The following is a 131,252-nucleotide window of genomic DNA, read 5'->3' on the forward strand; positions in this document are numbered from 1 at the left end:
ACAATCTTGAATGTATTTTTCTTTCTGTAAGACAGAAAAACATCAAAGAAATAGATACTAGTGACTAAAAAGCCTCATTTGTAAATTAGACAGGGTCACTACACTGCCGAAGTTACTACAGCCTGGAAATGTGATCAAGACCCCACTACACCAAGTATTGTACATGTAGTGTAAAATAAATCACATCCCCAGGAAAGCACAAACTCCACACAGAAATGAAACAGGAATGGGAGCATGGCCATGCTAAGCTTCCATCTGGGAGCCTGAGTGAACTGCTGGGAAAGCTCCTAAAGCACCACATACTGAAAATACTTACTGTGGCTTCATCCTTTGTGCCAAGATTTAATTCCCTCCCTCCCTCCCTCCCTCCCTTCCTCCCTTCCTTCCTCCCTTCCTTCCTCTGTTTCCTTCCTTCCTTCCTTCCTTCCTTCCTTCCTTCCTTCCTTCCTTCCTTCCTTCCTTCCTTCCTTCCTTCCTTCCTTCCTTCCTTCCTTCCTTCCTTCCTTCCTTCCTTCCTTCCTTCCTTCCTTCCTTCCTTCCTTCCTTCCTTCCTTCCTTCCTTCCTTCCTTCCTTCCTTCCTTCCTTCCTTCCTTCCTTCCTTCCTTCCTTCCTTCCTTCCTTCCTTCCTTCCTACCTTCCTTCCTTCCTTCCTACCTTCCTACCTTCCTTCCTACCTTCCTACCTTCCTCCTTCACTACTTCACTTCCTTCCTCACTTCCTTCCTTCCTTCCTCACTTCCTTCCTTCCTCACTTCCTTCCTTCCTCACTTCCTTCCTTCCTTCCTCACTTCCTCACTTCCTTCCTCACTTCCTCCCTTCCCTCCCTACCTTCCCTCCTCCCTCCCTCCTTTTCCCTCTCTCTCTTCCCCCTTCCCACTCCCTTCGTGTTCCTCCCTCCCTTCCCTCTGGTTTTGGTCACCAGCCAGGGAGGCACTGTACAATAGTGCTCTGTCAGTCTCTGCTGCCTGAGCTGCCCAAGCTGTGTGCAACAATTAAAAATTCATGGAGCTCTGCAAGAGAGGAGGCAGGTCTGAGACAAGGGAGAGAGCCCCGAGTCCAGGGAGAGCAGGAAGTTCGGAAGGCTGAGCTATGCTTCTTCCTTCCAATCAATAAGTAATATAAGGATTTAATTATTTAGTGAAGTAGATATTTGGAATCTGATCTCTCCCTGTGACACTGATGTGTTACTATTTCTGGTCCTCATTTCTGGAATAAATTATTTATATATCTATAGAGTGCGTGTGGGATTTTGAGTTTCTTTACGTGTAAAGGATCACACACAAGGGAAGACTGTCCCACATTTATGTTCACTATGATGGGCCCTGAGATGAGCATCATCTTTTAGGAACAAGGCATTGGAGTCATCATACAGAGATGCATGCTAGCTCCAGTGCTCAGCAAAGGCCAGAAAGAAAGTCAAACATTTGGAATTACAGGAATAGAAAAAGATAATGAAGGAAAACTGCATTCAGCCATTGAATACATCCATGGTTTGTCAACACCAGAAATGTCGTGGCCAGCTATGGTCCTCTGACCTCACAAAATGGAGACTGGAACTAGAAAACTCTCAGAGTCAAGGCAAAAGAATGGAGTGACTCTCACGTAGACAGTGGTGGTTAGCAATCTTCACCATGGAAATTAAGGCAGCTAATCAAGACAGAAGTCTTCAAAATCCTGAGGAGGAGAGTGAATTGAATTTGTCTTATCCAACATAAGAAAATCAGGACCATCAAATTTGGGTAGGAAAGGCTGACAAAAACAAACAAACAAAATCCCCCTAAACAAACCAAAAAAACCCAAAATATAAAAAGCAAGAAGGAAGTTGGGGCTGACAAAAACCAAAAAACAAAACCCCCAAACAAAAAAAAAAGTCCCAAAACATTAAAAGCAAGCAGGAAGTTATGGCTGTGCTAGGTCTGTGGAATTGTTTGCTTTAGGGCATCTTAGATGACAGAATATATTTTGCAAAGAGGGGACTAACGAGCATTCAAAAGAGAGATTAATTGATGATTACTAAGTAGACAAATACCACCAGGCTTTGGGAATTTTCCAAGCTGAAAATTGTTAGCAGAGTATGAACAGTGGAAATAAATACTGCCTATTCCTGCTTTCTTTGAACTCTTCCATAGGAGCTCACTTTTCCTCACTGTTGGAGTCAAAGCAGTAAGATGTGGTCTGACCAGAACTGCAATTCTTGTCCTCTGTGATCCTTCCTTACACAGGGAGCTGCTTCAGCAGCTAAGATGAAAGAACAGGGGAAAATATCCTCACACAGAATGAAAGGGGAGATTCCTGGCATCCCCCCTCCTTCAGAACATGCACAAGAGCACACAAGAAGCCTGTACACTTCCATGGACCTCAGATCCAATCTTTCAAATCTCAGAATAATTCCTCAGTTGTTGTCCAGCAGAGTTTGCTGCTGAAAAGTCTGAGGAATAAATGACATGGTTTTGTTACCTGATAATTTTATAGCCTAAAAGTTAGCAGCAGTAAAAGTTTCTGGTGTCCACCCATGCATTTGGTAAAATATGTGTGGGTCAAATGATTCATCTCGATCCTCACAGACTTTTTCCCTCTTCTTGCAAGTCAGAAGACGCATTTGGTTATTTAGAGATTATAAACATTTTTTTAGGAAAAAAACAACCAGGAAACATATGGGCAAAGAAGAGAGCAGATAATGTTGTACCTGCCAGTCTGAGTCAGCAGGTATGGAAAGCTGCCTGCTGTTACCACACTTGGTGTGCATCTGAAATCCAAACAGAGCCATTTATGTTGCTTCCAAAGCACTGGCAGACCCAGTTTTCAGAATCACTTGGTCAGAAACATTTGGAGCAAGCCCTAATCAGCTTGAAGATTAATTCTTAGCAATTCTGCCTTAGAAATTCACTGTAAAAGAAAACCAAAGGCTATCATTTCTATAATTAAGAATCCAGCTTACTAAAGAAAATAACAATAGCATCATGTTATGGATGTGGTGTTGAGAGGCCTGTGTCAAAAATACCTCCCAAAGGTATCCTGTTCCTTTTAGAAGTGATCTCACACGTTGCAAGGACTAGAGACAGACTTGGGAATCAAAGATGTACTCTGTTGTTATTCACACAAACACAGTGCATACACACTTCCATTACATGATCAGGCTTCTTCTTAAAAATATGAAGGTTTCTTCCCCTCAACAACCACACAGCAAGTTGGTTTAGGATCTTGCTGGTCAGATAGCTGGACAGATAGCTGGACAGATAGCTGATTATCTAACTGTTATTAGTATAAATGAGTTTATACTTTAGTCCTTATCTTACACCGTTTCAGGCTTCAGACACTTCCCAGATTTGTGTTACTGCTGAAGGATATTGAGATAAGACAGATTTTCAGATTTCTACAGTGATAGAAGATATTCCTGAACATCAGCAAGTGATGAATGGAGGATCCCATTTATACTCATTTTTACCATAAATATTTAACCACTTTCTCCCTACAGTCTTTAGTACCTTAATGTTCACTGTGGCTCAATTGAAAATCTTCTTATATTATTTGTAATCTTTGGAATCTAAATGGAGATTCCAAGACACAGCTCTTCCGATTTTTTTCCCCATTCTTTTTATTTTGCTCTAGGTGTAAACCAGTTGCTGTCAACATACAGAATCAACACACAATTTAACAAAATGTATTTTAAACTTACTGACACGCTTTCTGGATTGTTCTTTTTTGTCACTTTCCCATTAGCGTGATGTTTATTCATAACTATAATTTTTATTCTGGTAAGTTGTGTCTCTCTATCCATCAAAGAGCTGGAATGAAATACTGACTATATCTGACATGCCAGTGGCATTTCCTCTTTGTCAAGGGTTCTCAGTGTTGTAGCTCTTACTGGAGGATCTCATCTTTTATACTGTCAGGTTTTTGATCAACTTATATATTCTAATATCCTCAAAACTATCCCTGAACATCTCACTGCAGCAATAAGGAGTTTGTGTTTTCTTCATCCAAGTCATTATACTCCATTTCTTTCACCATGTGCTTCATGGTAAAGAAAGACAGGGGTAAAGCTGCAGTGGTGTTTTCAGGAGCAGAGCTGTTTCCCCTATTGCAGCCTGGCAGTGATATTTTGCAGTGCTTTAGGAGGTGTTCTTTTCATGGACAATACCCTGGTGACACACCAGAGCAGCAGTGGCAGCAGCAGCAGCAGCTGAGGTGGGAGCGTGTTGTTAGTGGAGGAAACACAAGAACCTGCCAAACCTGGGAGAATGTGACCCATAGGAGAACCTGTTGCCAACTTTTCCCTCTTTTATAATTTTTTCCTCTTTCCTTTTCATTATGTTTGACATTTTCCTGAGACTCAGTTTGGTAACTCTAAGTACCTCATGGTGATGAAGAGGAGAAATGGGGCCTGCTCTGACAGGGAAAATGGACAAAGCATTTGTGAAGTGCTGGTGACCCTCCTTGTCTTCAGAATATGCTGACAGAAGGTGAAGTTCTCCATTCCTTGCACAGTTGTTTATACACAGAGTAAAATACTCTTAATTTCTATCCCTAATTGGAGCTGATTTATTTTTCTGTCCCAACCTTTACTTGAAAAATAATATCAGCCTTTGTAGAGAACAGCCAAAGGCTGCCCAGTGGATGCAAAAGCTCAGCATTGCATCAGTGAAACAGCAATGTGGGTTCATAGGTACATACATCAACTTCCTCTCTCCTTGCTATTCCCACACATGTAAGCAGATCTTTCAATGATGCCGTTTTTATTTTGCCTGTCCTTCCATGTCCTTCCCTGCTCACACACACCAGGCACTGTCTCAGATCCACCCCAATGAGAAGTTTAGAGGGGATGTTCTGATAAGAGGTTTTCCTTCCCAGGTGAGGACAAGCTGTTTGGAAAGCAAAAAGAGCTCTGTTCTCAGGAGGTGAAGCAAGGGCATCCCCCTAAGGCTGGAAGGCTGCATTTTGTTTGAATAATTTGGATATTTTCTTCAGACATGGATGTTTAGATTGTGGCTGAAGACTAAAACACGTTAGCTCATGAAAGTTAGTACTTCCATATTTGAAAAAAAATCCAGAATTTCAAAATCAGATTCATTCTGCTGTTTCTGTGTGACTGAGTCAGTTTAACACATGCAGATACCTTCTTACCATGTCTGCCAAGTGCTTTCAGGCCTGTTTTACAAAGGAAATAATTGTCATTTTTTGTTACGTTTATTTTCAAGGTCTGTGCAATACTCTTTGCACTGCTGGAGAAAAAAAAATCTGTCCAAAAGTTTGAAAATCTACTTAATAATGTCTGCCCATGGAATCAGTTATGTGCAAATGTGCTTTCACTGTTACAGTTGTACAGCTTGAGAGGTCTAGATATGACTTTTTTCTCTGCTAACATTTTCACACCTGATGGAATTAAAGATGTGCTGTACAAGGATGTTTATCTAAGAATTATGATCTGTTAGCTGTGTGCATCTGTGCATGCATGCTTCTTTAAGAAAACGCTCTGTATCTCTGCAGCAGGCCAGGACCATCCTGTGATGCAGGAATTACCATGGTAACTGCTTGTGTGCATTTTTTACTGCACAGCACTACAAGGTAAGAAAAGCTGTCAAAGTTGGTGGCAGCACAAGTTACTGCTGCCCCTGGTTTGTCCAGCTAAGGCACTCACTGTGATAAAAGTCTTAGGATGTTACAATGTTTCTGTTTTATACATTAAATCCAAAGGAGGCATATTTTGTTGCAAAATTAATTTGATTTCTTGTATATTTGTGATCTCTGACACAGAGGAACTCATTTGCTTGCATTTAGGAAAGAGAAAGTGAAGAGGAATTTTGCTCAACAATTTCAAGGATAAACTCTTAGGCTTTCATACTCTTCTGTAACATTTGTAGAGAAATGAATATATTTCTTAAAAAAGCAATTCAGACTCCTACCCCTGAGGAAAATATCAGTTTCATGTTTAATGCTCTTTAAGAAACATGAATGCATAAAATTCAGTGAAACTCTATTTTCTCACATAGGATTACTGTGGTTGCTAAAGCATTTTTCTTTGAAATGCTACATTTTGAGAGGTGTAGAACCTGAAACACAGATGCTGATTTTTCAGAGATAATAGTTGTAGTTAGAAATGTATATGCCCCCCATAATATAACATAGGAGTCTGTGCATACAATCCCATTTACTGGCAGTTGCTCTGATCCTTCCAGGGGCATTTGTTATTCATTCACTGCAGGTCTGCAAAGCTGAGAAGCTCAAAGGGGTTTATTGAAGTGCCCAGTGAAATCTTGTTCCTTGCAATTCACTGCTCAAAGGAGAGCAACAGAAATTTTATAAATGGAAAAACCACCCTGTGCCTTAGAAGGGAGCCTCCAAAAGGGAAACAGAGAAATAATGTTCCCCATCAGATTATTTAGTTTTAAATCACAGTTTTAAATCCTGTGAATTGCTGAACAGTGGTGTACAGATCACAGCTAATAACCTTTCACATTTCCCCAGTTCATCTGTGCTTTGTCCTCTCATTCCCTCCACTGGGACCAGTATTCACATTCCAAACCTTGGGGCAGCTGTTAGACAGTTCCCATTATTATAATTTTGTTTTTAAAAAGGCAACTTACCATAACACATGCCACATACTTTAGAATTGTGCTGTGAAGGGATGAGTAGCAGACACGTGGTTGAAGGCCCAGCTTTTGCAAGGAATCCTCAGTTCTCCCTGGCTGCTCCAGTGACTAATCTTCTCCTTCCAAATGCCAGATCCATCGTATGAGCAGAGCACATGACTGGGGGGACAGAGAAAAAATCATTGTGCATGCTTAACTTGGCTGGTGAACATTAAAAAATAGATTGCTATCTACTTGCAAGGCCTTTCCATGCCAGAGTCCTGACAGAAAGATTCTGAAACTGAGAAAAGGGAGAAAGATTTGGTTGAAAAAGCTTTCATGATACAGAGGGAAACAGGTGTTCATGAAAGAATAAAAATGAAACTCAACACATTTGCCAGATTTGAGACTGAATTCTGTTTAAATTTTTCTGCCAGGCAAATATTTCTCTTCATACCAATGTAGTCTATCTGAAAATCCTGAAAGTAACTCATCTTGCTGAAAGGAAAATCTTAATAGCTGTCATGTCGAGCTCCCATCGTAGAAGCAGAGAATGGCTTGAGCTGAAATGGTCCTAAATATCACCCAGTTCCAGCTGCCCTGCTATGGTACAGAACCCCAGCACACAGGATCCTGCAGCTGATCAACTGGACACGGAGTGCGAGACTGGCAGCCTCCAGGAACCAGGGATAAAGTGCTGAGACACGCCACAGTGTGCAGCAGGATGAGGAGCTGGGAGTACACAGCTAGGCTTGGGAGAGGCTGGCACATCATGGTGCAGCTCTTCTCTGCTGCAGCCACACTGCTCGTTTCTGTGCACTCAGAAAATGGGGCTAGGAGGCAAAGTTTCTCTTTAAAGCAGCTGCTTGAAAAAAGAGGTACTATTAACTAAAAGCTGGGCAGGCAACCCAGAAAATACCAGCGAAAAATAGATTACATCATTCATGCCTCCTGCAAAGATTTCATTCTCTGTCTAAACAAAGGACAACACCTTCAAACTATAAACTTCAGCACTAGATTGGCAGCTGTGAGATAGAAAATGTTCTTCTATTCTCAGTTACTATTTATTTTATAGCCAGTAATTTTCTCAGTGTTTGGATGTCAAACTCTTCCTTGTCAGTTGTACAGTATGTACAATTCTCTCCCTTTTCAGAACCATTCATAATTCATTGCCTGGACCTGACTAACTCTATCTCTCATGAATTTACAAATAAGTGAAATTTCTTATACTCTAGTGGCTCCTTGTGGAGTTGCCTTTTTTAGACTAAACTGCATGATTCGCTGTTTGTTCAAGGGGCTTTTCTTCTACATTTGCTATAATGTATATACAGGCTTTGACTCTTAAATAAATAGCTAGAAAAAATCTCCCAAATATTTGAAGACAGAAGTCCTCTATAAAGTAGTTCAGCAGTTTCATGATATGTGTTTTCAAACTGATTTGTTACTTGCTTTTTTGCCTGACTTTCTATTCATTGTGTGTTAACTCATTAAAAATGTGCATAGATGAGGTCTCCCAAACTTAAAATGGCAGAGGCAAGGGGCACTTAGATGTATTGACCTGGCCTGAATCACCTGAATACAGCAGAGCTGCTCTACCAAAGCTGCAACCCTGCTGCTTTTTTTCTGTCAATGCATTCCCATCCTCTTGGGCCTGTTTCTGCAACATACTTGACAAAATGAAAATATTCTTGTACATACTGAGAAGCAAACCTTTCAGAAATTGGTAATTACTCATTCAGACCATAACATCAAGATGCAATACTTAAAACCTTGAAATTTTTGAAAGTATGCACTGAAATATTTTGGCTGCAGAGTAGCATGTACAATCATTACATTTGTGTACCGGAATTTTGAACAAGTTTCTCCACTTCATTGTGCTCAAAGGCACAAATATTGATCTGTATGCAGAGTTCCAGCTCCTGAGGAATCCCTGGGAAAAGGTTCCATGGGTGATGCAAACCATGATGGCTGCTCCTACCAGCCACAGGAAGGATTGGCAGAGGGACAGATGAGGGACAACAATTTTGTGTCCAAATGGTTCTCTGGATTAAGGAATCAAATGAAGCTGAGGTAATGGATCTGGGCTGGTCATTGCATTCTGCAGATCAGCATTTCATGATGCTGATTTTTTGTCATACATTCTATTAATCACAAGAAAAACAGAGGACTAATTAAATTTGATTTTCTTATTGCAACAAGATAAAAAGTGCTTTAGAGATCAGCTGTAAACTTGTTCTTATTGGTGCCCAAAAGCAGATCAATAATTAATCTCTCTTTCTTCCTGTACTTTGCTATTAATCACAAATTCATGGCCACACACCAGATGAAACGATGGACTCCAGCATTTTCCCCCAGGAGATCCACATCACTGAATCTGAGATGTCACAGGGAGGCTCCTGCACTGTCTGTTCAGGCAACAGAAGCAAAAGTGGCCCAAAAGCATTTGAATGTGTGACAGGTTTATACCCCGTTGTTAAGACAGGTAATTTCCAAACATCAGCAATACAATTTTGCTAATTGACTTTATTGCCTTCTCTGATGTTTGGTTTTGCAGCCTGTTTTGATACTGACCTTTAAATCTCTCCCTTTAGTCAGCTGGAGTGTTCTTTTCTGTCTCATCCTTTCTCACACCTTCCTTTTTCTGCATTCCTTTGTAAGATTTCCATGAGATTATTCCAGCAAGACTCCCATGGTATGTGATTTCATTGTCGAGGAAAGAAAGCCAAAGCTGCTTGAAATGAAAGAAGCAGTCCCACAGGGAATGGTTAAGCCATGCTACCAACATGGTGCTGTTAAAAAACTTGCATATGATTCACTGTCCTGTTTTTATAACATAATTGAAAGTGATATATTCACAAGATTAAACAATAACAATAAAATAAAGTAAGCATTTCCAAGCAGTGCCTCCAGACTCCCTTGTTAGCCAAACCAGGAGGGTTTTTTCCCTGCTGTTTCTCTGAGATGTTTAATTGCTCATGGACTGTCTTTCCTGTGTGACTCCCCTTTTTCACCACTAGAAATCTAGGTGAGCATCGAGGTGAATTACCTGGCTGATGCAGGAACCAAAACATCTGGAACATCTGTCACGTGGGCACCACGGCAGGTGGGGACGGACACGTGCCTTGGTGAGCAGGAGCTGCACCTTTCCCTCTGCTGTCTGTGTCACACAAACTTCTTTTTCTTTGCTTCAAATACTCTCACCAGCTCAGGCTAAGCAAGGACAAGAGATGGGAGATTATAGATGATCAGTGCAGTGACAGAATGATTTGAACATTTCCTGAAACACGAGACACTGATCTCTGGGGCCGGGATTCACTGCAGCCACAGCCCAGGGGCACTCTCAAGCTGACCTGCTTCCCTGTGCACTGAACTATCACTTAGGGAATTGATCTCAAATTAGTGCCAATAGTTAAATGTTAAATAGTGCTGCTATTTCAACACCACAAAAATTACTTCAGCTGCTGGGTTTTTTTCATGTTGTTTTTATGTCCTCTCAAATGAAATTAGTGCACAAGAACAAACAAACCCCTGATGGCCCAAGGATTCTGTTCTAAATGAAATGTGGGGTATTTACATTTAGTGATATAAACAGTAAATTACTGTTGCATAAGGCTGGCATTGTATGAGCAAGTTTCTAGGCTAATAAAAATATTATAAAGCAAGAAAAAGAATGAACTAGAAAATGCTTTTTAGAAAAATACCTTTTGTTTTTACTAACATGAAATATGAACACACAAAAATGTCCTTTAAAATAATTTGCCAAAAATGAAATTCTGATTTCTTAGATTTTCATTTCTGTCTTTTCCAAAACTGCATGTCTTCACTATATAAAAATGAGAGGGGAATGGTTTTAATTAGATAAGTATGATTGAGACGTATGGGAAAAAATCAAAAGTATGTTCTCTGCAACACATATTTGGAAAGAATATTAAATGCATATTATTTTTTAATGCATTTCATTTCAATTGCTTAAAATGAGGCAAAAGTTTTTGGAGACTGTGCACAGAGATGCTATATGGATTAGGCCTTTTGTTAGAGTTTTGACTGAGATTCTCACTATATTTTGTTGTTAAAAGGCCTATATCAGCACCATTTTCATGTCTGTGCAGTGGACAGTGAAGCCCCACAAAGCCCAGCTGATCCCCTCCTCAGAGTCCTGTCACTGCTGCAGCGCCCGTGAGCCCTCAGGGTTCCAGCCTCAGAGCCGGGCTCTCCTCTCCTCACAGCCACGGTTCCAGCCTCAGAGCCGGGCTCTGCTCCCCTCACGCCCAGGGTTCCTCAGAGCCGGGCTCTGCTCCCCTCACGCCCAGGGTTCCTCCAGAGCCGGGCTCTCCTCCCCTCACGCCCAGGGTTCCTCAGAGCCGGGCTCTGCTCCCCTCACGCCCAGGGTTCCTCCAGAGCCGGGCTCTCCTCCCCTCACGCCCAGGGTTCCTCAGAGCCGGGCTCTGCTCCCCTCACGCCCAGGGTTCCTTCGCAGAGCCGGGCTCTCCTCCCCTCACGGTCAGGGTTCCTCCAGAGCCGGGCTCTCCTCCCCTCACGCCCAGGGTTCCTCCAGAGCCGGGCTCTCCTCCCCTCACGCCCAGGGTTCCTCAGAGCCGGGCTCCCCTCACGGCCAGGGTTCCTCAGAGCCGGGCTCTGCTCCCCTCACGCCCAGGGTTCCTCCAGAGCCGGGCTCCCCTCACGGCCAGGGCTCCTTTGCAGAGCCGGGCTCTCCTCCCCTCACGGCCGGGGTTCCTCCAGAGCCGGGCTCTGCTCCCCTCACGCCCGGGGTTCCTCCAGAGCCGGGCTCTGCTCCCCTCATGGCGCTGCCTGCTCTACTCTGGGAGGGCCTCGGATGTGCCTTTTACCCAGGCACACACCACACCTGTACGGATTTACACATACCGTACAGGTAATGTACATTATACAAATGGTACATCACCCACATCACGTTTTATTTGGTGTTCCATCCACGCAGGGTAAACTGCTTGTGCTTTACTGACCCTACGATCAGACATAACCCCACAGAAAAACACAACCGAGAAGAAAGCTGACCTTACCTTCATTTGATTCAATTCTAATTCCACAAACTAACATTTCCAAAACAGGAAAATACCATTGAAACTTTCTATATTAAAACTGAAAACAGTTTTGTTTCTGATGTTTACCTTGAAGCAAATTATCATGTTCTCCTCACGAACTCTTTTAGTGCAGGGCCACTGGTGGCATCTAGCCAGTGTTGGCACACTCAATTAATTATACAATACAAACTCTTATTAAATGGCAGTCTTCCAATCTTAACAATGCAACTTTCTCTTTTACATGCTTTCTCATAATTCATTTTCTGCTTCCAGGCCTCATTTTGGTGGGGTGCAGGTGCAGGGTGCTCAGGGCGGTTCTGGGCCTGAGGGGCACCCGGCAGTGAGCACTGCACACTCAGGCAGTTCTTCTCCTCTCTGTCTCTTGGATGTCCTGAGTTTGATCTTTGCTGTGTTTCAGACTCTGTGCTGCCCAGGGTGCAGCTCTGAGCTCACAGTCAGTGCTGCTGAGCTCTGCACACAGCAGGGACACAAAACAAACCCTTTTCCTGCTGCACACCAAGGACAGCTCTCAGCCCAAAGCACAAACAAGGGTGGGCTGGAGGGAGAAAAGAGGGATGGGACCTCACAGCCTGGAGCTGGAATTGGACAATTAAACCCCAGTGTGCAAATGGACCAGAACTTACAGAAATGTAAGACTTTGTGACCAGTTGTCCATTTTTGTGATCATTTTGGGTCCAACCTGGGTGCAGCCCTGGCCAGGCCCTGTCCTGCCCAAGGTGTGCCCTAAAGGCTTTCAGTAAATCCCTGCTTTATTCTCTGGCTCTGTCCAGTCTCTGTTCCAGGCCAGCCTTCCCAAGGCATCACCTTCCATTCCAAACCATTTTATCATTCTCTGTGAAAAAGTGAGGAATGTTGTCAGCCCTTCTGGAAGCTTTTCCTCCAACTTCCTATAATGCTTTATTTCCTAACTTACCCATATATTTTATGTCTGACATTACATGTGTTTCATACTTATTCTCTACCTACTTTCTTACAGATAATAGCCTGTCACAGGAGGTTAAACCATTGCTCAAAATGTGATTTTTGTATTGTTTTCTAATGCCTCACCTGTGGTGTTTGAGAGAATGTCTCCACCTGAAACAAAACCTGCAAGGATTATACATTTCTAAAGTTAGTTTTACCAAGGAGACATTTGCCAACAATCATTTTGTGACATTAATTCCCACACATGGAAGATACGCTCTAAGGACTTGACCTCAGTATAACTAAGTACACGGGCTTCTGTAGTGGCTCATAAGTAAACAGATACTACATTTAATTCTTTGCTGTGCTTGGGGTTACAGCTGAGTGAAGAGACATTAAGCAAAGCTAGAATAGCAACATGTGACACACTAGCTGGATAGAGAGGGTATCCATAGATATCTAATTAAAATATCTGACTGTAGTTCTAGGTCCTTTGATTATTTACTCTTAAATCTCCCAGTGCAATGAAAATTATTCATGCAAAAGACACAGACAAATTCCAAATAAGTACAAAAGCAGCTGCTGTTAAGTAGTTAATCTAGACTTAGACTAGCTTTGAAACTCTTTCACAGCTTATCATGAAAGGAACAAAACATTTCATCTTTCAGAGGCAGCAACTGAGACTGTGATGTTATCTTTCTTATGGTACGGCTTTGAACTGTGACATTTATTCTGACTTCCACCCTCATTCCTATTCCTAGCTTCATGCTGAAAGAGAATTTCATCCGTATTTGCAGATATTCTTTTGTAACTTTTATTCAACCTTTACCTTGAGGCTTTCTTTTTCCCCTTAGGAAAGTTTTTTTTTTTTTTTAAATTGGATCAATTGAATTTCATGATCACTTTTGAAAGCAAAGAACACTTTATGATAGCTTTATCTCCGCAACAAAGAGTATGTGTTAACAGAAGGGATCCATCCCACTGAGGGAGATTCAAATATTTTAAGAATTGTCAATTTGACTGATAACTGTCCATATGGAATCATTTGAGGACATGCAGGTGAGCATCCCAGGTGTTATTCTAACCTGTCTAAATGCAAAGCTTTTCTAGCAGTTTTAACAGAGGCTGGATTCTGCCCCTTCCTTTTACTGCCCTCGCTGAAAAGATAACCAAGCCATAAATACAAATGGGAATAACAATCCCTTTCTTTTTTTTCTACATAGTAAGTGAGCAGGGAGTACCCGATGGGGAACAGAACAGAAGCTGGTGACAAGTCAAGACCATCCAGTGACTGTGAACACGCTCTGATTGACAAACAGGGATGATTCAAGCCTCTGAGGCTTCCAGAAGGGGGAGCACCACGCCATACCTGTGCAGCAGGCTAGCAGAGCATCTTACCTGTGCAGAGCTGGAACCTCTGAGCCGAAAGGGCACCGTTCAGAAAAGGCTGAAGAGGTGTATTTTAGCACTGCTATTTTATAAAAATGAAATAGCAAGAGAAGAAATACAGGGCTTTAGAGGAAGGGTCATGTCCCTCAAGTCTCCTTTTCCCTAAAGCAGACACAGATGTTGCTGCTGCTTGTCTTTGAAGAGCCCAATTATCTTCTGCATTTCCCCTTCCTCCCTCTGGGTCATGTTCCTGGTAATTGCTTCCTGGATTTCCACATCAATAGGAGTCTGTGAAGAAGTAAAAACCTTAAGACCTATCATGCTCCTTCTCCTTCCCAGAAGAATGGATTCTTCTGCTAGGCCTTTGAAGGAGGAAGTGAAGGAGTCAAAGCAGAAGCAGAGAGCTGGAGAAAGGATGTGGAGGTTCCTTGGGTAGTGTAGCATTCACAGGCAATTGTTAGGTCCTCACTGAGCTGTAGCTCTCTTGGACAGTGCAGTGTCTAATGCCTGGATTAAAATGTCCCCTTTGTTCTACATAATTCAAAGCTAATAAGAAAAATAAACCTATCTATATTTAATGGAAGGACATTATTGAAATAATTCCAAGATAGAGAACCCATAAGATTACACTGAAAATAAAGAGTTGATTTTTATTTAGTTCATATTTTCCAGACTGTCCACTGACCACCATAAATACAACAGTAATTCTGAAGCCCCTACTCACCCTACTTCTGACTCTTTTGGGAAGTTTCTATGGCAACATCACATCAGTCCATCCAAACAGTCGGCATTAACTTTGTCTGGTGACTGACTCAGCATCTCCTGACAGCCAGGCTATCGATGAAAAGCACTGGGCCTGCTACTGCTCTGGTCACTGTTCTGAAGCCTTTTGTTCAGCTTGATGTTTCTGCATTATTCTATCTGGTGAAAGAAAATTACTGAAATTAAAAATTTTATTAGAAAAGTATTTTTAATAGCAGGTTTCCTAAAGTTACTGATGGCTGTGGGGTTTATCTAAAAATGGATGGAAAGTAATAGATTTCAGTTAGGGAGCCTTATTGTATAATCAAGAAAGGGAAAAATTGCACCAACAGTAATGTGTAGTTTTCCATTTTCTGTAGAGAACGCTGATCTACGCCAGCTTTTTGGCTCAGATGAGTGTGTCTCTCCCAGGTCCAGTGCATCTGTCCCACTGATCCTCCTGCTCCCTTCCACACATCTAAAAATTACAAGAAACTGTAGTGGTCCTTTTTATATAAAAGGATAAATAGAGCATTTTATTAACACTTTTTGCAGCAACAAAAGTGACACAGTCCACATCTTTTTCATTAAACACAGCAAAAGCTATGGTCACGTTTTACAGCACTTTGAGGCACAAAGCAAAATACTTCTTTTTTTAAGGTCAAGGTATGATTTGCATTAAAAAAAAGGAGAAAAAACAATCCTCAAGTTGTATATTGCGGTAGCAGGGTTTCCAATCACTAGCACAATACAATGAACAGACCAAGAATCCAGAATGGATTATTACATACAATAATAATCATTGATTGAATTAAGAAATGGATCATCGTTGTCATTTTAGAGTATTAAGAAGTGGTCTGGTGTTGCTAACTTCATTTGGTTCGGTTTGGTTCAATCCCAACAACCCCAAGTATATACAACAAGCTAAATGAAGGTTAATAGATCATCTAGAAGATTATGCACTTAGTTATGCATTGCACTTATTGCTTGGTACACTAATGTTGCAGTCACTGTTGAGTTATGCTAAAAAGACAAGCGTGATGCTTGCTGGCTTCTTTCAACCCAACACTAGTTATTCACCACTTTGGTTTATTGTGAGTTTTTATGTTACTCGTATTCAGTGTCCATTATTATTAGGTTTGATCAAAAGACAAATACATCTTTTATTTCAGGGATTTCTAAAATAACAACATTTTCTATAATTACAGTATCTTCAATAAACGTATCTATGTATACAACTGTGGCACGATGTGTAAAAATATGAAAGCTATTAAGGGAAGAATAAGGGTTAAATTATTCTCTGTTTCTTCTATTGGTTTCAAAATATTCTGCAAAACAAATGCATCCTTTTTCATAGGGCTACTTGCTCATAGTAAACTTCTCTTTGGAATTTTGTAAAAGACTATATTTTTTCTATGTTATATTGGGGCTTTTTTTCTCTTTTTACAGACACCAGTACAAATTCAGAATATACTGCAAAGAACAGAATAATAAAGCTTGGTTTTTGATAAAGGGATTTTCCAGGCTGCCTGAAAAGTCAGACTTAATATTCTATCGTTTTTATATGAGTTGATAAATGCAGCGAAGAACATGACAATGTCTATAATTTCATGAGGTTCTGTAAAGAACAGAAATAAGAATTTGTGCCCAAACATTCAGTATAAAACTCCTAAACAACTCCTTTGTTTTTCACAGAGTAGCCTGCAGCATGTAATCACGATAAACATACAATATGCCCTCTTTGTTCCTTAGGCTTGATACAATTACCGCTCAGGGAACTGGATCAATCCTCGCAACTGCCCAGGACTCAGCCTCAGCCTCTCTTCTCTGAGAAAGTTCTTGTCCCGGGCCAAACACACAGCTCCTACATTGCACTGAGTACATGTGTGCCTTTAACACAATCTCTTTCAATACAGTGTAACAAATATATAAGTGCATTTTTAATGATCAAGTAGTTTTGGCTTTCTAAAAAGAGCATTAGATGTGCCAACTTGGTTGCTTAGTTGTGCTTTAATCTTTAATTATGAGTTTTAGCTCTTGTATACTGTAAAGTATCTACTTGCCTCTATAGTTTTGACCAGTAAACCCTTAAAACTCTAATGTTTATAGAACAAATATAACCTAATGAAAGTGATGACATCACAACTCATACAGATTGCACTTGGATGTATTTTTTTTACAGTAAGACCTTCCTGTTTGATATGTGTTTACATGTTCATACCACATTTTATTTCTGTGTGCAAACAATCACAATGAATTTAATCACAAACACTACAAAATATACCAAATATTTAGGTTTGTTATGAATAATCTCTTTCCTTGTAGTTGTATGAGTCTTGTACTTCCTCTTGTACAAATTCCTCCTTTTTCTCCCAGCCATTAGGCCAGCCACCATTGACCTGGGTCGTAGCACCGTAAGACTTGGTGGTACCATAATTTACATAATTCTGAGTAATGTCCCCTGTCTCTTCAGCAAGTTCATCCTCGTGAATAAAGCCACATTTCTCTTCACTGGTCTGTTCAGGGTCTGCCCAGGGCTGTTTCTCTCCTGAAGCAAAAATGCCATAGAAGATCACACCTCCGTAATGCACTAAAGCAGCAATGAGGAAGACGTACTGCCACTCTTCACGTGTCTGCAGGGAAGAAATTGCCAAATCAGAGCGCCACACAGACTTACCTGACTCCTCTGAACTGCAAGATTTAAATTGGGGATTGAGGCTGTGACAATCAGCACAATTAAACATTTAAGTGTCCATTGTAGAAATATTGATATCCATCTTTCTTTGGAAAATTTATCAGCCCACAAAAGCATCAACCCAGTGGGCATACAGTGAAGTGTGCCTCAAATCAGCATCCCTGGATGCACGTCCCAGACTCCAGTACGGATATCCTGGCAAGCTGTATTATACAAAGGCCTTGCTATTGAAACAAGTTGTATCAAACTGCAGGATCTGAAAACTCTGTTTGCATTTACCTTGTTCTTTGTCATTGCTCCAACAATTATAGGGCAAACCATTCCAGACAAGGTCCCGACTCCATTAGAAATCCCCATTAAAATGCTGGCGTACCTCGGGGCAATGTCTAAGTGGTTGACATTGAATCCTGCAATAGAAAGGGCAGAGAGCCTTCACACCCAGAGCAGAGCAGCACTGCGGCTGGGAAAAGGGACAGGACATTTTCACTGTAATCTATTTGGGCTGCTTCATTGCATTTCTTTATCCCTGTAAGACTTATAATGCTTAAATATTCCTAGAGAGACACTGGGTTTTCATTTTCTTTGAGGAAAGTACTTTAAAGTTATACCAGGTCTATTTTCTCCCAAAACCTCCCAGTAGTGTCTGTGTGGAGTAGAGAACCCCGAAGATATTTAGGCAGGAGACAATTTGTATTTCATAGTCCCTTACATGACCATTTCATGCTGTAAATAATGTCTTTTCTTCTTCCAATTTGTAACATGTTCCTTTCCTACTGCCCACATTTTTCTTTGTGTCACACAAACCTGCAGAAGGGAGTTATTTTCTATTCTTCAGTGATAAATTGGAGAAAAAAGTATCTATCACTGAATTGCTAATTAATTTTGAAAGGTATTTACTTGTTCTCTTTCATTTCCAGCAGCACAATCCTGTTGGAAATGTATGCAGTAAGTATTTAAGTCATCTAAAGAGACAGAATTAATTGTTCCCACAGTAAGTCCTTAAGTGAAAAGAGAGCCCAAACCTTTGGCCAGAGATAATCAAAGGGAACAGGCAGGCAGTGTGATATGGCCAGCCTGGGGAAAGCAGTACACTTCCCAAATTGTACAAACAAGAATGCTACCTTGCAGAATGCATGAGACTAAGGACAGGTTTGATTAGAGGAGGTTTTGGATGTTTGGCACAAAACGAAAGAGAGCCTGTGTGAGACAGAAGGAACCAGCATGGGAGAGGATACGAAAATCACAGTGGGAAAACAAGGGGGGCCAGGGGACTTGGGTCTGGGAAGGGAAAAGGCAAAGGCAAACCTTGATGAATCAGCAGGAAAGGGGAATGGCTGAGCTTTAATTCAGAAAAGAAATTCTAGTAATTGGGCTCCAAAATGAAATAATACTAACAGGCCCCAGATTAATAAAAATGTTAACAAATCAATAACCAATACATAGTAGGGAAAAAATAAAAGACTTCTATTTAAACAAAGATAATTTTAGGTGTCATTGTGTAATACCAGTCCATTCTATGTTTGATTTCAAGAAAAATCTGCAGTGTACATTAGTATCTTAACGAGAAGAGAGTCTAATTTGCTGCAATGAATATGGGAAAGATTGAATTACTTGAACAGAAATAATCTTATGTAAAAGCTGTAATACCAAATATACATTCCTTTGTAATGATCACAAATAATGTCCTTTGGGAATTCCAATGTGAGTGGGCTTTTAAATTGTCTCTTAAGATAAAATAGTTTAGTATTAATAGCAATATAATCTTACCAGATATGGCAAATCCACTAAAGCCCACAGCAAGCACTAGGAATGAGATAGCCACTCCTTTGCTGTGTGAATATCCCACCACGAGAAGAAGAGTTGCTTCCATACCAAAACCTGGTGAAATAATAAATAAAACCAGGCACTGAATTTAATTCCCTCTCAAATACTGCGGGCCTTAGGATGCCACAATATTTCATAGCAACACAAATAAAACATTACCTCAGAGTGGGATATATTCAGGTACTTCTTTCATCTCTAAAATAAGTTCTTCCTCTCAGAAAAAAATACTTATTTTACTCCTTGTATGCTAATTTATTGCTACTTTCTGTCAGTTTTAAGATGAAAATAAATATTTGTGATGGGGTTAGGTCATTCCAGCCAACTCTCATGGAAACACACATTTAACCTACTTATGAATTTTCCAGCCCTTACCACAGCTTTAACATCTCAGAAGTCAAGGATGTAGTAATGTAGAAAGTCAAGGGAGTTGTCTGGGCTCTCACAGTGCAGAGCGTGTTCAGATGAGAGCTGAGACTGAGTAAGTAGCTAAGAGCAGGCAAATTACCTCCAAGAGTTCACCTACTCCTTTAACAGTTTAAATGGTTTTCCAAATACCAAAGAACTGCTTGGAAATGGCGAATGGGAGCACCTATGTTTTCTTTTTTTCAGTAACAACACCTGCATTACATAACAAATGCAGAAAGAACTGCCTCCTAAGAACACACAACTGTGCAGTCTTGTTTTCATTCTAGACAGAACACAGTATGAACACCAAATCCCTCCAAGCAACTTTAAAATAAACACAGAACTTACCTCCACAGTTCATTATCTTTCTCACATTCGTCGTTGAAACAATCTGCCTGCTTCTTAAAAAGTCAGCAATTTGTCCCCCAATAGGAACAATAATTGTCATCACTAAATGCGGCACAGCAGATAAGATACCCACCTAAAATTAAAATTGGGATTAGGAAAGTACAAACAATAAGAAATCCTTGAGTCTTCATTTTCTGAAGCATTCAGCAGCTAATTAATTACTTCTCTTCAATGTCACACTCTGTGTTAAAACTAAAAGTCTTGGGTTATGAAATGAACAAAACCGGCGATAAGAAGATTTTATTTTATTTTATTTTATTTTATTTTATTTTATTTTATTTTATTTTATTTTATTTTATTTTATTTTATTTTATTTTATTTTATTTTATTTTATTTTATTTTATTTTATTTTATTTTATATAGTGAGTATTTTTAAGAACCTCTGATGCCATGGCACTTTATGTTTATGAATTGTTTTCACAGTTTATATTTCCCCCTCACCTCACCCGTGTGGGAATTTTCAGGAGATTCCTGATCAAACGTGTCAGACTGAGTTAGGACCTTTCTTTTGGTGTTTAGTGCAGCTTTGCAGGGAGCCTCACCTGCCTACACAGATCCCCTGTGCACCATCACCACGTGCACAATGGCCACGTGTCTGATTTCTGACCAGGCTGCAAAGTGCACGGGGGAAAAGATATGTCTGAGAAACCCTGTATGCAAGATAAAACACTAAATATCCTCTGGTGGCACTCGAAGGGCCACGCATACACAGCAAACAGGACACAGTGCTCCTGTGGTGACTGTTCCAGGAGATGGTGTGTGTGTACTCAGAGCTACCTCACAGGGCTGATCCAAACCTCACATGGATCCAGGGAACCTTAGATCACCCCCAGATCTCACAGTCTGCCACCACCTTTCTCCTCTCTAAATGAGAAAGGGAGATACAGAAAGCTGACACATTATACTGTCCTTGCAAGAACAGGACAGTCCTGCTTTTCAGAAGGCACCTGGAAAAATCCATCTGCCACTGCTTTCGCCACAGCTTTGGTGGGATTGTGCAGCCCCTGGGGCCTCAGGGACACAGTGGAACGGGGCTGCTGACACCTTGCTAATGCCAGCATGATCTGGTTTGAGCCCTTCACTTGCAATGTAGCCCCAGGCAGATTATCCCTCAATCTCATCCTGCCTCCACCCTTTCCTATCCCATCCTGTGTCACAGTTGTTACTTCACTTATTCGTGCAGGTCCAGGAAACAGGAGCTGAGATGGGTAAGATTTACAATGTAAATCCATGATAAAGATGCACAACACTTTTTTTTCTTATTCTTCATAAATACTACAAATGTAGCTCTGCTATTTACTTAGTTAAGATAAAAGCCTTACATTCTTTTTACATACCTTGCTTATTTCAAATCCAAACACCTCCTCAAAGTAAGCAGGCTGACTAATTAGCAGCAAGTAAAAAGTCCAGCTTCTACAGAAGTTTGCAACTATTATTGCATAGACTGGCATAGATGTAAAAAATTTCCTCCACGGTGTTTTGTATTTCTGAAACACAGAAAGGAGATCCAATTGCCATGCTGATCATTATCAGCTCTCCATCCTCCCTTTCCTCACCCTCTCTTTAGCCACAGTCCAACAAGCACAAATACACACAGCATATAAAAGTTACTGCAAAATGCACAAGTGGAGAGACTCTGGGATACTTGACTGTATCACAAGACTCGTGTACAAGTGCTTTTGTCTCTTATAAACATGGGCATACATGGACATAAGACCAAAATAATACCGTCTTTAAATGACATTTTAAATAATAATGTCTTTGAAAGACAATGTTGCTGTATGTAAGGCAGATTTGACACTGTAACTACAGGATTGCATTCAGATTTGCTGCAAACATGTCTTTTTAGCATTTAAATCCGAATTGCAGTACTTTACGTTTTGGGTTTTTTTTTATCAAGCCTCAGCTGAAAGTGCTTGGTCAATATATTTTTTTGTTTTTTAATTGTATTTTTAAACTAAATTGTGTAGAGAAACAAAGCAAGACAGATGGACAACCTGCTGAGTCCCAGCACCTGTCCACCAGCCCAGGCTGCCACCCATCTGAGTGGATGCAAGCACAGGATCCATACCCAGATAAAATCACTCCAGCCAGAATTCAGGCTGAATTCCGCCCACTATTGATTCAACACTGGCTTTTCTGCAAAGAAAAGCAGCCCATAGATGGACAAGTGCAACCCCCTGAACACCTATTAAATTACACCTCACTGAGAGGTAAGGATTAATTAAATGACTTTAATTAATGAGAAGACAGCCAGAAAATCTAACTTGATGGTATGGGAAGAATTTCAGCTTAAATATTTTAGAAGCAACTGAACTGGTACAAGTTAATCACTGTAGAAAAAAAATGTTTAATTAAAAAGCCACAATAAAAAATAGACAGAAACTGTACAGTCCAAATTAGAATTGTATGGACATCCTTCACAGTTACTCATTTCACATCAGATTTTCAAAACCATGAACCCTACTGGATGCTGATGGACACCAACTGAGACAGGCCCTCAGTAACACCTAATAATGGCAGCTATCCAAAAATGACTCTGTAATGCTTTCAGTCCCTTATTTAATACAAAACAAAGCTTTTACTAACATGAAAATTGTTAATTCCCGAGTTCAATCAAGAACCAGTGTTCTGACCAAATAGAAAACATAATGAGGGTCTGCTGGGAAGGGAAGGTGTAAAAATTTATGCAGATGAAGTGGGGCTTAAGCAATTTTTTTTGTTTTCTTGAGTGAGCAAACATGGCAATAGTTCCACTAAAGCTTTTCAGCAGTTACAGAAATAAGATGATTATTAGTTAGCATGAGTGGAGTGTTAAGTGGCTGGAAAATTCAGAGTCCATACATGGTTTTTAGCAGTTCTGGAGACCTAAACCAGTACAGAACTAAGATTATGAGCGGCTTGATAACATCTCCAGCAAAATTACTGCTATACTGGGAAATATTCTTATAGCTCTCAAAGCAGGCTCCATTGCAACTTGCAGTCTTTCTGGCAGACAAAACATAAAATAATAAGGATAGGCGTTAGCACCGAGTAGTGCTTTCCCTGCAGTTTGCTTTTAGGAAGAGGAAAGCATTCCAGAAATTCCTATACAGGAAGGAAGCTGACTTTTTCAGCTCCCGATATGAGAGAAGTCTAAATAAAGCTGCAGTTTCAAATGTAGCTGTACCTCTTTTTTATAATTTGGAGTAGAAAAAGAGGCATAAATTCTGTGAGTCATCTGCTGGAGGAGTTGGAACCTGTGTTCTCTTAGTGCAAGAACAGTGTCCACCCAGAAATCCACCAGCACATTTAAGATCTGCCCATCCCCCAGGAATACATGTGTTCAAATTGTTGAAAATACACTTTTCCATCTTAAAGGAGAGTGTTTGATTTTTTGTTGCTGTCTGTATTTGGGCGCTGGGATGTTTATTTTTCATTCTATCCCATTGGAAAGCAGTGTGTGGGTAATATTCTTACTTCCATTGCACCTAGGAGGTTGGCACTCTCTCCAATGCTCTCTTCTATGTATCTCCTCTCTTCATCTGTGATTGTAGGATGCTTGGCAGGACTCTCATATGAAACCAAAAGCCAAAACATGTACCAGACTATACCAAAGCTCCCTTTGGAATGGAAAGAAAGACTTTGAAAAGAAAAGCACAGTAAAGCAGCAAGCAAGGAAGAAACATGTGTGAAGAGTTACAACAAATTCAAATGGCAATTGGTGACAGTGCTTCTTTACTGAGTTCCCTTAGTAGAGGCAACTCTCCAACAGGGAGTTTCATCCTGTCAATAACACTTGTGCAAAATACATGCAGAACTGGAGCTAAGTGAAGCAGCCTTGGCCTCATTTACAGAATGATGACATTGGAAGGGAATATTCACTAATCTTAACATCAATTTGTACAATGCAATGCAATAAAACAGCTTCCACTTCATTTTACCAAACTGTAAATGAAGGCCCACTGAGCTTTAACATGCTGCTCTTTGACTACTGCACTAAATTTTTTACCTGCAAAATAGAAGACTGGCAATTTTTTCAACATAGCAGTGCACTTCCTGAGTAGTTAATTAAATTTCTATAATGCTTTCACTTAATTCACATAAATGCAGAATGAATTCCCTTGGGACATTCTTTTCTGTTAGTGTAGGTTAACACAACTGGTGTGAATAAAGTTATGAAGGTCTTCAGATAAAAATTAGGACAACTTATTCAGGGCAGGAACTCCAAATTTGGAGTTTTATCAGTCTGAGAGAGGTTACCATGAGCAGAGATCCTATAGATCTGCCCAGAGGTTTGCACTGCTTGTGCTAAAAGGGATGAAGGTTTCAACGTGAGCTAGCTTTTCTTATTTAGTCACGTTGCTTTCTCACATCCTCTGCTCTTTAAATTCTGCTCTTTCAGTGTTCTTTTCCCTAGACTGTATTTTTAGCTTACAGGTCCCACTTCTCTGGGGGTTTTGTCCTCTTAACAGTAGCTTTTCCATTTTTAGAAAGGGTAGAGCAAGGTGAAGCAATTCTGGAGTGAAAGGAGCAGAAATGCATACCATACACATAGAACACAGAAGACCACCCAGTATATTGCACTAGAATCCCAGCTAAAGGCATTGCAATGACAGCTCCTGCATAGGAACCTACAAAACAAGACATGGATGAAAAGGGAGAAAAACCAGGTTCAGGAAATCAGAAAAAACACTTGTACGTTCCAAATGGAAGGAGGACAAAAAGGCAGAGTTACTTACCACAAAAGGAAGTAGTTGCTAACCTACTTCTCTCTAATGGGGGGGCCCACTTGCTCCAAATGCCGTGGCAGGCAGGGTAGGTGACCCCCTGGGGAACGGGTGTGCCACAGGTTAGCTGATACTGCTCAGTCACTCACTTTATTTATTGTCTTTGCACGAGTTCTTATCTTTAACTGCTATCAACAAGAGGCTGAGAATGCCTTGCACTTCTATAGCAAAGCCTGAGTACAGCCACAGAGAAACATCAATGTCTATTCAAGTTGAAATGGGTTTTGTTTATCACTCCCAATAATTCAAGAGACCATATGAAACAAATATAAAACATGTTTCCTTTTGCACCCCCTCCCCCTTCCAGAAAGAACTGCAAATAATTAAAGAGTACCAGCATTAGTGCCCAAGAACCAAAGGAAGGATGACAACACAGACCCTCTGAAGTCTTTCTAATGCAGGACCCATTTATCCAAGCCTTTTTTTTTAACCTAACATTTAAAGTATAACTTAGGAAATACAGATTAAAGTGCCACTGCTCTAAAACTAGAAAATGAGATCTATAAGCTTCTAAATAATAAGCTTCTAAATAATAAGATCTAAATAATAAGATCTAAAGCAAGTAGTTGAAGGATATCACTTGACTTGATTTTAAACCAGCTACCTTTTAGGTCTCTCTCCAAAACCAGCCTTTAACTCAGCAACAGAAAAACTAAACCTGCAGTGTTGGAATTTTAGAAGATGTTATATGAAATGTACAGTAATTGCACACAAAGTCCTCATTAAGAATTATGGTATATGCATGTACACCATATGTATGTATTATATAGGTTATATAGATTCACTTTTCTCCTAATCTGATATTTTGTTTCCTCTGCAAAAAGTAGAAAAATTAATAACTTTTTGCAATTACTGTTTCACAAATATTGAGAGGATGAGCCTCAACATGCAGAAAATGGTAAAATCACTTCTTCTGCTTTGACAGAAGATCCTGTAACCATTTTCCTGCTCATTTCAGTATTTTATAAATTTTTTTTAAATATATAAAGATATAAGATTGTCATTATTCATCATTAACCTTCTTCAAACAACTTGTTTGGAATTTTTTGCATTAATAATTCCTTTGAGCAGTATTGGAGAAATGTGTGAGTCTACAGTGGCTGTTTATTGTGTAATTAATGACCCTATTGCTTCTCTTCCTCCCATCTGCAGTGAAACACACCTCTGAGCATGCAGATCCCTTGCCAGGAATAGATCCAGATTTGTACACATATAATTTAAGAAATTGGTTGACAGTCACCTAAATTCCAGGCACTTTCTGCACCCTTTTTGGGGAATCTTTTAATACAATAAAGTACACTAATTAAAAGCAATTCCCACAACACAAGTATTGTGGCTGTGAGGAGCAAAGAACCAGCCATCAGTAGGAAAAAAGGGAAGGGAAGGGAAGGGAAGGGAAGGGAAGGGAAGGGAAGGGAAGGGAAGGGAAGGGAAGGGAAGGGAAGGGAAGGGAAGGGAAGGGAAGGGAAGGGAAGGGAAGGGAAGGGAAGGGAAGGGAAGGGAAGGGAAGGGAAGGGAAGGGAAGGGAAGGGAAGGGAAGGGAAGGGAAGGGAAGGGAAGGGAAGGGAAGGGAAGGGAAGGGAAGGGAAGGGAAGGGAAGGGAAGGGAAGGGAAGGGAAGGGAAGGGAAGGGAAGGGAAGGGAAGGGAAGGGAAGGGAAGGGAAGGGAAGGGAAGGGAAGGGAAGGGAAGGGAAGGGAAGGGAAGGGAAGGGAAGGGAAGGGAAGGGAAGGGAAGGGAAGGGAAGGGAAGGGAAGGGAAGGGAAGGGAAGGGAAGGGAAGGGAAGGGAAGGGAAGGGAAGGGAAGGGAAAGGATAGACTGGATTGGTTCTTTCCTCTTTTAAATGACAGTAAATCTCTTATTCATTCCAACAAAAACACGGCATGGTCAGGATTTAAGATGTAACCCTAAGCTTTTATTATGTATTTATTCTGTGATACTGACCAGCAATTAACTGTTGAGAATGACACCAGTATAAGCCTTGTGCAGTTCAGGAGTTCAGTGAAACCTCACTGCTAGATGCATATCCCACTGGCTTCTCAGCCAGGGAATACTTTGCCATGAAATTTTATAGCTGAGGGAAAATCAAATAGCTACAATTCATCCATCGAAATCCTTTACATTCAACATCAGCAATGGATTTAAACCCCTCTCTCTCCCTTGCAAAGCTGCAGTTGCTGGTTCCAGGCCAGCAGCCCCCCATGCCATCCACTGGTGGTGTCAGACTGTCCGTACCTCCACGAGGCCCTGCAGGATCCTGACGAAGATGACGCATCCGTAGTGCACCCGGGCTGCCGACGGGATCAGCATGTTGAGGGAGGATGTCAGCAGGATGGCAGCCCCAAACACCCTGCAAGGAGGGCACAAGGGACAGCCAGTGACTCCCTGCTATTCCAATTGACTTGTCCTGCATTTGCTCATAGATCAATTTTTATCTTCCCTCCATGAGGGGAATATCCTGACCAGACTGGACACTTCCCTTTCTATTTCCATCTAGTGTAACAACTGTCTGGTGAGACCCACACCAAACATGGATGGATTGATCCATTCAGCATCATTTCCTAAGGAAATGTATCTTAGGCAACCACAGGTATAGATATTACTTTCCCTAGAAACACTCGTTTTACTTTTCCACACTAATTTCAACCACATCTGATTGAATTCTCTACCCTGTGGGAACAAAATTAGGAACTGTTTCCAAATGGTTTGCTAGAAGAGGTGGTCAGTAAGTTTCTCATGTGCTTCACTTGTAAGAAAGGGACACTGTGCATTCACTCCTCATAAAGCAGAAGAGAATCCACTTTCCCACAGGCCAAAAGCATCAGGAAGAATTTTAGAGCTGGGATTTTCCGTGACACAAGAGTTAATCAATCTGGAAATACATATCTGTGGAAAACAGATCATTCTTACTGCTGTTTTTTTCAGAGGCTACTCACTGAAAATTGCTCATTTTGATTCCACAGCATCCTAACTTCCAATAAAGCACATTACCAAGCCTAAATAAATGCATTAAGTGGTGATCCACTTTCAATTCCACTGATTTGACTGAATTTTTATTTGATTCAATTAATATCCACCTCTTGTGGGAGGAAACCTTTTCTCCAGCATGACTGTCTTTTTTTGTATAAAGCTATATAATGCAAATATAAATGTGATGGCATATGACATCACAATCTCTGATGTGGAACTGATTTGACAGAAATCTTTGACCTTCACTTGTGTTCTTCAGAAACTGCTACAGTGCCACAAATCAGGGAGAAACAGAGCCTGGGCTAAAGAAGCAGGATGGAAATGCTCCTCAAACACACAACAGTCCACACTCTGTATTTGGAATCACAGTCTGAAACAAGTCTTCAAACAGCAAAGTGCCTATCTGCCACTTTGTTTGACACATATTAGAGGGCATGGCAAGGCAGCCTTGCCAAAGAGCTCCTCCCACGGTCTCCTCCTTGTGCTCCCTTTCATCTCCACCTGAAGTTAACCAACATTTACCTCTCTGTACAGTGTATTTCTGGCTCTGCTTGTCAGCACATTGCATGCATTTGCTGGGACTGACCAGGCATGTGATTGTGCTGCACTGTGAGGACTATTCTGACCTAAATTTTCCTTTACTTTTGATTTCTTTATGTGTAAGTTTCTACTCCAAAACTACATGTACTTCATTTCCTTACAGTTTAATACCTCCTTATGTTCACATAAGCTGCAATGGGGTCTTGTCCTGTTAAAATCACGTGAAGATAGAAAATTTAAAAATGCCATCTCTTTGTAAGGATGAGATTTACAAAGCTGTTGCAGTAGGTACCTGTTTCTTCAAGGAAATTTACTCTAGTTTTGTAATCCTCTGTCTGAAATCTGCTTGTATTTGCACACAGCTGAAATGTGCTTCCCAGAATTGCCCCTGTTCTCACGTTTACTGAAGAGAAGCTGTTTCCTTGAGCCTGTTCCTTCTAGAAGAGCAAGGAAAATGTAACTGAAGGAATGATCAGAGACATGCTGCTTCCAGATTAAAACCCTGCCTGTATTAAACACACAAGTACTGGTGAATATTCAGTTACATCAGGGTGCAGATGATGACATAATTCCCCAGTGTCACTTGTGAGTCAATTCTCTCTCTGAATTATGCTTTATAAGAATGATTTCCTCTCTCTCCCCAAAAATCTAAAGATTTAAAAGGAGAATAAGTTAAATTACAATTCTTGCAAGAAATGGCTTTTTAATTTCTTTTTGGGAACCCCTATTAAAAGTGATGTCATGCATGGCTATTTTACTGAGTCCATTTCCTCTATAACTCCTAATCAAGAGCAAATAAATCTTCCTGTATTTGCTTTGCATCTCTCAGCGCACAATCACAAATATAATAAGTATTTCTCCTTTGTGCTCTTTAATCTTCTTACGTTTATTTCCATAAATACTGAAGTCTACCTAACAAAATATTGTGATGTGGTGCTTTTTTTTGTAAAACCTTACTGGTTATTGCTTTAAATGTCTCACTTAGCAATATTTATTATTGTTTAGATCAACTAAAAACGATTTTGAGCTACAGTCAATCTCAATATATTTGAACGCAGCTCACATTTGAATATATTTAATTGGGAAGTGGAACAATTCTGATTGTTCCTGGGGCATTTCTAAACTATTTTGCTGACTCACCCACCAAATCCTCAAATTGCATAATACTGTTTTTTCTGCTTACATTTTTTCTGTCCATTAGGCCAGTGATTTGTGACCCTTTCTGTTTAAGTTCTGCACCTTGCTCAGTTTTCTGCAGTGTGTTAGAAGGCTTGGATCCCTTCTGTGTTCATGGCCGACTGGATGTGTGTGTGGTTCCCCTGCTGTGTGCACGGGTGTGAACGTTCCCCCTCAGACAGACACAGGCCCTGCACACGCAGTTTGCAGTTTGTTCAGGAGGGGTTGTGCTCCCCACACCCCACAGCATTTCCACACGAGTGCCTGTGTGCCCTCTCCATGTCCCGGTGTCACCCTGGAGGCAGAGGTGTGGCCCTCAGGCACAGATTCAGAGCTGCCCTGCCTGCTGTGCCTCTCCTCAGCTGTTCCACAGCCGGGCTCTGCACTGAGCCCAGCCTTGCTGCGGGCTGTCCCTGGGGCTGAGCTCAGCCTGGAAATCCATGTGGCTGCACCTCCATTCAGAGGTACCCCTGCAAACCCATTTCCTTCTGGGCGCTCTCCAAACACCGCAAGATGTTTTAATGCCACGGCACAAATTAAGAGCTTTAGCAGACTGAAGGTGAACTATGGCAAAGCTGTGTTGTATCACAGGGATAAAGCAGGTGAGACCAATGGCACGGCCATAATTCTTGGCCCCTGCATTAGGACAGGATTAAAATGTAATGACATGTCTTCAGCAGCCCCAAGCCTTGCAAAAAAACTCCTTTCTGACTCAAAATCAGCAACTGTGCAACTATATCTGGAAGAAAATAAGCACAGAAGACAATAAATACAGTAGAAATTACCAAGGAGAGGGGAAAAACCCCAATAAATTCTGGTCCTCATAAGTGACCAGAAGCAGCCCTGAAACAAAAAATTATGCTTGACTTATGTATTTCTATTTCTGGACTGAGTAGACAGTCACAAGAATCAGAATCTAGAATTGATGTTCAGTGTTGTGCTGACACTGGCCTCAAAGGTCATGAACTGTGACTTAATCCTCCTGTAATATAAGGAGTAACAACAGCAAAATCATACTTGAATGTGAGACATTTGGGATGGGAGAAGAAAGAAAGATACTTTGACAGCTTGGGAGAAGTGCTTAGAATGGAATGAAAGGGGGGAATGAATGTGTTTGGGTTTCAAGTGAATTGGCTCATTTTTCTGTTTTGGACAAAAATAAGTGTATTTATTCTGGTCTCTGGATTTCCAATCTGTGCAGCTGTCCAGCAGCACTGTTGTCTGCTGCCTTTGGCGGGCAGTGGATGTTACAGGAGCACTCTGCAGCGTGTTACAGACACTGATGCTCAGCTGCAAAGTGAGCACAGAGCACTGCGAACGCTGAGAGCCACACGGGTGATCTACCCACTGACCGACAGCACACGTGGGAATAAGGGCCCTGCTCAGACACCTTCACCCAGAGACTGCAAATGAAAACTGCTGAAAGAATCCACAGAGCTAAAGACCCTTCTAGGCATGTATGTGCTGGAATCAATTCCTCATCTGAGTCCCCTGTATTTTTATTTATGTCAATTTTCAATATATTTGACAATTTCCACAATTACGGATGCCTCTATTCTCTGAATAAGTAAAGAATGTGTCTTTTCTAAAGCATATGAAGTGCCTGAGCTAAATTTGTCCTTTAAAAAACATTGAAAAGTAACTCTGTGTGTTTAGAATGGATTTTTTTAGTATTTATTTAAACAAGAAAATGTTGTTGTTTTAAGATGCGTAAATATATTCTGTATCAGTGAATTATCAAAAAAAATCATTAAAATTCAAAACAATTAAAGAACAGTAAGTCCTGGTCACTCACAATTACAAAACACTATGGCATGTATTTTACCATTGCACTGAAAAGTATGGAAGTTCAGAAAGTATTTCACAGCTTCCATAGAAAATCAATTCAGGACTGTGACTGAATAGTTCTTCCCCCCCAAAGGGCCACTGGCCATCATTTCATGGAAGATCTATCTAAAGTTTGATTATTTTGTTAGTTTTTAGGGAATCATAGGGTGTGTGAGAGTGTGTGTGGATGTGTGTGAAAGCATTTTGCACCACTAAAATAAATTAAATTCAAAATATTATAAAGTCGTTTATTCTGACTGTACACAGAACCTATGTAAAATGTAACTCATATTCTTTTCTGAAAAACCTCTGCATCTGACAATTTTACATGAATATCGATCATATTCCGGAGACCATTATTTTCTTTGAAGGAAGTAAGTGTATTGACCAAATATTTGACTTGTAAACAGTGATAATACATTTTCCCTGGTCATAGTTAGAAAATTGCTGGGTAAGGGTGGAAAATAAAGAGGACTGAAAATATAAGCTTTCCTGTGAAGTTTTCCCAACCTAGTTTAAAGTTTGGATTTAAAAAATCTGTTGTTATAAAATAAATGAAACATATTTAGATTCAAGTTGGTGACCTGGTTTGCCATTTTCCTTACAGAAATCATATGAAATATGTTGAACAAAGACTTATTTTATGAAAAATGTACAAAAACTTCAGGTGGGTTTTGCCTCTGCTGTTCTTTCTTGAGCAGTGCATGTTTGGGAGGGTCCTAGAGCAGCAGCTCTGTGCAGAAGAACATTTATCTCATAATTTGACTTTTTAGACTGTTCTGTCACCTCAAGACTTCAAAATGTGTTCTTTTACTTCACCTACAGCTTCCATCCATGACACACCTTCTCCTGCAAGGGTGGCAACACAGCACAGACATGCTTATGTTACATTTTTATACAACCCAAAGGATATTCTGAGAGGAACTGCAAGACTCAGTGCTGCATTAAATGGTTCATTTTTTCCAGTAAAAGATAATGTCTAGAGAGAAGCAAGACAGGAGCTAGATGGAACATCTGTGGGCTTACAACAGCTTTGCAGAATTGTTCTTCTGCAAAAGTTGCTGGCAATGACAGTTTGTGATCAACCTTTTACCTTAGATTCTTCTTTGACCATATAGAAATTCCAGGGACTAGCTGACACCACTCCCCTCCTTACGAAGCACTGTCTCTACCCATGTCAGGTGTGATGAGGCCCCTCTAAGACTCTGATACAGAACATGGACATTTTGATGGCCTGAATTTGCTATGGTTTGATCTGCCAGGTTGGGAGATAAAAAATCCCCAAATATTGGTGAGACTTCTAGCAAAGCAGCTGACACAAGGGGCTGGATCCAGCACCGCTGTGGGATGCCATGCAGAGATGAGGTCGATGTGGAACCCAAGGTTCTCCAGCTTTCTGCCTTCTTCAAACCCCACTGGTGCCACTGACTCACGCCAAGACCCCACACAGTTTCCAGCTGTGCCTTCCACTGCTTGTTTGCAGACCTATTTTTTGATACATGAATGTGTATTTATAAAAACTTGGGTGCTGTTGGATGACAGCATCACTGGAATTGATGCTGAATGTAAAAGAATCCTGGGCCATTCAATGCAAATTTTTGTTCTTACCAGCAAGTGCATTACATTACCCTTTCATAAGCAGATCAGCTTCCATCTGAGAAATTATAAGCATTTGCCCTACTTAGGAGAAGATTTTCCTTTGCAACTTTTTACTGCATATATCCAGCATATGTCTTCTACCCATGCTGTTTTATTTTAGTGGTTTAAACCTCCTCAGTTTCCACACCTGCAATCCTATCTTCTTTCTATTGTGCCACTAAGCAAACCAGACCCTCCACACCCTGTCTGCTGTTTTTCTCCATTCATTTGCTCCCTGTACCAATCCTCTCTCTTTTCTGTCTGAATTCAGCTGGGGAATCTCCCAAGCTGCGGTTTCGTTTTACAACTCATTATATCTGTACGTGTCTAGATAAAGCTGTGACTCATTCCTTCGAGCTCATTAGCTCTGGGACAGCTTGCTCTTTAAATATGTAATCTGCTAGATAATGTTTCAAACCAGGATTGTCTCGTTCAAATCACCTTACCAACATGCAGGGCTTAGGCTGCAGTTCAACCGTCTCTGCTGATTTAGATAAATATATATAATATATATAATAACATACTTATCAGAGGAGTCATCTGTAGGCTTACTTTTAAAATGTTTTTGGAGTTCTTTGAGAGGATAACTACTATGTGTTAGAATGTTTTATTTATTAGATACCACTGCTAATGCAGCAAGGATTTGTGGAAACCCAGGACTAAAAGAGGACTGGGAGCAAAGTTATTTGACAGCCTCGACATATCTGGATGATATAATCCTAATAAATAAGAGGTTTCTTTTTCAGCTTGCTCTGAAAGGGTGTTATGACACAGGGGTTTGAAATGGGTGATCTTTAAGGTCTCTTCCAACTCAAACCATTCTAGGATTCTCTGAAAGTATCTGGTGTAATTTGATGTAAACTGTGTAAGGGATTTTATACAGATAAGGATTTCAAAGGATTTTCATCAATGGAGGATGGAATGCAAAAATAAGTTCAAATTTCAAACATAACCCTACTCTTGTAGTTATATCTCAACAAGGAGGGCTAAATTCTGAAAAATTTATATTTAGTCCTGAAAAAATTAGTCAAGGATAAATTTGGTTCTCTGCATTTTGTGTCTTGAGGATTACTCCCCTTTTGTATTAGTTCCAAAATCCCACATTTGTCAGTGTAGTGTTACACAGCTACTTCTCAGAAAGTTTTTTACTTTCAGAAAAAATAATATTTTAGCCTATAACACTCTTGCCTGAAGTGCCTTGAAAGCTAAAAGTTAAAAGCAATAATGATGGCTAAAACCTGCTTCAAATGTCCATAATTATAAACTGTGCCCTTACTGACTCTGGAAAGATTATTTTTGCTTGATAATAGTGTGATTTTTTTCATTTATTTCAGCTGTTCCCCATGCATTTTCAGCTGTTCTTCATAGTCACCTCCTTGAGTCTGGGAGACTGGGAACAGCCACTCATTTGGAAGTCTTATACTACCTGTATTGATTTTTCTTTAATTATATACCTATCATGTCATTGTTCATCTGCTTTGTAACCTAAATACTCCTGACAATATTTCTCTTAATGTACTTGTCTTTTTAGTTTGTAATCATGCTGATAACCTTTCCTGGGATAACTTTTACTTCTGCCTATGTATTTCAAACTAGCTGAGAACTGAAGCCATTATGGGGAGACACTGTTCAGCTATTCTGTGGCAGATACAGTCATTCTGACTTTTGTCCAGTACAGGCTGGTTTCCCCATGACTCTCTTGACCCCTCTACTGTAAACATTTCCCTGTGAAATGCTCACTCTGACAATTTATGTTTTCCTAAATGATAGACAGAATGTAGTGATTTTCTGTGAATTGTGCCCTTAAGTTGCATAGAACAGCACAGGGCTAACAAAACTGGGATTATGCCATGAATACTGGAGTGACAGATGAACTCAGCTGCCCCCAAAACCAGAGAGAATAATCTACCTTTTCCATTAGAGATGAACACTTATTCCTAAGCGCCAGTCCTAGGCTGAACACGCTTCATAGGAGGATTGCTTAAACCCAAACCTCTTTAAAAAGAATCTATGGCCAGAAGCCACAATGTAACAGCTTTATTTGGCTTTCTTAAACCCAGATAAAGCAGGTTCTTTTCATTCATGTGTGTATATGGGAGGAGGGGAAGTGTCTCTGTGCCCTTCATACTAAATCCTGTTATAAGCCCTTCATGAAGCATTAATATGTAGAAGTCGACCTCCCGCCATCTAATCCCGTATAATAAGGGCTCGGATACATTATTAATTTTTGTCACACATCTGAGGCCCCCTTTCATCAAGCCAAACCCCCATCTAAATCCCTGGTTGCATCATTAAATTGTGAAAACAGCTTCATCACTCATGACAGAAAAGTGGAAGGACCCTGAACCATATGGCAGAGGGAGCAGCAGCACCAGTCCCCCCAGTGCCCTCCTTGGACAGACTGGTTCCCAAAAGGACCTGCAATGCAGGGTGACAAAATCATCTTGGGCTTCTTTGTGCAGGGCTGGCTGCTTTGCCTGCAGACAGATGAGCCCACACCAGCGCCAGGGAGCAGGGACCAGCTCAGCCTGCAGGATCCTGGACCGAGTGTGAAATGTGGGCTTGGCAAGGGCAGCTCGGGGGGTTCCCTCACAAGGCAAGGTCAGCTCAGTCCGCACAAGTTCACAAGTTGTTTAATCATCCACTAATCCCCTGCTCGTGCTGTGAATTAATCAATGTTTGCAAATCAGAAAACACACAGTATGCCTACCTGCTAAAGAATGGAACCATTTCCCTTTTTAAAATAGAGAAATTTAAGATGGGAACTTCGGGGACATCTTTTTTACTTTTATTTCTAAACCAGTACTTTACCTTAAATTTTTATGCTTGTTGTCATTAAGGCTGAGTTATTTTACCTTAAAATTTTATGTCTGTCGTCATTAAGGCTGAGTTAGAGAGATTGTGATTTCACTGACATGCTAATGGCAGTTTCAGTGAAAATCTGTGGGACTCTGAGACAAGATACACTGACAGTTGTCTGGAATATCATTCATTCTATTCATACAAATAATCCTATCAGATTACTTGCTGGGAAGAAGGATTTAGCCTTTAATAACCAGAAGAATGGCACTTGATAAACAAAGACTAATTTGAAGTGAAATGTTAATTTGTATAATTTCATTCAGATTAGAATGACAATGATTAAGAGTTAGCATAGATGAGAGATAATTACATTGTAGAGAAATGTAGTATAGTCATGTAGTTACATTTATTAATGTGAGTAGTGCCAGGATTTGAGTTTTGACAGATAATAGGAAATATATGTCATTACTGTAGGTGAATTTAATTTTTAAAAAATTGTCATTCTATTCTGCCCTTTGTGTCTCTTTTTGTCAGAAGGTTCTAATGTTTGGGTATTCACAAATGAGCTAAACTGGTCACTCAGCTTTGTTTTATAATTTTTTTTTAAATTAAAAATTGTCAGTGATTACTGCGGGTTTACTTTTGAAAAAATGCTTGGCACATGCAGTCAAAACTGGTATTTCTATTTTAAATATACAACTGCATTGGGAATCCATTCTCTGTTGTGTAATCTAACAATGCCCCACTAATTTCAAATCATTTTTCCTGATTTACAGTAAACGTTTAAACAGTTCACTTAGGAAATCAGTGAGGAAATACTGCCACAGCATTTTAGCACTGCTTTTGGTAGGGCAAGGTTTTTTTGTTATACTTTTCCAACATAAAGAACATTTAAAGGGTGCATCAGAAGTTTAAAATATAATGATATTCAGGTTATCTTGAGACGAGGTGATAAAACTGAGAAGGGTTTCACACCTTTCCATATGTGTGTGACAGCACAGCAGGTGCTTTATTCACAGACAGCTGCAGAAGCATGAATGTGAAATAAGGAATATTAATTTGAATTAAATTATTACATTTCTAGATTAAAAACAAAACGTGCCTACTTAGAGAAGAACACATAGCCTGAAATTCACTATAGCAACAGCCCTTAACACTTGATTGTCCCTTATACCTTGTTTAATTGTCCCTCCACTGCAAACATTTCACAACAGCTAAAACATCACTTTCATCACAGGAATTTAAAACCTAGTGAAAAAAACGACCACATAATTTCTCTGGCTGGACCAGTGGTGGGTAGTCATGATTGTTACTGGTTAAGCTCTTTTGTTTGTATGGCTGTCAGTTGCTGATTTTTGTCATCTCTTTCCAGAAGACTAAAGCACACATTTATACCAAGCAATTTTCCCAGTGGAATTACATGCATACTTCCAATCAGATTACCTCCTAGTAATCTTTTTATATACATGTAACCTGAATACATAGTTCTAGCTGATTCTTCCACTAGGCATCACTTTATACTGTCATTTTTGAAGCACTAAAGATATCTAAAGCAATCTCTAATTAGTCAACACCCATAGTAACATTAATGTGTCCAAATTACCCACAAAAAATCCAAGATCAACATCTTCGACTTAAATACACTCATTGCACCAAATAAAGAAAAAGAAACATTCTAGGGTTGCAGTGGTTACTTCAGTAGAGCCTCACGCTGGAAGCCTGTGATGTGTTCTGGTCCCACTCAGTGACACTGCTTTCCAGAGTGGTCCCTCCCTCTCTGATGTCACCTTGCACTCAAGCGTCATATATTGAACAGAATTCAGTCACCCACGAGTTCCATGTATCAGCTGATCGTCTGGATCTTTTAGCACCCACAAGTTCATCAGCATTTACCCATATTCCCCAAACGACTGATGAAATCTGAGGAGCTCAGCAAGTCTCAGCAGTCTCATAATGGTATCTGAATCTTGGAAAGGTTCATAAACCCCAGCCAGATAATCATCAGTGTCCCAAGGTGATAAATATCACTAGTCCTGTTCCGGTCACTGACCTGGGTATGAAAACCACCGAAAGAAAAGAAGGGGTTACACTACACCGCTTGGGCCAGCAGCCAAGTTACCGGGGCTCCCTACAGAACCTGTGGGCAGAGATGTCTGGGAATGACACAACACACCTGAGGCACGGACACCTAACTAGATAAAATACACCTGCCTTGGCTGGGGTACCCTTCAGTTATTGTCATCGGTGTAAACGTTTGTGAAGAGGAGAAAAACCTGATTCCAACATGACAACCTGTGTGCTTCTACCTCTGACTTGTCCCTGCCATTGTCTTGCAAATCTCTGCAGTTGCATCACTTTACATCCGAACGGGTTCAAAAGGCTTTTCTGATGTTTGGATTAATGAAGACAGCTTTTGATTCTGGGTCAGATTCTGCAGCCTTTACTCAACCAAAATCCAATTAATCCTGATAAGTTACAGAGTGTGTAAAGATGCAAAAATGATTAAAGGAGGAAGAAAAGGTAAACAGTCCTTTAAATGGCACTTCATGGCTATTAGAAAAAAGCCTGTTACATTTCTGAGCCGTTATCAGAACGCTGGCACTTGTAAACAGAAAGACAATGCATACCCCAGTTTAAAAACTGCGTGTTCTGATTTGTTTGTTTTTAAGGGTAGGATATTAGTGTTTTCTCAGTTACAGAGCATCCCTCTGTCTGCAAATACCCGTTTCTCATGTAGCTCTGTCTAAAAGCTATTTATCTAGAGGAGACCATTTTTGCTTTAGTCACTCTCTCGAGCTCAGGCTGAGCCTCTCTGCCCATCCCTGTCACGTTGCCCACTCTCGAGCATAGTTACAGCTGTATTTGGCTGAGGTTAGGATCCACTCGCGCTCAGCGTGGCGCTGGTTTGAAGAGTGGCACTAGGACCTCTGCTGCTCCTGCTAACGATGAGCCTGTGGCATTAAGCGTGGATGTGAAAGCCTCATGTGTCTCGAATGCTCAGTGGATCTAATTAACAGGTAGAATCGCACCCTGGGTGCTTGAAAAACTGCCAGACACCATAGAAACCAGTCCTTAAGTCCCCGGACCATCTGCACTTTCTTTTCATTGTGGAAGTCTCATTTAAACATGTTTTTCGACCATTCTAAATTCATTTATGCTTTAATGAAAAATTCCTGCTGACGGCTTTCCTTTTCATTAAAACAAAAATCACAAAATTCTTTACTTCAATCACGGGGTGGGGGGGGGGGGGGGGGGGGAGGAAATCCCTCAGGCTTTGATCAAATAATGAATCTCTGAATTTGCCTCTGAATACGTGTTGTTTGAATCTCGCTGCCAACAACCTCCTTAAGTGTCTGTCTAAAGGAAAAGGAAACCAACAGGAGCTATCTATCCCCAGCAAAACCGGGGGGTTGCTTGTAGGCGCCTGAGCAGTGCAGCATCACCGTGGCGTTCCCGGACCGCAAGGAAGCGGTCCTTCCCTCCCTAAGCTCCTGCCTTTGAGCGGGGCTTCAGCTGCGGGGTGCAGGGGAGCCCCGGCTGTGGGGGGCTGAGCCCCGCTCCGCAGCCCGGACCGAGCCTCGGCGCAGTTTAGGCGCAGTTCAGGCGCAGTTTAGGCGCAGTTTACCTGTTCGCTGCCAGCCGCGATGAGATGTACCCTCCGGGGATCTGGGTGATTATGTATCCCCAGAAAAAAGAGCCGTGGATCATGCCAACAGTTTCGGGATCCCAGTTAAACTTCGCTTTCTTCCAGTGCAAGGCAGCGGGGCAGAAAAAGAGAGAGAGAAGAGCAAAGCTATAATTGTGCCGCTCCGGAGCTTTCACCCGCGGCGCAAGCGAAGGAGTTCCGGTGCCGGTCTCTGCCCCAGCCCCCGCGGGAAAAGCTGCCCAGAGCAGCCGAACAAAGGCAGGGACAGCATCGGAACCGGCAGCGCCGAGCCTCCGCGGGACACGGGAGGGCAGCGGGCCGTGTGCCCGGGGCGGGGCAGGGCAGCGCAGGGCAGCGCAGGGCAGCCCGGCCCACAGACACAGCCCGCGCCGACCTCGTGGAGTGCGGGCAGCAAGCCCGAAGGGGCTGTCTGTGCATTTGGGTGTTTAAGGCTCATCTGCATTCGTCACATCTTTCTCACCACCGTTAGCGCGCTTTAGAACGGCTCTAATCATTTGACGCCTTTTGTCAGAGCAAATTCGCCCTGATGTTTTCAAACATTCCCGCAAAAACTCCCCGCCTCCTCTACGGCGAGGAGCACTCGCTGACCGTGCCTTATTCGATGCCCTCCTTCCCCCATCCCCTACGTTTATTTTAGGAGGTATCTGCGTTTTTCCAGGCATGTGAAAAAGGCAGGACGGGGGGCGAATTGTCCGCACAATAACACCGCAGACTGGGGCTAGGAAGTGAAATGAAAAAGTGGAAATAATCGGTAGAAATTGTTTCTGTGTCAAGAACGGGATCTCCGTCCTTCGAATGGCAGCGGCAGGGGAGGGGGCCGAGGAGCATCGGGGCTCAAGCGGGGGAAATGCCGAGAAACCACCCAGCGCCTGTCCCGCCTGTGCTGAGGGGCTGGACTGAGAGTGGTACTGGGAGCATGTGGGATTTACGAGGGAAAGGGTCCCACCTCTTTAATAACTTTTCCTCCTCGGTGTATGGTGCTGTTATTGACCATATCCACGATGGCCACTCCCAAGTTACATCGGATCCCGAAGGAAATGCAGAATCCCAGTCCGCTCATGATGGCGATGATGTACCTCCGGGGCAGCCCGAAGCAGGTGCAGTCGCACAGCGGCGCTTTCTTCTCGGGCACTTCCATGGGCTTTCCATCTTCCGTCAGCTCGATGGTGTCCCCGGGCTTCTGCCTCTTCTCTAGGACTCTGCCCGACACAAGAAGGGAAAGTCAAGGCCTGGCCGCCTGACGGCACAACCATTTCGGGGAGCTGGAGCCTTAAATTCACCGTTCCCCTCACTCCTTTGCCTTGGAGATCGGTTTGAGGATTTATTCCTTGCTTCCCGTTCACCTTCAGCTGTTCCTCAGCAATGACCTGTGGGAGTCAGGATTAGTCATCCCCAGCTCCCCCCCAGCCCGGGGAGGAGCTCTGGCCGAGGATTGCTCATCTATCATTAAAGATTGTGCTCGGAGCTGTGGGACATGCAGCAGCCATCATCTGTGGGCACTGCGGAGGCGCCATGTTGGGCGGCCTGAGGGGCGCGGGGCGCGAACGGCCTCAGAGGGTTTATCAAAAACACCCCGCGCTGAGCCCGGGGGGCACCGAGCTCCTGCTCTGGGAACAAAAGAGATGTTGGGAGAAATCCACGGCAGGGAGGGAGGGAGGGGCGAGGAGGAGACGGCGATATTGCTGTCTAGTTTAGATTTGCAAAATGGCTGGCACAGCGGTGAGGGGAAACACGAGCGGGAAGCGGCCTCTGCGGAGAGGCTTTCCCGAGATCCCAGTGCCCGGCTGCGAGGGGATCACCGAGCACCCTCAGCCCTCCCACAGCAGCCCCAGGCACCTTCCCCTTCCCTCCTCCCTCGGGTCTAGCTGAAAATCGCGTCTCCCAGAAAACAATGTGGAGGAATCTGAAGGGAAGGTTGTTTGCACCACTAAAGATGATTTAGAACGCTTAGATTATTATTTTTTAAAGGTCTTTTAAAACGCTGTGTCAGTAGCAAGAAGAATCAGGTTTATAGAGCAGGTGTCCCATACTGCGTCCCTAGATGTCCTTCTGAAGCCACGGAGATATTTAAAACCAGGAAAAGCTAACCAATTGTGACGTCTTGAGAAGCAAATACGTGACCCTTTGCCGCCACTCCGGGCTCCACAGGCGCTGCCCTCACCTCTGTGGAGAAGTGTTTTCTCACTCGGAGGAGCATCGCTTTCAGGTTAACTCATCCGGCTGACAGGGCGCTGACCATTAGCAGAATAAAGCTTAAAAGGTTATCCGTGTTCGGGAGAAAATGCAAAGATTTTCTCCGAAGGCTTCTCAGCTGAAATTCTCATGATTTTTCTTTTCTGGGTGCATTATTTCCATGCTTAAAGATCGCTGCGTTAAGAAATGTCCTAAATTTGTGAATAAAATAAACCACCGTGGGTTTATGTTCAAAATTCGTTCGTGTGGATAAAGGGTAGGAGTGTTTTCTCCCTGAATGGGCGTCTTGTCTTCGGGAATAGAACGGAAATCAATGCGTAAAAGGCAATAAAATTGTTTAGATTCTAAGAAGAGTAAACAAAGTACTTAATTGCCGTGAGCGGAAAAAGATTAGCAAATCGCGAGTTTGTTAGTCGAGGTGTGAATTCAAACGGAATTTTGCTGGAAAATACAAACACCGTTTCTCCATTATTCACTGCAAATAGTAGAGATAATAGTTTTCTTTAAATGTTGTAGAGTCTTTAAGAACGAAAAATAAAAAAAAGATGTTTATTTCCTTAATTATATTTTAAGTAGTTATTCTGGATTACCCTTTCTTATTATTATTAATTTTCAACAATTAAAAATAACTTAAATATAACCAAAAACTGTAGGAAATTAATAGCATTGTTGATGCCTTCAATTTTGCTTTTGGCTTTTCCTAATGGTACCCTTCCTACGAAAATGGAAGCCTTAATTTTGTCTTTCTCAGTTCACTGCTATGTCCCCTTCCCTTAAAATGGCAGCAGAAGTTGTGACTCATGCTGTGGAACAGCCTGGTGTCTGTGCCCAGCACTGCCGCATAGGTATGGAAAAAAGATTTTTACGTGACCTGCCCTGGGCAGACAAATCCGCAGTTCCCTTAGAGCTGCAATTCGGGAAAAAAAACCCCAACCAAACAAACAAAAAAAATCTAACCCAAAACCAAAACAACCGAAAACCAATCTAACAAAACGCCTCAAACCAACCCCAACATTTCGGAGTCATTTCTAGCAGACGGTACAATCGAAAATTTATGCGAATTTCACAGACTATTCTCAAACATTGTGGAGGTCACTAAAGCACCAGATTGGACGGAGAACGATGTGTGAACTTCAGTGCACGCACTTCGTAGGTATGCCAGAATCTGGGCTTATTTATCCGTGTGCACAGGGCTTGACCCTGATAGAAATGTTCTTTGCACACAGAAATATACAGGCGGGATGCTTTTGAGTTTAGCAATTGCAGCTGTATATCATTTATAGGACAAGCAGATGCTTCTAAAGGCAGATGGATAAATAATTAAACACATTCCTCCATATGTTTCAGCTTCAGGAGAAAAAAAAAATCGTTCAGGTATCAATTATTTATACGTCTCCATGTTTACCTTCATCTGACGATGAATTACACAAAGGACAAGACTAATCAAAACCAGAATATTTTTTATATATATTTGTTAAGGGCAGAGGGCAAGATCCTGTGGGTGCATCCCAAAATTAAGATGGAACAAAAAGATTGCTTCTCTCTCCTAATTGAAATCAGAAGATTTCAAGATGGGATCCGGTTTTTGTGGAAGAAAGGTGGGGTAATCTTTTACTACATCTTCCCTGACACCATCTGCGAGTCAGATAGAGAAGTTACGAGGGTGCCATATTGAGCAGCCTCAGCACTAGTTTCCAGGATCTAGATTCTATCCAGCAGAACCGCAGCAGCTCCCAACCCCGCCACCGCCAACCTGCCCGAAGCACTCGACCTCCTGCAGCCACGGGCGCCGAGCAAAAGCTTCCGATTTTCCTCAGAAGTGGGATCCTATAAGAGATATCGCCTTACCTGTAGAGTTGACCAAGCGATTTTCCAGCAAAATTCTTCAATCCCTCCTTGCCGGGAGTCAAAATCCTTTGTTTTACCGACTCCATTCCTGCGGGGATGCTCGCTGGATGACGCTCTGCTCTGGACACGGTACCGCTACGAGCAACGATGGCTCATATTGGTTTAATCGCTTAACTTTTGGTCCGCATTCGATGCTGTCGGTGCACCTACGGGTAAAGGGAGAACGAGAGGAGGAGTGCGCGCGTGTGTGTGAGCGAGGTGGAGACGGCGTGCGGAGTCGGGGGGGCGAGGGAGAGGGAGCGCGCCTGTGTGCGCCGGCGAGCGAGGGGCGGCGGAGCGCCGCAGGCACCCCGGGGCTCCCGGCAGCGCCCAGCGAGGCGCGCTCGCAAACTCCGCTCGGCCCGGCGGGGCTCGGCGGCGGGGGAGGGCGGGGAGGGGACGGGGCTCTCCGGGCCGCTCCTTTCGAGGCAGCGCGGCTCTGCGCGTCCCCGGCCGCAGCGCGGGCGGGGCGGGGTGCGCCCGCCGCCCTGGGCACACGCTGCCAAGTCCCGGAGCCGCCGGCAGAGCCCGCGGGCGGCGGGAGCGCGGCGTGTCCGCTGCCCCCGCCCCGCTCCCTCCCGGCTCCGCTCCCCGGGCGCTTCAACCCTTCAGCACCGCGGCCAGCGCCGAGCCCGCTGCCCCCGCACCGCTCCTCCCGCAGCGTCCGCCGCTCCTGCAGCTCCTGCAGCTCCCGCACCTCCTGCCCGCGCACCGCTCCTTCCGCACCACTCCTGCTCCCGCACCGGTCCTCCCGCTGCTCCCGCCTCTCCCGCTTCTGTAGCTCCCGCACCGCTCCTCCCGCCGCTCCCGCTCCTGCCGCTCCCGCCCCGCGCCTTCCGCCGCTGCCGGCACAGCGCGGCCTTCCCGCAAAACCGGGCACAGCCGCAGTAATGCTATTAGGCTATAAATGTGCTATATATATATATATATATATATATATACATTTACAGCAATAATGCTGTAATGCTATAAACAGGTAGCACCCATTCCGAAGGTAGATTTGCCTCCATGTCCGCGTTTCCTCACACAGCTTATTTTAGGTCATGTTAGGAATACATCAGTGACTGCTTTCTCTAAAGCTTTTAATGCTTTCCATGTCTTTTTTGGCCTCCGTTTTCATGCCTCTGAGTAGGCCACTGTAACACTCAGCCCTGATTTGCGGTATTTACAGCGCTGGAATGAACTGAGTGTATTCTGGACAGAATTATTTTTCCTTTCAGAATCTAATAATAATAATAATAAACTTTTATCTCTTTGAAGAAGATTGAAGATGGAAAAAACGGTATTTTTGTCCAAGTTATAGCCATTATATTTCTCTTAGATTTCTTTTTAATCTTAAAGTTTCTGTAATGTGCTAATTAAATATATATATATAACTTCTTTTTTAAACACGTCCTTCTAATATTATTAAGCTGCTTTGCTTGCCCAGTTGGTAACTGAATGCAAACTGTATTTTCAAAAGATGATTCCCTGATGAAAACATATGTTGTAGTTGCAATATCCTAAAAGAACTGCTCTTTGCATTTATAGAAATATTTCTTTCAAATGTTGCCCTCTGCTGGAGGGTTAGTGAAATTTTACAGCGCCAAAGCACACTTATACAAGACCAATTATATTCATATTGAAATTCCCATGATGACTGATCCGTGTAGAATTTCAGCATTTCCTTTCAAAACTGTAGAAGAACTCCAAAGCCCTGGAGTAGAAAACAGATGATAAATAAACCATATGTAACTGAAACGTTGCTAATCAGCATCAGCATCACGGCGCCGATCTCTCCGTGCTTTGCAGCAGTGTCAGCCCCATGGCGAAGCCGAGGCCGAGAGGGTTTTCCCTTTTCGGGGAAAAGCTGCACAGTTACATAAGCACGTCTGCCCGGAGTGCCACTGCAGATGCTCAGAGGAAATCCACGTTAACAGATCTGCCTCAGAGGCAGCAGGAGCACAGCATTGGTTTGCAGGGATGCATTAAATGGGACTGGATCCTGTAATTTGAGCCTTTCAGAAGGTCTGAGCCCTTTTCTGAGCTGGAATCTGAGGCTGTAAAGCCTGCTGGCCAAGGGGGCTTTGTTTATTTGAGCTCTGGTCCTTTCTATAGAAAGCTCAGCACTGGCATGGCTTTGGCGCTACGGCTACAAATTAGCAGCAATAATCATTAGCAAAATAATAGAATTTAATGAATAAATGATGATTGATTTGGGAAAGATAAATAATTTATCATATCACACCAAAATGTAGAAGGAAAGTCCAGATGGTACATTCCTGGCTGTTTCTCTTAGCAGAGGAGAATTAGATAGTCCTTAATTGCATGAAATGTGCAAACCAGCAAGCAGTCCTGGTACAGTACAGTCCTAGAGTGACTGGGCTCTGCTGCTGGAGCTATCTGAAATAGCAATTTGATGTCTCAGATACTACTGAGTCACGTCCTGATCGAGCTCAGCTGGTTTGGCTTCACATGAGAGCAGCGGACAGCTAATCTCATGAGTTCTACACAATTTGTACAGTCTTGTCAGCTTTTGAAACATAGCATATTTAGCATCTAGCCTTGGTAGAATAAACATTGATCAGAATTGTTCCTGGTAATTATTTTTGTACTGAACAGCTGTCACAGACAGACCACTCACAAGAGTGCATCCCAACTTCAGTGAAATCACCATGAGCTCTTTGTACCGGTAAAGGGAAATGCAGAATGCTCCAGCCCAAACAATCACTGCTAAATGGTCACATCTTGACCAGGAGGAAAGTAATGTAGCCAAAAGCTGCTCAGTAAAAGCTGCGCCTCTGAAATGGCTGTAACAGTATCTGAGGGATGATGGGGTGTAATCCAAGATGCTGCAGATGCCTGTGTTTTTCTCATGGAACAGAAGACTAATTGTTTCATCCTGAAATCTTGCAATTGAATACAGTTTTCCTCATGTCATTGAGCTTTCTTTAACTCTTGCTCATGTGAAGGTTAAAGGATTGATCTTAACCTACCCTTCTATTTCTATAAATAGTTTATTTTTACATATTTCAAACTGAGTTATTTCAAGTATTTAATCTCTTTCAGAGGTGAAGAACTACAGATGTGGTTCTTAGCTCATTTTTTGATTATTGCTATGTATCTAATCTCAAACTTTCTACAATGACCCTCAGAATAGTGTCTGAATATCGTATAACTCTTTTAGAGAAGTTCAAAGTCAATACACCAATATAAATCCCTTCTCTCTAAGTTTTAGTCTTTCTGGAGAAAACTACAAGGTAAGCTAAAATTTTCATCATGGTACATACCAGTGATTTAAAAATAGTAATTATTTAAATTCTATTTTTGACCTTATCTTTGCTGCTGATTCACTGCAAAACGATTTTTCTCTTTCCCAAGTGTCATGCAGGCAGAATTTATAGATGAACCCATATTTTATGATCCATTTTGAAAAATAAGCTTATATGTGTTACTTTAACTTCACATGATCATACATACAAAGTCTAAGACATTTTGTTATTCTTGTTTACCAAAAGGGTGACAAAACACTGCTCTCAATAATACAGTGTCATCTCCAGGAAAAAAAAAAAAAAGTGCTTAAAATCTTAGCTATGCCATCAAACCCCTGTGTGTAATACAGACTTCTGGGACTGAAGACAGCATAAACATGCCTCAAAATTATGAATTATGATCTAATTATTACTCCTGTCTATAGTAGCTGTCCATTAAATCCAGTGGAATCTGATGTCACCTGAAGAACAAAGCAAATTTTTACCTTCTTCGGGACTATGGAACTGCAAAATCACACAGCAATGCCCAAGTAACCACCATGCTTGCCAGGCCATCAGAAAGAAGGTTTTCTGGAAGAAGCAACAGCTTTTCAAACTCTTTTTTCAGTAAACTGCTTAATTAGAAAAATTCAATCATTGGAAGAAAATATTGAAATAAAATCTTGTGCCAAACCTTGACTTAAGGGGCAGAAAAATGTGACAAAAAGATTGATTCACACCAGGGATTTTCTCATTCTCCCTGAAAATTTGCAATGATCACTTCCTGAACCACTTGGGTGGGCTTTTGTCTTATTCTCCAGAGTCATGATGATCCACTGCTGGACAAGTCTCTGGCAAGACTGCACAATTCATCCCTGAGGATTTTGATGCAGTGTCTATGTGTTGACACTTTAAAGATGTGTCTGTGCTGAATTCTGCATGCCAAGCTGTAAAGATTCCTGAATCCAAGTTAAAACCATGTGAAGTTGGGCTGACAACCCTTTACAGAAAATTTTGCCTTTTGGAGGCCTCTCCATGGGGATCTCAGCCTCTGTTGCATGGAATGGGCTGTGCCTGTGGCTGCAGACCCAGCCTGTGAGCACAGTGGGGTTCCATGTCCATGCCCATCACACAGTGGTGCCAGAAGGAAGAGCTGCAGCACTCAGGGAACTTCCTTGTGTTCCTCACAATCTGTGATCTTTCCATCCTGAGTGGTACTTTAATTTCCTCAACTGTGGGCCAGATTGGGGACTTATATGCCATACAACCAACACAGAAGCAGAACCGCTGGGTCAGATCTTGGCTCTGTATTTCACAACACCACAATTACCCTTCTTATTTTGTGTCTGAAAGAGAACATGCTTGGACTGAAATGTGCTAAAGAAAGCACAAAGAATGTGTCTGGGCAGAACTCCCACATTCACGGGGTCCCTCTCAGCCAGATTGTCCATTTTGGACATAGAAATCCAGAACGTTGGGCCACGATCGCAGGACAGATAGAAAAATGTAGGAGGGAGCTGCACGCAGAGGCAAAATAAACGTGGCTGTGGACTTTGTCAAGCCAAGCTGAGCAGCTTTTCCTCTGCCTCAGCTAGGTTGGACATAGGGCAGCTCAGTGCTTGCAGAGTGGGCTACTCTTTCAGATGCCCTTATTCAGTTGCTGCAATGTTTTTGATTGCATTGCTTTGTCAGTAATCCAGGAGGCACAAGAAATGAAACATGATCGAGTGCAGGAGCTGCACACTCATTTTTCAGGGCAGCTTCTAGTTCTAAACCAAACTGGAGGCCATTTGCTCAGGGACCTTTGCACTAACATGGATGATGAAATATTCCAAAGATGTGCTGCAAACTCCAGGGTTTTGTTTTATTTGTTTGTTTGTTTTTTCATTTAGGAATGTCAAGTTTCTAAGTGTGTAAATGCTTAGTGTACATTCTAATAGTGCCCAATTATCAGATAATCCAGCTCGTGTTGAAGCTGTTTCTTCAGCCCTCTAGTGGTAAAAGGACTAGGTAAAGAACTAGAATTGCAGTCAGTTTTTATGTTCTATTGGTATTGCAGATTTCACTGTGAAAAAACCCCAAACAACCCACCAGATGATTTGCAGTTGCTATATAGGACTACGCCATAGCTGGGAATTTTCCTGTTATGTTACAAAAAGATTAATTCATTTGCTCCATCCTCCCTTTCCTGTCTAAAATCTGGCTGATTTTTAGTATTAGCAGACAGATTGTTAAAAAAACCCCAACAAACCAGTAAAAATCCATCCAACGGCCAATGACTTTTAGAGCAGGAAAGCAATGATATTACTTTTAATTTATTTCCTGGTGTATCTGTGGAGAAATTTAACAGCACTGAATACATTTATCCTAAAAGTAAATGGAGACGCTCCTATTCTTCCCACATTTTACAGGAACATCTGTTCCTCTGAATTCCAGCACTGCTCTGTGAGTTACACGCAGAGGCTCCCGGAGGACTGGGAGCCATCTGTTGTGGCACACAGCAGAGATGCACCCACCTCTGGGGCTCAGGCACAGGAGCGGCGCTCTCAGTGCCCAGCACAGCCTGCAACACTTGGTGAGTGGGATGCCAGCACCAGAACAAAATTCAGCCAAGGATTTGTGAGTGCAGCACATTATCCTGTCTTCTATTGCTGTGGTGATTAGTGGTTAATATCATTAATCTGCCATTACATTATTGTTCCAGGGTGGCCATCACTGGATTGTTTAACAGCTGAGAAAAGGCTCTGATGCAGGAGTCAGTTTGGCCTCAGTGACAGGCAGGGCGCTTCTCACTGCATGAGGAACCTTCTGAGAAGTGTAGACATTGAAGACTCTATCATTGAAGACTTTTTTTTTAATTGCAAGAATTAGAAAATCAGAAGTAGATTTTATAAGGCTGCAGTAGTTCTTTATTTTCTCTTGATTTGTCTCGTAGCATTATTTTAAAATGTATTCAGAAAACTTTGGGGAAGAATTTGCATTGATTCAGACCACAAGTTGTACTGATCTGAAGAGGGCTGAAATCTGTTATATGCTTTCATTTGCTAGAAGAACACTTAAAGAGATACCACAAGTAACATCAGATGCATCATTTGATCACGAAATTATTTCTGCTGAGGAAAAACAGCCCAAGAAAACTCATAAGAGATATTTAGAAAATAATTGTGCTTAGTACAACAGCAAACTGACACCTGAGATGGTGGAGCAGGTTCTGGACTACCACGCTGGGTCTGAGACTGATATTACAACCTAAATTTGTCCCTCAGTTTTAATGTGTCTCAGTTTTTTGGGGCTCATTGCCCTTTAGGATAAATACTGATTTTTCAGTATACTAAATTAACAAAAAATACAGTAAATGCTGTGTAGGAAGAATGTATCTAGATTCTTTTATCTATAAAGTTTTTTCTCTAAGGAGAAAGACAAACATATGCCTGTAATTAGAATCTATATCCACAAATATAATTTACTAGTGGACACTTGCATATTTTCATGTGCTAAGCCATACCTTTTCTCTGTAGAAGGATATTGTGACAATGAGTAGAGCTCATTGTAGCAAAAAAGTAAATAAGTATGTGCTTAGTTGATGTTTGGGGTTAGTGGAGTCTATAGAAAGTAATTGTAGTGTTTACCCAAGAAAAAAATCTGAGGGAGACTTTCATTCAACCCATATTTTGTTCTTTGATTTCATTTCTTGACTGGTTGACAAGCATCACATGAATTCAAGAGTGAATGTAATTCACTTATTCTCTAGAATTTTCTTGGAATTAGCATGAAAGCATTGTCTCCCATGTGGATCCAGAACAGGAGAACATGAAATCTGTGCAGGTTTCATGTGTCGTACATTTGCATCTGCATAACACAAGGTAACAATGCCAGCATGCCTTCAAATGACCACTATTTTAATAAAACTACTCCCATCATTGTATTGATAATATAAAATCCAATATTGCTGCCTCTGTGAGCACAGAAACATGGAATCCTGCAGTCCCTAAGGCTGGAAAAGACCTGTGAGCTAGCTGAGTGCAGCTGTTGGTGAGTGCACCTGCCTCCCCGAGGCTCCCTGGCTCAGCAGCCCTGGTTTGTGCTGTCCTTGCCTCTCAGCAGGCCCTGCTCAGGAGGGTGAGAGCTCAGGGCCTGCCCTGCATGCTCTGTCTGTCACCAACATGCATTTTCTTCTGCCTTACTGTGCTGCTTTTATTTTCCTTTACAACACCGCTTTTGGTAAACTCTTTTTTTTTTTTTTTTAATTGTAGGGAACTCCTAATTCTGGCACATTTATATTTCTGCCAATTGGGACCAACATGGGTTCAAAAGTGATTATGAAAGGAAATGAGCACACACAGAAGAAAAATCAGTGTAAGTCTCATTTTGTGAGGAAACAGGACTGAACCATCAGTGCTGGATGCTGCTGACCTCACGTTTCACTAACAGCAGAAGCTGTCTTTGACATTGCTGTATCTTTTGGGGGTCAATGTGTGTGCCTCCTCTAAACCACAAGGTCTTGTCCTTTTATAAATACTTCAGAAGTGTTAAATACCTTCTTTGGAGAACATGGCCACAGGTTTGAAGGTAGAAAAGTCCAAGTGCTCTTCTTGTTGCACAGGAAAACCAAAGACCATAAAAGGTTTTAAGGGAATCAGAAGACAGAAATGCTCTTCTTGTTGATACATGGAAGACATAAGATGTTCCTTCTCCCCCAGAAATATTACAGCAGCACATAAATTAGGGTGACAAGAAAAATACTTGCTTTATTTTAGGGCACTGCTAATGACCTCAATGGTGGCTGCACTGTGTTCCACAGGGCAGGGGGGAAGATCAGGATGCCACACAGATTACTTCAGGCCACAGCACTCAACCTGCCTATTTAAAAATACCTGGGAACTCTAAATGCAACTAAAAATATCAAGTTCTTGATTCAGACACCTTTTCTAAATGCCAGCATTGACCTCAGATTTCATACGCATTTCCTTTTATAACCTGGTGTTTAAGTGTAGATATTTTACATCTATTTTTTCCCCTATTGTTTGTTATAAATAAATCATCACAGATCTGGCAGATCAAGTAACTGATTCCCCTGGAGGAAGTCTGTTGATTTTTGTGTGACTCAGCCTCTGTGTGACCAGTTCTGATGTCTTCAACTATTCCAGTGTTTCTTCTATGGGGGAGGTGAATTTTAATTACATATTTAGTGGCCTGTTTGCAAGACTTGGAAGTTGAAACAGCTCAAAAAGACTTGTGCTGAACCTTCTTCCCTCAACAGGCTCAGGGTTTCCCCTTGTCTGTCTCCTAAGCTGGTGTTTTCATCCTGAAAGCCAGGTCAAGCATTGTCCATGGTTTTCTTTCCAACAGCCCTCATCTGAACTGGTGACATCTGTGGGCCTTTACCGTGGCCCTTTACTGAATTCTGTCTGATTATACAGCTCCCTCTGTAGCCGAGTCCCTTGCTGACTCCCCCGGGCCAAGGTTTGCCGGCTGTTTCCCTTTCCTGCCCACAGACACTCTTCCAGGGGCAGTGTTCCCTGCCTGTTTCTCTCTGGAGCCGAGGAGCGCTCAGCAGCGCCCCCGGCGCTCTCCCTGCGCGCCGTGAGCAGGGATGGCCCGCAGCGCTGCCTCTGCGCGCCGTGCTGGATGAGCCGGGGATCCCACTCTGTTTGCCAAAGCCAAACACTGAAGTGCAGATTGAAAGCTCCTGTAAGACAATGCTATTTATTCTGTTTGAGTGCTACAGAAACTGCTCAATCTGATAGAAAAATAACAGCTGCAAAGAGGAAAGAGACAAATGCCAAAGTCTCTGCTTGGACTCTATTCCTACCTAGCAGAGCAAGAGGCATTTCTCTGCACAATATTCAGAAAGGAATGCAGGATTTGCCCATCCGTATGGAACTAATTTAAATGTGCCCATGGCATCCTACCAGCTGACAAAGACTCCGTACCATTTTCACATCCTCTGTGCTCTCCTTTCACAAGTAATGCCAGTTTCTCAAAGAATTCTTACCATTTGTTAGTTCTGAGGCCCTGTTGAGGAATTTCTTAGATATTAAGCCTGCTTAATCCCTGAAAAATGTCCCTCATGCTACAGCCAAGCAAAGACCAAGACTGAGATATGAATAAATATGTAAGAAAAGGGAGCTTGCAAGCACAGTTGTGTTGCTATTTGCCAGATGTCCAGAGCTCACACCCTGGGGGATGCAGCCAGGTAATTAATGTCTGCAACACCTAAGTTATTACATTTAATGGTTTGTTTTCTTGTTCTCTCACTTAATATTTTCCTGTGTTTCCACACTGTATGTCTTTGTACATAATTCCAATAAAATCACTGTTGCTATTTTCAGAACAAAGGACCTAAATTTTTTTACAGTGATCTGAGTGGTTCTTTGTACACATCATTTTTTCCCTCCTTATTATGACAGACTGACTTTTAGGTACCACTTTTCCCTAGTTTTGTTTGGATGTGTCTAGTAATTGGTCTGAGACTGCCAATGCATCCACAGTTCACATCTACCATGATGTTATACATTCTCCCTTTTTTTGTGGGTAAGTTCTGGCTTCTGAAGTGCTGAACACATCAGAAGAATTACAAAAGCTAGATTTAGTGCCTTTACAACAACAGGCTTTATATTTTTGGCTTTCTGTTAGGAATAATCATATAATAATCAAAGTTCTGAAAATAAACACATGTCCCCAAACCCAGTGGCTGGAAAGCAAGTAGTCCCTAAAAATCTCCTCTGTTAGTCATGTCCTCTTCCCTTCCAAATTCTTTTTTACTAAGAGGCCTCAGTGGCTCATGGAAACCCCTGTCCCTGGAGGAATCTTACCTTGAACAGCAATCTCCACTGAATCCATGTGTTTCATCAGTCTCGTGTACCTGAGTCACCCCCAGTGCATTGAGATGTTCTTCTGCTTTCACAGACAGATTTCCCTGGCATGGTGCCCATTTCTTTCCGTTTATGACAAGAATATTAATCACTGTCTCATCAGGGTGTGCTCCTGTTACAGGTTGACACAGTTTAGTTTTTAGTTAAAGTAGAAACAATTTCCTGGCAGGATCCTGGAATGTGTTGAGATATTCAGAGGCCCATCAGAGTCCATTTTTAAATACTGACATATTGTTGGAGCATTGAAGAAGGTAGATGCGGCTTTGAAGAATCCCCATATAAAATTCTGAGGGAGGGCAAGTCTTCCTCCCCTTTGCTCCCGGCCACTGGCACAGGTCACACCGAGCCGGGCAGTTCCCTCAGGAGAGAACTTCCCCTCAGGGCAGCCGCCTCAGGGCCGGGCCGCGCCTCAGGAGCCCGCCGAGCCGGGAGGGAGCGGCAGAGCCGGGTCCTGCGAACACCTCCGGGCCCTCAGAGCACCCCCGGGCCCCGCCAGGCCGAGCCCCCCCGATCGCCACCGAGGGTGGGAAAGGAGCGCTCCCTTCCCCTCCTCCGGTGACCGCCGGGCTGAGGGAGGGGGGGACAAAGCACAGCCCCTCAGAGCGGCTGAGCACACCGAGCATCGCAGAGCGGCACACTGAGCCCCTCCTCGGCAAGATGGAACTTTCACAACTCCAGCCCTTCCCTCAGAGAGAGAGACAGAGTGATCTGGCCACATCTGAAAATAATTGTCTGCTGAAATAGGGGGAGACAGAATTTCAGCTGAAGAATAATACACAGGCTTACCTGCAGCATTCCTGTTTGCTGGCACTAGGAATGGGCTGCTGGCAGCAGACATTTATTTGAGATAACCTGACAGCAGAACTGGCCCTTGTGAAGAGGGGACATGGCAGGGAACCCAGCCTTCCTGTCAGCTTACCCTGCTGACACTTTCCGTCTGCACTGCTTTCATTCCTTCTCGAAGAACCTGTTAAAAGAGCCATTGAGCACGCAGTGCCAGAACATTCCAGCACCACTGGTGTTCCATTTCACCGAGCACGGGAGATGCAAGGATCTAGGAACCACCTGAGCTTTTCTACCTTTGCAACTTGCCATTGCTGAGGGTGCTGTGGGCCAGACAGCCCCACAACATCAGGTGTTTCCAACTCACAGTGCCTAAGGAAGGGCCAGCAGAACAAGGCTCCTTTATTTACTGCCCCCTGATGACAGAGCAAGTAGTGTGGCCTCTGCATCAGTTCCAAAACTGAAATGCTCAACAGTGTTGGAGGCTTCCAACACCCAAGGGCCAAGCAAGGTCCCTCAGTCACTTAAACACAAATGTTTCTGACAAGCTAACAGCACTGCTTTGGTGGGGAGTTAGAAAGAATAATTCAAAACCCCCCCACCCTTATCAAATAGCTCAGACTGACTCATTTCTGGCTGAGAAAGCATAGTCACTAATTATTGCAGGGGAATGTGCGTATGCACCTTCCAAAAATTGATATGGCTGCTGAATTTCACATCCTACTCATCATCTCCCAGCAGATTTCTCAGTACTTGCTTAAAAAAACCCTTCCTGAGTTGCATCTGAATGATGTAAGTGTTGTGTTCAGACCACTGATCATTTAAAACCAGAATGAGATTTAATTTAGCTCCTTTTAAGGAACTTTACTCCTTTTTAAAGACGCCAAGGCAAGCGCTGTTGTGACGACCCTTAACAAGGCAGACAGACAAGAAAAAGTAGCTGTGGCTCAATGAGGTTACACAGTAATTCAAAGAGTGTGGCAATAATTTTGTTACTCTTCAGATGGTAATGATCATCCTTCTTCCCCCCTCACTTTTTTCCCTCTGTTTAGGGAAGGGAGGTTTTTAAACCAGTGCTGTGTGAGGGCTCCCTGCACCCTCTCTGGATACCATCTCCTGCCACACCAGACATGAGGACCCCTCACCCCTCCCCTGTGTCTCCAGTGTGGCCTAAACATTTGAGACAGTATTTCCAGAAACACTTTCTTTACTAATTTTGAACATTTGAGGAATATTAGACAAGATTTTGTTTCAGAGCCTACACATCTCAAACAAATTGCAGCCTTCACATGCTGGCATATTGTTTCTCCCACATCTTGCTGTTCTTTCCCACTAATCCCATGGTGAATGGGTTACTTATTTTTCTGCTCCTGTCAGACAATGTATTTTACACCATTCGAGATGCAAATGCTGGAAGGATGCCTTCTATTTCAGTGCTCCCTTTAATTTATTTTCCTTTGTATAAAATAAATATGGACTTATTTTTAAAAAGACTCTTTAATCTGGGTAGACTACCTATTTTTCTGATTCAGAAAGCAGAACCACTGAATTCTGGTGCCCAAGTTTAATGAAGGAATTAAGATTTTGAAGGGTAGCTACAATTTCTGATCAGGAGGAGTGCCACATTTGTACCAGCATTTGTGAATGTCTTCTCACAAGCTACCGTGCTACTCTATTTTATAAAGTGTGATTGGCATTGGATGACATTGTAGCCACAATTGAACTTTAAATTTAAATCACCCATTTACCACAGGCCTTGGTGGAGGCAAGGCCTCCCAGAGCAAAGCTGGAATGCACCTGAAAACTCAACTTAATACACAAATATCCCCTATATCCTGCGTATCAACAGCACCTTCCTTCATCTATTTTTCCTCCCTCTGCTCTTTCTTTTGCTACCAATTTCTTCTCTTTTTAATGCTTTTTCATTTCATACTTAAGTAATGAGTTATGAGAACAGGAATGAGCACAGTAGTAGTACCATATTATGTAATTACACCTTGCTTGTTTTGGTCTTTTTATCTTCCCTCCTTTCTTAATACAGAGATGATTGTTTTATTCACCTTATACCTTAAACACAACATCCAGCAGCTGCGGAAATCTGTGGGAATACTCTCCTCCAGGAGGCTCTCCAGCCATTTGACTTTAGTACCTGGGCTTCTCTCTCAGTTCTTGGAATTTTCACACACAAGTTGACAGCACACTAAAAATGAACACAGCTTTATTTGCTGTGCATATTAAATGTTAGCAGAACGTTTACAAAATTTATTCTGACATTAGTGTATCATAAGATATATCAGCAACACACTTGGCAGACAGAAACACCACTCAGGTTACAGGACAGTACAAGAAACAAGTGGTACATGTAGAACAGTCAGAAACTCCATCCATTTTCACTTCCTTCTGCTGCCTCGAATTGACACCGTTACACAAAAAAATAAAAGCATAGTAAAACAAATTTCTAGAAAAAATACGATAGTGTCTCATAGTAGCAGTGTTCTTTTGCAGTCCATTGCTCAGAACATACCACACTAAACCTGCCCAAGGTAAAAAACCTAAATTTTAATTGCAAAAAAATAATAAAAAAAGTTCCCTGATTGTATTACACCTGAAAGGTCAATTTTGTTTTGTGTAACTAATTTTAACGAGGCAATCTGTTGTTGTTTAAATTACAGTAATTGCAACACAGAACTTCATTCACTTTGGTTAAAGGACACTTTTAGATACTGAATCACATCAAAATGAAATATTCCAGGAGTAACAATCAGTACATCTCCAAACTGACCAGGCCTTCCTTCCTTTTGTCACTTTTCAAGAACACTTCAGGGAACTTATGTGAACCATTATAAACACAACCATACTGATACCTTTAGTCAAAATACTGCTTAATGGCAAGTAAAGGCAAACTATTATGTAAAAAGGTGTCAAGACTGATTTTTTCATGAGATATTAGCTTCTAGTATGACAACAGAATCCCTTTTCAACAGTTTCTGTATACAAAGCTATGAAGTGTAATGACTTATTTTTAAGATACATACATATTTTTTTCCTAAATAAGCTGATCACAGGGGTTTTTTTTCCACTTTCTATTGTATGATACAACATATACAAAACATCTGTTGGTACTGCATTAAATAGCAAGTCATCTTAAGTTTGTAACAAGCACAAGGTAGGAGTCAAAACATCAATTTAAATTCAGGGTCTGCACATCAATGCTGTATCCCAAACAAATGTATTTTCCTTTGTCTTGCTTTTAAATAGCATTGTTCATTCCCAATACACCTATTTTGCTGATATCCTTTCAAGGGTAGTATATTAGGACACTTTATTACTTGAAGAAGTTAATCTTCCATAAGCAGAAATAGTGCATCTAACGCTGAATTCCCAAATCTGTTTCCAGCTTCAGTCAGGTTGTAGACTTTGCACAGAAATACATCCTTTTGCATCTCATCACCTTTCTGTCTGAAGCACGTTTGCACTGCAAACAGTAACAACCCCACAACATCTAATTAGGCAGTTTAATGAACAGTGTATGTGCGAGATGCAGCACAGTGCTCTCATTGTGCAAACTGCGCTGTCTGATATGTGATCATGACTGGCGGCCCATTCTCTTCTTTGGCTTACACGGGAAGCAGCACAGCTGATTTATATACAAAGCATTCCTCCAACAGATCCCTTACTTCAAACATATCTGAATATTCAACAACAGGACCGGTTCATCATGAACATAAATGGACTGATCAAGCAACCTCAGAGAAGGGGGGTGACTTACAGTGAGGAGAAATGTGCGTCGGCATCGGCGCCTGGCTGGCGGCCTGGCTGGGTGAGGGTGCTCGAGGTAGGCACTTGGTGTGAACCCTCCTGCCAGGGACAACAGCTCCGCTCAGGACACTGCCTCAGAGCTGCCACAGCACCGAGGTCACTCGCCAGGCACTGCAGGACACAGCCAGAGCTCAACAGAGCACCCCAGCTGTGGCACGAGTCACCAGCACATCGCTCAGCAATGTGCAACACAGAGCCCGATTTCTGTGTGTACACTTGCAGGAAGTCTAACTTTCAAAGTGCAAATAGAGCAGGATTTTCTAATCTTGTCTACCTTGTGTGTTCAGCACGAGGGAACGGAACAGTCTGGTGTTACAACCATCTGCAGTCGAGGCACGAGCTGCTCCCCTGCAGTCCTCATGGCACCCAAAGAAAGAGAAGTGTGCCAAGGTCTGGGAACACTGAACAGCTCTGCAGATTCACAGGATCCTGATGCTGCAAGCACATCCTGGGAAGAGGCACTGCCCTGCAGAGATCATGGCACACCTCTTGCCAAATGCAAAAGAACAAGGCACTAAGCATGGAAGCACTGATACGTTTTAAATGTACAGCAAAAGCATAGAAGTGCCTACCTGCTTCAATGAGGAGGAAAATTATGGCACGTTCCTAAACAGCTGGAAGCTACTCTGCACAAATAGTTATTATATATTCATAAACTCACTAACTCTGTAGAAAAGCCACCTAACAAAAAAGAAAAATCCTTCCCAAAGATTCAAAAGGAAAGAAAACCAGAACAACCCCCAAGCCTCAGGATACTATGTATAAGGACAATAACAGCATAAACATAGATTATTTGGCATGCTTAAAATCTTTTGGATAAAAATCCAAGACCAAACCATGCAGCTCAATCCGCTGGTATGGTGGTGCAGCTCCCAGTCCAGGGCCATGGAGTGCAGGCACACTGCACAGTACACATCGAGGACAGACACAGCTTTAGCCCTTTGCTGGCATTCATTGAGAATCCAAACAAAGAAATAAATAAACTGGCAGCTTTGGCCGAAAACAATGTCAAACATTATTTGCCAATAGGAGTTTTTGAGCATGAGAAATTAAATAACTGTTATTCTCCAAATCACATACATCTTTCCAAAACCCACTGCATTTAGGTGATTCCACAATATCTGTATTTAGAGAGTCAATTCTTCTGTTAATTGTATCTTTATGAAAATAAGCTACGGCTTTTCTTCCCTTTCACTAGTATGTCTTAACTGAATTTTATGCCTATAAATAATTCCAAGTGGAATTAAACCAATACATCTTTAAAAATCAACTCCTTCTACAAAATGTATAGAAGTTCAAACCAATGTTTTGTAAGACGTAGTGAATATTAAAAAAAGCCCCAAACCTTAACCTTTGTATCAGGAGTGTTCCATTTAAATTATCACATATTAAAAATAACAATTCTCTGCATTTTCCACAGCAGTGGTCCTCTGTGGTATCCTTCTCAGTCAGCTGGGATACAGCCTGGAACATTGCAGTTAGCAACAGGGAGAGGGCTTGGTGGTAAATGATCTTACTGTGTCCTGTGAGCCCTTTGAGGTTAACAGTCCCTATAGCAGGAGTCAAAACTCTGGGATTACAAGATTACATTTCCTATTCAAAGTCATGGGTAAATAAAAACCAGTGCCAAAATCATACAGTTAAATAGATTTCCTAAACCTTGAAAGCTCAGTGAAACTCCTCAAGAAAACTCCAGAATCTTTGGACTGTAAGAGAAGGGTTGAACTCTGCTAGAGCTTTCAACACGATGCATACTGAGCACACCACAGATAAAAAAGCTGAAACAAGCCAATCCCAGCTAGCTGGGCTTTGGCTACATGGCTCTGGAGAGCTCCATTCTCCCTTCCGTGGCGATGAACTCCTTCTCTGTGGCTCCTTTATCACCTTGGCACAGCCTCTCCTTCAGCTTCTCTAGTTCATACTCATGTAGGATTTTTTGTGTTAAATACTTCTCACGCTTTATTTTGGCTTTCACATCTGCAGGAACATCAGGGATCATCCACGCTACAAAGAATTTGACGATGAACACAACGTGCTGAAAGAAAAAAAGTAACAGCTCATCACCAGATGAAACACCCCTTGCTTTATCTGACACCAGTCACTTTTTGTTCACAATAAAATACATTTCATTTGCCTGTCCTGTAACCATGCACACCAAATCAATGTGTATCTGAGATGTGCATGAACATTAAAACCCATCTTCTTACGCAGAAATTTTAATTCCCAACCATGAATGACTCAGCAAACACAAGAGCAAAGTGTCAGGGCCTGAATTTCAGGCATCACTTTCTAACTGCTCTGTGTGGTTTGTTCCAAAGCTCCCAGCTGTGCTGATAACACTGAGCTTTCCAGAGCTGATGGAACACAGCAGGGGGAGTGACGAGAGGAGCACCTCAACTGCTCCCTTTTCCCCTCCTAACCCGCCAAGCAGTGGCCTAACACTGAAGTGCCAGTTATCCAAATATTGATGTAGCTGTTTTTAACCAACATACAGCACTGCAAAGTGCTGCCTGGATTTTGAACACAGCCATCTCACATACAGCTCCTTGAGCAAAGCAAGAGGAGTGCAAGTGCTAGTCCTGGTGGCTCTCATCTCTTACGCTGGCATTAAGACCTTTCTTATTTTGCTGATTATTCTGATCAACATCTGCAGTCTCCTCAGCCATTTTCACTGCTCCTACTCTGAGGTCAGCTCACTGAAGGTAAAAGGCCCAGTAAGAGTCATCATTTAGGACATGAGGACTCGGTGGAACCTAGGGAACAAATTATTTTATACTCCCAGCAATTCTATCTTCTGTAATATCAGTAACTACCTAGAGAATCACAAGGTACCCATGTCAGAAGGAAATTTTGCAGGGAACATACCTCCATAATAATTATAAAGGCCAGTTTGGCAGCCAGGATGTGCCAGAACTGCATGGTGTGCAAGTATTTCTTCTCGTGGTCCGGAGGATAGCGATAGTCCCTGTACCTGTTGGGATGACAGACAGGCAGGGGTGAAATGCCACCGTCAGCCTGGGACACACTACAAGCTCAGTGACACTTACACGCAAGTACAGCTTGCACTTAAGGAACCTTTGCTTGTTTTAAATGCTCTGCTTCCTTCTGCAGAAAAAGGTTGCCTCTCAATTTGTTTCTCCCCTTGTGTTTGCCAAAGATCCCCACACACACAGCAAGAGCAGAGCCGAGGATGTGATGTGAAATTTGGTACACAGGTCCCTTGTTTTTCAGGGGATGAGATGTATCCCAGGGTAAGGGACATACTGAATAAATGTCACAGACACGAGCAGATGATGGACTGGACAGAGACAGGGTTTCATGGAGGGACAGACCTGAGTGCATACTCTACACCACCAAACAAACATAGCTGTTTCCAAAAGTGCTGGGGTGGTGGTTTGGGGGGGTTTTTGTTTGCTTTGAGATTTTTTTCATCCAATCAGTACTTGTATTTTACCATTTCCAAAGTTCTTTTGCAATCCAATTGCAATTCTACAATCTCCAATGATTCCACTAGCAAGAAATGACTATTTTTAAAAGAAAAGCAGGAGAGGTCTGACTTTTGGTCTGATCAGGCAAAATAGGGATGGATTTCAAATAACATGTCTCATCTTCAGCTTTGGGATCTAAACATCTCCTTTATCCTGCTTTCTTGTCCACTTATTCAGCCTAAAAATCTTTGAACATATAGGCTGAAGTTCTTTAGGGACATAAATTTCCTTCCTCACTCAAATATCAGTAGTGTAATTAAGTAAACAAAAAAAAAATCCAGTGAAGGAAAGGCAAAATGTAAGTCAACAATGAGATTCTGGTGGTTTTAGTGGTGATTTTTTTGAGGTGATTGTTTTTGTTATTGGCCTGATCTCTTACCACCTCAGGCATTATCTTATCAAAAGGCAAAATATTACCTCTCACACTTCAGAATTATGAGAGTGACATAATTTATTTTCCAATGGACTACTTAGATCTGCACTGATTTATTTTCCAATGGATTACTTAGATCTGCATTGATTTTTTAAGCTGTATTCTATACAAAGTGATAAAATACTGTTACACCAACCTGCATATGACAAAGTTTTCTGGATTCTCTTTAGGCTCATTTCTCTCAGGAAAATCTGAGATTTGAAACACTGACAAACTGTTGTTTATGTATCCAGACATGGGTGAGTCTTCATTTTCAGAATAAGCATAGTAGTAAACTAAACGAGGGATCATATCTGATGTGAATGCAACAATAAAAGCCTGGAAAGAAATTGGAAAAAGAAATAAGGGAAGTGGCACACCAAATTCTTGTCCAGATTCACAAAGGGGTTGTGGTTCTGTGGCTCTGACACTACCCAGAATCTTTTAAGAACGGGGGAGAAGGATGATTAGGGCACTTCACCTCGGTGAGAGCTGCTGCGTGCAGCCTCAGCACACTCTGCCCAGCAGCTGGGGACACTCAGGGTGCTGAGGTGTCTGCTGCTTGGGCAGTACCTGCACGAGGGCCTGCTGTGCGCCCAGGCACGCTGCAAAGGGGCAGCTGCTGTGCCCAGAGCCTGCTTCACAGCACGTTTCCAGGGAAATACTGGCACAGCACTTAGCCACCAGTTTATAAAAAACACTGGGAGCCACTGCTCCCACAGGGGCATCCAGAAGCAGAGCAGAACTCCCACAGAACAGGCCTGACAGCAACAAGGACACAAATGCCTCTGACCCACAGAATCCACCCACCCCTCCTGTCCCCTACAGTTCCCTCTGGGCAATCTGTGTGCTTCGTCAGACTAAGCTTCATACTGGCTTTTGCCAGTCCAAAGGGCTGGGAAACGCAACTGAATGAAGGATTAGGGACAACAAAATAAGGACTGGGAGCTGCACACTGTCAACACAGCAACAAGCCACACCACTTCCATGGCTTGACGGTATCTTTGTGGGTCAACAAGAAACAGCGTTGATGAAGGAGAATAAGCACCAGCTGGTTTTTAGTTCTCCACACGGTGCCTACAGGAAGAATTAGCGTTGATGCAGCAGCGGGCACACTCACGTTGGTGACCACGGACAGGATGGCCATGCCGTTGAGGATCTCCTGCCACACACCGATGCTGTGAGCCTTGGCGGCCACGGGCCGCCTGAACTGCGTGGTCAGCTTCCACGAGTCCACGCGGATCTCCAGGACGTTGTTCATCAGGGCCAGCAGCGGCGCCAGCGGAAAGGACGCCACAAAGAGAGTAATGAACCCAAACTGAATGACTGCAAGAGAGAACAACAAAGCGTCAAAATCTGCCCCCCAAAGTACCCACAGAGTGACAGGATGTGCCACCAGCAGAGAGATGCAAACTTGCGCCAGGCTGCACAGGTCACTGCAGCCCCGGCCTGAGCTAAGAGAGAACCAGCCCCAAGAGCTCTCCAGTCCCTTCAGGCTGCCCTTCAGCAGCACCCACAGCAAAGGGCATTTGGGTCCTGTGCAAGGATTCTGCCAGCAGGGCTGGACACCAGTCCTTTCAGGGAGCTGCAGTTCTCACAGCAATGCTGGGTAGCTGTTGGGGAACTGGGATGTATTCATCCATCACACCTCTCAATTGCTATCAGGCCAGCTTTGTTCTCTTCCAGTCTGCACCACCTTGTTCTTCTTTTACTGATCAACTACACACCTCACCACCTTACCTCTACCTACTGTTACTGATTTAATCAAAACACTCATAACAATTGCATATGCCATGGTTCCATTGGGGAGTCTTGACATCAGCTTAAGAACTGTGAATAAAATATACAAATGATCCTTTCAGTTGTAACCAAAATTCAGTATATCTCAGTACAGAATGTGATAATCCTCAGGACACAGCCAATACTGCCACTGTATTTCAAATAAAGGAAACAGAAGATTTTGTTTCGTTTAGGTAGTGGATAAAAATAAATTCCCATACACCAGTCATTGACTCTTCCATGATTTCAGTGCTAAGTTCTTCACCTCAGACAAGCAACACAATTCCTACTAGCTGAGTAGCCCTGGGACAATTCTGGAGCATAGTTCTGATTGTGGAGGAGCAAGGACATGGCTGGCAACAGCGATTGTTCAGAGTGTATTCGTTTCACAAGAGCACAGCCCTGTATCAAATTCAAATGATCACAACACTACCCATCTGTAGAACACTTAAAACTATTTCTGCCGAAATTAAACAATACAAGGGTTAATCTTTCAACACAATGTACCCTTGTAATGGCCAAATATTAACTTGTTTGAAGTGTCCTTTGGATGTAGCGTGGCTCCAGGTTCGGTTTGAGTTTCCCAGGTTCTGCTCTCTGCAGTAACAGGCTGGCACGCTCTCGGTGCCGCTGAGAAGCCGTGTTCCCTTGCCTCTACTCCCTCTGCTGGCCTGAGGCACCGAGTGCAAGCACTGAGCAGTGCAAGACTGAAGCTGAAGGGATTCTCCTCCAGCCAGCTTGTGGATCTCATGTCTGCAGTACCCATCCTTACAGCACATTTGGCACTCATCCCATACTTAAAATTTCCACTGACATCAGCTAAGAAAACGCTTTGGAACAAGAAAAGAACAGGCACACAGGCAGCTGGCTGCACTGAGAATAATGCTCCCCCATTCAAATGAGCAAAACAAAAAGTCTTTGCAGTCTTTCTGTGAAATTCACAGCAGTTCAAGATGCCAAGACAGCTTTTTTTAATTGGGCTGACCTATTTAATGATTTCCAGCAGTTAATCGTCCTGTTATGCAGATGAAAGTGGTGGCATCAACCCACAACAATTAATCGAGAAAATGTTCTTTTGGAAGTGTCAGTACAAGGTGTCCTGTCCTCAATTCCAAATGTGCAATTCTAAACTTACCCATTTCTAAATATTCATAGAACAGGCCTAAGGCTCCAAATGTCTGCAGATCATGGTCTTGCTCCCAGCGACTGTATAAATTCTCAGGATTATTTCTGGCTTTCCGACGACCCCACCAGTTACAAATCCAGCTGCAGATGCAGAAAAAAGTTAAGTGAGAGAAGCAGATCAGAGTGCCTCACTTGGTTAGAGCATGATGCTAGTAACACCAAGCTTGTAGGTTTAGGGCCTGCACAGGCCATTCACTTAAGAGCTGGACCTGATCCTTGTGGGTCCCTTCCAGCTCAGAATGCTCTGTGAAGTCAGAATCAGCAAATCACCAGGTTAGAAAAGACCTCCAAGATCACGGAATCCAACCCAGCCCTAACACGTCAACTAAACCATGGCACCCAGTGCCACATCCAGTCTTTTTTAAACACATCCAGGGATGGTGACTCCACCATTCCAGCACTTCACCACTCTTTCCATGAAAAACTTTTTCCTAATATCCAACCTGTATTTCCCTTGGTGCAGCTTAAGGCTGTGTCCTCTCGTATTGTCAGTACTGCATGGAGAAAGACACCAACCCCACCTGAGCACAGCCACCTCTCAGGGAGCTGTAGAGAGATAAGGGCACCTCTGAGTCTCCTTTTCTCCAGGACAAACACCCCCAGCTCCCTCAGCCGCTCCTCACAGGGTTTGTGTTCCCAGCCCCTCAGCAGCCTCGCTGCCCTCCTCTGGACGCACTCTAGAATCTCAATGTCCCTCCTGAACTGAGGGGCCAGAGCTGGACACAGCACTCAGTGTCCTTCCTAAACTGAGGGGACACAGCACTCAATGTCCTTCCTAAACTGAGGGGCCAGAGCTGGACACAGCACTCAATGTCCTTCCTAAACTGAGGGGACACAGCACTCAATGTCCTTCCTAAACTGAGGGGCCAGAGCTGGACACAGCACTCAATGTCCTTCCTAAACTGAGGGGACACAGCACTCAATGTCCTTCCTAAACTGAGTGGCCATTCCTGGACACAGCACTCGAGGTGTGGCCTCACCAGTGCCCAGCACAGGGGCAGAAAGACCTTTCTCTCCTGCTGCCCACACCACTCCTGATCCAGGTCAGGAGCCCTTGGCCTTCCTGGCCACCAGGGCACACTGCTGGCTCATGTTCAGCTGCTGTCACCAGAACCCCCAGGTCTCTTTCTTGCCTTGTGGATTCATCTTTTGGCACACAGGGACAGTCTGTTCCTCTGCCCTCAAGATCTCTGTTTTGAAGCACACCCACCTTTCCTGGACTCCTTTAAGGGCTGCTTCCCAAGGAACTCTCTGAATAAATCTCCTGAATAGGCCAAAGTCTGCCCTCTGGAAGTCCAGCGTAAAATTTTTATTGATGCTCCTTCTCATTCCACAAAATATCAAGAACAATTTCAAGATCACTGTGCCCCAAGCAGCCTCCAACCATCTCTATTTGGAAACAACAGGCCTAACATAGTCCCTCCCCTTATCTGAGCAAGCTCTTTAATACAGTGTGCTCTTACAAGCATGGCTTTCTCAAAAGATGCTGAAAGCCTTTATGAAAGAGGTTTAAGAGTCAGACTTGGTGCTTAATTTACAGAACTCTTATCTTCTTGGTATGGCAATCAGTCCTCCCAAGAATTTCCCCTGGCTGTCAGATGGGCACCTCAGTGCCAGGAGAACTTATGGAACAATGGCTTCCTGGATATTCAGGGCCAGGAGAACTTACAGAACAATGGCCTCCTGGATATTCCCCCAGATCTGCTTGCCAGCCATGATGATGGTGAGCTGTGTCACCTCAGTGCCTCAGGGCCAGGAGAACTTACGGAACAATGGCCTCCTGGATAGTCAGGGCCAGGAGAACTTACGGGACAATGGACCCTGGATATTCAGGGCCAGGAGAACTTACGGAACAATGGCCTCCTGGATATTCAGGGCCAGGAGAACTTACGGGACAATGGCCTCCTGGATATTCAGGGCCAGGAGAACTTACGGGACAATGGCCTCCTGGATATTCAGGGCCAGGAGAACTTACGGGACAATGGCCTCCTGGATATTCAGGGCCAGGAGAACTTACGGGACAATGGCCTCCTGGATATTCAGGGCCAGGAGAACTTACGGAACAATGGCCTCCTGGATATTCAGGGCCAGGAGAACTTACGGGACAATGGCCTCCTGGATATTCAGGGCCAGGAGAACTTACGGGACAATGGCCTCCTGGATATTCAGGGCCAGGAGAACTTACGGGACAATGGCCTCCTGGATATTCCCCCAGATCTGCTTGCCAGCCATGACGATGGTGAGCTGTGTCGTCAGTTCTATCAGACAGCCTGCAGGATCACACTGGCGGAGAAAACAGAGTGTTAATGGACAGGAGGAATGGGCATCACCCACATAAACTACATTCCACTACTGGATAAATGCAGGAAAGGAGACCTTAAAACGTGTAAGGACAGCACTTCATTTCCACATGGGCTGCCAGCTAAGCCACTCTCTCAGGAAGGCTGCTGCAGAAGGGCTTTAAGCGTTTCAAGTGTGAGACAAGACAAAACACACCAAAACATACCAACCCTATGAAGACACAGTAATTCAGAGATGCTCCAGCAGCACCTCCGTGCAGCACACAGCCCTCAGCCCCAGCAAGGTGAACCTTTTGCTCTCAGGGAGCTCTGAGCACCAGATTTTTTTAAGACCCATTGGTATTTCAGAAGAACTGAGACCAAGCAAAGCTTTATGATTTTTCACTCTTGTGACTGACGGGTTTCACTGCTGGTGTTTCCCTGACCAGCAACAGCACAAGAGTCACTGGAAGTCTCAACATCAGCTTCAGGATAGCCAGCTGAGCTCCAGCTCAGTTCAGAGCAAGCCTGCAGCTGGAAATCCACCCTGTGAGGGCTGAAGGGAACAATCCCCCTCAGTGAAGAGAACCTTACCTCTTCATTTCGCCAGCGATTGAACATGTATGTGTAGGCACCTGGGTAGCCAACAAACTTCCCTTTGAAGAAGGCCACATAGAAGCAGGATGAATAGTAGTTGACAAACTGGAACAAAAACATTTTCATAGTGAGCCTGTTCTCATATTCCATATGAGTCCTGGGGATCTCTGTAAAACCAGAAAACAATAATTTTATGTTCCTGTATTCCCTTTAAGGGGATACACAAATATTCATCATGCACAGCGACCTCAAAGGCAAAACAAAGGAAAAGAAGAACACCTACAAACATTTCAGCAGATGGAGTTCCTGCTTTCAGACACCCTGCCTTTACTTTACAATGCAATGTTTGATGCAGGCAGGCAAAGGAAATCAATATTTAAAACTTCTGTAAAACTTAATTTTCTCTTCTTTGTCCTGTCCATTAGCACTTGTCTGTCCCCAAATGTTACACTGTCTTGGGAGATCTGAGATGAATCTCAAACAGTAACTAGAAGATCTCCTGTACTGTGAAGATTTTACTGTTGGCAACATGCTATTATTTTTTCTTTGTGGCAGAGAAGTATGTCACAGTATTTTTTCCCAACACACTCTTTGTGCATACCATTAAAATCAGCAGAAACTGCATGGCCCGTGTGCCTCTGAAAGTTGAGGCTCACAACAGGCAGAAGAATGGGGGAGAATACAGGAATCTCGGGGTTACTGTACATCACCAAACCTTTGCTGAGGATTTTGCTGCCTTTTGCTGCTCATTGTCTACCACAATTGTATTTTTGAAGGCAGCAGGAAGCCCTAAGCATCTTATTGTTAAACAATAGCATATAATCCATTCAAGTTGGGAAGCAGCATAAGAAAATACACTACAAACAGTCAAGTCCCTCTGAATTGGTCAGGGCCTGGCAGAGCTCAGAACATAGAAGGAAGCCAAGCCAGAAAGTTCTGTGCCTTTCTTACCGTGGTTAGCTCAGGTCCAGCACAGGGGCACATATTGAATCTTTGGGATGTTTCTCAAAACCTGGGGCTTTTTCTATGGGGCAGCAGACCAAAAGCCCTCCTAAAACATGAAGTACTTAAGAAGGAGCACAGAGGTGCTCAGGGTTTTCTGAGGTGTCTTAGCCAGGTGTAAGGGGCTTTCCTGTACCTGCACATGGTTTTTGCTTTTGGTTTTGTATCACTTGTTATTTTCTCATTTATTAAAACCTTTCGCTTTGCAAAAAACACCCAAGGAGCCGTCTCACAATTATTAGTGAGCCAATTCTGAGAAGTGCTGGACACCCTCAGTGATGGATACATCTTGGCGGGGCTCACAGCACTCTAAAATTGTATATATGAGAGAGAACTACTGGAATACCAGGCCAATGCTCAGTCTGGCTGTGGAAACACACCCGAGTCATTGCTGCTGAGAGCCAGGGAGCGCCCCCGTGCCTGAGCGGAGAAGAACAGCACAGGGCACCTCGATGTGCGCAGTGCAATCCTCCCCGAGCCCTGCCAAGCTGTGTGTCAGGGCCCCTGCTCACCCATGTCGGTGATCCAGATGGCGATCCTCTCGTAGAAGAAGTTGAGGATCATGATGATGACGAAGTTGAGGCAGGAGGCGGTGACGGAGGTGGCCAGCTGCGGGGTGAGCAGGCCGCTGATGGGCTGCAGGCTCTGCGTGTTCTCCATGAGGCTGGCGAAGGCGGCGTACACGGCCAGGCGGTACACGATCACCGCGATCATGCTGGCGATGATCAGCGACACCTGCCCAGGGGAGCAGGGCTGTCAGACACTGCTGCGCCCCGGGACAGATGGACACTGCACAGGGTACAACTGCAGCTACACAGGGCACACCTGCGGCTGGACACCTACAGCTGGACGCTGTGCACCTACAGCTACCCACTATACACCCTACACTGTACACCCTACAGCTACACGCGCTACAGCTGTACGCACGCAGCCCTAAGAACAAGATGTAAACCACCATGCTTTGTATTTTTTAAGCTCTATTCTTTGTGGCTACGGGTTCAGCACCACTGAAATGCCAGGTGCACAGGCAAAGCAGTTTGTTACATTATATACATTAAAACCAACAAAATTACTCTGTTAACATCAGAAAAGCTGACAAGCAAATACTGATATCTGATAAAGTACAGAGGAGCCCAGACAGGAGATGGAAAGGACAGGTTACATTAGACTGTCGGCTCTGAAACTCACTCTGCATTCATGCTGTGAATTCTTTTGTTTGTCTTTATTGCAATTTTTTTGGTATGTCTGTTAACATCAAATAAGTCACAGAGAAAATGATCCCCATGCTAAAATGTCCAATCAAATTACTAATTAATGACAGATTCCCAGGTCCTTTTTAAAAAAATTATCAGAATTGAAGTGCACTTTAAATGACACCATGAAACCTGCAGAACAGCAATAAAAGCATGTGTTAACATCATGATTAAAACCACCTTGTGTTAATGTGATGATTAGTAATGCTCAGCATCTCTGACACATGTTAAAATGATGACTCAAAGAGGTGCTCACCCAGAACAGCACTGTAGCTCCTGAGATGCAGAATCGCACAGCCTGGCTGGTTAAAGGCAAATAGGGCTCCATCTCCTGGAAGAGCCAAGTACAGCACAGTCCATGTTATTCTCACACCTTACCCCAACATTCAGCAGCACACAGAGCTCCCAGCAGCTGTGTGATAAGGGCTCACACCCAAGGGAACCCATCCAGAACCCTGCCCATCCCAAATGGCAGCCAGGACATCATTTTGAGTGTGCTGGGGCTCAGGGGGCAGGGCAGGGCAAAAAGACCAGGATAGAAGTGGTCATAAAACTGCTACAGGTAAAGACAGTACCTGGAAAGAATGGTTCAACTTCTGCAAAATCAGTCAGTAGCTAAAGGAAAAAGCCCAGAGATGAGCAGGCCCCAACTATTACTGAAATGCTAAGTTAGCTGTCAAACAGCTCAGTCCACACTGGACTCAGGTTTTATAAGTTCTTCATGCCAAGATCCCTGAAACTTGTCATTTGGATGTGCCAGTCAGAGAGTGCTTTTCTCCACCCCTTCAATTCTATTTGTTTGTTTAGCTGGAGAAATGGCTATGAATCTAGCTGCCAAGCTGTGCTGCAGCACCAGGCAACAGGGTCATAGCCATGCCAGTATCCCCAGGCAACACATGAACAGTTCCAATGCTCATGGAAAGCTTTGGCACGCAATTCTAGTTCCTAAAACATCACAGTACATGTTTTATCAAAGAATTTTCTCTTTAAGAACCAATGCCAGTGGAAGAACATCTAGTGAAAAATAACATGAATTTTTTTTGGATCAATCTGTGGGACAAGGCACTGTAGAATGCTCAGACTCCTCCTGAGCAAAGTGGCACTGAGTACTACAGATGGCTGCAATGCCAAATGTAATACAGGCAGCAGTGTGCAAAGACAGAGCCCAAGTCTGAATCAAAGGCTTCAATATTTAGGTAAATTAGGATTCCATTGTGATCACCAAACCCAGATTTTAGCTATGATCTAGTTAGTCTAGTTAGACAGTTTAGCATCATGAACAAGTACGTTAATGATAGCCTCAAAATCAGCAATTTCAGTTTCAGTGCACTTACAGCTTTGAATCATGAATAATGAAATAATTTTCTGAGAGAAGCAACACCAGCTGTGGGACCAAGAAAGTCCTTGTCCTGTACCCACATAACCTTATTGGTTACTGCAGAATTAACTTATTTGAAAGCGCTGGCCTTTCACGTGTCCAGTACAGCACACACTCTAACAGAGGGAAATTACACTACTATTACCTGTACAGATTAGCCTAAAATTGGGTACTGATAAGGATCACTGAGACAGTAAATTGAAGTGTCACAAAATAAAGGCTTGTCTAGTCATTGAATTTTTAGGGCAATTTTTAATGCATCCTGAGAAAGTAAGCATTCTCTCTCATGAGAAATAAGATCAGTGTGTGTCTTTCCTAATGATAAAGGAGACAAGCCCTGAAAGACAGGGCTAATGTTTATAGAAAAAAAAGACTCTGTCCACGTTCTGGCTAAGCTTCTGTTTCTTTTCTGAAGACTGTTACCTAAGTATCCTTAGGACTAGAGACAATAAGCTATTTATCTGCAATTCTATGAAAGGGAAAAGATGATTTAAAAATACATCAAATGGGTGTGGTAGCTGTTGTGCTGTTGTGCTGGAATGCAACCAGCTGACCCTGAAATTTGTCAAATACCTCCTACCTGAAATAAATTTAAATGAAAACAAGTAACATCTAATATTTATAGAGAGTGTTTAAGAATTAAGTAGGGTCACTAATTGTATGTCCATTACATTTCAGAGAAAGGACTTCAGCAACCTCCATCCCTCCAGTGTTCCCCAAACCCAGTGGTTGTGTATCAGAAGCAAAACCACAGCTGGACCATCTCATCACTCTGAATCACGGTGACTGCTTCTTCATACCTTGTGTGGGGATCAGAAAGGGTGGGTTTAAAGGCATGAAAATTTCAGATCCTGCTACCTGAACTGTGAAAGATGCTGTAGAAATGGGTAAAAGCCATCAACTTAGCCCTTATTCTCCTGATTTGATATATCCATTTCCCTGTTACAAACTGTCAGCATGCAGCTGGATTCACACCCATGTCAGCACAGCCTGCCCATACCTGAGTCACAGGGTTCCTCTTCTTCTGGGTGCACTTGGCCTCGTACTCTGGCCTCAGCTGGAGCTGCTGCTGCTCCTCTTCAAAATCTACCAAATCCCACTCGTACTTCAGTCTGGCTTGCCGCCTCTTCCAGAACTCCAGGAAGAGTGTAACTACAATTTGCAAATGTTAAAATAGAGTCAAGGGAGAAGTGAACAAGTTCACCAACCAAGTTAAACATCTCCACTGGCTCCTTTTCTGTGGTTTATTATTTATCCTTACAGTGTGACTCACTCCTTTTTACTGACTGCCTACTATAGACCACAGGTGAGATCACAGTATGGATCCGGTGATTTATTAGCTAATGGAATTCCAGAGGTGGATGACAAGGAAGATGCCCAGACAAGATATGGGTACTTTCATGGTTAGGGTGACCGTGTTCAATTAACTGCTCTGTGTATGCAAATGGCAACATAGAATTAACAACCTGATAATTCAACTAATTGCTGTGTATCAACCTGTAACACATAGGTAACTTTTACAACAAATATGGAGAACAGCTTTCAAGTAATATGTTCAAACATTTCTGTTGCTTTTTGATGCTTACTTGATATCATGGTGTCACAGGGTGACTTTATGATACTGAATGGTATCCCCAGTCATCTGTCTAGCCCAGAAATAAAGTTTGTGCCTTTCAAACTAGATCTGAGGGTGGAGGGGGGAGCAGGAGAAGCAGTGCAGTGTCTGAGTGGCTGGATGCAAACTCACAGAGCTCAGAGCTGCAGCTTCCTCTCTCTGTCTGTCTCTCAGGCCGTGCTGTCGCAGCACAGACAGACAGCAGGACAGAGCTCTCCTCTGCTCTCAGTTCATTTTTAGCTGAGGCACAGAAGTTCCCTGGGCTGTGGATTTTCTTTCTCCTGGAACTGCCCAAACCTGCTGGGGACCAAATCCCAGAGGAGCACCAGGAGCTCCCAGCTGTGTCCCCAGGGTGGCATTTCCAGCCCGGAGGGATTGATGAGAGCCTGAGCCAGCTGAGCTGCACCCACGGCAAGGCTGGCTGGATCTGCCACCTCCTCAGAGCAACAGGAGGTTCCATTGTTGATATTATTCATTTCCTGTGCCTGTGAGTGCTTGGCTTGTTAAATAACCAGGTTTTGTGCACTCTTCTCCAAGGAGATTCATGTCTCCCGAACCAGTGGGAAGAGGGGCTGCTTGAATTCGCTTTCTAGAGGGACCTTTGGAGGTGTCTTCCCAAATTTGCACTAAACCAGGACACGTGGTCATTTTAAAGACAGTGAGCATCTGATGATTTTCACAGGATCAAGAGTTGGGCTGGCCAAGAATTTTTTAAGACACTAGAGGGAACTGATTTCTTATATCAACAACTATAAAATTTATAATACTATATAACATCTTAAGAGCCCTTTATAAACTACTTTAGAATGTAAACATTTTGTAATCTCATTGTTCTTTTTTGAACTGGGGAAGTTTTATGGTTTAGACAAACACAGCAAAGCTTATCTTCTAAACTCTTGGGCTGGTACTTCCTGAATGACTAATCCATGCCACACAAATGCTACTTCTTAGAAACCAAGGACAACTTCAGTAAAACAGCCATACAACAAAAGATCTTACTAGAACTTAAAAAATAATTCTGTATGAAGTAAGTGAGTGGTTAGATCCTCTGATGAAAAATACACAGGTTTTCTGTTAGCCCACAAGAATCTTTGTGAGTTCTTGAAATATCTATATACAAGTTCAAGATTTTATTATGACATTTCATACACACAGGATGAGACCAGAGATTTGTATTTAAGGAAATAAGAAACAATAACCATGCTATCCTGAATTTATAAGCCTTTGTGGAGTTGAAGAAAACAACATATATTCAACACAATGTCCTTAAAAGTCTGAAGAAACATAATTGGTGTCAAACTACGGTAACAGAGGCCAGAAATCCACCTAGTTCTACATCATCAAAACATAGTGCAGTGCCTGAAGGTCACTGAAGTAAAATTTTCTCATCCCAGAAGTACAGCTAATCCAGTGGCAGTGGTGGACCACCATCCATCCTGTGAAAGGGCACAAAGCTCCCCACTCCCTCACTGGGACACTGATGATGTGCAGGGCTGAGCAGAGAGGGCACCACTCCTGCCTCTGAGGCAGGATCCTAAGGTGGAGCCATTATTCCCCTTCTTGCCAGTGTCCCTCAGCAGCTCGGCCAAGATCTCCTTATGGCTGGACACAAAACTTATCAGATGTACTCACCCCATATGCCCATGAAAATGGCAAAAAAGAGAGTTGCCACGTTGTCAAACAAATGGGAATACTGCAACAGAAGAGCCAGGAAGAGGTTAGTGCCAAGAGAGCTTCCAGGATGAACACAAGTGCCCGTGGCTGCAGAGGCAGATGCAGACCTGTGAGGACTGGCAGGTGGTGTTCAGTCTCCAGTATTCACAGTCCCGATCACACAGCGGGCACATGATGATCTCTCCTCCGATTGCAGGGTCACAGATCTCTTTGCTAAGGAGGAGAACACTGTAAAACATCTGTTTCCACACACCCTAAAAGCTGTCACATGCAATGTATTTTAAAAATGAATAGAGCTCCATTTGCCAAAGCTCCACACTCGCAGCTTCCCAGCACAGATGCCCCATCTTGTCACGTTCGCTGGTGCTAACCAGAGGCTGCTCAGGGCACGCCAAGGAGGGAGCAGCTGCACAAGGAGCAGAATGAACAACCCCCAGGATGAGCTGTTTGGCTCCAGCAGCAAGGAACCAGGAGTCTCCCAGGAGCTGCACTGCACCTGCACTGCTTTCAGGGAAGATCAAACTGTGCTGCTGCTCATCAGGTTAGCAATGGCATCAAAACAGCTTTTCTAAAAGCAGACAGACCACCTTTGATAGCTGCAGTAACATTTGCTACTTCAATTCCATGACAGTGAGTTAAATTTTGAATCCTATGACTGTCCCTTGGTACCCAGAGAAATCTCAATAGGTATAACAGTATTCCCACATGAATTCTTAACTTAGCTAAAATACAAGTCTCAAAATCACATTATTCAGCAGAACAGATGGGAATTTTAATTTGGTTAGTCGTCTTTTATGGTAAAACTCAAAATTTTATGGAGGCCTTCTTACAGAAAACAGTGAGCAATCAAAGTACCTCTTTTCCTCTCCCTACCCCCAGTCCCTGAACACAATCAATCTTTGGACTTCTGATAAAACAAATACTATGCTTATTAAAAAAAAACCCACCAACTGTGGCTTCTAAGATAGTGAATCTCTCTGTGATGGGAGAATAGTGCTGATCAGTTTTACTTAGGCTTTTGGTTAGTACAAATGATGAACTACACAAAAAGGTCTGCAAGGTAGATTAAATAGACAAGCTTAAGGTAATAATAAACACTTAAAACAATTTTGAGAGATGTAAGGGGTACTCTTAGGATTTCATACATTGCAGCTTCTCCAGTAGAGAAAGGTATGGCCAACAAAGTATTGCTTTTCACCTACAAGCTGAGTCTTACTGACTGATAGTCACACTCTCTGCAATAGTGATCCACCCCCTCCTCAGTCAATACAGACAGCTGAAGAACAAATCTGTCTGCTCTGACAAGCTTTAAAAGCCTGTTACCTGCTGAGTAACAACAAGAATAACATCTTTTTTGCAAGAACCAAATTTTACATCGCTTAGCTTTGCCCAGGAGATTTTCAGCATTATCCTTACCTGCTCATATTTTCATCCATTGTAAACAAGCCATAAAGAAAGCAGATTAGGCCAACAACTGCTGCAAGGAATAACATCTCGGTGTAAAATCCTAGCCAGGCAAAATAGATCCCAATCTTCTCACCATAGTACTTTCTGAATAAAAAAAATAGCAATTAACAGGAAGACAAAGCAAAATTTAAAACTAGAGCAAATAGAGCAAAACAGCAAATAGAGTAAAAAGAGTAAATCCATTGAAGTAGTGTGGAAAATGGGATCTGAAGCTGGCCATGAGAAGTTACTCAAGCTGCATAAACAAGGGGAATGATCAGGATATCTTTTGTGCCTTCTGTCCTCCCAGGAAAAACTAACATTACTCCTTTCTACAGGACAATGTAAGTGAAGATTTACTTTCTGGTTCTTCCAAAGAGTCACACAAATGAAATAGCACACAGTTCTGACCATGTGGTTAAAAGCAAAATGCAATCCACAGAAATACAACCATTTGTGTTACACACAAGCAACTGTCCCCTGTGAATAAAGCAACATTGTTGTATCACATCAGCTGAATCAGAGAGGTCGTGAGTTTAAATTTGGGGTTACAACTAAGAATCAAGCTTCCAAACTGATTTTATCAGTATTTTTTCAAGTCTGCATTGAAATTTCAACATGCTAAATAAATCTTTAACATTCTTTTGCAGAGATTAAAAAATCTGAGATATTCTACATATGTGTTTCATTACAGCTGAATTATCTCTGATACACCTGACTCCAGGAGGACTGGCTAGGTGGAAAGGGGCTCAATTTGTGTAATGGTTTCACACTTGCCTGTCTTTGTTTGCTAAATTTAGTGCAGTGGTTTGAGTGTTTACTCTTTTTTTTCCTATGTGAGATAGGATCAGGAGAAAAGCAACGTAGGCTTAAATCTTAAAGGGTACAAAGATAAATTTATTAACATACACTAAAGGAAAAGAATGAGAATCAAAATAAAACTTCTGAAAACTATTCCTCCAAGTGTTTACTTTCATACTAACAACAAAGAGACAAAACTTGGAACTTTTAGTCAGTTACTGTGTATAAAATACTTTTTTACTTAGTTCATTTGGAGAGAGAAGACTCACTGGAGAAGATAAGAGAACTTCACATCTACCAGCTTCAAAACCCATCACTAATGAGTTTTTTTAGTACCCATACTAAACTACCAGAGTTTGAGACAAAGCATTTTCCACTGCTCAGAAGAAAGCTCCCAGGACGTCACGTCCTCCCAGGACACAGCACCAGTAAATCCGCAGGTCCCACGGGATCTCCACAGCGGCCCAGATTTCCTGGCAGGACCAGGTTCCAGACAAACACAGAGTGCACTGGGGAGCAGGCACGGGGGCAGAGCTCCCCACAGGGGCTGTGTCCCTGTGCCCCTCACCTGATGAGGTCCAGCGGTTGCTCCTTGTAGAAGCGCAGGAAGCGCGCCCACTCCATGTACAGCGTGTACCTCTCGCTGTCGCAGTTGGGGTCGCTGGCCTTCTTCCAGTACTGGCACTGCGGGCAGAGCACAGTGGGGACACCTCACACCAGCTCCAGCACACTGAGGGGACAGCACAGCGGGGACACCTCACACCAGCTCCAGCACACTGAGGGGACAGCACAGCGGGGACACCTCACACCAGCTCCAGCACACACTGAGGGGACAGCACAGCGGGGACACCTCACACCAGCTCCAGCACACACTGAGGGGACAGCACAGCGGGGACACCTCACACCAGCTCCAACACACACTGAGGGGACAGCACAGCGGGGACACCTCACACCAGCTCCAACACACACTGAGGGGACAGCACAGCGGGGACACCTCACACCAGCTCCAGCACACACTGAGGGGACACCTCACACCAGCTCCAGCACACACTGAGGGGACAGACAGCAGTGGGGACACCTCACACCAGCTCCAGCACACTGAGGGGACAGACAGCAGTGGGGACACCTCACACCAGCTTCCAACACACACTGAGGGGACAGCACAGCAGTGGGGACACCTCACACCAGCTCCAGCACACACTGAGGGGACAGACAGCAGTGGGGACACCTCACACCAGCTTCCAACACACACTGAGGGGACAGCACAGCAGTGGGGACACCTCACACCAGCTCCAGCACACACTGAGGGGACAGCACAGCAGTGGGGACACCTCACACCAGCTCCAGCACACACTGAGGGGACAGCACAGCAGTGGGGACACCTCACACCAGCTTCCAACACACACTGAGGGGACAGCACAGCAGTGGGGACACCTCACACCAGCTCCAACACACTGAGGGGACAGACAGCAGTGGGGACACCTCACACCAGCTTCCAACACACACTGAGGGGACAGCACAGCAGTGGGGACACCTCACACCAGCTCCAGCACACACTGAGGGGACAGCACAGCAGTGGGGACACCTCACACCAGCTCCAGCACACACTGAGGGGACAGCACAGCAGTGGGGACACCTCACACCAGCTCCAGCACACTGAGGGGACAGCACAGCGGGGACACCTCACACACAGCTCCAACACACTGAGGGGACAGCACAGCAGTGGGGACACCTCACACACAGCTCCAGCACACTGAGGGGACAGCACAGCAGGGACACCTCACACACAGCTCCAACACACTGAGGGGACAGACAGCAGTGGGGACACCTCACACACAGCTCCAGCACACTGAGGGGACAGCACAGCAGTGGGGACACCTCACACACAGCTCCAGCACACACTGAGGGGACAGCACAGCAGTGGGGACACCTCACACACAGCTCCAGCACACACTGAGGGGACAGCACAGCAGTGGGGACACCTCACACACAGCTCCAACACACACTGAGGGGACAGCACAGCGGGGAGGGTGCCCACACGGGGAAATTGTGCCTTAAGTTGTAGCTTCCAAGTTTTTCTGATTCTGTGCTGCCATGGGGCGCACTTCTGAGCCTACTATTACTAAGTCACTAACTAAGTGTTAGTATTAAGAGTTAGTAAGCTCTCTTCACAGAGCAGGGACACAAAACAAATCCTTTTCCTGCTGCACACCAAGGACAACTTTCAGCCCAAAAGCACAAACAAGGGTGGGCTGGAGGGAGGAACAAGAAGGATGGGACCTCACAGCCTGGAGCTGGAATTGGACAATTAAACCCCAAAATGCAAATGGACCAAAACTTATCAAAGTGTGAGACCTCGTGACCATTTGTCCATTTTGTGCCCATTTTGTGTCCATTTTGTGCCCATTCTGGATCTACCCTGGGTGCAGCCCTGGCCAGGCCCTGTCCTGCCCAAGGTGTACCCTAAGGCCTTTCACTAAATCCCTGCTTTATCCCCTGGCTGTGCCCAGTCTCTGTTCCAGGCCAGCCTTCCCCAGGCATCAGTTCTGCACCTCTCCTAAGACTGTACTGTTGGTCACTATCTTAACTGTCAAATACTAAGAAAATTTAGGAACTGCACCACTTTCCTAGAAATTAGCATAAAATAACCACAGTTTCTGACAGCTTTGGTAGTTTTATTTTGTGCCACAGAACTCTGCTTCTAGAAATATTTGGCTATGTTAATTATTCACTTTGTGATCTTGGTCTTCCTTTTTTCCGAATGTCTCTCAACCACAAAAGAAAGCATAAAAATTTGTTTCTAAATTGGAAGGAACTAACAGAATTTAAAGCAATCTAAAGTTTGCAATTTGAAAATATTCTGAAAGACTAAATAATTATTTTTAGACAAAGATTTTTGAGCCTGTCTCACAAGTTTTAGAATTTTTTCCCTAAGACTTCTTAGTATTTAAAGTTTATTTTAGTTGTACAGAAGAGATTGTTGCTTTTTACTGTCTGTGGTTTTGTTAGTCCCACCAGTATAAAGTACTTCACAGCCTAGAGTAGTGTTCTACATCCTAATCAGTCAAATTTTCCTACTGAAAACCTAAGGAATGTTGATTCACTCATTTATTTTTATTTTCTAAGGAAAAAAAATACTTTCAAATATCTAAAAATATAAATCCATACACAGTATTTAAAAATATCTTATGGTGGAATTCAGAGATATAAATAAGCCACTCAAGATGACTAAAGCATGGTGACATCTGAAATAACTATTAGAAACATGGAGAGAATTTAAGATTTAAGCAAAAAAAGTAAACAACATTTAGGAAGGAAAAAATATTAAAGGAAAATAAATGTGTAAGAGACTGTAACTCACCTCTCTCTTGTTTTCTCCATGAATTCCTGACTCAATCCACACGTGTCATATTAAACCCTGACCTTGCAGCCCAACTAAACAGAGTATTTACTATCTTTACCACCTTTCCAGTATTTCTGCCCCCCAAGGCTGAGTGGGAGATGGACAAGCCCCCACTGCACACCGACCTGCAGGGCTCAGGCAGCTCACTTGACTCCAGCCCCACAGGGGGACGGTCCCAGGAGCTTTTCTCTCCCTGCAGGCAGTGTGCACTGCTGTGTAACCCAGCACGTGTGTGCACACCCCCTGTGCACACAGCGCTGCATGCATGCACCTGCAGTAGGTGTTAACTGCATCCTTGCTGTAATCTGAGGCACCACTGCATGGTCTGTGCCATTGACACTGCAGGAATGGGATGGAGCAAGTCTCCAAAGGAATGATTGAGTGACACGTACTCTAAAAACTCATCCCCAGGAAGAAACACTCCAGCACATAAAAGGCAAACAGCAGGGCTGACAGCTATACGTCTTCTGTGTCATAAAACAGAATCACTTCCTGGGACAAACTGAGAGGTTTCAGTATATTTTTGTATCTCCAGGAACAGCAAATGCCACAGTAGGTAAAAGAGGGCAAACACTGGGAAATGCTCGAGGGAGCAGAAAGCTGAAGCACTTACATCATGAAGAGGATATGCAGCTGTATAGGTGCCATTGTTCAGCAGTCTCTTAATCCCAAATTTTTTCTTCCCTTCTTCTGTTCCATACGGGCAACGTGTAAGAATATAATTAACCTGAGATTCAAGGATGAGAATTTCAGACCTTCCCTATTTTAAGGCCATTTAATAGACACCTACAATGGATCTGTACTGTGTATAATCTGCAGGAACCACGTGCAAAAGCAACAACTATTTCTTCAGAAGAACACAGGGGGCACAATTACCTTGCAGACATGCAGAAGATCAGTTCCAACAATTACTCTCTATTTCTAAGCAAGATGCACAGGTAGCCAGGCCTGTCTGTGTCTCCCTCAGTTCCCAGGTTTCTACACTCCCTCCTCCCTCACACGAACACTGATTCTGCTGTACATCTGCAAGTACAGATCAGCAGGCACATTCCCATACGTACTATTCTGTTCCTCATGGAAGGGGAGAAGAAAGTGCTCTCGTCATTGATGAGGTACAGCTCCTGCTTGTCCTTGCTGAAGGGGGCCGTGAAGTAATCGGGCTCAGGGTGCATCACCTTCTCGGGCAGCCTGAGGGGGAACAGCACACAGTCCAGGGGGTTCTCTACCATGGGGGGAATGTCATTTTCCCTGATGGGAACTTTGATGTTCAGCACTTCTGCGTATGTGATCAGAACTTCCCACGGCGCGTGGATCTTCACAAAAAAAATCTTGCCATCTTCAGATTCCTGTTCCAGGAAAGTTGAATCAGACACTGGACCAAACTGTGTTTATTGCAAGATTTATGGGAATATTTTTCATGTAAAATGTATTGCCTTTTACATATTTTTAAAGGATTTAAAAACAAAGAAGGAGGGGGGAATAGAAGGACTTTCTGTGTGTATATCTATGTATTTACTGAAAAGCTCATCTGAGTGGTTGGCTGTTCATAAAAATCATCTTTGCACTACTCAAAGCTCACAAAGGCTTTTTAAACAATATTGATCTGAATTATTAATGACACTGAAGTCTGAAAATTCTCATGACACTGGAAGCATGAAGAATAATCTTGTCATACCCTCACATAACACCTGTGCTGTCCAGTGTTGCTCTGCATTCAGAGAAGCTGGCAATCAGAAGGGTTTTTAATATTGCTCAAGAACTCCCTGCCTATGGATGTTACTTCATCAGGAGTTATTTTACTCAGCCTCTGGCACGCTGACTGCATCAGTCAAATTCTCAGCACGTTCTCCAGTTCTTGCACCAAACTACCACGAATCAAACCCCCTCGAGTTGTTACAGGCTCCTTCCTCACAATCACAGCATCCAGTGGGCATAACTAATCCATTCAGTGCCTGCCCAACTTGTTACTCATTGTTAGCTGGGGTTAAAATCAGCTGGAAGCATACTTCCCATTTATGTGGATTTAAATCATATCACAACTATTTTGCTGCCTTCTTGTTATGAAAGCAAAGGCTTTGTTTTCATTATGGAAAAAATGCAAAAGCTTCCTCTTGAATCAAAATTATTCTGCTTCTGCAATTCTTATCAATGTATCTGGGAAAAGCACTCAGATAAACATATTAACCTTGTTTCCCCTAGATTAGGCACACTCCACTGAAATCCACAAGTATAATTTATAACTTTGCTCAAAGAAAGAAAGTGGTTTATTAATTTCCAGATCTATGACTTTGGTCCTGTTGTCTCCTTTTTTTTTTTTTTTACCTTCTTGTCTTCCGTTTCTAGCTCCAAACCAGCCTTTTGCAGGTTGCTCTCAAATTCCTTTCTCCTTTCCTGGAGAGAAACAAAGACACTTCAGTAAATGATGAAGTTACCAACTAATTGCTCCCTCAGGGATGACCCCCTGGGTTTCACTTCTCTCAGCTGCCCGGTGACAACCCCTGGAGGCTCTGTGAGTTCTGCCAGCAGGCAGACAGAACCCTGCCCCTGCAGAGCTTGGTGGTGGGAACCACCAGGAACTGCACTGACAGGCCACAGGGCACCCCCGGGCAGGAAAAGTTCTGTTCTGTTCTTGTCCTGTGCTCTCTGGGCCATCAGAGAAGCAACTGATGTGTCTGGAGCCCTTCTGTGTTCAAGTTCAGCTGCATTTCCAACAGAAAGGGGAAAAGAAAAATTCTGGGAGCACGTGGAGGGCTGATTGCTTACAGCCTCATCTATTTATCTCATTATTTATTTTGTGTACTTAGGTACACAGATACACCCCATACAGATATTGAAGTACTGATTAGAGCCAATTCAAGCAGTATTTCACAAACATCTCTGATAAGACCAACAATTCACCACGTGCTTAGCTTGCATAAAGCCAGCAGGGACTGCCTGCACAGATAACAAACCTGCGTGGTGGCTGCACCACCTGTGGGAGTTTCTTCTTCAACTCCTTTGTGATGTTCTTCCTGAACTTTTTTTTTTTTTTTTTTGCTAAGTAATTCCTAAGTGCTGTCTTTAGGTAAAAACATTTTCTTCCTCTCCTTCCCTGTATAATTTTTGCTCCTATTGAGAGACTGTATTAATTTCCTCTTAATTATAAAAATTTTGCTGAAGAACTGCCATAAAAACAATAAATTAAGCCAAATATTGAGCCCTACCCTCTTTAAAATGCACAAGCAAGACCACAAATTTATTTGTGGCTAAACCCTGCCACGCTAAGGTTTCTTTTACTGAAAAGTCTTAAATGACAGTTTTCAAACATGCTTAAAAAACCCAAAACAGGATAGTTTTCAGCCAGCTTTCTTTTCCTGCATGGCTGTGAGGAGCAGACTGCCATTTTTGCATTGCAGTTTGCATAACCCACTCAGATAAATGAAGGCAGGCTGAAGAATAGTTTTCACAGCCCTCAAATTTTCCCGTGGTAGTGACCTCTCATTTTTGTGTCACATCTGATTTTACTAAATATTACTAGATATTAAATTAGACACTGGGCTATATAAACTTGTGAATATGACAACTCCTGAGTTCTAGCACCTGCTGGGGACAAAAGCATTTCCATGCACTGTTTTTCCTACAAACCTGCCTAAAAGCACCTGTATAAACATATGAGAGAATTCTGGTTTGCTACATTATAATCAGATAGAGAACAACACAACTAAAAGGAGATACAAGAATGTATGTTACGATGCTACAGAAAAGCTGACACTCAAGCCTAGCATCCAGAGCTAGATGCTACTGTGGGTTACCTTTTCTCCCCACAAATCAAGCTGCTGTGTGTTGTTCCTCCAGAACACACCAGGAGAGAGCCAAGCAAGCCAGCCCAGAGGGTTCTCTGTCAGCAGCCAGCTTCTCTGAGCCCAGGAGCAGACACAGCCCAAGGTCTGGCCCATCTACCTTGTCTCTCCTCACAATACACTTAGTGTGATGAACTGCAGCACTCTAATGGAAATTATGCTCTTTTGGCTACCTTGCTCTTCTCCCATAAGCTCTCTCCTGAAACTCAGGCAACATACTGTACTTTGCAGTTAATGGGAAAAACATTCTTTAAAGGAAATCAATCTGCTGCAAAAAAAGAGAAATTCTTCCCCCTTTTCTTGCCAATTATTGGATTTCTTCATATCACTGTCAAAGGCTTAAAATGGACAAAATGTATCCTTGGACCAGAGCTGGTTGTTTTTAATGTGGACTTGTTAGAATTCTAAGCCTACTGCCCCAAACCTAATAAACTACTGTTGCAAACAATAATATATGCCTGGTGCATGTATTTCTGACTCTGCTATAGATTTCTGACTCACTCTGCAGTCTAAGAGGCACGAGGGAAGCTCTTTAAGTCATCACATCCACCATATTTTGTGGCTATCTCCCATAACGTGGGATGTAGATAGACTTTATTATCTAACACATGCTGGGCTGCAATGAAGCATCCCACTGAGATTAACCAAGCCAGAGCCAAAGTCCAGCAGTGCTGTTCCTGCCAGTGCAAATGGCACACTGCAAAATGAGGCTCCTCCTAATGGAGAAGATAACTTCTATAAACCCCATTGTGATAACACTGATGGTCCAACAAGGGGTGACAGCACAGCTCAGCTCCTGGGGGTCCCTTCTGACTCAGCATGTTCTGTCATTCTCTAATTCTGTCAGCCCTTGGCCCTGCACAGGACACTCCAGAGTCACACCATGTGCCTCAGAGTGCTGTCCAAATGCTGCTTGAGCTCTGCCAGGCTGGTGCAGTGACCACTGCCCTGGGGAGCCTGTTCAGTGCCCAGCCACTGCTGGGTAAAACACCTTTGGTTCCTAATTGCCAGCCTAAAGTCAGCTGAAACCCCCTGACTCAGCTTCATGCCACTCCTTGGAGTCCTGTCACTCACTGCTCCCAGAGAGAAGAGATGGGTGCTTCTCCCTCCTCCTCCCCTCACAAGAAAATTGTGCACTGTGGTGAGATTTGCCCTCAGTCTCCTCCAGGCTGCACGAACCAAGTGTTCTCAGCAGCCTCTCACAAGGCTTCCCCTCTGTAGCTCTTCTGAAGAAATATACTTGTGGACAACAAAGACTGTGTCCTGGTCATACATCAACACTTTGTTAGATATTTTTATAAATTCTATTGATTTTTTCATGTTCACATTCATTTCCGATGGTGGTGAAATAGTTCCACATGTGCTTTAAGGAATAATATTAAGTATTGTCTCAAAAAATTGTAATCCTCATTTTTGTTCAGAGACCCTTGTGGTTTGGACCTATTCATGCAGCTTATAGAAGGCAAATTCAAAACAGCACTGAAGCTGAAGTGTACCTGGGAATATCAAAGAAGTAAAAAGTTGTTCTGCATGAAACTAAGGGAGAAGATGAGCAGACTGTCTCTTACATCTGTGTCAGGGCTATGTTGAAACACACAAAGGAGTTATTTATCCCATTCTAGAAATGCAGAATAAAGCTGTTTCCTTGAGATTAGGAAACAAAGCCCTTTGTCACATCCTGCTCCTATGAACACTTCTATTCTTAGCTGCTGCATTTTACTGCACCATTGTACCACTGTGAAAGAAACATTTCTTTCTGTGCTAACTGTACAATAGCAAGTGCAGTGTATGTCAGACAAACTCCAGAGGCTGCAGTTCATCAACATTTAAATCTTGGTACCACAAAGGCAACAGCACAGTACTTGGGAAGTCTGCACTAATTTATGGACATACTAATTGCATAAAGGTCTATGCTGAACATAATTACAGGACAAATGCAGATGCCCCAGGAGCTGTGTAAAAAACAATTGCTGTCTCCATGGCTGTTCCTCCAGTGACCACAGAGTTCATCTACAGGGCCACTGACCTTCCTCCATGGGGCCATAAACCCTTTGCAAGGAACAGAGATACACAGAATCAACTCTCACACGACTTGAAGTGGGTGTTTAGGCCTTTTGAAGGGCACAGATGCTTCTCCCAGGAAGTGCACTGGTACCTCGGAGAGGAAGGACAGTATCAGCTCCTGGCTCCCGGGCTTTGTCCCACGTGAATCCTCCAGTAAATAACGACACCCACGGACACAGACTGTGGTCTGGCAAAGATCCCTCCTGCCCCTGGTGACCCACAAAGCCGTGAGAGGGAAACTGCTGCACACACCGAGTGAGGGACTACACTGCCCATCTGACTCATTCTCCTTCCACCTGAAACATGAACTAAACAGCACTCATTTCTTCCCTCATGTTAAATAATTCAAGTATGACTAATGGAAGAGTTTAAGAGTTGCTTTGACAAATTTTGGCATGGGTATCTTTCTTCTCTCTACATTGAATGGTCTTCTCTTCCTTCTTTTTCAAGTGCATTTTCCTCCAGGGGAGAAGAAAGCATCTAGCTAGGAGTACAGCCTGACAAAGAGTCAGCGTGAGTTTGTTAAAGTATGCTTGTATATCAACCTATGGAATCATAGCTATCAAATCATCTGGTCTCCCAAGAAAATCTTTGGAATGTGGCTAGCTGAGCACATCTCAGCTGACTGAGATGCTTCTTCTGGGAAATGCATCACACAGAGACATGACAAATTTAGGATTAAGGTAATCAGAGTAGGATGCAGGGGCTGTGTTCTACACTGCATTGTGTTTGGAAGTTCTTAATGAAAACAGTATTTTTTCATAAAAGAATGAAAGCAATACGCAATTTTTTTAATAGCTCCATCTCGCAGTATTTCTCAAAAGAAAATTTGAATTTTTAATTACTAAATACTTCAACATGACAGGATATCTATTGTAACTCTTCTTTGCTTCAAATACCAATAGTTTTGATCATGATTTTGTCATAAGCATTGGTATAATTAGTTTTTTCAGATATCCTTATCTTTGATATCCTTATCTTTGAGATTAAATGATTACTTGAGAATGTCATTTTTTTTGGTGTCTCTCTCCTTTTAAAAATTTTTTTCATCATAAATAAACTTTGGAGTTATATATTAGGGAGACTGGCTTCTAAATGCAACCTCTCCTGAATTGGAAAGAAGGCAGCGAATACAGAGGCAAAAAAAAAATCCTTATTTTTTAAAAATACTGTGCTTGATATAAAATTTGTTGTCTTGACTGTCTCTCATTATACTGGATTTTTCTTTAGCTTGAACTCATGTTAGCCAAGTTAGACCTCAGGTAACAAGCAGGTGTCATGAACTGATTCCATCTGACCTCTCATTACCATTCAGGCACCTGGCCTTGCTGCCAACTTCAGGGACAGCCACCAACTGGCATTTTGGGGACAGCTGGCTCCTGTGCCCTGTCACATGGGAGGGCTCTTTGTGAGCCACCTGAAATGCTCTTCTAGAAGAACCAATACACAAATGCAGACAGGAAGTCAAACACAGGGAAAAGCTCCAGGAGGACACACTCTGTTTGTGTTACTCAGAGTGTATTTTTAAAAAAGAGTCTCAAAAGTATTAACAGAAAACTGCACTGAGTCTGGGAGCCAAGAATCCATCTCTCCTCTAACTACAGGCAAAGAGTGTGAAAAAACAGCTATTGTTAAATCCTGTTTGGATGATCTTGGCTTATCTGGAAGAATCCTCCTTCATTTGAAAGTATTTACATGTACAAATACTTACAACTATTTCTCCAAAGTCTCAGCTAGACTGCTAAATGAAGAAGCAAAATAATTAGGATGACTTTGCTCCACTGTATAATATATTGCTCAACCTAAGTAGAGTGATCAATTCAATAAACAGAGACACAAAAATCTAATCAAATTGGGTACTGACAAACAACAGTAAATTACACAGAAATTCCCATATATGGAATTGCTTTTCACATAGCTACATATTTTTTAGGCAAATTTTATTCCAGATGGGTCTAGTAATTTGAAAGGGCTAGTAAGTGATATTTGCCTTATTGTAAATAAAAATTAAGAGGACTTCAAAAACACAAACTTACCAACTTTTTTTCCCATTCCTTATTGAGATCATCCACATAGGAGAGAACAAAATCAATTCTCCTGACACCATCCCTGAAGAAAATAGAATCTTTGCTTTGATGTCTTTTATCAATCTGTAGAAGACACAGGCATATGAATAAAAAAACAAGCATTGCTGTTTTGCTAAAATATAACAGAAGCAAAGAACTTTCCCCATATTGCCACAGCTCTTCAGTTTCTTTACAGCTGAAGATATATTTGAGCAAGTTTTAACGTCTAGTTTAAATAATTTCAAAATTAACAGCATATGCCTGCAAGCATTACATGTAAATAACTGGTACAGAAAAAATAAAATATATATGTTAGTGTAGCAACACTTGTGAACACTTGAAGCAGGTAGCAAAATAAAAATTCCATGCATTTTCTTCTGTGTAACCAGATTCACTCCATCAATCACCACAGAGACATATGGCCCAGCAATGACCACATATGAAAACAGCTCACAAAAATACACAGGTGATGTTTCAACATTGAGCGTTCACATTCATGGGAAAAAAACCACACCCAATACAAGATATGAACGTAACAGGGCAATTACTATTCCAATTGACCTATTAAAGGTCATATTTTAATTTGCCAACATGCCAGAATGTCTTAGTAACAACATCCCCCTTTTTCACTGTTAGGCCACAGTAACTAATGTTAGGCAAATAGCAGACTGTGACCCCCCTCTCCTAGGGAAGTTAACTCATAAGGTAATATTCTTTATTATCACATCGATATTCAGCTCTATCAAATCCCCTACAAGACATACAGCAAAGTGCTTTCCATAGAAGGGAATATTCCAGGTTCAATGTAACTGTGTGCTGCGGGAGGCTGGTGTTATTTTTGCAACCACACCTACCAGCAAAAGTGTATCTGTACAGGGCTGAGTTGGGGTTTCATTTGATTAGAGCAGCAACATAAGAGAGTGTTAGGAATCTGTTGTCCCTCTCCTCCCGTGCCAGGATGCCTGTGTTCCCTGAGAAGCACAGAGCACTGGTCTGCTCCCAGTTAACCCAGGCGTCACACAGTGAAGCATGTTATTACTGCAGCACCCAGGCCCCTGCAGCAGCATGCACCACTGCTTTACCCTCAGGCGGCGCCGCAGGAACAGATTGTACTTCCTTCCACTCTGCTGGAACAACCAACAACAGGTTAGCAGGCCCTGCTCCTCTCCCACAACCAACTGCTTCAAGCACACACCCCAACTACAGCGAGCAAGAAATCCATGTCCCGTAAAGCTGGGAAAAGCCTCCAGCCATCAGGAAAAAAAACAAGTGCCTGCAAATGATGTGACTCTCATGTCTTCTGTATTAAAGGCAAAAGCTGGGCTGCAGTCTGTTTGGACAGCAAAAATGTTTTAAGAGAGTGACTCCTAGAATACTACCTGCCATCATTTGGATGCTTAAGCAGATTTTAAAAAGAGCAGTAAGAAGGTGTTGAGTGTAGAGCAAGGTACCAAAACACCTGCTCATGCACAGTGCATACATTTTTCTGTTAAACTCCTGTTTGGTCAGACCCACTGGGACACAAAAAGACAAATGGCAACTATGTGATTCCAGAGCTGACAAAATTACAAGTAAGAATATCCACATAATTCATGATGCCATCTTTAAACAGGCTGAAATCAAACAAAAATAATTGAAAATCTTATTGTTCAGTAGTGTTGCACAGCTTTGTGCATCTTCATTAGACACCCTGGTAACTGCTGAAATCAGATACTTGAAGCATCCCTGCATTAGCGAGAATTCCTATCCTAGCCCTTGGGGAGCTACAAAACACTGTTGCAAATCAATGCAGCACCAAAAAAAGCCACAAGAAATCATTTCCTAAAAACGCTGCCATCCTCTCTTCGCCTTTCCTCTTCAGCTATTCTGTTAAGGTTTTTTGTTGTTTATCTTCTTGAGAGATATTTACAGCAGATCAATTAGACCACTTTGTATGGCTGAAACCAGGACAGCTACCTCAGAAATACTTCTGCTTCCAAATGCAGAGTACATCATCTTGCACGATTAGAAGGCTCACAAAAATCATGAAATCCAATAACAGAAAAGAAAAAACATTTTTCTCTTCTACTTTGTCCTTACAGGTTTAGGTCTTTCTTTGCAAGTGTAATTGTGACTACATGCAAACTGCAAGTTCAGACACTAAGTTAATCAAGTTAGAACAGTGCACAGAAGCACACTAACATCTGTACAAATCAACAGAACTGTAATTATTCAGCATTGCACCAAGCGAACCCCAAAGAGCATTCTAACAACTTACAATGTTAGCAATTGCCCCAGCCACTGATTAACAAAGACACTGACTTCACAAGCACAGAAATTGTTCTACTGCACCAAATTCACACAGACAAAGAAGATAGAAAACAGTAAGCACTACTTACTTCAAAAAAAAGCTCTTGCCGAAGGAGAATGCCAAATTGTTTGGGTTGCACAGTTATAATTAGATTATTCAATACAATTGAAGAACTATTTTATCTTTATTGCCATCAAAATTTGCTCCTTTCCATGATGTATCAGAATCCTCAGTAATTAAAGTGTGACTATCAATTTCAGAAGATGCACTACTCGGTGTCAGATCTGCTTTTAGAGAGGGAATACTTATCACTTCCTTCTCCTTCTGTATTCATTGTGGATAGTGATAGGCCTGCTTATTAAACCCATAAATTATTTCTTTCCATTAGCTGCATTTGGATTTCACAAGGAGAACAAGATCAGTCCTGCACATTCATGAAGGTTTGTGCATACATGTGCACCTACAAGTTTAACACAGATAACAAGTTTGCAATTTGCATTGCAATCAGTGCATCATCAGTGAATCATTAAACATTGTGGATTTGTACATCTTATTTCTTAGCAGCTCTTTCCAGAGCTGCATGAATGCAGTTCATGATCCTCAACAACCTGTAGTTATTACAGGAAGCTACACCTCATCACAGAACACATTCTGAAATGTGTTCCTCCTGTAATACAAGTAACCAAATTAAAACTTTCCAACACGGTACAGACAGCTGAAGCTTTGTTGTAATTAAGTCACACCCAATGAGGAACTACAGAAGAGACGGAGCCCTGAGGCATATGGTGAAAACTCAAGGGGCAACAACCACAAGTCCCAACAGGAGAAATCCCTGCTGGAGATGAGGCTGTGGCTGAGTGGAAATGGTACAACAGATTGCCCAGAGACACTGCATCACCTCCAGCCTCAGAGATCACAGAGCCTGACGGAGCTGGGCCAGGACTGACTGTGCAACCTGATCTGCATCTGAAGCAAGGCCTGCCTTCAGTAGGAGGCTGGCCATCCAGAGGTCCTTCCAACCCCATCTCACTGCAGGATTCTATGGAATCGTGTGGATGCAAGCATTCAGCACTTACCAGGGCTTTCAAAAAGTTCAACAGATTCATCACTAGCTACAAAGCAAGTTACAAACCCTACCTGTTCAAAACACACACACCGCCCTCCTGTTATCCTGTAACAGCTTCCCAGCCTCATTAGTCTAGTTCTCTCTCTAAGAGCTGTGACCACTCAGCCTGCAGACAGATGTGCTAACTGAATGCTGTAATGGTCTGTCATGGAGAGGCACATTTTCTTTTCATGTGGCCTAAGTGCAAATTTACAGGACTCATACAGTGTTATATCAACAGTTCTAGTTACTCTCTATTTGCTAATTTCTGTCTGGACACCCAGCACAGGCTGGGGTATTGGACCACGTCCCACCAAACCACCCTCCACAGACCTGGGCTGGCACTCCTCACCTCAGGCACAACCCCAAGCCCTGCAGCAGGAAACCCTGGCTCAACAGCCCAGGGGACCCAGAGGTGATTAAGGAAAGCAAGCACAGCCCAAGATGAGGTCAGGCTGTAAGAGCCCGTGGCCTGTTCTGCCTGCACTGGTTTGGGCACGGTGTGCAGACGCTGGCTGGCACCCACAGGAGATGCCCACTAGAGGGGCCATGCAGCGGCAGCAGCCCTGGCAGCGGCACAGGAGCGCTGCAGGCTGGGCTGTGCCGTGCCAGGGGTCCCTGGGGTCTCACTGCTCCCCCGGCACACGGCACTGCCTCGGGCACTGCAGGCACTGACCTGACGGGGCAGGGGAAGCACAGGACCCAAACAACAAACGTGCTTTGCAGATGATACCTGAATTGTTTTATCCCGTGTGCTTCTGTGGGACTCTGAGGGATTTCTATTTATCCATCCACAGGAAATGTATCCTCAGAGGTCACTTAGCACAGCTCTCACCTTGTAAGCACAGAGCTCTCTCCAAATGCGCTCTGCTGCTAAATATCCCAGCTCTGTCTATGTCCATGCCGCAAACACAGGTGTTACAGGTTGACACAGTTTAGTTTTTAGTTAAAGTAGAAATAGTTTCCTGTCAGCACCCTGGAATGTTTCGAGACAGAGGCCCATCCGAGTCCATATTTGAATACTCACATACTGTTGGACCATTGAGGAAGCTAGATGCGGCTTTGAAGAATTCCTATATAAAATTCTAAGGGAGGGCAAGTCTCCCTCCCCTTTGCTCCCGGCCACTCGCATAGGTCACACCGAGCCGGGCCGTCCCCCTCAGGCCGGCCCAGCTCGGCCCAGCCCCGCCGCTCCCTTCCCCTCGGGGCAGCCGCCTCAGGGCCGGGGCGGCAGAAAAGGCGGCCGGAGGCCTGGTGCCCGCCGAGGCGGGAGGGAGCGGCAACCCCCGGGCCCCTCCTCGCGACGGCCCCCGGGCCCCTCCTCGCGACGGCCCCCGGGCCCCTCCTCGCGACGGCCCCCGGGCCCCTCCTCGCGACGGCCCCCGGGCCCCTCCTCGCGACGGCCCCCGGGCCCCTCCTCGCGACGGCCCCCGGGCCCCTCCTCGCGACGGCCCCCGGGCCCCTCCTCGCGACGGCCCCCGGGCCCCTCCTCGCGACGGCCCCCGGGCCCCTCCTCGCGACGGCCCCCCCCGATCGCCACCGAGGGCGGGAAAGGAGCGCTCCCTTCCCCTCCTCCGGTGACCGCCGGGCTGAGGGAGGGGGGGACAAAGCACAGCCCCTCAGAGCGGCTGAGCACACCGAGCACCGCAGAGCGGCACACTGAACCCCTCCTCGGCAAGATGGACCTTTCACAACTCCAGCCCTTCCCTCAGAGAGAGAGACTGAGTTAACACTAGAGAGACAGCATGATATAAAGCGAAAGAACTGATAAAGATTATTCGAAGGAGGGATTGAGGAAGCGGACATTTCTGACTGGACTTCTCTGAATGTAAACCATAAAAACTGGACTAACACATCCCTTCAAATGGGAAGATATGCATTTAGGGAGATGTTGTGCTGGTTTTTGTGTCGATTTTGAACAAAGGTGTGTGTGATGGACTGAGTGATATTGATCTTAGGAGATGCTTGAACAGAGATAGAGATAAGTCCATTGTGCTGGTGACGAAGTGAGAAGACATCTCTGTTCCCTGACAAGAATCCCCTGCTCCTTTGAGTTGTGCATCTTTAAAAGGTGACACCCTAATATGCAGAAGTCTAGAGCCATGACCCATAAACAACCTGGGAAACTGCTAAAAGGAGCAGTCACTGCAGCAGGGTTTCTTACTGGGTGGCTGTTTTTATGACACTTAAAACCCACAAGGAATAGTGGGGAAACTCCGTGGGGACATCAAGAGAGACTCCTCTCTCAAGGTGATAAAAGATGATGTTTAAATCTACTACAACATTAAATTGATTTGTAACATTTTGCTGATTTGAAAGATACAGTCTACCAACAAAATATTAACTGCACATGCTTCATAATCACACAGCAAGTCAGATGTAAAACACACAGTGGAAAAACCCCAAAGAACTACATTAAAATACAACTATGTGATTTATGAATCAGGGATGCACAGCAGAAAAACTATCAGAGATACAAAAATGGACAAAAAACAAGGTTTTAAAGCTGAATCAAAGACAAGAAAAGAAGAATCAAGACAAGTCTCCACAACTGAAAAGGTAGGAAACATTCAATGGGTTAAAAACAAAGTTACCACCTTCACTTAGATCCCCGGTTTGCATGGAATATTTATATACTCCTCCTTTTCACAGAATTAAAACATGCTATAGGAAAAACACATGGATTTAAGTGCTGCTACGTTAAATATGAACATATATATTTATACATATATATATTAACTTAAGCATAACTTGATAAATACATATCTAAATTATATAAATGTATTTCTGAAAGTCAAATGTTCCTGGAAATACATTTACAGAACACAGACAAACATACAGGGGAAATATTTCTCCTGAAAACCAAAATGGCATATTTCTGGTTTATGCACTCAGCTCCCATTTTACCCGAGTCCCTTTCCATCATGTTCCCATCATTATTCTTCCTTGAAGGAATCCATGCAACTCAAGAGCTTACTCACTTTAAAGATGTGTATTATCAACATTCTTAACACCACCCGTTCCCATTTCCAGTTACACTTCATGCAGGCTGTAAGGCTGCACACCAACTATAACCTTTCCCATCCAAAGAAACACAAAATACCATGTATTTACTGTAGCTAAAACTTGCAAGCTGCTTTTTTCACCTTCGCTCAGGTTTCAATTCTGAGCCACGTTAAAATCTGAAAGCTTGAAAACATGCATTTCAAAGCAGTTTAAAACAACAAGATTTTTGCACCGAAATACAAATGCACATAAAATACCTCTCTGGGTAAAGGGAAACATTAAAGAAGAACAGAACAAATAAAAATAAGAAGTAAGCTAGGAGAGCGTACATGTTAATGGAAGACACCAGAGCCCAAGGTAAGCAAGCAGACAGTTTTAATACACCTCAGCATGTACTTCTTCAGTTACTTTAAATGACTTTTTGCACTTTTCTCCACAGAACAACGATTATTTTAAGTTTTCTGATATATTTGAGAATTTATATAGTTATCTCATTTGTGAATTTCAGTGAGTGGCTATTCTGAGACTTTGCTTATTATTTACTACAATGAAAAAAACAAAGAGGCAGCATATTTCAAATAGTGTCAGTGTTTCCCATTCTTTAAAACATTTCAAAGTATCATGCTGACTCACAGAGCCCTCAGGCCACCATGGTAAAAAGGAATCCCACACTTGTTAATAACACCAGAGTCAGAGTACATCCTATATCCCATCAAAACAAAACAAGGATAAAAAAGCAAACTTTCCAGTTTTCTCCGCCAATCTCAACTTTTCAGTTTTGTCCATTAAACTTTTGATTTACTTGAATTTATCTTTTAAGTCATCTCTGGGAATAAACGCAAAGCCACACTTATTTTCATCAACTAGAAAAAATTCATTTTAGAAGGATGGCATCCTTGAAACTGGAAAGTTTTCTGGTGAGGGACGTTTTGGCATACTGGAATAGAAGACGGCACACAAATTCATGCAAGGAAGCATGAATACTTGTTACTGCTTACCACTTGATGTTCAGGGATGAGTAAAGTAGTCTCAGTGCTGTTTAGGCCCTGCCAGTGGCATCACGGGAAAAACATAACTATGTTAGCGATGATGCAAAGGAGGCTTTCAAATTCAAGGCTAATTCAGAAGAAACAGTGTAGCTCCTGGCTTAAGCTCCTGAAAAGCTCTTCTGAGTGACAGATGGATTTTCAGTTGAGATAGTCAGAGTTCAAACCAATCTCTGCTTCCTTAGAGGAGCTTGGTCTCCAGCCTACACTACCAGCTTTCACAAGGTCTATACTGATTTTTAAGCATTAATAATTACAATTTTTGTTAAGAGTTAAACAGTATTCCTCAACATTTCCACTGGAAAAAACACAGTCTAAACAAACTGGTACAGATTCCTGCTTATAAACTGGTGAAGAACATCTGTTAATAGTACTCTTATTGATTTCATTTTGATACCAAAGAGAGCAAATGCACACAGCAGAGATGGCTGAGCATTCAGAACAGACATGCTGCCCCTTCCTTGGCTGTTTGGCTATTACAGAGTGTACACTGACTGGGAACAAAGCAGTGAGACAAACCCTAAACCTCACAGTGCAGACAAGGTGAACGGGTACCAGAACTGCAGTTACACCTGACAGGGGCACTGAGGGCTCCAGCTCTGACCCACTGCCCTGAGGCCCTGCCCTGCCTTCACCTGTACCAGAGCCGGGCGCTCTCTGCTCTTGCATTGGAGCCGAGGCTGTGCAGCATCCTCAGGCCAGGCTGCTCACAGGTGTGACACAACACCGAGAGCACAGGGCTCTGGAGGCACAGCCAACCTGCCCACACGGCCAGCGCCTCCCCGGGGTCCTGCCCCACCACTGCAGCTGGTTTTTCATCTTCTTGTCTCTGTGTTAGAGCCAGGACTAAGGCATGGGAGTCACAGTTCTGTGTTTGGACTCAGATGCTTATTGATTCTTCCCTATAGTACAGCCTCATGAGCTGTCAGTTCTAGCTAACAAGGTAGAAAATGGATGCTTCTAACTCTTTCCAAGGTTATTTAAGTATCAACTAGCCAATAATAAGATAATACCTCTATTATTCTTACTTTTAGCCCAATAACCAAATAACAAAGGTCTGCAACATGGACCTTTTCACCCAACCAGAAAAAAACATCCAAACCCAAGAAGAACAAGGTGAAAGAAGAACTTAGCCTACTCCCTAAATCCTCCATCTAGCCCCACATATATTACCATATACTAAAATGTTAAAAACTAAGTTTGCAGGGTTTCAACACACTGGGGCCTTGCAGCAGCGATGGGGTTTGAGATGAGGTGCTGCCACTCCAGTGAATAATGGTTTACAATACCTCATCAGTTCCTCACCATCTAATTCTGTTTGTCAATAACTTATCACACTTCTGTTTTGTCTTGCTTCTGCGTGCTTTGAACACAAACCACAGACAGATTTAAACAGAGCAATCAAACAGTGTAAACTCCATTAAGAAAATGCCATAGCTCTCTGTGGAATTAAATTAATTTCCAATAGAAGCAGAATATTAACAGCATTTTATTATTGTAGTATCATTCACTGGTTTAGAGTTGTAGAATTTCAGCAAGTTTACTACCCCAAATGCAATTTTCATAAAGTACTATTTCTTACTTTTAAATAATATTTTTCACTTCTATTACCATTTTCCTTGAGAGGAATCACTGAGATCCACTCCTGTCACGATTACACATCCAGTAACACATGCACACATCTTTGCATTCTTTTCTAATGACGCCATCTCTGGGCATTTGCTTATCTAACTAAGCCAAAAATGTCCTTTTCAGAAAGCAGTAAAATAAACAGGAAGATTGACCTGTTCTTTGGCAAGGAATCCCCCTGAGGAACAGTGCAAATATAAATGGCTGCACTGTGCTCTTGCTGTAAGAGAGTCTGAGCTGGGTTTGGAGGTCCTGTCCTCCTGCCACTGATGCTCCTGGCAGAGCCTGCACTCTGAGCAGGGCACTGAGGGCTCCGACACTCCAGGGGAAAGCTTCTCTCCAGTCCTACACTGTAAACGCTCACCAAGGGCAGCACTGCACAGGCTGAACACCCAGGACAGCACAGCCTTGCTTTTCAGCTGCCCTACGGCTGCTGACCTCTCCCCTGACACATCCCCGCTTCCACCTGCTTTTATCCAGCCTCTCCATGCCCTGCTCCTCCCACCCACTGCTCACCTAGTCCATGGCTGGATGGAAATACAGGCTACAGCCACCCACTGCTCCTCACTCAGAGACCAAACCTTACTGCATTTAGTGAAACACAAAGCTGAGTGAGGACACACAGCTGGCAGAGGCCTCTGTACATCCCTGTGCATTCTGATAAACGCTTTTCTGTCAGTCACGGGATCCTACCCTGCTGAGTACAACTGTCACAAAGTAATCAGCTCAACTCATCAGGATTAACTCTTTTTAAACTGGTGCTCACACCTTCTCCTGCCCACTGCAAGCACTGTGATGGAAACACACTGTTTTTTCATGATTTCTCAAAGTCTGTGTACAGCACAAAGGGGCTACAGGATTGCTAACATGACATGCAAAACAAGAATCGACTCAAATGATCCAGCTTTGTTGAGAAGAAGGTTGGCAGTGGTGGCAGCAGTGTTGGGCTGGTCCCTCTTAGTACAGAATCCACTCTTAAGCCTTTAATGCACTCTGGTTCTCCCCAAAATAGCCCTCATGGGTTTTTGTTGGACTTGGCATAAGTATTTCTATACTTCTTCCAAGGTTTTGAAATCCATTTGGTCCATCTTTTGCAATATTAACAATAGTATTTTATGTTTGTCTACTTGAAGATCCACCAGTCTAAATGGAAAAATGAACAAGCATGAAAAGTAATGCACAATATGATGCTGTTTCTTCAGAAAGAAAAGCCCCAACCAATTAATTTTGGAACACCTGCAGCACACCTGCTGCTCTGAAAAAAGACAACAACCCATGAGTCAAGCCATAATTGTGGTAAAATGCATTGCTTTAAAAAATCTGCCAATTTACTTCTGCTAACCTGGCTTAAATAAAGGCAGCTTATTCACAGATTTTCTTATGATCAAGTCACATTATGGAAAATCCTGATTAACAGGAATTTCTATCAAGCATTTCACTGGTGTGAAATTACCACAAAGGTAGAAGTTGAATGGGTAACTGTGCAAAATCCATCCCTACATCCTCACAGGTAGAACAGGGCACAGTTCCTGCAGCCTCCCTCAGACAGTGGTGCAGCCACCTGCATTTCATGGGGCAGAGTCCACGTGCATAGCAAGCAAACATTTCAAATCACTCTGTGCTCCTTAATTGCAATAGCAAATAGTGCTCTGTATGGATGGACCTCTACAGATGGTGATAAACTACCAACTGGTGAGTCAGCTTTGCACAAAAGCTGCGCTGATTTTACATTCATCCCATCTGAACGGCCTGAGCTTTTACTATTAGAAAATGTAATACAAATTCAATTTTTTAACCTTGCCTCCAATCTTGAAATCATGAAGTGATCCTCTTTCCCCTTCTGCACAGGAACTCTGTTTTGTCAGTGTGTTTTATCTTCATTTACTCAGTAACCTGAACAACTAATTACCATCCCTGAGCAGACACACCATTGTAAATTTTTCTAGTGCGCTCTCTTGCAAAAATGGAAAGCACAGAGGGAAAAAAAATTCTCAGGTTTTATCTCAATCATTTTCCAATTTGCTTGAAAGGACTTTCAGAGGCATTTATGTATTTCTGGGAACGAGAACTCCATAAAGAGGGATTCAAGGAGATTTGAGGCAGAGATTCACTTCAGACAGTTGTCCATCCCTAACAGCACTGGCTGCCTGTGCATCACTGATTTACCACACACATAACCCGAGACAGTTCTGACTTGGTGTGATCATCTCCAGACGTGGTCCTCAGAAGATGCTGAGGACATGTTTCCCTCTCAAGAAGCTCAGCAGAACAGCTGCAGTTTGACAACACTCAATTCAACAGATGTCATTTCTATCAGTGCTCATGGCCAGTATGAGACCCTATTTCAACAGGACAGCTGTTTCTTTTCCCAGCTAAAACTTCCCATCCTCCTCTAAGCATGGAAAAACAATAAAGAAATCAGACAACAGGAAGGAAAATAAAATACCAATGTAAAGATGACCTATTTTCCATGTTCATTTTGAACCAGCTTCTCAAATGAATATGGCCCACACACTGCTACCTCTCTAAGACATTGTGTGCTGTACATTTTAAGCAATGAGGTCCTGTGAAAAATTTATAGCTGCTGATGCTTTTCAAGGTGCACACAATGAGGTGCTCCAGTAACTCAAACCTTCATTTGCTTTCTCATCAATCTTGCTCACAAGGTTTTCAGAGCAGCCAAACTCCAGTGTGCCTCCATTTCCCCAGCAAGCCAGCAATGATACACAGCACAAAGCACAGTGCTGGGTTTGTGCAGGAACAGTATGTTTTTCCAGCTGTCAGACCATCTGAGGATTGTGTGATGCGCATTTCCAGACTGATACAGCAAACACCATAAGCTCATGCTGTTTTCTGCCACCACTGTGCTGCAGCACTGACACTGTAAGTCTCTTCTGAGACTCAGTGTCAGTCACATCCATGGCTTTGCTCTTTCAAAACAATACAGGAAGAAAAGTTCTACATGGATAAAAAGGAGGTATAAGACAATGTAAAAGAAATACTCATTTTGGAAACTAATTGTCTTTTTCACCAGCACCATTCTTCTTCCTTCCTGCCAAGCAGTACCTTAACTAACACCGTTTGTACTGCTTACCTCAGAGCTGCTGGGGATTTCTGAGCCTGCAGTCGAAATCGTTTCAGGTCCATTGCACTCCTCCCCTAAGGAACACGGAGAAAGAGATTTACATCAATACATCCATTTTTTAACAATATTGTTGTATCTGAAAATGATGTGGACCTTGAAGACACGGAACTATGAACAAGTAAAGGATGGAAAATAATACTCATAATACATGAAATCTTCAAGAATGGTTCTTTAGAGGGGAAAAAAATGCTGCAAGGCAACACACTTAGTCTGTACTGCCTTGGTGTAACCTTGCATTCACGGAAACATATTTCTAACTGTGACAGAAAAAAAATCTGTTCTCATCACTTATCTTTCTTGTCTCAAATATCCGCTAGGACTAAGAGGGTTTCACACTCCGAGCTTTGCTGCCTCAGTTATGGACATTCAAATACCTGTGGAAGTGTTTGCTAGAAATCAAATTAGGGTGTGTTTTTTTGCTAAGGAGTCAATGATGCATGACCTCAAGATTACAAATGCCCATGTAATGGAGATATGAACAGGATCAAGAATAGTAACATGAACTTAATCACTTAGCTTCTTGTTCAAAAAACAACAACAAAAACCCCTAAAAAAACCCAGCTCCAAAAAAAAAAAAAAAAGACAAAATAAACCAAACAAAAACCCCTTTCTGCTGGAGAACAACCCTGAGCCCATAAGCTACGCTCCTGCTCCAAGAAGGATTTTGTAAACAAACATCTCTGCTGATTATGCAGGTCCATGTCTTTATCAGGCATCTACATCACCCCCAATGGAAAAGGATAAGCAGTTTGGAAAACAGCTGACCCAAATCTAGACCATGCACCTAAAAGTGGTGTCTCTCTCAGGAAAGAGGATCCATCTTACTTCTTTCTCCATTACGGAAGCATCCTGAGTATAGCTCAGAGTGGGCAGACTTACACTGGACCACTGTCAAGGCAACTACAGTTAGACTATTTCTGCCAATAAAACAAGCCTACTTTTCTTTTTTAATCTGCTAAGATCTGATGGCAAAATGGCATCCAGGCGGGACATAAAGTGGTTCTTCAAAATATATACTATAAGCTTCTTAAGTACAGCTTGAGAGTATTTTGTTCCCTACAATTTTATTTCTAAGTTCACTTACAGAAAATGTTCTCTGTAATTTATAACTATACATATGAGATGATGAGAAAGCAGGCAATGGTATGTAAAACACAGCAAATGAGTTTCTGAATGCCAAGTCATTTAACACTGTTACACGCTGTTCTGCTAAAGCAAACTGCACCTGGAAAATTTGTATCAGTAGATACAATCTGGGAGGCAGGTGGCCACTGCAGACCTGGCCAAAGGAACCAGCCCAGGGCCCAGGAGCAGAAAGAACAAACATTTTGTCACACAACTCTGTCGTTCCAGGCCAGGAATAGTGTGGCACCCTGTCCCTGCAGCAGGAATACTCCATTTTCTATACTGCTGAGAGAACTTGAACTGATTCAATGGCCTAAAAGAGCCTTTGGGTGTGTTTTTTCTGTAATTGTGAAAGTTAACTTCAGAACAAATATAATGCAGAGTTCCACATTTCAGATGCTTTCCCAGTACCACAGCTGATTACTTATGCAACTTGTGGAAGGAAATCCTCTTGCTATCTCTGTTCCACTGGAACGAACCTCAATACCCCCAGAGCAACACACGAGCAGGTAAAAAGAGAACACAAAACATACATTAACTGAAAAGTACAACATCCCCAGTGTGTTCACTCCTTGTGAAACACGTAATCAGACTCCTGGACACCAGCAGCACAAGCAATACACACCCCAATCACGTAGGAAGGTGTAAAGAGAGCCCATCCCAGAACTGCACCAAGCACCAGGAATTTAATGCCCAATGAGTTCTCAACCAGGAGAGCCGCCAACACAGAGCCAACTGACTTGCAAATCACATTGCAAAAGGCCTGGCTCATAGCTGATACCAGTGACTCATATCAACTCCAGTCTGATTCCCAAGAGGCTCCCAGCAGGAAAAGAACAAAGGCCAGAGGAAGCAGACAGAAGGGAGGAAGGTAGGACATGGGTTAGTACGATACCTTCTGACTGTGATGGCTTGAACTTGGTGAGAACCGCAATGTCATCTTTAAAAGGAAAAAACACTTCAGTAAGAACCAGGAGTAAAACTCATTTTAACATGAACCCATTCCATAATTCTCCTCTATCCTTTACAGTACAGCCACTGGATAAAGCAAAAGAGCAAGCCCTGAACATCAGAGATGACCTAGCCAGAAATCATGGTGCTTGCAACACCAACATTCCCCTTTTTGTCCAGGCACCTTATTCAGCAACACAGATTAGGATCCCACTTTTCCTTAGCAGCAGCAGGGAGGAACATAACAGTTTCTATTAGCCAAGAAAACACTTGTAAAATTCTTTATCAACTTACTGCTTCATATCTAAAGATGGGAGTAAAATAACAACATTCTGATAAAATTCCCCATTTAGTGCTATGTCCTTGCTCTCCAACACTACATGCTTTTATGTATATAAACCGATCTAGAAATATCTGCACACCAAGAACAACAAACAAAGACACTCACTAAACTAAGTGGCCCTTTATTATGGAAGTATAAATTGCAGAAAGTCTTTGAAATGTCTTTTGTTCAAAATTAACTCCAGTACAACTCTGTGACTATTAAAGCTCACTAAATTATTGCAGGAACTTATTGTTTCAGTATTTTTTCAAATCACTGGCCTTCATGGGAGGGCACATCTTCCATCTGAAACAAATGCCTCTTTCTAATATAACTGGTTTTTACAATTCTTCACACAGCTATTTGTAACTCCTTAAACACATGTGCCTGGGCAGTGAGCATGTTACTGTAAATAAGCAAGCTGAGTATGGCCTATAATTCTGCAGAATAAGGCAACATATGCTGTCCCAAACTACACCCAACCACAGGCAACCTACTCAGAAAGTTTGGGTATGCCACCCCTAAGAATTACAGACCACTTCTACTTCAATTACAGACCTGAATGATGAGAACAACAGTAGCCCACAACACAAATTAACATTCAGTACTGAAGAATATAATCAAGATGGATTTCATCTCTTCAAATATAAGTAGTTCACTCACAAAAAAAATTACTTTCCTTACTGTAATCTTATGATTTCTGTAACATATATAAAAATCACCTTCTTGTGCAATTTAAACAATCAGAAAACCTACAATAGTGCAAATTTCTTCACAGTGCCAGGATCACTTCATTTTTCCTCATGGCCAAACACATGAGTTAGGAAAAGGTAAAAGCACATGTGTTCAGTGCTGTTGCAAATAAGTAATGATGGCACTGCAAACCAAGGCCTCCCTCAGACCCTGTTTTCTGACAGCAGCAAGGCGAGCAGTGCCACAAAAGGAACTGCACCTTCTCCAGGAGAAATGCAACCTGCCACAGCAGCAGTGCCTCCAGCAGGTAAGCCAAAGGCCAGGACAGACCTCACCACAGCACTTCTCACTCTGCTGTTGGTGCACTTGGAGGAATGGTTGCAGCTTTGAAGAACGGTTTTAGCTTCCAACCATCTCCCAGATGGAGAAGAAGCACACTCTGGAGGACACTGGAGTCTGGTCCTCAAAGCATTATGGAGAACTCTGCCTTGCTAGGAAGAGAAGGGATTTTAGCCACACAGGTGTGCCTGGACCGTGCTGCTCTCTTCATTTGAGAGCCAATGAAAAAACCCTTGGCTTTTTGAATTACTAGCACAGGCACAGCCACAGATGCTCTAGCCCCTCTAACTGTACCTTATCTGCAATTTCCCTGGAAGATGACAGTGCTTTTACCTCAGCACCTTCAGTAAGCCCACGTCTGCTGGGAAACAGCAGAGAAAAAAGCCTGGCTGATGATGCTGCACTTGAGGTGCAGCTGCTGTGCAGCTGCTGCAGTCTGGCACAGTTCAGAGTAACTCTGCAGCACAAAACAGAGTAAGAGAAGGCTTCTGAGTCTCCTTTCTTCCAGCTTCTATAAGCCTGATTCATCTGCACCAAGTACAGCTCTGGACAGGTTGTTCACACCACTAAAAACATTCATGTGTTAGGTGCTTCCAAAATCAGGTGGCAGATGAAGTACATTTTTAGAGATCAAAATTTATTTTGCTACTAAAATTAGAAAATCATCGGCATTTGCACACCTAAGACCTCTGACAGAGCTACTCCAAGGGAAGAGCCACAGACAGGATTCTCATGCAGCTGTTGATAAACTGCATTGTTTAGCAGCAATAAGACAGCCTGGCTACTGATTCTGCTATTTCAGTATTGTTTCCAAAATACTGCTGTCAATTATTTCCACAGTTTTCTCAGACACAACACCAGCATGCTTGTCAGCCAACAAAATCAAGCAAGGAGCTTTCAGACCATTGGCACTGTTCTACATGTCTGACACAACAGCATATTAGTTTATACACATGTCTATCCCTAGAGCAAAATATTGATAGTCCAGGCAAAATGAAAACAAACAAATAAACCAACGCAAACCCTAACAAATCCTGAAACTTCCACTGCAGTTATTATGAAATAGCTACTTTGTACTATGGAGAAAATACCCAGTATTCATCTTTAACATGCTATGAAAGAAAATGTTATTCCAACATGTCATGAATTTAGCATCCTAATAAAGCCCCTGACCTGATTCCATCACCTGGCCTGGCTGAGAGGAAAGAGAAATGAGTCACTCCACAAGTAAGCACCATCATGAGCTATTGCAAGGGCTTCCATATCTAAGGAAAGCAGCTTCACAATGACTTTTCAGCTAAACTTCCACACATTCTGATCATACCCTCCACAGCTGGATGGAGCTGCCACAGGGAACTGGTGACCCACCGAGCTGACTTCCCAGAAAGCAAAATAAGGTTATTACCCCAGCTGGCACTGTCTGAAGAGGAGTAAATCTGCTGCTGAGCCAAAGGTTCCAGCTTACCATGATGCCTGAAGTGGTGATTTCTGAGCACACAGAGATGCTGCTAAAAATTTCAAACTATTTAACAATGAAAACATTTCCAGTGAATCCAAGAAATCTATAGGGAATATTTTAAAAGAATTTTATTAGTGCCTTAAAAAGAAGATTGCATTCAAGTATAGGCTGCTTCACTGAGATACTAATTTTCTTCATATATTTTATTATTCAACAAGTACTTCCAGAGAACAGGCATTTATCAACACATGAGAAGTAAAAGAAAAATAACTCTTTTTACATGGGCATAAATATTTGGAAACCGGTTCCTAACAGTAAGAAAATCTTTCCAATTTAGCATTTGGAAAAAACACACAGCCCTAGTTCTAATCTCTAGTATAGTAACTGGGTATTTTAAACAGAACAGGACATTTACCCTCAGCTGCCTCCCTTTTAAAGAGCCACAAAACCACCTCCCCTTTTGATAAAAAGCCACCAGGATAGCAAAAAAGGGAATACATTAAATAAAAAGAGAAGTTGTGCAAATCTGTGTTTAGCAAAACATACCACAAGCACAGTGTTGTAACACACATCTTATCCAGATATTTAATTTCAGATGGCAAATTTCATCTGCAAAATTTTGTTCCTTCTGGTTCTTTATGCTCTACCTCACTCAACGCTTTTCTGGTTACGCTTCCAATGACATGCACCATTGGAAATTTTGCTACTGTATTCACCAAGTATTTAACTTTCTCACGTTACACAACATAAATATATACCAGTCCAGAAAGACATTCTATAAACAAATGCAAGATATTCAAGATTTGCAAGATTTACAAGAATTGGCATTTTTTGTCCGAATTACTTTAAAAACGATGGAACAACTTTGGAATTCCTGTCCTGATCCCAAAGAGAAACTGTTCCTATCAATCAAGAAAATGATCAGGGCAATGGGCCATGGCTTCCATTGCTTAAACTTTGTTATGAAAGCACCAGTCCATTAACAGAATTGAAGCAGGCCAAGTGGTTTGAAGAGCCAAGTGGCCTGAAAACCACATCACTAGCCATTACTTGTTGGCATGGTGTATTTCTAGCATACTATAAACTGTGCAAACATAGACTTTCTGATTTCCTACCCAACAGTTAAGACAACTCCTTTGAATAACAAACCACAGGGCCCTTTCTAATTTCGGGCTAGTACAGAAAATGAAAGGACAGCCCTCTGGATCGTGGGTCCCACCCACATGGTTTGCTGGGGTTCTGCCATCTTGCCAAAGGCCTCAAATTTCACATTTACCCTTGTGAGCCCAGTCAAGAAGAGGAGAATCCCTTGGGATTTCCAGTTAGAACACTAACATTCATGCAAAGATATACACAATTCCTAGAAAAATGTGTTCGGAACTTCACCACATCTACTGGTGAACAAAGGCATGAACACCAGAGCTTTAACAGCTTTGGGTTTCAATGAAAAACATACATCTATAGAGTAAAATTCAGGTAAAGAGATCCCAATAGACTCAGCTCCTCCCACACACAGTGGTTAATCTAACACAAAATGTTATAGTTGTTACAACAAAATACACAATCTGTAACAAGACACACAATGCTTAATCTAGAAATAATTCCTGACGTGTTATTCAGCTTTAGCAATAGCAAATAACTGTAAATCCTTCCATAACTGTGTTATAATTGCAAGGACTATCCCTAGCAATACAACACAAGAGCCTTCCTTACCCCTTCTGCCTTTATACACATATGCATGTGGAAAGCTATCACCAAATATAATAAAATTACTGCTAGATAAGAAAATACAACCTGGTAATTAGACTGCTCTTTGGTTCAATCCCCAGAACACGATAAAAACTAGTGCAAAAGTTCACTGCATTATTACCTTGCCTCTCAACATGTGATCATGTTTTTACATTACCTGTACCTTACTGATGACATGTTTAGGTTAGATGATCATTTGTCTCCTCCACGTGCAAATGCAACTCACTGATTTTTTTAAAGATACTGAATATGAAGCCAGTGGTATTTGGTTTCTTGGTGGCTTCGTTTGTTAGTTGTGTGGGGGTTTTTACAAATAATATTTGTAAAAAAATCTACAGTTCTCAAGCATGATTTTAAAAGGACATTTTCATCCGTGCCCTTTTATCTTATCCTAGTGTTTCTTTTTATTACAGTAATTATTAAGTCTTTGTACATAAAGGTTACAGTGCAGTTCTATTTTATCACACACTTATCAGTTCATTTCTGTTGCGAACACCTCAGAGCAGCACAGCAGGCAATGCCTTGGCAGCAAACTGATGGAGAGTGCATCACTGAGACACTATCACTCTGCCTTACACCAGAAGAGATCTCCCGGCTTTCTTGGGGTTTATTTGGCATCCACAATCCAGAAGCTCTGCCCCCAGCTGAGCCAAACCATTCCTGCAGGAATTGCTGTGAAGGACAGACAGCTGCAGAGCATTTTCCTTCATATCCTGAGTGAGAAGCTGAAATTGCAGGCCCCCTGTTACACAGAGACTAAAATGCTTTCAGCCGTGATGGCAGGCCCTTCACTCACTTGTGCACCTGAAGGCTCTTACAGGTCATTTTCAACCTTAACGGTTCAATGAATCCAGCTGTATTTCCCAGCTTCCCAAAACGTGGCCTGAACATCCCACATAATTGCTACTGGATTTACATGGCATGCAGTGGACTTAATCCTTCCTCTGCTACTCATTGAACTGCAGACACCGAGTTTCATCTCATATGCAAGGTTCTCACCTAAAATGAAAATGCTGTCCAAGGGCAATTTTTTTTTAGAGTGCCATAACCTTTAGCAAAAAACCCATATTTAACAGCTGCAGTGGAATGGGCTTAATGTTCTCATTTTTGCACTAAAAGCACCACAGCCACAGTGACAGGACACAAGTTGTTGAGACAAGTTCCCAAACACAGGTTTTCCTACTACAAGCAGGGGTGTTCGGTCACAGAGAGGTTTAGCTTGCAATAACCAGCCTGTATTTACACTGTGCCCCGCAGTGACGCGAGGCAGCCACTAAAAAACCTCCCCTCAGAAACCAGACACTGCTTGGGCTAAGCGGGTATTTTCTCCCCTGCCTTTTATATTGTGAACCACATCTAAATTTCTTGGAGCTTTCATTTCATTGCCTAGGAATAAACTTCCAAACAGCTTTGCTCTTAACAAACCCTTTGGTTTCAGCCTGTGGGAACACGATATCCCATTCAAAGTTTCCACAAATAGATCAGAAATTACTACATACATTGTGACAGTAATTAGAGACAGATGCAGCTCTGAGCAGAGGCCTGCATTTTACGTGACTGGTATGAATTCTGATCAAAAAATGGCAGTATCATTTTGCTAAATGATAATAGAGCAGGGCAGGATTTGGCCCTGAATGCTGAGGCATGGCAAGATGCCAACACACTGGCACAAGCACTGTTTGCGAGTCACACCATGGGCTTTCCCTCATGTTTTCCCACCTTTCTCACACGGAAACAAGCCACATGACAACCAGGCCAAGTAAGCATTTGAATTTAGATCACTGGGAGCGTTCTGAGCACAAACCAGGCTCCTGGAAGTGCTGGAAGAGGAGCCATGTGTATAAACACAGCATACTTCAAATCATGGCATAGAGCCAACAGCAGGCTTCCAGAAAACTGGGAGGCTCAGGATATATCCCACAACACAGCTCCTGCGGCATTAACATGCTGGGGGAAAAAAGCTACTGAAAGTGGACATAGACACAAAGGATCCTAGCAACATACTGCAGTCTTCTTCCTCTGATATTTATATTCCAATTTTGCAAGTTCAGTTTTCTTAGGCTTCAGTATTTGGGGTAAATGACACACACCTTCCAACAGAAAGCACAACAACACACATAAAAATGGAACTTTTTACCTCACATAGATGTAATTCAGCAGGACGCTTCCTTCATGGTGAATGTTTTGGCACACAGGCTCCACACAGGCAAATTAAACTTTCTGCTGCTGGTAGAGTTTTGCATCCCCTCAGCCTGCTCCCCAGTATTCAAGTTTAATGAAAAGCAGTAGTAAACCAGAATTAAATACACACATGCTATCCAAATACACACACATCTTTAAAGAAAATAAGTAGCAGGTGTTTTCTGTCCTGCCTTGTTCCTATTGACCTACACAGGCTTTGCCTGTACACATTACACACGCAGAGCCTTAGGAGGCTTTTCCTTAAAGGCACAAAGCATGTTTACATCTATAAGAAGTCCAGCTGGCAGTATATGTATACCGTTAACTTTTCTAAACAATAATTTAACAAAGTTGGAGGGCTGTTTTTTAACCTTGGAAGACTTTCGGGCAGCAAATTAACGTGAACTTTAAAAAGCCTACTCACTTCACCCCATATTGAATTTGTTTCTGTTTTAGGAAAGTGGTTAATTAACAAAATTGAACGGAATTAGAACGTGATTTTGTATGGAGAGTTATGTGCTACTGTATGGCAAATCCTCCTTAACTATCCTTGGACACTGAAGCCCCTCGAATCTCCTTATATTCATTGTTTATGACTATAAAAACCCCATAAGGCTCATGGGAAAACTGAATACCATGGCATGCAGTTTACAAATCTGACTTCACAGAACCATTCCCTAAATGGGAATATTTTGTGTGGTCTGTAAATGTTCTTCAGTCTCAAGGTACTTCAGAGGAACAACCCGTGGAGAGAGCAGCTCTAGCACTTTTCACGGCTCCCAGGCAGTGGGATGGGCCATGACTCAGGTCTCTCACATCCCCTTTGGGACAGGAAGGCTGGCCAAGGGGCTGTGATATCCATCTGCTCGGGCTCCCTGCGAGCCTGCCAGCTCCTCCCAGGGAGGGCAACCCTTCCTCTGAGGCTGCTGCTGGCTCTGCACAGCTGGGCACCCTCCCTGCTGTCACTGTACACAGCTTCTTTTGGCTGATGTCACAGTCAGTATTGCCATCACACCTCCCCAGGTGTGAGAGGTGTGACGGCAATACTGACAGGACCGCCAAATATTTTGAAAGTGATGATGATGTTTAAAACGGCACTATATATGTGTTTCTAAAAGAGACAGGGTACTCAAGCTGTGAAGGAGAACAGATAACCCAAGAAGGCAACACAGGGATTTAGAAGTTCTTTCCTGCTTTAAGACTTTCAGTTCTAGGACTGGTGGCAAAGTACTATTCCCAAAAAAGAAATTTTTCTAGGTCAGCATTTTCCTTTTTTTAAGAAAAAACCCACACAGTTCCATTCTGAAAACAACATACTCTCCTACATTTGACTGTTGATTCACGTTGCCAGGTGAAGTGCTGATAAACACACACTTGCGTCACGTTATTTTACAAAACCCCAACAGGACCGCATTTATAATAAGTAATGACATACCATGCCGACACGAAGTGGAAACTAGCAGGGCTCTAGCAGCACAGCCAAGCCCTGGCGGCACTGCCCTGGCGGCACACCTCGTGCCGCAGGGGCTGCAGGCGGAGGGGTGCCAGCGCCGGGGGCGGACGCTGCTCTCACCTGCCCAGGTGAGGTGAGGAGCCCCTCGCTCCCTGCCGCCTGGAAGGACAGCCCCAGCTCCCGGAGCCAGCCCCAGCCCAGTGCTGCTCAGGGCGAGCCGGAAAGCTCCCGTCCGGCAGAGGGACGTGGCTATCTGCCGTGCCTTTTGAGATAAAAATCCAGCGGATTCTCTATTTTTTGTTCTTGGCAGGATGCTGCTATGAGAGCCTTCATTTTCAAGGTTTAATTGGGGGTTATAAGGAGGCAGCTTATCTTGTATCTTTTACCTTATAAGGGGGCTATCTAATCACAGCCGGATCACGCTTACGGAAAAGTGGCTTTGTTCTTCTCAAGGGGAAGCCGAAGGATTAAAAACCCGATGCAGGAGGCGTCAGGACTCAGCCGGGCTCAGCCCCATGCCAGACACCCGCCTGCCTGCAGACCCCGGGGAAGAACCAGAGCCGCCCGGCCCCGGACACCGCCCGCCTGCCCCGCACCCGCGCTCAGCCCCATCTCACACACCCGCCTGCCCGCAGACCCCGGGCGGACCCAGAGCCGCCCGGCGCCGCGCACTCCGCTCGCCCCCGCTGCCTCCCACCCGCGCCGCTCCCACGGGGCCCGCAGCCCCCGCGGGCAGCCTGCGCTCCCGTCCCCGGGGTAAGGGCGGCACACACACGGCCCACCCGCTCCTACCGTCGGCCGACAGAGCCATCTCGATGAGGGTCTCGTTGGCCCTCCTGCCCAGGCGGTTCATGGTGCCCGTCCCGCTGCGCGGAGCTGACTCAGACCGCGCCGCCCATGCATGCGCACTGCCCGCGGGGCGGGGCCGCGCCCGGAGCGGGGCACGGCCACGGCGGGCTGGGCTGGGCGGGGCAGCCCCAAACCCCTCCAGAGCGGCTCCCTGACGTATGAGATAGGGGCCGGGCCGGGCTGGGCGGGCAGCCTCAAACCCCTCAGAGCGGGCCCGTGACGTGTGAGATAGGGGCCGGGCCGGGCCGGGCCGGGCTGGGCTGGCCTGGCCTGAGCTGAGCGGGACAGTCCCCAAACCCCCTCAGAGTGGGTCCGTGACCTGTGAGATACGGACTGGGCTGGACGGGACAGCCCCGAACACCGACGGTGTGCCCCAGAGCGGGTCCCCTGTGTGTCCCCTCCCAAGCTGCTGGCACGCCCGCGGGAGCAGCACGGACCCGCACGCTGCGCAGGCACTGCTTGCTCAGCGGTACCTAAACCCGCCCTCTGTCACCAACACTGTTCTCACCACAGACACAGAACTTAGATACACAAAAGCTGCTAGGAAGAAATTCAACCCTTCACTGGTGAGGCTCCGTGCGCAGCTGCTGTCCCTGCTCCTGGAGCTGCTACCATTGCCATGTCTCTAACAGCCCTAGCTTCTTACTGCTTCCTTCAATCATCTGAGACACTTCCCGACACTCCTTGGTCACTAGATGTATCAAAGATAGAATCTTTTTTACTAATTAATATAAGATCAGGTCTTCTTTCAAATTAACTTTTGTGTATTTCATCCTCTGCTATCTGAGTACCCACTTTACTCACTGAACTGACAGGGAGTTTTGTTACTTAGGCAACTCTAACACAACAGCGCTTTCATGACCAATAGAATTCATGGAATTCTTAATAACAAGTTAATCAAGTCAGTCAGTTGAGTAGCTGGGCTTGTTATCAGATCTATATACAGTATTAAGCCTTTATTTGTGCAGCATAGCTGCTTCAAGAAGTATATTTTTAGTCATGAGCAAGACCTAAAAATGTGTCTGGCTGCTCTCCAAAGCCTAAAGTGTTTGGTCAGGGTTTTAATGTCCCAAAGCAGGATGGTGGGAACCAAGAGGGTAGGCTTGGAGAACAAAAGGTGCCCTGAAACAGCTTGTGGCTGCATGCAGTGCACCAGGTCACAAGGCTCTGTACTCCTGAGCCTTTCATTTCCTCCTAGCACTACATATCTTGGATAAATGCTTTTATGCCCACAGAAGATGCAATTAGAGTTGCTATTCAACACAGAAGCAGCAAGAACTGCCACGGTCGTTGCTCAGTTTTCCTCCTAATTGCAGGCTCGCTGTCCCCAGCTCCACCCAGCAGGGAGCCCAGCCATACCTAAAGCTGTGTAAGAACCTCAGCCAGAACACCAAAGGAGATTTTAATGACCCCTGTAATTGCACAGCTGATAGCATGTTGAGGCACTGGCTGTGTGCAAATTACACAGTAGCCTGTGGTGGGGATGGGACAGAAGGATACTCTTCCACAATGACCTATCTGGGGAGGTGCGACACCCAGCACTGAATTTTCTTGGATATTCAGAGTTGAACCAGCCCGTGTCTGACTTGAGGGTTTCACAGTTTGCCCAAGTGATCTAGGACCACACTTCCTTCCAAGGGCACGCACCTTTTCCCCCTCCCAGCTTCCCGTTTCACTCTTATACAATAAGAATAATAGGAGTAAGGAATGCTGATAAGGTGATGCATGACTTATGTCAGCCTTTTAAAACAAATGATCATGTTGTTGGTTTGGGGTTTTGGGGGGCTGTCTGTTCCACAAATCCCTTCAAGCAACAGGTAAGGCCAAAATGAAGGAAGAGATAGCGAACCACACAACGACAGGACCATTTTATTCTAAACTATTCTAAACTATTTTATTCTAAAACTATTTATTTTATTCTAAACTATTTTATTCTAAACTATTAATACAGTAACCAGGTACACCATAATAGTTCTGCTTTTGTAGTTCAAACACTATTTCTAATACAGTGCATACATAAACCAAAAAATAATAAAATATCTAGAAGGCTGTGGGTAAAGGTAGCAAGCATCACCAACATTGCTGGCAGAGAATATAACCAGTATATTCAGTGGCACAGGGTAATCCTTTGTTTGTGCTAAAGGAGAGCAGGTATATCTCATAAAGTCTTCCTTTCCATTGATTGGCCTTTTCCAAACCATGCAACTGATTACTAGGCCTTCATACTTTAAAAAAAAAAATTAACCACAGAAAATTGGTGAGATTGGAGGACAAGACTTCAAAGGTATCTCAATGCCTGTTGTTGTCTGAGGTCAGTCACCCCAAGGGTGTTCAAAAGAAATTCTAGCATACAACCTGAGATGCCAACTTTAAAAATTCCACTTAGACGATTACCTAAAACTTTTGGCGCTGAAGCATCTTTGAAAATACAACCTGAGTTTTTTGTGAGAGGTAGCAGAATTGATGCCCACATTGTTCACTAAGAAACTGTCGTGGTTTGACACTGGCCAAACTCCAGGCACCCACAAAAGTCACTCGCTTGCCCTCCCCTGCCACAGCTGGGCAGAGGAGAAAAAAAATTTAATGAAGGGTTCACGAGTAGAGATAAGGACCAAGAGAAAACACTCCAAGTGCAAAACAGCCTCAAGTTAGATATAAAAAGTGACTCTATTACTGACACAATCAGAGGAGGATGATGAGAAGTAAAACAATCACTTTTTTTCCCCAGCCCCTCCCTCCTCCCCACCAACAGTGCAGGCAGACAGGGCAGGGGTTCGGGTCAGTCCAGCACCGAGGTTTTCTCTGCTGCCCGGGGAGAGGAGCCCTGTCCCTGTGAGGCCGGGGGGTCCCTCCACAGCAGAGCTCTCCGTGAGCTTCCCCGGCTGGGCTCCGCTCTCATGGGCAGCAATCCTGCTGCTCCTGCTGCTGGGTGAATTCCCCCACGGGCACACAGCCCCCAGAACTGCTGCACCCAGGGGCTCCTTCCAGGGCATGCAGCCCTGCAGGGACCTCTCTGCTCTGCCTCTGCCACTGCCCACAGCCTGCTCCGGCCATCTCCTGCTGAGCCTGGGCACCTCAGGGTCTGTGGGTGCATCTCTGCATCCCCAGGGATCCCCAGGGGCTGTGGGGGGATCTCTGCATCCCCAGGGATCCCCAGGGGCTGTGGGGGGATCTCTGCATCCCCAGGGATCCCCACAGCTGCTTTAACATGGTCTCACCAAGATCTGCAGAGGAATCTTGGCTCTGGCACCTGGAGCTCCTCTTCCCCTCCTGCCCTGCCCTTGGTGTCTCCCTGTCGTTTCCCTCACAAGTTCTCACCTCCTCCTCTTCCCTGGCTAGAAGAAAAAACCTGCGTGCCCCAGTTTGTTTTGATTTTCTTTTTAAATATGCTACCACAGAGATATTACCAGCCTCTCTAATTTTCCCAGCCTTGGCCAGCAGCATGTCCATCTTCAGAGCCCCAAGCCCTTGGCTTGGCTGGATGTGGCGGAAGCTTCCAGCAGCTTCTCACAGAAAGCCACCTCCGTGCCCCCCTGCTACCAAAAGCCAGGCTGTGCAAACCAACACACCCAGGCAGAAACATCTGGAAGTTTCAACAGGTCTGAAGCGTGGGAGATGAGTGGAGGCGCTCAGCCCCTCCTCATGCTGGGCAGGAGGCAGGGATGGAGGAGGTACCGTGTGCTCGCCTGGGAGCTTGCCACTGCAAAGAAAAGGATGTCATTGTCGGAAGGGGAAGCCCGAAGGAGTTGGCAGCTTGTCACTGTTTCAGTCTGTGCTGCACAAACTCTCCCTGCACATTACTCAGTGGTGTTTGGGATGTGACTCTCGCTTCCTGTTACGCACAGCTCCTCAGGGAAACCCAGCTCAGGTCAGGGATTCCGAAATGCAGCAAGGCTTGCTGATGGGCATGTCTGTGTGGAGAGACAGCTAATCCCCTGTGCCTGCTGCCGCAGCCCCAGATCCATCAGGAAATGGAAAGGGAGTGTCAGAGCTGTGGTGAGAGACGGCCGAGTGCCAGCGCTTCTCAAAGGAAGTAAAAAGTTTCACAAAGTATGCAGAAAGTTTATCATTAGTCACTGCAGTTTTTTCCTACGTCATCACTTCAGTCAGCTGAAATTGCCGAATGCAGTGCAGACAGCCACAAACACCGACGGCGTCTAAACAAACAGATGACTTTACAGAGAGGTGTTTTTCTTGGCCAGAGTTAGCGCACGCTGACAATAGCAGAAGTGAACCCAGGCTCTGGGTTTGCAGTGTCCCCAGGGGAGGGAAAGCGCCCGGGCGTGGTCCTGGCTCTCCGGCAGTGCTGGACAGGAGAGGAGCGGGCTGAGCCGCGCTGCCCGGCTCTGGGTGTGCAGGGCTGACCCTCTCACACTGCCAGGCTCTGGGAGTGCAGCGCTGACCCTACACCCTGCCAGGCTCTGGGAGTGCAGGGCTGACCCTCTCACACTGCCCGGCTCTGGGTGTGCAGGGCTGACCCTACACCCTGCCAGGCTCTGGGAGTGCAGCGCTGACCCTACACCCTGCCAGGCTCTGGGAGTGCAGGGCTGACCCTACACCCTGCCAGGCTCTGGGAGTGCAGGGCTGACCCTACACCCTGCCAGGCTCTGGGAGTGCAGGGCTGACCCTACACACTGCCCGGCTCTGGGTGTGCAGGGCTGACCCTCCGCTCTGCCCGGCTCTGGGAGTGCAGGGCTGACCCTCCGGTCTGCCCGGCTCTGGGAGTGCAGGGCTGACCCTACACCCTGCCAGGCTCAGGGAGTGCAGGGCTGACCCTCCGCTCTGCCAGGCTCAGGGAGTGCAGGCTGACCCTACACCCTGCCAGGCTCTGGGAGTGCAGGGCTGACCCTGCCGCATTGCCAGGCTCTGGGTGTGCAGTGTCCCCAGGGGAAGGACAGACAGGTCCGGCCGTGGTCCCGGTTCCCTGGCAGTGCTGCCAGGCTCTGGGTGTGCAGTGTCCCCAGGGGAAGGACAGACAGGTCCGGCCGTGGTCCGGCCCTCCGGCAGCGCTGGCCGCGGGAGGAGCGCGGGCTGAGCCGCGGCAGAGCTCGGCGGGGGCTGCGGGACATCCAGGGAACCTTTCCGGCAGCCTGGATGCCCTTTCAGGAACAGAGAAATGTTCTAGTTCTGTAATCTCGCAGTTACACTCCCTTCACTGCATTGCCCGGTTTACAGTTGCCATCGAAGCCTTCTTATAGCGGTAATTCAATGAAACTACCCCACCGTACACACCCCAAACCCGCATCACCCCAACCCCCTACGCCTTAAAACCCCCCCAACAACAAGAAAACCCCAAACCAAACAACCCTCCGAACCCCCCCAACAACAAAAAAACCACCCCCGCAAAAAGAACCCCCCCAAACCAAAAACAAACCCCCCAAACACAAAAACCCACCCCCAAACAAACAAAACTCCCCAAAAACAAAACCCAAACAAAAATAACAAACCAAAACCCAAACAAAAACAACCAAACAACCCCCCACAAAAATTCAAAAATAAGCAAACTAAACAAAACAAGCAAAATGCCCCCAACCCTAAAAAAAAAAACCAAACAAAAAACCAAAAAAAACCCCCAACCAACCAACCAACCAACCAAAACCACACACACACACACACACAAAAACCCACCAAAAAAACAAACAAAAAAACCCCACCACACCAAAAAAACCACTTTGATGTGTTTTGGGGAGTTGAGAGAATCAATCCCTTTCTAGCTGGTAGAGATCCTTAAGGATGGTTGAATATGTACCAAATCTGCTCATTAACGACGTGTGAGGCATGATACTTGGCTCTGGTCATGTTGCCATGGACATAGTTCCACGGATTTTGCTAAACTGCTCCTAAACAACACGAGTGAAGCTCAGTGTTTAATTGTGAGCTGATAAAAGTACACTCACAGATTACTGAATCGGGTGGGGTTGGGAAAGGCCGCTCCATCAGCTCTGGCTTTTAAATTGCAATGTTAAGATAAGAAATTGCATCATCTTGCTAAATTCCTGTGTCGTTCTGGTGATTACATCCCCGTTTTCCCTTGTCCTTTTATAGACCATTCGGTTTCTCAGGGTCTAGTACCCTCTGGTGGTGATAGGCTTTCCTGCTGTGACAATTGGGATGCTGGCACCTAACATCTCACCTGTCCTGAGGGCAGGACAGCCCAGAGCAGGAGGATGCTCTGAGAGGGAGCGGGGCTCACTCCTGCACAGGTTGGTGCCGTGAGGGGGGCTGAGGGCAGGGCAGCCCAGAGCAGGAGTGTTGCTCAGACATCCTTTGTTAGTAACATTTGTTTGAACTGGAACGATGGCCTTTGCTGGTGGTTTGTTGTTTAATACCTTTTAGAGACTTTGTTTGACTGTGTAATTGCGGGAATCACCCTAATTACAGAAGAAAGCAGAGTCTCTGAGGAACAGAGTGAAAAAGAATAGAAGCAATAAATAAGAAAAACATAGTATTAAATTTAAATGATAATTGGCTGGGAAATAGATTTAAAATGTCAGGGGAATACCTAAAAGCCCTCAAAATGCAAGGTGATTCACCTCCTTTCAAAGTGGTCTACCAGTGCCATTGATAAAACTTCTTTTTTTGCTGTTTATCTCTGATTCCAGGTAGGAAAGCCAAAGCGTAACACAAAGAGTCCAGCACATAATTTTGTAATATCTGTAGAGCCAATTTGCCATTTGAATATTTTTTCAGTGACTGCCTCTCGGAATCTTAATTCTCCTTTCCTGTCGATTGGCTGAATACATTACAGGAGCTTATGTATCTCTAATAAGGGTAAAATCTCTTTTCTTGAGGTCATTGCTACTGTCCATAGTACAGTTCTTTTCATGAATTGTAAATTGTGTTGTTTAGCAGAGGACAAACTAATTGGGATTTCTAACTGTTCTCTCTTGGATATCCATTCAATTGCATAATATATGAGGAAGAGTCTCATTTGTCATTTTTTGTTTCTTTCATTTTAAAAGTTCTACTGTTTCACACCAGTTCAAATCTGAAAAGAGACAAAAAGATATCATGGTAATTACTAATTGGATAATCTCCTATATTCTGAAATCCTTGAGTCTTATTGTGTTAACTGAAGATTTTTTCCTGATTGCTGAATTTGTGACTTACCCTAAACTTTGGGATGGTTTCCTTTGGGTTATATCTTCAGGTAAGTCAGTCTGCTAAAATAGTTGGTGTTGGTGTACCTGAGATTACTGGGCTTATCTTCAAACATCAGAGATGGACAGACAGGCACTTGTTGATAGCCCGGTGTACTGCAAAGGAGAGAAAGTGATATTTGTGTGATCTGGTAACAAACCGTGGCACTGCATGTACATCCGTAGGTCTGGTTTTCAAGAACTCCTGTTGGTTTTTTCCCAAGCTAGGCCTTTCAGTCCAGTCTTCATTTTCTTGGCTCAAACCTCAGTTCTCTCACTGTTCTCCAGCACAATCATCTACAGCTTCTCAGAGACATAGCCTGGGCTTCACAATTTTAAACTGGGCGTGGACAAAGAAATGAGCTGGTATGAAGCAGGCAGCACTTTGGGCTGGGCTTTTGAAACCAGTCGGTTGCACAAGGAGTGAGTGGTCATTTTGCTCTTCTGTGGATTACTGGAGAAGCTACAGTACCAAGATTTGCTGGTGCTGTGGGCTGATTCTGCCTCTGAATTTGCTCATTGCCTGCCCCATCTGTCCCCAGGGGTGCCTTAGAGGAGTCAGTGTGACAGCACATAGGAGGGGTGACACTGGCTTTCCTGGACCATTCCTACATTAATTAAGGCAAATGATGCTACTTCATTTTCCAGTCCAAAGCACATCTGAGCCATTTGTGTGTCTGCCTGTGTGGGGCCAGCCAGGACGGAGACCTCCTGCTTGCCCTGCAGATCCCTGCTTCATTCCTGGGTCAGGGAGCCTGAGGGTCACAGGGAAATTCACTGAGCACAGCCACCAAGAGGGATGGGGCAGTGTGAGGGGCTGCATCTGGCTCAGGAAATCTTAATCAGAGCACACAGTCAGCTGTAAACCAGAAAACCAAAGAATGTCCCGCTCTTCCAACACGGACACTAGATATGGCAGTTTGGAATATTAGACCAGACCGTGAGCCAAAATAAATTTAACTGGAAAAAATGGTGTTAACAGTTCCCTAGCACTATTTTAAAAACCTTGTCAAAGCTGGGGATCTAATGAATGCATTTGATCTCACTTGTTGGCAGCAGATGGAGAGCAGACTGTTTCTCCATTGGTTTAACTCGTGTTAGTGAACTGGTGTAAAGCAGTCCAGGAGTGAGACATTGTTTAGAAATACAGGAGCTGAAATGGTTCAGTATTATCCAATTACCAGAACTAGAACTGGAAAACCTGACAAATGTTAATGGGATAGACTATTTAAATGATTATAAATCATTATATTTCAGGAGGTATTAATCCTGAGCTTAAGCCAGTATTTTCTTATTGACCCTGCTATTCTGAATTTTTATTCAGAATTGCTCGTACCTCTTCTATCCTCTTTTGTGTCAGGTAACTCATATTGACTACCACCAAGAACAGGACACAAAATTACACAAACCTTTGCTCTGGTTCAGTAAATAATATGTTTTTCCTCTCCAGCAGCAAATGCTTCCAGTGTATGGAGTAAAATGGCAAAAAAGACAAGTGGGAAAAAAAAATCAGCCAAAAATCTGTAGCAGTTCTTCCTTTTCAGAGAGATAAATTTGTCATGGAAAATTCTGCTGTTTCTGTAGACATTGAGACAGCAGGTAGGTGTTATTGAGAGGAAATGTTTAATAGATTTTTCCTCTATTAAGATACTTCATAACCATCTACAGTAAGGGACAGCACCTAATGAGTGTTGTTCCCAGTGGAATTTGGAACCAAGAATTTGCCGAATGTATTCACCAGTGAACCCACACTTCAGATCCTTCCTTTGGTGGACAACACTTACTAAGAAACCTAAAAACTGTACTGCTTGTGGCATTTTTATTATACAGTTTCCTTATTTCAGGACAGGTTGTTTTGGTTAGTTGGGTTTTTCTGGTGAGCTTAAATATGCTATGAACTTGTGCTTTTCCTTCTCTGTGTCAGGATCTGGGTGCTGGCCCCTTGACTGCTGTTAGCTTTTGGAGAGTTGCTGTAGCTGATTGTCCTTCAGTGCCTTTCTTTTCCCTCTTGGTCCAGAGTTTGGACCTACTCAGCCTTGTCTCAATACCAAGCTAAAGTACCAGTGAATTCTGAACGTGAGTTTAATGGGCCTGACTGTCCAGGTCCAATAATTAGGTAATCCTGTAATTAAATCTCAAAAGTGATTCCAGCTGGTAAAGTGCCTTGTGAACTGGGGAGACTGGACAAAATGCAGTATGATGTGTCATTTTCCTTTGGAAGGAAGATAGTTTTCACCTCACCATTCCCTTTATATCTCACAGCCTGTAACTGAAAAAAATGATGTTCACCTTTCTTTGCTGTCCTGCAGAGCTGAGACCCATGGGCCCCATCCTCTTGGCAGGTTTGGGTGCCCGTGGTCACCAGGGTGTGTATACATGGGGAGTGCTTGTCAGCCCTTCTGCTGGACCTGGGTTTTGGATTGTTGTGTAGCAGTGAACTCAGCATTCACTGGAAAGAGAACAGAGTAGAGCACGGCTTCGTGGGGAGGGCACTGTGTGAGGGATGGACAGCTCCAGTTCTGCTCCAGGGATTCACACTGTATTCAATGCTGCTTCATCAGGTCCCCTTCCACCTGTGCTTCAAAAGGAAAAGAATTGTTCCTGCTCAGCTATTTCAAAGATAAGAAAGTCATTAAGTCAGCTGATACAAAGCTAAAATTGCTCCCTTTCACACACGAACTTTGCAGACACTCCCCTGATCCTGCTGCTTCCATTTGTTGGGTTTTGGGAGACTTGGAACTCCTGTTGCCACATCTCAGGCCAACACAGACCTCCCAGCTGCAGTGATCTCCTTCCTTGCAGTGTTTGCTCCAGCTCACGGCAGCCACACCACGGGCAATCCTCACCTCAGCACGGGAAATCCACTCCCAGCAAACGGGGCCAGAGAGGCACCGAGGCTCCCTGGTGCCCCCGGGCACTGCCCAGGAATGCAGGGCCAGGCTGTGCTGGGAAATGGGGCAGCACATTGCTGGTCAGAGCCAGAGGGCAGAAAGAGAGGGAAAAACGCTGAATACAGCACAGAGTTTCTATTTCTAGGTGCACTCCATGCTCGTGTTTGTGATGAGAGCTGCTGCTCCTGGGCTGGAGCAGCACACGGCTGTTCAAACAAGAAATGCAGGAGTACATTTCTTGTGAACATCTGATCCAGCATTTCATCATTTGTAGTGACAAGGAGACAGAAAGCACTGATACACCGCATCACAAACTGGAAAATTCACTTATGGAAAAAGGGAATTTCTTTGTACAGCATGTTCAGTGACTTTGCACCTATACTGAGTGACCATTATCATAAAACACATTTCCTTATTCATCATTCTCTGCTTTGATAAACGAAATCATCACATTATAGACTTGTAAAGCAAGGAGGAGGCTTCATCCCATTGCTGTCCATGTCCTTTCTGGGGAAGGGAGCAGGAGGAAGGTGGGTTTTGTGCTCACAAGCAGAGCCCTATTGAGGCTTTACCTGTGTGAGCACAGTCCTTTGCCATTCTGACCAGATCAAGGCTGCCCCAGCTCACACAAATCCTTGGCAGGAGGGAAAACAAACTGAGTTTCTGGGCTGCCTCTGAGCAGCCCAGTGAGAGTGAAAGCAGCGTCTGGGGATGAGGCCTTGAGGGGTTTGTGGAGTTTGTTTGTTTTAAGGAGAGACCAGAAAGAGGCACACAGGAAACAAGTCAGGTGAATGAGGGCTGGAAGCAGAGTTGCACATGGAATCACAAAGAGCTGGCTCCCCGTCTCTTGTTCTGGTTCATTTTCTCATCTTCTGCACCCACAGGACACTGTCCCTTGGCCTTTCCTGCCTTTTTGCTGACACTACCAGCATGTTGAGGGAAGGTGATTATTGAGGTCTCCTCTCTGCTCCTGTCCGTCTGTTCTCTCCCATGCTCCATTCAAACCCTCTTTGCCACACAGAGTCACATTTTGCTGGCTCAGAGCCTGTGTGGTCTGTCTGCAGAAACCCCGGCTCAGTGTAACAAGGCTGGCAGGAAAATGGGAGGAGGAATTCAAGAGCCCAGAAAGCTCTTCTGTGCTCTGTGTCTGCCCCAAAAAATTCTCCTTTGTCCGCACACGCCCCCACCCACCCTGATCGCTTCTCCACACTGATGGCACCACATGGAGAAAAAGGAAGTGAGATCAGATACAGGATGAGTGAGGCAAGACAGCTCTTATTATCTCATGCTTACCTGTTCCTGCCCTATCTCCTCCCTGTCTCCCCTGCCTCTCCTCACGGGCATGGGGCTGCTGCAGTGAAATCAGGGTGGCGGCAGCAGCGCCCTGTGCCACATCCCTGTGATTGCTCTGCTCCCGGGATGGGAGCTGGCAGCAGCCGGGGACCCTGCGCTCAGGGACAACGCTGCAGCCCCATTGCTGCCAGGGCCCGTCACACACACGGAGCAGTTTCTGTTCCTCCCTTTAATCGCGGCTGTCCCAGGGCAGAGTCCCGGCTCTGGGACAGAGGAGCTCGGGCGGGGCGGGCCCTGCGTCCACTGCCCAATCAGCGCTGCGAGCGCCTCACGCACCGGCCAATCACGGGCCGGGCGGGGTTATAAGGGCTGGAGCCTGAGGGCAGCCAGTGTTTGGCACTGTGGGTTTGTGCTGTGCTGGTGTTTGCCTCCTCTGGGCTCTTTTAGTGGGGTGAGTGCGTGTTTTAATTCAGTTGTTTAAACTGTATGGAAATTAATATGATGATTAAGTCTGTGGTATGGTAAAGAGAGAGTGTTAGGTGGCCCCAGTTGAAGCTGTGTTGGCGCTGAGGGGCTGTTCCTCTCTGGCTCTCCCAGAATGTGCCTCAGACTTCCAGGCTCTTCCTCAAGGAGGACTTAAGGGGCAACAGTTGCTCTAATTTGTTTTTTTTTCCTGATCTTTTTAGGCCTGAAATAAGGCTTTTTGTATGTTTTGCCTCAGTTTCTACCTTTAGTTTAGGTTTCGTGTGGTTCTGGTAGAATGCAGAGGGTTTTGCTCTCTGCTGGGACAGATAATTGCTTTGGGAAGCTCCTTTAGAAACAAGAATTATGTCAGGTCTCCACGTTTCTACAGTTAAAACCCCGACTCATACTTGCAGTGTAGAATTGGAGCAGGTTGGGCAGGGAAGGGGAGGCACAGAGTTTTTCTGCCTTAATTTCTCCAGCCTGTAAGTTTTTGTTGTGCCTGTGGTTGTGGCCAGGCTCAGGGTTTGGCACAGGAGCTGTGAAGTTTTGTTCCCTTTCCAGGGAGTGTTGCTGTGTCCCTGCTTGGGGCAGGGGCCATGGGGGTGCTTTAGCGAATTCAGGCTCCTCCTGAGGGATGGAAGTTCTGGACTGAAAACCCTGCAGGGAAAGGTGACTGAGCACTGTGAGGTGGCCACACTGTGGGGTGAATAATACAGAAAAGCAGCTGCACTGTATGTGATGCTGTGCCTCTTTATTAGCTTTTAATTTGGAAATACGGCAACAAAAATGACCTTATGAGGTTCTTGTTTGCTGATTTATGTAGTAAGTTTAATGGCAAAACTCCAGTGGAAATCACTGTGAAATGCAGAAAGAGCAGTCAAGGGAAGCAGAGGCAGCTTTTGGGAAATGTGAGTTATTTTGTGCAGCTGAAGTTTTCCTGACTGTCCTGGGTTCCAGCAGGGGCTGTAATTAAAGTGTGTCTTCTCCCCATCTGCGTTGCCTTCTGCTCAGCTGTGCAGGGGCTGCAGCCGTGTTTCTTTATCTCTGCCGTGACTCCAGCCTGGGAACTCTCCCCAGGGGAGCAGCAGCACCGCCCACCCTGAGGGGCCATCTCTGCCCATGGGCTGCCAAGGACTGCCCAGAATAACTCCAGAATGGGATCAGCCCCTGTGGAATTCCCTGTCCTGGGGGAGGCACCAACATTCCTGCCTGGACTGTACAAGGACACCTGTGCCTGGGGTGTGAGCTGGGGCTGGGGACACCCTGATGTCCCTGCTGGATGCACCGAGGACAGGAGCTCTCAGTGACCCCACTGGCCCTCCTGAGAAGGAGCAGAGCTTTGCACAGGTTCCCTGCTTTCCCAAGGCCACTTCCATCCCTGCCACCATTCCATGGCACTGCCCCTGCCCTGCCCAGCAGCTGTCAGGTCGTACCTGGCTGGTTTAAGGCAGTGTTTCTGTGCCATTGCCTTTATTGTCATCTTCCTGTTACATTGTAGCTCTGCCTTGGAATTTCTCACAGTGTGTTTGTGCAGAGTTAATTCCTCCTGCTGGTTTACCTGCACAGCAGCACACTCACCTGGAGGTGTTCAGGCAGCCCCTGGTTCTGTGCTCTGTGTTGGCTTGGTCAGCATTCCTCTACCAGGTGGAGCCCTCCTGCAGTTCAATACTTGCCTGGGTTCAAGGTATGGATATTCTATTCTGTGGAATAATTTCTTTCAGTTTTCTTTGTTTATTTTCACAGAGCAGGGCTGGGTTTTGTTCTTTCACTTTGCCCTTCAGGACACACACTGACTGTCCTGTAGGTTCTCTCTCAGCACACTGTGGGAGTTTGGTGAGCTTGTGTACAGGGACTGGGGCCACACTTGGGAAATGTAAAATGAGCAGTGGGATTGCTCTGGATCCGTAATGGGAAATGTGTGTTAGGAGAAGGGACTGTGGCTGAACTGCTGCTCTCTTGTGGATCTGCAGGCTGGGCAGAGTGGTTGAAGAGTTTGTGAGAGCAGAGCAGGGAATGCACAAATCAGCCCCAGCAGGTTGAGCTTTGTCTGCTTCTCTTTGCAGAGGTCTAAACCCAGTAGAGAAGGTAAAGTCTGTGGCCATAATGAATAGCAAAAATTGCACCTTTTTTCCTCTGGAAGTCACTTGAAAGGGCAGGACAGGAGCTGAGGCGGAACTTGTTGGGACCCTGACAGAGAGAGAAGCAGCAAATGGATTTGGAAAGTATTGACCTTTCTGTGTTGGGAAGCTGGAGAAGGCCATGAGATGAGAGCCCTGCTCTTGCTGGGAGCTCCATGGTCCAAGGCAGCTCCTGGGTTGCTCCCTGAGCCCTGGCCAGGCTCTGGGAGGAAGCCAGGAGGGGCTGAGCCCAGCTGTTCCTGCCCTGGCAGTGCTGGGAGCCTGTGGATGGCACCCAGGGGTGCCAGCTGGGCCCTGTCCCAGCCCAGGGGGAGCCTCTTTGCCTGCGGGTGGACGCACCCGTGGGAATTCCCAGTTCTGGGAGGGCTCTCAGTGCTGGGCTGGGACAGGGACTCCCCAGCTGGGGCTCTGCAGGCTGGGGCAGCCTTAGGGGGGCCCTGGGGCTGGCTCTCAGTCCCTGCAGGCAGTTGGCCAAACCCAGCACCCACAGGAGTCGTTCACTCGCTCTGCTGCCAGCGTTGGGCAGAGGAGAGGGGGGGAATTAATGAAGAGCTCACGAGTTCAGAACTGGGAGAAATACACTCTAAGGGCAAAACAGGTTCCAATTTAAAGGTATAAGGGTAATTTATTACTAAGAATCAGAGAATGGTAGTGAGAAGTAAATGAAGCCTTTAAAGCACCTTTTTTTCTTTCACCCCAGCCCCTTCCTCTTTCCTACTGACAGTGCAGGGAGACAGGCTCTGGGGATTTTGGCCAGTTCATGATTTGAGATTTTGTTCTGTTTGCTCAGGGAGAGGAGTTTTTTCTCTGCTCTGCCATGGGGTCCCTCCTATGGATACTGAGTCTTCCCAGAGTTGTTGTGGCATGGGTTCCTTGGCTGCAGGGTGCAGTTGTTTAAGGATGGATTGCTCTAGTTTGGAAGCAAGGGCTCTCTTAACTCTGCAAGCAGGGCCCTCTCTCTCTCTCTCTCTCTTTGGGTCTCCCACTGGATCAAAGCTTTCTCTGTCTTTCACTCCCTCTGGCATGAGCCCTTTTCCCATGGGCTGTGAGTGGATCTCTGCATCCCCCGTGGACTTGATTCATTCCAGGGCCACAGTTTGTTTCACCACAGTCCTCACTGCAGCTTGCAGAGCAATCTCAGCTGTGATGTTCAGAGCTCTTCTTCCCCCTTTTTCCATTGGCCTTGGTGCCCCCATGTTGTTTTCCATTCATGTTTCACATTCTCACTTCCTCCTCCTCTCTGACTGGAGCAAAAGCTGCTGCTCATAGGTGCAGTGAGGTGCAGTGATGAGCTTATCCTTTTGTAACTTGTTGCTTTGAGCCCCAGTAAATGACAAAATTGCTGAATTTGGTATCTGGTTTAAACACTGGCAAAAGAGTCCCCCCCAGGAATCTGTGAACAAGAACCTGAATGGCTCTGTCCTTTGTGGGGGAGTAACAACCACCTGTAAAAAACCCACCCAGCTGATCTTTGTATTTTCCCTTTATTTTTCTTTGGGTAAAAAAGCCCTGCTGCTGTGTTCTCATCCCTGGCAGTTCATGGCAGACGTGGATCTCTGCTCTGGGGCCAGCACAGCTGCACTGCAGGGATGTGATGGGAATGGGCACCGTGGGTCGATGCTGCGTTCTGCCTGCCTGGATTGGGAAATGCTGCTGGGGTTTGAATATTGCCATGGGGACTCTGTGCACACAGAACTGTCCTTGCCCTTGCAGGTGCATCTGTGCCTCCCTTGGGGGCTCTGATTTGCCCTGGATTGGCAGAGAGAGAAGAGGCCAGGGAAGCCACAAAGCCTCCACTTGCTCCTTTTTTTGCCAGGTACCCTGGAGTGAGTGCAGTGACCCTGAGGATGGAGAAGGGCTTGGGATGAGGCCAAGAGACTGGGGGAAACCATTTTGCAGAATGTCCACTTGTGTGGACAGGTTTGTCTAATGCTTGGTGCTTTTGTGCATATTAGGTGTGTTTGCTTTTCTTAATGAATATTTAAGTTCTGGGACACTGCATTCACAGGCAGTCAGATATTTTCTAGTGCATGATATCAGTTCTAATTTTTTTCTATTTGGTTTATGGAGCAGAACTGGTTTTTGGTTTCCTCCTCTGTACATGAGGGCACAGGAATTGCACTGCCCCTTCCACACAAAGCAGTCCAAATGCACACTGGTTAATTGGAGTGGGTGATTCAGGCTCAGCCTGAAGGAGGTTCCCAGTGCAGTTTTAAAGAGAGTGTGGTTGGGTTTCCCAGAGCTGGTTTAGTTATTTTTGTGTTGTGCAATAAACAGTTGAACAATTTCTTTTTCTTCCACAATGCTGCCAGGCAACCCCCCTGGGTGCTTTGCACATCACAGGTTTTTCCATCTGTTGTCACATTGGAACACCCCAGAGTCCTCAGGCACAGAGGGACTGTGAGAAAAAGGATTCCCAGCAAGATGAGCAAGGTCATGCTTTTGTTATGGATTTGCTTGGAAAATTCTGCCAGAAAATCATTTTACACTGTTTTTTGCACAGAACCCAAATGGAACAAGGCAGCTCAGGGAAACCCAGCAGCAGCTCTCACTGACTCTCCAGTGGGAGTCTCTCCTCCAGGCTGAGCCTAAATGCCCTGAGCCCCTGAGGTGCAGGTGTCACCTCAGCATGGAGTACACCTGGCCTGAGGCCCTGCTCCTCCTGGCACATCCAGGCACTCCTGGATGTGCCCTGTGGATGAGGAGGGGCTGGTGTGGAAGAAGCAAGGCACCAGCCCAGCCTTTCACAGGCTTTTCACATTTGGCTTTGGGGCTGGAGGCGCTGCCCTCCTCTGCTCTGCCTGCATTTTATCTGCTGTTGTTTTTCCAACACCCTCCTGTCCCACAGGTCAGAGTTCCCCCCACATGGAGCTGTTTGGCTCCCTCTGGAATGGGGCAACCTCTCCCTGTGGGTGCAGGAACACGTCCTGTGCTTCCTGCAGTGTCCTTCTCTGGACCCTGGAGCCATTAGACCTTGCCCCCACGTGGGACACAGTGAGAGTTTGGAGTGGCCGTGGCCATTCCTGATCCTGGCTGTGTTCCTGAGGAGCTGTCTGTGCCCAAAGCCAGGGGGTTCTGAAGGTGTCCCCCTGTTGGAGTCCATGTTTCCATGGATCCTCCCCAGAGAGTGAAATGTGAGGGGATTGAATTAAAACCTTGAGGAAAATTAGAATATATAAAGCCATATATGCATAAAGCAGAAATCTAAGCCTCAGTTTTCAGCTTCACATGCCCTAAGTGCCGAATTGTTAGTGTAGAAGTACAGAGCTTCAGGCCTAGTGATAGAGTTTAGACCCAACAAAAATAGAGTAGAGTACTGTTTATAATTTTTGGTATGATTTTTGCACAAATAAGATGAAGTTTTTTACGTGTGTTAAGACAGAGTTTTTCACATAACAAGATAGAATTTTTACGCACAATAAGATGGAACTTTTACGCCAGTAAAATGGAGTTTTTGCACTGAGAGATGTGCCATATGTGTAGGTTTTTGATGCTGCTTTTCGTAGTTTTATGAACTTAGAGAATTGCACCTAGATTGGGTAGTGTGTAGATAAAGATATGAATATGCATTTGTAACGTAGGGATAAAAAGCCTCTGGGTTGGAAGTGAAGGTATCGATTGATCAACCCGATCTATGGATCCACCCTCCACCTTGTGCAGCCTGGGGAAGGAGCCCTGCCAGGGAGCGGAATGGGATTCTAAAGGTACAGTCCCTGTACACAAGCTCACCAAACTCCCACAGTGTGCTGAGAGAGAACCTACAGGACAGTCAGTGTGTGTCCTGAAGTGCAAAGTGAAAAAACAAAACCCAGCCCTGCTCTGTGAAAATAAACAAAGAAAACTGAAAGAAATTATTCTACAGAATAGAACATCCATACCTTGAACCCAGGCAAGTATTGAACTGCAGGAGGGCTCCACCTGGTAGAGGAATGCTGACCAAGCCAACACAGAGCACAGAACCAGGGGCTGCCTGAACACCTCCAGGTGAGTGTGCTGCTGTGCAGGTAAACCAGCAGGAGGAATTAACTCTGCACAAACACACCGTGAGAAATTCCAAGGCAGAGCTACAATGTAGCAGGAAGATGACAATAAAGGCAATGGCACAGAAACACTGCCTTAAACCAGCCAGGTATGACCTGACAGCTGCTGGGCAGGGCAGGGGCAGTGCCATGGAATGGTGGCAGGGATGGAAGCGGCCTTGGGAAAGCAGGGAACCTGTGCAAAGCTCTGCTCCTTCTCAGGAGGGCCAGTGGGGTCACTGAGAGCTCCTGTCCTCGGTGCATCCAGCAGGGACATCAGGGTGTCCCCAGCCCCAGCTCACACCCCAGGCACAGGTGTCCTTGTACAGTCCAGGCAGGAATGTTGGTGCCTCCCCCAGGACAGGGAATTCCACAGGGGCTGATCCCATTCTGGAGTTATTCTGGGCAGTCCTTGGCAGCCCATGGGCAGAGATGGCCCCTCAGGGTGGGCGGTGCTGCTGCTCCCCTGGGGAGAGTTCCCAGGCTGGAGTCACGGCAGAGATAAAGAAACACGGCTGCAGCCCCTGCACAGCTGAGCAGAAGGCAACGCAGATGGGGAGAAGACACACTTTAATTACAGCCCCTGCTGGAACCCAGGACAGTCAGGAAAACTTCAGCTGCACAAAATAACTCACATTTCCCAAAAGCTGCCTTTGCTTCCCTTGACTGCTCTTTCTGCATTTCACAGTGATTTCCACAGGAGTTTTGCCATTAAACTTACTACATAAATCAGCAAACAAGAACCTCATAAGGTCATTTTTGTTGCCGTATTTCCAAATTAAAAGCTAATAAAGAGGCACAGCATCACATACAGTGCAGCTGCTTTTCTGTATTATTCACCCCACAGTGTGGCCACCTCACAGTTCTCAGTCACCTTTCCCTGCAGGGTTTTCAGTCCAGAACTTCCATCCCTCAGGAGGAGCCTGAATTCACTAAAGCACCCCCATGGCCCCTGCCCCAAGCAGGGACACAGCAACACCCCCTGGAAAGGGAACAAAACTTCACAGCTCCTGTGCCAAACCCTGAGCCTGGCCACAACCACAGGCACAACAAAAACTTACAGGCTGGAGAAATTAAGGCAGAAAAACTCTGTGCCTCCCCTTCCCTGCCCAACCTGCTCCAATTCTACACTGCAAGTATGAGTCGGGGTTTTAACTGTAGAAACGTGGAGACCTGACATAATTCTTGTTTCTAAAGGAGCTTCCCAAAGCAATTATCTGTCCCAGCAGAGAGCAAAACCCTCTGCATTCTACCAGAACCACAGGAAACCTGAACCAAGGGGAGAAACTGACGCGCAATATACAAAAAGCACTATTTCAGCCCTAAAAAGGTCAGGAAAAAGCCAAATTCGAGCAACTGTTGCTTCCTAACTCCTCATTGAGGAAAAGCTTTTAAGTCTGAGGCACATCCTGGGAGAGCCAGAGAGCAACAGCCCCTCAGCGCCAACGCAGCTTCAACTGGGGCCACCTAACACTTGCCCTGTACCACACAACA

At 44.1% G+C, this 131,252-nt stretch overlaps 2 protein-coding genes and 1 long non-coding RNA gene across 14 annotated transcripts; all 3 read right to left on the minus strand.

Moving 5' to 3' along the window:
• Positions 1 to 16,983: 16,983 nt before the first annotated feature.
• Positions 16,984 to 43,530, minus strand: SLC17A6 (solute carrier family 17 member 6). The gene is made up of 12 exons (XM_063397270.1): positions 43,445 to 43,530; positions 40,350 to 40,602; positions 39,362 to 39,480; positions 27,019 to 27,133; positions 24,737 to 24,824; positions 24,542 to 24,628; positions 23,475 to 23,617; positions 21,353 to 21,502; positions 19,956 to 20,088; positions 19,146 to 19,256; positions 17,658 to 17,785; positions 16,984 to 17,316 (listed from the first exon to the last, which is right to left on the minus strand). The coding sequence occupies exons 1-12, from the start codon at positions 43,528 to 43,530 to the stop codon at positions 16,984 to 16,986; spliced, it is 1,746 nt and encodes a 581-aa protein (XP_063253340.1).
• A 13,042-nt stretch (positions 43,531 to 56,572) lies between these two features.
• On the minus strand, positions 56,573 to 111,910 carry ANO5 (anoctamin 5). 12 transcript variants are annotated; one of them, XM_063397599.1, is made up of 23 exons: positions 111,757 to 111,898; positions 102,713 to 102,757; positions 100,642 to 100,706; positions 95,871 to 95,918; positions 89,554 to 89,598; positions 88,442 to 88,555; positions 82,825 to 82,893; positions 81,564 to 81,848; positions 81,116 to 81,229; positions 77,668 to 77,783; positions 76,269 to 76,403; positions 74,960 to 75,065; positions 74,811 to 74,871; positions 72,564 to 72,715; positions 70,442 to 70,516; positions 69,445 to 69,667; positions 67,928 to 68,097; positions 67,240 to 67,337; positions 65,005 to 65,135; positions 63,139 to 63,416; positions 62,248 to 62,429; positions 61,056 to 61,161; positions 56,573 to 60,225 (listed from the first exon to the last, which is right to left on the minus strand). In XM_063397599.1, the coding sequence occupies exons 1-23, from the start codon at positions 111,815 to 111,817 to the stop codon at positions 60,004 to 60,006; spliced, it is 2,901 nt and encodes a 966-aa protein (XP_063253669.1). In that variant the 5' UTR covers positions 111,818 to 111,898; the 3' UTR covers positions 56,573 to 60,003. The 12 variants fall into 12 exon arrangements, with proteins under 12 accessions (XP_063253669.1, XP_063253675.1, XP_063253671.1 ...); XM_063397605.1 differs by having other exon boundaries at positions 63,211 to 63,416; positions 111,757 to 111,893; XM_063397601.1 differs by lacking the exon at positions 102,713 to 102,757 and having other exon boundaries at positions 111,757 to 111,910.
• A 5,499-nt stretch (positions 111,911 to 117,409) lies between these two features.
• LOC134550531 (uncharacterized) lies at positions 117,410 to 121,533 on the minus strand. The gene is made up of 3 exons (XR_010080356.1): positions 121,242 to 121,533; positions 118,924 to 119,069; positions 117,410 to 118,801 (listed from the first exon to the last, which is right to left on the minus strand). It is a non-coding gene; the product is annotated as an uncharacterized LOC134550531 (long non-coding RNA).
• Positions 121,534 to 131,252: the final 9,719 nt, after the last annotated feature.

Source organism: Prinia subflava, chromosome 5, assembly GCF_021018805.1.
Source record: "Prinia subflava isolate CZ2003 ecotype Zambia chromosome 5, Cam_Psub_1.2, whole genome shotgun sequence".
In the NCBI taxonomy this organism is placed as follows: Eukaryota; Metazoa; Chordata; class Aves; order Passeriformes; family Cisticolidae; genus Prinia; species Prinia subflava.

Bases quoted from the DNA above. Each gene is read 5' to 3' on its own strand.
- SLC17A6 (XM_063397270.1), bottom strand. From the start codon at position 43,530: ATGGAGTCGGTAAAACAAAGGATTTTGACTCCCGGCAAGGAGGGATTG. The intron at 40,603-43,444 runs GTAAGGCGATAT...TGTGTCGGGCAG, and splicing joins TCGCTTGGTCAACTCTACAG to AGTCCTAGAGAAGAGGCAGA. The intron at 27,134-39,361 runs GTAAACTGCGCC...CCCTCCTTGCAG, and splicing joins TCGCGGCTGGCAGCGAACAG to GGTGTTTGGGGCTGCCATCC.
- ANO5 (XM_063397599.1), bottom strand. From the start codon at position 111,817: ATGAACCGCCTGGGCAGGAGGGCCAACGAGACCCTCATCGAGATGGCT. The intron at 100,707-102,712 runs GTATCGTACTAA...CGTGTTCCTTAG, and splicing joins CAAGCCATCACAGTCAGAAG to GGGAGGAGTGCAATGGACCT. The intron at 82,894-88,441 runs GTAAGTTTGTGT...GTTTCTCTCCAG, and splicing joins AGGAATGGGAAAAAAAGTTG to GAAAGGAGAAAGGAATTTGA.